Here is a 144,179-nt window from a genome sequence, read left to right on the forward strand (position 1 = left end):
CCTCCCGTGTTCCCTCCTGTGTTCCTCCTGTGTTCCTCCTGTGTTCCCTCCTGTGTTCCCCCCTGTGTTCCCTCCTGTGTTCCCCCCTGTGTTTCCGCCTGTGTTCCTCCTGTGTTCCCCCCTGTGTTCCCTCCTGTGTTCCTCCTGTGTTTCCCCCTGTGTTCCTCCTGTGTTCCCCCCTGTGTTCCTCCTGTGTTCCCCCCTGTGTTTCCCCCTGTGTTCCCCCCTGTGTTCCTCCTGTGTTCCCCCCTGTGTTCCTCCTGTGTTCCCTCCTGTGTTCCTCCTGTGTTCCCCCCTGTGTTTCCCCCTGTGTTCCCTCCTGTGTTCCCTGCTGTGTTTCCCCCTGTGTTCCCTCCTGTGTTCCCCCCTGTGTTCCTCCTGTGTTCCCTCCTGTGTTCCCCCCTGTGTTCCCTCCTGTGTTCCCACCTGTGTTCCCTCCTGTGTTCCCCCCTGTGTTCCCTCCTGTGTTCCCCCCTGTGTTCCTCCTGTGTTCCCCCCTGTGTCCCTCCTGTGTTCCCCCCTGTGTTCCTCCTGTGTTCCCCCATGTGTTTCCTCCTGTGTTCCTCCTGTGTTCCCCCCTGTGTTCCCCCCTGTGTTCCCTCCTGTGTTCCCTTCTGTGTTCCCTCCTGTGTTCCCCCCTGTGTTCCCTTCTGTGTTCCTCCTGTGTTCCCCCCTGTGTTCCCTCCTGTGTTCCCCCCTGTGTTCCTCCTGTGTTCCCCCCTGTGTTCCCTCCTGTGTTTCCTCCTGTGTTCCTCCTGTGTTCCCCCCTGTGTTCCCTCCTGTGTTCCCCCCTGTGTTCCCCCCTGTGTTCCTCCTGTGTTCCCCCCTGTGTTCCCTCCTGTGTTCCTCCTGTGTTCCCCCCTGTGTCCCTCCTGTGTTCCCCCCTGTGTTCCCTCCTGTGTTCCTCCTGTGTTCCCCCCTGTGTTCCCACCTGTGTTCCCTCCTGTGTTCCCTACTGTGTGCGTCCTGTGTTCCCCCCTGTGTTCCCTCCTGTGTTTCCCCCTGTGTTCCTCCTGTGTTCCCCCCTGTGTTCTTCCCTGTGTTCCTCCTGTGTTCCCCCTGTGTTCCCCCCTGTGTTCTTCCTGTGTTCTCTCCTGTGTTATTCCTGTGTTCCCTCCTGTGTTCCCCCCTGTGTTCCTCCTGTGTTCCCTCCTGTGTTCCCCCCTGTGTTCCTCCTGTGTTCTCTCCTTTGTTTCCTCCTGTGTTCCCCCCTGTGTTCCTCCTGTGTTCCCTCCTGTGTTCCCCCCTGTGTTCCCCCCTGTATTCCTCCTGTGTTCTATCAGTGTTCCTATTCATTCCACTGTTTAATGCGTGTGGAACTGAGGACACTGATGGTTGCAGGTTTGTGAGTGGATTTTTTCTCTGTTCTGGTTTGATAGAAGATTCCAGACCAGCAGCACCACTGAGCTTTGACACCACATGGATTTGTGATTAATCTCTCACATCCAGTTTAGATCAAATTTGAAGCTGCATTATGCAACATTTGGGGATTTTGCATGTGTGCCCTGTCTGGTACTTCCTGTTGATTTCTCAGGTGCCCTTTTGCTCCTAAACTGCTGCTCTTATCTAAGAACCAGAGTTTATACACACACACCAGCAGCAGGGTGTGCTGCACCATCAACAGTGCTGTAACCACTGCAGCCCGCAGGGGGCACTAGAGAGACTGAAACGCGCTATATTATTATATTCACCGATCAGCCATAACATTATAACCACCTCCTTGTTTCTACACTCACTATTTTATCAGCCCCACTTACAATATAGAAGCACTTTGTAGCTCTACAATTACTGACTGTAGTCCATCTGTTTCTCTACATGCTTTGTTACCCCCTTTCACCCTGTTCTTCAATGGTCAGGACCCCCACAGAGCAGGTATTATTTAGGTGGTGGATGATTCTCAGCACTGCAGTGACACTTACATGGTGGTGGTGTGTTAGTGTGTGTTGTGCTGGTATGAGTGGATCAGACACAGCAGCACTGCTGGAGTTTTTAAAAACCGTGTCCACTCACTGTCCACTCTATTAGACACTCCTACCTAGTCGGTCCACCTTGAGACGATCGCTCATCTATTGCTGCTGTTTGAGTCGGTCATCTTCTAGACCTTCATCAGTGGGCACAGGACGCTGACAGTGAGGTGTTTTAAAACTCCAGCAGCGCTGCTGTGTCTGATCCACTCATACCAGCACAACACACACTAACACACCACCACCATGTCAGTGTCACTGCAGTGCTGAGAATCATCCACCACCTAAATAATACCTGCTCTGTGGTGGTCCTGTGGGGGTCCTGACCATTGAAGAACAGGGTGAAAGGGGGTAACAAAGCATATAGAGTAACATATGGACTACAGTCAGTAATTGTAGAACTACAAAGTGCTTCTATATGGTAAGGAGGTGAAACAAGGTGGTGGTTTTAGTGTTATGGCTGATCAGTGTACATGAACATGTACAAACATGTAGGCGGAGTTAGAACTCACATCTCTAGGTGACATTACGATATACACTCAAGGGCCAAAAGTATTGGGACACCTGACCATGAGCACTGAATCACTCCCTCTTTCCTTTGTAGCTGTAATATAATCCGCTCCTCTGAGAAATGTTTCTATAATGCATTGTGTCTGTGGGAATTTGTGCCCATTTAGTCAGTGAGGTCACAAAAAGAAGAGAATGTCTGGCTCACAATCCGAGTGTAATTCATCCCAAAAGTGCTGAGACCAGGACTCTATGTAGGGCGTCAACTAGTCAAACCAGGTGAAGAGCTGCTTTGTGCTCCGGGGTGTAATCCTAATCCAGGGGCAGGATCCTGTTACACACACCTGTATACATAAATACCCCGGGTTCTGTCATTTAGGATGGTGAAGTTTGGTGGAAATTATGGAGAAATTCCCCCACGAGAGAGTTTCTTCAGCATTACAGCTCAGTACAGCATGACCAGCACTGCAGGAACTCCAAACCCGGCCTGCCTTGTGCACAGTAGAACTGGACCCACCGTGACCCTGACCAGAATAAAGCGGTTAATGAAAATGAAATGAATAAAAGTTGAAACAGACCGAAGTGAATCAAGTCTTTTATTCTTTATTTCACATTAAACACACACACACACACACACGTTCATGTTTTTAGAGGTTAGAGGAAACTAAAGTACCCAAATAAAACCCACACAATCACAATCATAAACTGTACATACAGTAACGGAGGGGTAAAACCTCTGAGGAAACTCTGGTTGGTAATGATTTCACAGAAGAACTGATGCTACCTTCACTGGTCTGGACCACTGGTCTGAGGTACATCTGGCCCTTGACCTGCACACTTGCAGTTCTTATCCTCCCATCAGAGTCAGGGAACGTCGTAACCACCTCCCACAGTCCAGGATGCTCAGGGGAATATTGTCAATATTGTCCTTCCAGGGTACTGTGTTCTAACTTTCCTTGTTAGGGTCTCTCTGGCCTTAGTTACTTCTTCTTAAAGGTGCTGACCATCTCGAGCTGTCGTGTCGAGTTTGTGGCGTTTCTTATCTGTAGCTTCGTCCTCCTCGATCTGACGCTGTAACTCCTCTAACTCCAGCATCTTCAGCTTCTCCACAAGCCATGCAGCTTGTACGTCAGAGGGACCAGAAATGATCTGCAAGGACCTGGCTGTGTCTCCATCTTCTGCTCTGGAGAAGATCGCTGGATTCAAATAGGACTTGAGGAAGGGATGAACCACGTTTTTAATGTTCAAATTTTAATTAGTGGCAGTTATTGCTTCAGACAAAAAAATTGGAAAATGAAAAGCAGTTGCGACTAAGGAAACAACTAACAAATGTTACTAAGTTAAATTACTTACCTACTCAGAAAAAGTTACGCTTCTAATGAGTGAGTCCTCCGTCTGGAAAGTTCTGCTGATTTGCTTCTTTGCACATGCGCACTGCAAAATCCAGACTGAAACGCGTGTACTCAGTGTACTTTACTTAAACATTTCTAGTTTTAGAACTTTTTCATACGAAATTATTACATTACTTAAATTACATGAGTATATATATATATTAGGGCTGTCGAAGTTAACGCGATAATAACGCATTCACACGATCTCAATTTAACGCGATTTAAAAAAATAGTGCAGTTAACGCAAATTCTATTTGGCCCTGCGAGCCATCTGTAGTTCATGTTGAGACTTGACCGTGCACGGCATCTCTCATTAAGACGGCGTTTCTCAAATGTAACCAAGCGTGGTAGTGATGCACTTTCTAAAGAAATAAATACACGGTATATTCACAAGTTGTCGGGAGTTGTTTACTTTTTCTGTTATGGTACCGAATAGCGGACAGCTAGAGTCATTAGCCAAGCATGCTATTCCATGAACTATGGAAGCCCCAAAGGGTCAAAACACACTCACTTCGTGTAGAAACGTCCATCAAACCATTGTCACAAAACAACCACAGAAAAGTCTGTTACAATAACTATGCCTTATCCCACCTAAAGCACCGCTGATCTACAATGTTTGCTGATGGTGAAATTTTAACCTACAATCTGACATATATACGAAGTCAAGGGTCTCTGCTGGATAGTATTACTGCCTAGTATGTGAGTGAATAAAACTCCCTTACAGTTTTCTCTTGTCCCAGCAGTTTTTAACATAAGTACATTTAGCATAAAATGTGTTCACCATTTTAATTGTAACATTTCACTTAAAAATCCTTGTTTTCCATAACATTTACACAGATTTTTTTAAATGCGATTAATCGCGATTAACTATAAGAAATTCTGAGATTAATCGCGATTAAAAAATTTAATCATTTGACAGCCCTAATATACCTGTATATATATATACATGTCACTACCAGGATAGGCCACAGGTGTGTTCAGAATGGTCTACCATCCAAAAAATAGTTGATAAGTGATGGGTTATGTACAGTGTATCACAAAAGTGAGTACACCCCTCACATTTCTGCAGATATTTCATTATATCTTTTCATGGGACAACACTATAGACATGAAACTTGGATATAACTTAGAGTAGTCAGTGTACAGCTTGTATAGCAGTGTAGATTTACTGTCTTCTAAAAATAACTCAACACACAGCCATTAATGTCTAAATAGCTGCAACATAAGTGAGTACACCCAACAGTGAACATGTCCAATTTGTGCCCAAATGTGTCGTTGTCCCTCCCTGGTGTCATGTGTCAAGGTCCCAGGTGTAAATGGGGAGCAGCGCTGTTAAATTTGGTGTTTTGGGTACAATTCTCTCATACTGGCCACTGGATATTCAACATGGCACCTCATGGCAAAGAACTCTCTGAGGATGTGAGAAATAGAATTGTTGCTCTCCACAAAGATGGCCTGGGCTATAAGAAGATTGCTAACACCCTGAAACTGAGCTACAGCATGGTGGCCAAGGTCATACAGCGGTTTTCCAGGACAGGTTCCACTCGGAACAGGCTTCGCCAGGGTCGACCAAAGAAGTCGAGTCCACGTGTTCGGCGTCATATCCAGAGGTTGGCTTTAAAAAATAGACACATGAGTGCTGCCAGCATCGCTGCAGAGGTTGAAGACGTGGGAGGTCAGCCTGTCAGTGCTCAGACCATACGCCGCACACTGCATCGACTCGGTCTGCATGGTCGTCATCCCAGAAGGAAGCTGACGCACAAGAAAGCCCGCAAACAGTTTGCTGAAGACAAGCAGTCCAAGAACATGGATTACTGGAATGCCCTGTGGTCTGACGAGACCAAGATAAACTCGTTTGGCTCAGATGGTGTCCAGCATGTGTGGCGGCGCCCTGGTGAGAAGTACCGAGACAACTGTATCTTGCCTACAGTCAAGCATGGTGGTGGTAGCATCATGGTCTTGGGCTGCATGAGTGTTGCTGGCACTGGGGAGCTGCAGTTCATTGAGGGAAACATGAATTCCAACATGTACTGTGACATTCTGAAACAGAGCATGATCCCCTCCCTTCAAAAACTGGGCCTCATGGCAGTTTTCCAACAGGATAACGACCCCAAACACAACCTCCAAGATGACAACTGCCTTGCTGAGGAAGCTGAAGGTAAAGGTGATGGACTAAACCCAATTGAGCACCTGTGGCGCATCCTCAAGTGGAAGGTGGAGGAGTTCAAGGTGTCTAACATCCACCAGCTCCGTGATGTCATCATGGAGGAGTGGAAGAGGATTCCAGTAGCAACCTGTGCAGCTCTGGTGAATTCCATGCCCAGGAGGGTTAAGGCAGTGCTGGATAATAATGGTGGTCACACAAAATATTGACACTTTGGGCACAATTTGGACATGTTCACTGTGGGGTGTACTCACTTATGTTGCAGCTATTTAGACATTAATGGCTGTGTGTTGAGTTATTTTCAGAAGACAGTAAATCTACACTGCTATACAAGTTGTACACTGACTACTCTAAGTTATATCCAAGTTTCATGTCTATAGTGTTGTCCCATGAAAAGATATAATGAAATATTTGCAGAAATGTGAGGGGTGTACTCACTTTTGTGATACACTGTATAATAGAAATGTCAATATTTTTTTCCATGCATTTCCAGCTTTATTCAGTGTTGTGTGTGAAACATAAAGGACAAGAAAACTGTGGAATACGGATTCCATTTACTTTCTCAAAAACACCAACTACAACTGTTCAAGACCTGATAACTACAGGTATATAATTTGACCTATATACATGTATATGTATATAAAGATGATATACATATAAACAGTGTCTAATTTAAATAGTCTCTGCATATACAATTTATTGTGCATTACTGAAAGAATGTTAATTAATACAGTAAGTAATGAATTAGTTAACAGCATTAGTTAATATGTTAATAGCTAACAGATGGTTTTATTAATGGCTATTCATATGTCACTCATTACTTTGTTAATGTATACAATCATTAATTCATCATTAATTCATGATGCACTAATTATTAGTTGATGTATTAACTCATTGTTAACAAACTGGTAGTTAAGTGTTAGTATATACTTAGTTATGTACCCGTATTGTAAAGTGTTACCGATATTTTTATTGAGTCTGTGAGCACTCGGCGAGCCACTCGGATCGAGTCACACACAGCGATCAAGGGCCGAGTTTCGATTCCCAAGCAAATGCTGAACTGCCGCATCTAGCAACGACCTGTGGGTGAGTGAAAATCAGGGCTAAAATGGTGTAGTATGAACTAGGCTTCAGTGACGTCACATTCGCGGCCTTTCGTTTACATACAGCAGAGATCAAAAATTTACAGACACCAAGAAACACAAAATTCATGTCAGTTTAGGAATGTAAAGAATTTCTGCTGATGTTTTTTTGCTGACAATATTTAAAACGTCTTTATTCAGACAGAACTGACAGTAATCTGATGTGAACTGTGTTCAGTATAAAAAGGTACAATTTAATTTAATTCAGGAGGTTTAAATATAACATCAGAAAATTCTGGTTCTTTTCGGTGGGTTTGAAATAATCAGGACCACAGAACGATAGAACAGAAATTCTTTATTCTATATTCCTTAAACTAGTTATACACTTATATATAACACAAATGAATTACACATGATGAATTATAATAACTGTAATGATTTAGTTTATAAATATTAATGTTATATACAAATCCTTCATTCTGTCACCTCAGGAGCTTATTATCACAGTCGCTTCATTTACTGAACAGCACAGAAATATTCACACACACACACACACACACACACACACACACACACACACACACACACACTGATACTTGGGAGTTATGAACACATTATGACAGAGTTCTGCTAATAAAAACAGAATGAATATTTGGACTGCTCCTCAAATATAAAAGACGGGGGCCAACAAAGAGCAAAAATTGGGTTAAGTGCCCTTTATGTGCCCTCTGTGTGCCCTACATACCCCCCACTCTGCTCTAAGCAAGTCATGTTATGAAGAGACGATGATAGTGAAACGTTTCATCTCTTTTACAGAGCTAATAGATGCACCTCACGTGTTCAATACGTGGCCTTAACGTGCTTAACTATAAACTATATGGCAAAAGTATGTGGACACCCCTCCTAAACACTGAGTTCAGGTGTTTCAGCCTGCACAGAGACATTACATCAACACTGCTGAGTACATTTGGAGTGAATTGGAATGTTGACAGTGATCCAGGCCTTCTCAGCCAACATCACAGGGCACAAATTCACACAGGCACATGCTAAAATCCTGTTCAAAGTTTCCCAGAGGAGCGTAGGCGGAGCTGATCGACTGCAGAGCCGCGTGTAGGTTAGTAGCGGTCAGCGTCGGCGTACGAACTCACATCCAGGTCGCAGAACTCCTCCAGCGTCCACTGCAGTGTTTCGAAGGTGGGTCGGTCGTAGGGCGAGTCCTTCCAGCAGTCCCTCATCACCTCATACACGCGCTTCGGACAGTTGCTGGGACACGGCATTCTGTACCCGCTACGCAGCTGGTGGACCACCTGGAGGTTAGTAAACACTAAAGAGAGAGAGAGAGAGAGAGGATAAACGTAAGTATGATGATGGCAAAAACAGCTCAGTAATCGGAAAGTCGCTGGTTTTAACCCACCATCACCGAGCACCCACTGTTGGACCCCTGAGCAGGGCCCTTAATCTTTTATTGTGTGCACTGTAATTGGTCACAATATTTAAATCACTTTGAATAAAAGGCGTCATGAATTATTCATAATGCTAAACGTCATGAATGTAAACAATGAATGTAAAGCGTGTTGGTTTCTGGCTGCGTCTGATGTCTGACCTCTGGGGCCGGAGCTGCTCACCCCGATTATAAACAGAGGAGCAGAGCTTGGAGGTTCTAGGTGATAGAAACTTGTGGTGATCAGGGATGTTGGGTTGCTGTCGTTCTGCCTCTCTTGTCTGATCACTCAGGTTTGATGACGGTGGGGAGATGGGCGCTGATGTTCTGTGAAAGCTTCATGACCTTGTTACCTGCTCGCTCTCCCTTTTAGTTCTGCTGTAATAATTAGTGGGCGGAGTCTAAAGCTACTCTCTGTAAAACTGATATTTTACTCTTAATGATTCACATCGTAGCTCCATCTTCTGTTGTTTTTGTAAGGTTTTCTGCGGCGTTGGGGTTAACCTACCTTGGTTCCCGGCGTCGCAGGAATTACAGATCTTCTGGAACAAAGGCCTTAAATTAGAGGCTTTCTAATTAAGGCTGACAACCTGCAGCTGTGCCCGCTTATTTAAGCAGGCACCATGCAGCCACAGGTTGTCATGCCTTTAGCCCTGTTTCGTTTGGTTTGGTTTCTTTTAGTTAAAGTCGGCTTTTTGTTTTTGCAGTCCCAGCCACAGCAAGGTGTGGCTGGCGACTCGGCCATTGGGTTCCCCGAACTGCGCGATGGCGATTTCGGTGTGTCCCTTGTGCTAAACAGGTGTGCTCCTTCCCGGTCGTGCTGAGGCGCGATCGGTGACATGGCCATCTGATTCCCCGAACTGCACGACGGCTAGTTCGGCGTGTTCCTTGCGCTAATCGGGTTGGCTTCTTTCCAGCTGCGGCTGACGACATAGCCTCCCGATTCCCCAAACGTCGCGACGGCGAGTTCAGTGTGTTTCCGAACGTCGTGACGGCGAGTTCGGCTTATTCCTTGCGCTAAACAGATTGGCTTCTTTCCAGCTGCGGCTGACGACAAAACCGTCTGATTCCCCGAACTACGCTGCGGCGCGTTCGGGGTGTTCCTTGTGCTATAGGTGTGCTTCTGCCCAGTGTCAGCTAAGTGCGGCTGGTGACAGAGCCACCGGTTTCCTCGGACTACGCCGAGGCGAGTTCGGGTTTTCTCTTGTTTCCTATAGGTGTGTGTCTGCCCAGTGACAGCAAGGTACGGCTGGTGCCAGACCCATCTGATCCCCGAGCTGCGCTGAGGCAAGTTCGGGGTTTTCTCTCGTTTCCTCTATGGAGAAGCTCCATCCCTGCAGTGCTAGTCGCGACGGCCTCGCAAGCCGCGATGGGGATTCGCGACTCAGCTAAGTTTTCTTTTGTTAAATGTTATATCCCTGGTTATTATTTGTTTACTTTTATTAATAAAATTTTCTGTTACTATTCTCTGCATCCTGGGTCCTGTTTTCTTCCCCCACGTAACAGTTTTATCCCGAGGTGGTTCTGATGGAAACCTGTTTATCCACCCGAGGTTAAGGAATGAAGTCGAGACCGACGTGCCAACAATGCTGGATGTGACGGAAACCTGACGTGTTTACACCAGAATGTCAAAAACTTACTACAGACTTTATCACAGACTGGACTGAATAATGAAGAACTCAGATAGTTTTTGCTAGTTTTAACTTTTACTTTAATTTAATTTTATCTATGTGTGTAAATCCTATTTATTTAAAGTCTGGTTCCTCTCAGAGTTTCTTCTTGTATTTTTAAGGGAGTTTTTCCTGCCACTGTCACCCTCAGCTGCTCAACAGGAGGTTTTTGATCTGTTGGTCCTGGATTCTGTAAAGTTCTGTAAAGACGATGTTCATTGTAAAAAGCGCTATATAAATAAACTTGTTCACAGTGATGTCATAACTCCTCCTTCCTCTTCAATCTCCATGAACTCACATTTATATTTTTCGCGCTGGTGAGGAGCAAAAAGAAGTTGCTTCTCATATTCCAGATGTTGACATCTGGGTGAATTTCACAACTTTGGAGTAAAAACTGAACCAGGAAAGCGATCACTGAGGACACCGAGTGTTTCTGCACCAGATCGAGTGTTCCTGAATGCACTGAGCTGGACGGATTGTAAAGCTTAACTTTTTTCTGAGAATTAAATGAGGTAAATTAAGAGGTGATGCTAAATTCTACAGTTTTCTCCCCCCTGAGGAGTCCGACACCCCTGTCCAAAACGTTTCACTCTAACAGCAGTGATGTTGATGGTGCAGGGGGGTGAAGGTTTACTCACTGGGGTACGGAAGTGTTCCGAAGGTGATAATTTCATACAGCAGGATCCCGAAGCTCCATACGTCAGATTTTATGCTGAATTTATTTTCGTGTAGCCCCTCAGGAGCGGTCCACTTCACCGGGAGCTTAGTTCCCTTGCTCATCTCATACACACCCCCATCTTCATCTTCATCATCATCATCATCACCTTCACTCTGAGAGAGAGAGAGAGACACCAAACAAGAGATAAATCACCGGTCATTGTTTGTACCTGACCTGCCCCACCCACCACTCGAACCCGTGTGTAGGTGTGTGTCTCACCTTAAAGACTCTCGCCAGGCCAAAATCTGCCACCTTACAGATGTTGTTCTCTCCCACCAGAACGTTCCGAGCTGCCAGGTCTCTGTGGATGTAATTCTGTAGCTCCAAATACGCCATGCCCGCTGCCACCTGAGCTGCCATCTCCACCTGATCACTCAGGTTAACGGTCTTACCCTTGTCCCCTGTCAAACACAAAGAGAGAAATGAAGCTGCAGGTCTGAAGCACGTGAGGAAGAGGCAGATGAAGCAGGAATTAATGGAGAGTTGAAGCGTCTCGTACTCTGCAGGTACTCCAGCAGGTTGCCGTTCCTCATGAGCTCAGTGATGATGTAGATGGGCTCTCCGATGGTACACACAGCGTAGAGCTGGATCAGCTTCGGGTGGTGGAGCTTCTTCATGAACTGAGCTTCCTGCAGGAAGTTCTGAAGGTTTACACTTCCTAAGAAACACACACACGTACACACACACACACGTCCATAAAAACATTATGTAGACAACTAAGTAAACTGATCCATGAAAGTGAATCCCTGCAGTCTCCAAATCTAGAGGAATAATTGCCATTAGAGTGGAGGCTGTTACTGCAGCAAAGCAACACCAACTCTGTATCAGCCTACATGGAACTGTGTGTTTATGCATATACAGTGTATCACAAAAGTGAGTACACCCCTCACATTTCTGCAAATATTTCATTATATCTTTTCATGGGACAACACTATAGACATGAAACTTGGATATAACTTAGAGTAGTCAGTGTACAGCTTGTATAGCAGTGTAGATTTACTGTCTTCTGAAAATAACTCAACACACAGCCATTAATGTCTAAATAGCTGGCAACATAAGTGAGTACACCCCACAGTGAACATGTCCAAATTGTGCCCAAATGTGTCGTTGTCCCTCCCTGGTGTCATGTGTCAAGGTCCCAGGTGTAAATGGGGAGCAGGGCTGTTAAATTTGGTGTTTTGGGTACAATTCTCTCATACTGGCCACTGGATATTCAACATGGCACCTCATGGCAAAGAACTCTCTGAGGATGTGAGAAATAGAATTGTTGCTCTCCACAAAGATGGCCTGGGCTATAAGAAGATTGCTAACACCCTGAAACTGAGCTACAGCATGGTGGCCAAGGTCATACAGCGGTTTTCCAGGACAGGTTCCACTCGGAACAGGCTTCGCCAGGGTCGACCAAAGAAGTTGAGTCCACGTGTTCGGCGTCATATCCAGAGGTTGGCTTTAAAAAATAGACACATGAGTGCTGCCAGCATTGCTGCAGAGGTTGAAGACGTGGGAGGTCAGCCTGTCAGTGCTCAGACCATACGCCGCACACTGCATCAACTCGGTCTGCATGGTCGTCATCCCAGAAGGAAACTGACGCACAAGAAAGCCAGCAAACAGTTTGCTGAAGACAAGCAGTCCAAGAACATGGATTACTGGAATGCCCTGTGGTCTGACGAGACCAAGATAAACTTGTTTGGCTCAGATGGTGTCCAGCATGTGTGGCGGCGCCCTGGTGAGAAGTACCAAGACATCTGTATCTTGCCTACAGTCAAGCATGGTATTGGTAGCATCATGGTCTTGGGCTGCATGAGTGTTGCTGGCACTGGGGAGCTGCGGTTCATTGAGGGAAACATGAATTCCAACATGTACTGTGACATTCTGAAACAGAGCATGATCCCCTCCCTTCGAAAACTGGGCCTCATGGCAGTTTTCCAACAGGATAACGACCCCAAACACAACCTCCAAGATGACAACTGCCTTGCTGAGGAAGCTGAAGGTAAAAGTGATGGACTAAACCCAATTGAGCACCTGTGGCGCATCCAAGTGGAAGGTGGAGGAGTTCAAGGTGTCTAACATCCACCAGCTCCGTGATGTCATCATGGAAGAGTGGAAGAGGATTCCAGTAGCAACCTGTGCAGCTCTGGTGAATTCCATGCCCAGGAGGGTTAAGGCAGTGCTGGATAATAATGGTGGTCACACAAAATATTGACACTTTGGGCACAATTTGGACATGTTCACTGTGGGGTGTACTCACTTATGTTGCAGCTATTTAGACATTAATGGCTGTGTGTTGAGTTATTTTCAGAAGACAGTAAATCTACACTGATATACAAGCTGTACACTGACTACTCTAAGTTATATCCAAGTTTCATGTCTATAGTGTTGTCCCATGAAAAGGTATAATGAAATATTTGCAGAAATGTGAGGGGTGTACTCACTTTTGTGATACACTGTATGTGTTTATATGTATATACATGTACAGTATTTGTGTGTATGTGTGTGTATATGCATGTGTGTACATGTGTGTATGCATGCGTTTATGTGTCTGTGCATTCGTTTTTATGTGTATAAATGCATGTGTGTGTGTGTCTGTGTGTGTGTGTGTGTGTGTGTGTGTGTGTGTGTACCTGGTTTGGGTTTTTTCACAGCGACGGCGGTTGTGTTGTTCCACATGCCCTCATAAACTTCTCCAAACTGTCCGGTTCCCAGTCTACACAACAGTTGAACGGAACTCCGAGGAATCTCCCAGTGATCCGCCGTATTGTAGGAGAGTCCAATAGTCTGAGGAACTATAGCCTAACACACACACACACACACACACACACACACATAAATGCATGATTTATTTCTCACGCTCTGCAGTACAGAGTCTGACTGAGTGGAAACGTCACGGCCTGTAAGTGAAGAATCTTCATGCATCTACAGATCAGAGTTTCATCACATGCTAAATACGCTCTGCATCCCTCCGTCTCCGTTTCCTTCCTCGATTCTCTTCCTCGAGTTCTTCAGGGAAAGGTGTGAAGAATCAAGAGAAATGAAGCGATTCATGGAAAGCAGGAGGAAGAACGGTGTGGTGCACAGAGTGCAGGTTTGGGTGTGAAGCGGGTGTGAAGCGGGTGGGAAGCGGGTGGGAAGCGGGTGGGAAGCGGGCGGCTGTGGTACCTTCCTGCAGGGTTTCCTGAGTCTGACACAGAGTCCATCGTCCATGGTGCTGTAGTGCTGAACCAGGTCCATCAGGGAGGAGAAACCTTTGCTCCTGATGATGTAGAATTGTCCATCCAACTGTTTAATCTTATAGTGCTTCACAGTCTCATCATGCAACACTACACACACACACACACGCAAACACACACACACACACACACACACACATTTCATAAAAATAAAAGAATAACACTGTTTAGAGAAACACAAACACATCACAGCTTCTGTATTTATACACTTTCATCTAATGAGATTATTTATTGAAATGACCATTAAGGTGCTGTCAAGGCTACTGACCTGTTAATGTTAAATGTTAATGTTAAACATTTTTATCCAACTATGTTTTAGGTTTTCTTCTTAAATTCTTCTCTAATAAAATAATTGTATTTGTAATAACTGAATGTAATAAGCTGTAATTGTTTCCTGATGCCCCTCATGGTGCACAATAATCACCACCGTTGTTTACCAGTGGACGTTTAAACTGAATGAATTCAGCTGTTCATTGGTTAATGATCAAACCTGGCTCTGTAAATCTGTGCACCACTCCCTCTCTTCATACAGCAGTAAAGCTGTCGGACCTGATCTGTGATAATCTGGACTCTCATCAGCACTTAAGAATGAGGAAGTTCTCTGTTATGGTCAGGAGACAGAAAGTACAAATCCAACAGGTAAGATCATCACAGTTACCTGATCACCTGATCATCTGATCACCTGATCACCTGATTGTTGGTTTGGTTGGTAAGGTGAAGGCTGACGGCACATGAAACTGCCTCTAATGTTTGATGTACCACAGATTTTCACCCTTATTATAAACATGATGAGACAGAACACCCAGAATCACTGCAGGAGCTTCAGAACATCACAAACATTCACAACCAGGCTGAAGATTCAACATACTGAAGCTTTTCAGGTGGAATTCAGTCTCGTTTCCTCAATAATCTTGTTACTCATTAACCTAAAGTTTGAGAGATGAAGTCAGGCGGGTTTTCCTGCACATTCCAAAACCAAAACTAGATGTAAATCAGGTGCAGCCGTGTTGCAGCTAACAGGTTTAGGGTAGCTCCTGAATTATTTATTTACCGCTGTACCCCCTGAGTGTGGCATCTCTGGCACAGACAGCCTGGCAGGGCACAATAAACCTTATGCGGTCGTGTCCCATCAGTCAGTATCAGAGCTGTCAGTGAAACTACACACAAACCTCCTCGCTTAGTAAAACACAAACGCGCCTCATCAGTGACGTCACAAACTCACACATAAACGTAAAGCTTTTTTTTAAGTTTATGCATTTTCTCCCTTTTTAGAGCGTCCAGTTCCCCGATTGCATCACGCTTCCTCTCCACCAATGCCGCTCGCTCTGATTGAGGAGAACGAAGCTAACCCACGACCCCTCCAACACGTGGGCAGCCACCGTATGCATTTTATTACCTACACTTTGACGAGTGCAGTGCAGATCAGCACTGCGTATGGAGAGACACACCCTGACAGCACTATTTTCCCGTCTCTGTGCAGGCGCCATCAATCAGCCAGCAGAGGTCGTAGTTGCATTAGTTATGAGAGAGACCCCATCCGGCTTTTAATACCCCACTCATATGAAAAACAGGCCAATCGTTGTTCATGTGGCCACTGGACGATGTATTCCAGATCCCAGCTCTGGTTCCAGCGTGTGTTTCACCGCTGCACCACCTGAGCGGCATGAACGTAAAGCTTTAATGTTAGCAGAAATTGAGAGATGAATGAAATTGAATAAATATATAAAAAACTGAAATTGTGGACTTGATTTATTATATTGTGCTGCTGTTATAGTGACTAACAGAACCGTGATGACTGTGGCTAACCGTAGCAGCGCCGATACTGTACACGGTGTTTATTACATGTCATGATGTAAATCTATTTGTTTACTGGCTGCACAACATGATTGAGCCCCACAGTTTATTACTAAAATTATGTTAAACATCCACACGATTGTTTTTAAATGCTCATTCGGTTTGACCCAATACTGAGCGGCCCCATGTGGTCACTTTTGACACGGTCCCTAACTCAGCACACAAACAGCGAAAATCAAACATCCAACATCAAACTAACTTCATGTCGGTTGTTCACCTAAAGTAACTGCTAGAAGAAATGCTGGCCTGTACGTATCAGTCATGTAATAAAAGCAAAACAATATTAGTGGTTATAAAGAGGAAAATCTATACAGTATATACAACATTTATTGATAATGTAGTGCACTGCTGGTGGGGCCCCACCGGCCCCTAATGTAGAGACATTTCTTGTTATTAAGTTATATGTCTGTCAGTAAACGTATATAGTTTCTTCAGTCAGAGAAATTCTCACCTCACAGCTGATTTTAAATTTAGAACCTTCATTAAAATGCACTTAATTAAAACCAGCTAGAATTTGTGTGATGAGCTACAGCTTTAATAAATCATTATTTATTTTAGGACGCACTGTAAGCACACAGTGTGGTGGCATGAAGGTAACCCTGGAGCTTCAACCCATCACCCTCATGATTCCCAAACATCTTTAGTCCCAGCCAGTTACAGCAGTTACTGACAATGAATGAATGAGTTTGGTGTTTGGTAGTGTTTAGTGTTTTTTGAGTGTGGTGTTTGGTGTTGGTTTGGTATCTGATGTTGGTAGTGTTTAGTGTTGGTTTGGATTTGGTGTTTGGTGTTGGTTTGGTGTTTAGTGTTTGGTGTTTAGTGTTTGGTGTTGGTAGTGTTGGATGTTGGTTTTAGTTTGGTGTTTGGTGTTGGTGGTGCTGATGTGTTGATGTACCTGATAATGAAAGTTCTCCTGGTTGACTCTCACACTGGCGGATGAGAAACGATCCGTTCTGGTTCCCTTTAGCCTGAAGAAGCTTCTCCGCCTCCACCCTCTTAGTATCAGCAAAATACCACCTACACACACACACACACAGACACAAACGCACACACGCACACACAAACACGCACACACACACACACAGTCGATTGTTTTATTAATGTTGTTAAATTCATGTCCAGTCTGTAGAGAGACTCAAACCCACCCTCAGTGCTCATGAGTCAGCTCAGTGCACTGTCGCATTAGGAGTCTCTAATCTGAGCTGGTTTACGTGTTTCTATCATTAACACCGTCGCTGGAGCCGCTCTGTGTCGGTATGGTGTTGGAGGGTGTGTTTAACTCATTGTGGATCTGTGTGGAATGATGGAGATTTTGCATCATGTTCCAGTATAAAGGCAGACACTTGTACAATGAGAGCTCAGTGGTGAAGGTACTAGAGTAGTAATCAGAAGGTTGCCAGTTCAGGCCCCACCACCATCAAGTTGCCACTGCTGGACCCCTGAGTAAGAACTTTAATCCTCAAATGCTCACAGTGTATTCAGTTTTAATTGTAAGTAATGTGTGTGTGTGTGTGTGTGTGTGTGTGTGGAGATGAGTGTTTGTTTGTGTATGTAGATGAGTGAGTGTGTGTAGAACAGTGTGTGTGTGTGTGTGTGTGTGTGTACAATTAATTGTATAAGATAAATGAAGATATAAAGTAAATCTCTCTGTACTGGCACTGTAGGAATTATTCTGGATCCTGATGAACGTTCCTGATCTCACTGCCTCACTCACAGGTCACACAAACCTTCTACCACCTGTACTGGGCCATTAAAATTTCTGTATCTACACCAGCACGGCCTGTACTCAGCTCATACTGGGTCTGAATGGGTTAAACCACACTGGGCCTAAAACTCACACTGTTCAGAGACAGGACGCAGATCAGGACGGGATTCACTGACACACCAAATGTACCTTGACCCATAACAAGATACAAGATACAAACCCTACACACAGTACCCTTATCTCTGAGTGCACACACACACACACACACACACACACACACACACTCACACACACACACACACAGGGAAAGTTGAGTAGCTGGTTTGTTTGTTACACACTGGAATGCAGTGTCAGGGTGTTTAACCGGGCGCTTCCTGTACGAGTTACTCAGCAGGAGAGAAAAGAAATATTTTAAATACCTGAAAGTGATTAAAGTGAAAAATCTGAAATTATTTACAAATCAAATCTCATTATTAATAACAGATAATCAGGCTGTGGAACCACGTCTCTCAGACAGCAGAGGATTCAAACGTACCGTATTATCACTGTGGTGGGATTCGGGGGTGTTTATCATTTCATTTCAGGTACAACAGGGGTCCAAAAGTGTCTCTGAATTATTTATAACCATCAGAAATCATTTATGTGAAATAATAAACAGAATCTCTAATTAAAAATAAATCTGCTATTGGGAATTAAATCTGATAAAGAAGATTAAACTACATTTATTTATGTACCATATTTAATAAACAATTTATTACCTATTTATTTAAATAATATTTCATTAGATTTAGTGCAGCTACTACACAAACCCTCTAATTTTTTTTTTAATAGTATTTAAAACATGAACAAATTGTTCAAATAAATCAATTATAATTAATTAATGATTTATTACAAAATAATAATAAATAATAAAATCATGTGTACATTAAATTAAAATGAGTTTATTTCACCCATTAAAGCCACAATCACAATATATATTTAAATTTACTAAAATCACTGATGTAAAAATGATAAATGGGAGGAACCCCCCCCCCCCCCTAAATCTATTACCACTCAACTTTCACCTTCAGTTTTATTCAGTTATTTTGATTTTTACTTGGTTTTTCTCACACAGAAGAGAATTATAAGGAAACGTCTCTGACATTTATATTAGTTCAAATATTTTAAATATCGAGTCTTTCTAACATTCATCAACCTGTCAGTAACTTCCTGTCAGTACATTCAGTCCTTTTAATCTAGCACATTATTATTATTATTATTATTATTATTATTACTGTTGTGTGATTCTGTGACTTTAGATTTCTCTATTTCCTAGTTCTAAATGCAGATCTTTTTATTATGTGTCAGTGATTTTTATGTTCATGTTTTAACGCCCCTCTGGTTCTATTAGGAACGTTTTATACTGGTGTCATGTGGAGGTATAAATAAAGGGTTCCAGTAAGCACAGAACCTTTAGTGGTACTACCCAGAACTTTTCTTGGTCTGTGGGCAAGCTGTGGCCTAGTGGTTAAGGTACAGGGCTAGTAATCAGAAGGTTGATGGTTCTACTGTTGGGCCCTTGAGCAAGGCTCTTAACCCTCAATTGCTTATAGACTATATACTGTACTGTAATGTAAGTCACTTTGGATAAATGCAGCGGCTAAATGCTGTAAATGTAAGTGATCATGTTCCATGCCCGATATTCTTCACTGGTTTTCATACTAACTAACCAGTAGCTACACCGGATTCCACTCTGTTACTCAGCTGGTCTTGGATTTAACCACTGATCAGGAGAATCTGGTGCTGCCTGACTGACCTTGTTTAGGTGTCTCTACAAACAGTGGGAGGCTAGTGAGTGGAGCTTTGGGCTATCAACTGAAAGGTTGAGTGTTCGAATCCCATGCAGCCACTGATGGGCCCTTGAGCAAGGCCTCTAACCCTCTCTGCTTTAAGGGCTGACCCTGTACTCTGACCCCAGCTTCCAAACAAACTGTAATACACTGCACACGTGTATATGTATATGTGACAAATAAAGACCTTCTTCATACAGCAGGTACAAGAGTACAAACACAATAAACACCCGAAGGTGCTGCGGGTCATGTGTATTCTAAGATCTCCTTTATCAGCATTTTACATTAACAGCACTCAGCAGAGGCTTTAACCTAAAGCAACTCACAGTTATGACTGAATACAGTTCAAGCAATTAAGCATTAAGGGCCTTGCTCAAGGGCCCAACAGTGGCAACTTGGCGATGGTGGACTTGAGCCAGCAACCCTCTGAATACTAGTACAGTACCTCAACCACTGAGCCAGATTTGGGTTGGTACCCACAGGTTTAATCATCATTATTAATCACTTACATCTGTGCGCCCAGGCTCTCCAGCGGTGCCACATAGTTGGCAGGGATGTACCCACTGCGGTTGGCAGAAGCTCCATCCAGAGCGCGAGCTATCCACCAGCCCGAGTCGGTCTCCTTCAGGATCTCGAGTTTATCCCCCGCGTGGAAGCTCAGGTCATCGTCCGTGCGCGCCTGGTAGTCATACTGCGCGGCGAACAGCTTCCCCATGGGTTTAGCGGGCACCGGGGGGAAGGGTGAAGGGCGCAGAGGGCGGTCGGGGTCCCTGCTTTCCGCGTGTAGATTTGGAATCACCACCGAGCTGTCGGGTTTATCCTGGTTCTTTCTGAAGCACGAACACGCGGACTCGCAGCAGGACTCGATCCGTCCGCGTAATGTTGTCAGACAGTCTTCCATCAGAACCGGAACCGGGACCACTGCACTGCGGAGGGTGTGATGGCGGCGTCACTGCACTGCTGAGGATACTCTGTGATAATCAGGCACAGATAATTAAACCGGTATTAGTCCAAAGTACAGAGTGCGCACAGCATGTCGTCCTAACTTAGTCATAAGCGGTGATTACACCTGTACTAACACCTGTCCGAACACCTGTACTAACACCTGTCCGCGCGCTCCCGAGCCTCCTGCTCACCTTTAATCCAGCGTCGGTATTTAACCTATCATTTCCCGTTACCGCGCGCTGTTTATTTCCTGCTGTTTCAGAGAAAGGACTGAAACTACTGGAACCTGCTCCACCTGTTCACCTGATCACACCTGAACAGCGCACAGCACGCGCCACCGCGCTCCCGAAACCTGCACTGCACGAGGAATGTGAGCGCGCGCGCAGAGCAGAACTCAACCCATCCGAGGTTCGAACCTGCAGGTCGAGGCTGCCGTGCCGACATCGCTGTTCCTGCTCCTGTTTACACCGAAAATGTCCAGAACTCACAAAGGACTTTATTACAGACCGAATAATGAAGAACCCAGATTGTTTTTTATTCTTTTCACTAATTATAACTTTTAGTTTCATTTATTGTGTGTGTTAGTGTAAATTCTATTTATTTAAAGTTTCCTCCAGGCCACCCGGGGATGATGGAGGTCCCTGCTGAGTCTGGTTCTTCTCAAGGTTCCTTTCTGTATTATTAAGGGTTTTCCTCACCACTGTCGCCCTCGGCTGCTCAACAGGAGGATTTTGGTCTGTCGGTCCTGGATTCTGTAAAGTTGCTGTGAGACGACGTCTACTGTAAAAAGTGCTGTACTAATAAATCTGACTTGAACTGCGGCTTTACAGCAACCTGGTCTGGATTCCAGAGAGACGAAGCTTTAAAAATGTCTAATTCATTAAAAAATATCACATTTTAACAGGGACTAAAGACTAACTTCCATTAGGCTACATGATCTGGACACCAAGTTCACATATCGAACATTCTCCATACAACACGTGAAACCTTGAGCTGTATTAGGCTGAATTCCAGAAAAGCCGGGACCACATGTAAAATGGGCAGCGATGGATCAGTGGTTGAGGTGCTCAACTAGTAATCAGAGGGTTGCTGGTTTAAGTCCACCATCGCCAAGTTGCCAGTGTTGGGCCCCTGAGCTAGGCCCGTAATGCTCAATTGCTTAAATTGTATTCAGTCATAACTGTGAGAAATGAATGCTGAATGCTGTTAATGTAAAATACTGATAAGTAAGATCTGTGATGTTTTTATATACAGTGTATCACAAAAGTGAGTACACCCCTCACATTTCTGCAAATATTTCATTATATTTTTTCATGGGACAACACTATAGACATGAAACTTGGATATAACTTAGAGTAGTCAGTGTACAGCTTGTATAGCAGTGTAGATTTACTGTCTTCTGAAAATAACTCAACACACAGCCATTAATGTCTAAATAGCTGCAACATAAGTGAGTACACCCCACAGTGAACATGTCCAAATTGTGCCCAAATGTGTCGTTGTCCCTCCCTGGTGTCATGTGTCAAGGTCCCAGGTGTAAATGGGGAGCAGGGCTGTTAAATTTGGTGTTTTGGGTACAATTCTCTCATACTGGCCACTGGATATTCGACATGGCACCTCATGGCAAAGAACTCTCTGAGGATGTGAGAAATAGAATTGTTGCTCTCCACAAAGATGGCCTGGGCTATAAGAAGATTGCTAACACCCTGAAACTGAGCTTCAGCATGGTGGCCAAGGTCATACAGCGGTTTTCCAGGACAGGTTCCACTCGGAACAGGCTTCGCCAGGGTCGACCAAAGAAGTCGAGTCCACGTGTTCGGCGTCATATCCAGAGGTTGGCTTTAAAAAATAGACACATGAGTGCTGCCAGCATTGCTGCAGAGGTTGAAGACGTGGGAGGTCAGCCTGTCAGTGCTCAGACCATACGCCGCACACTGCATCAACTCGGTCTGCATGGTCGTCATCCCAGAAGGAAGCTGACGCACAAGAAAGCCCACAAACAGTTTGCTGAAGACAAGCAGTCCAAGAACATGGATTACTGGAATGCCCTGTGGTCTGGCGAGACCAAGAAAAACTTGTTTGGCTCAGATGGTGTCAAGGATGTGTGGCGGCGCCCTGGTGAGAAGTACCAAGACAACTGTATCTTGCCTACAGTCAAGCATGGTGGTGGTAGCATCATGGTCTTGGGCTGCATGAGTGTTGCTGGCACTGGGGAGCTGCGGTTCATTGAGGGAAACATGAATTCCAACATGTACTGTGACATTCTGAAACAGAGCATGATCCCCTCCCTTCGAAAACTGGGCCTCATGGCAGTTTTCCAACAGGATAACGACCCCAAACACAACCTCCAAGATGACAACTGCCTTGCTGAGGAAGCTGAAGGTAAAGGTGATGGACTAAACCCAATTGAGCACCTGTGGCGCATCCTCAAGTGGAAGGTGGAGGAGTTCAAGGTGTCTAACATCCACCAGCTCCGTGATGTCATCATGGAGGAGTGGAAGAGGATTCCAGTAGCAACCTGTGCAGCTCTGGTGAATTCCATGCCCAGGAGGGTTAAGGCAGTGCTGGATAATAATGGTGGTCACACAAAATATTGACACTTTGGGCACAATTTGGACATGTTCACTGTGGGGTGTACTCACTTATGTTGCAGCTATTTAGACATTAATGGCTGTGTGTTGAGTTATTTTCAGAAGACAGTAAATCTACACTGCTATACAAGCTGTACACTGACTACTCTAAGTAATATCCAAGTTTCATGTCTATAGTGTTGTCCCATGAAAAGATATAATGAAATATTTGCAGAAATGTGAGGGGTGTACTCACTTTTGTGATACACTGTATATATATATATATATATATACAGTGTATCACAAAAGTGAGTACACCCCTCACATTTCTGCAAATATTTCATTATATCTTTTCATGGGACAACACTATAGACATGAAACTTGGATATAACTTAGAGTAGTCAGTGTACAGCTTGTATAGCAGTGTAGATTTACTGTCTTCTGAAAATAACACAACACACAGCCATTAATGTCTAAATGGCTGGCAACATAAGTGAGTACACCCCACAGTGAACATGTCCAAATTGTGCCCAAAGTGTCAATATTTTGTGTGACCACCATTATTATCCAGCACTGCCTTAACCCTCCTGGGCATGGAATTCACCAGAGCTGCACAGGTTGCTACTGGATTCCTCTTCCACTCCTCCATGATGACATCACGGAGCTGGTGGATGTTAGACACCTTGAACTCCTCCACCTTCCACTTGAGGATGCGCCACAGGTGCTCAATTGGGTTTAGTCCATCACCTTTACCTTCAGCTTCCTCAGCAAGGCAGTTGTCATCTTGGAGGTTGTGTTTGGGGTCGTTATCCTGTTGGAAAACTGCCATGAGGCCCAGTTTTCGAAGGGAGGGGATCATGCTCTGTTTCAGAATGTCACAGTACATGTTGGAATTCATGTTTCCCTCAATGAACTGCAGCTCCCCAGTGCCAGCAACACTCATGCAGCCCAATACCATGATGCTACCACCACCATGCTTGACTGTAGGCAAGATACAGTTGTCTTGGTACTTCTCACCAGGGCGCCGCCACACATGCTGGACACCATCTGAGCCAAACAAGTTTATCTTGGTCTCGTCAGACCACAGGGCATTCCAGTAATCCATGTTCTTGGACTGCTTGTCTTCAGCAAACTGTTTGCGGGCTTTCTTGTGCGTCAGCTTCCTTCTGGGATGACGACCATGCAGACCGAGTTGATGCAGTATGCGGTGTATGGTCTGAGCACTGACAGGCTGACCTCCCACGTCTTCAACCTCTGCAGCAATGCTGGCAGCACTCATGTGTCTATTTTTTAAAGCCAACCTCTGGATATGACGCCGAACACGTGGACTCAACTTCTTTGGTCGACCCTGGCGAAGCCTGTTCCGAGTGGAACCTGTCCTGGAAAACCGCTGTATGACCTTGGCCACCATGCTGTAGCTCAGTTTCAGGGTGTTAGCAATCTTCTTATAGCCCAGGCCATCTTTGTGGAGAGCAACAATTCTATTTCTCACATCCTCAGAGAGTTCTTTGCCATGAGGTGCCATGTTGAATATCCAGTGGCCAGTATGAGAGAATTGTACCCAAAACACCAAATTTAACAGCCCTGCTCCCCATTTACACCTGGGACCTTGACACATGACACCAGGGAGGGACAACGACACATTTGGGCACAATTTGGACATGTTCACTGTGGGGTGTACTCACTTATGTTGCCAGCTATTTAGACATTAATGGCTGTGTGTTGAGTTATTTTCAGAAGACAGTAAATCTACACTGCTATACAAGCTGTACACTGACTACTCTAAGTTATATCCAAGTTTCATGTCTATAGTGTTGTCCCATGAAAAGATATAATGAAATATTTGCAGAAATGTGAGGGGTGTACTCACTTTTGTGATACACTGTATATATATATACGTATATATATATACATACATATATATTTTATTTATGCATTTTCTCCCTTTTTTAGCTCGTCCAATTGCCCGATTGCATCACGCTTCCTCTCCACCAATGCCGATCCCCGCTCTGATTGAGGAGAACGAAGCTAACCCATGCCCCCTCCAACACGTGGCCAGCAGCCATATGCATCTTATCACCTACACTTTGACGAGTGCAGTGCAGCTCAGCGTTGTGTACGGAGAGACACACCCTGAGAGCACTCTTTCAACCAGCCAGCAGAGGTCGTAATTGCACCAGTCATGAGAGAGAGAGACCCCATCCGGCTTAGCCCCGCCCATATCTGAACAACAGGCCAATCGTTGTTAGCCGGCAGGCAGAGCTGAGACTCGATACGATGTATTTGAGACCCCAGCTCTGGTTCCAGCGTGTGTTTTTACCGCTGCGCCACCTGAGCGGCCCATGATGTGTTTTTAACTTTTAGAACTTAGAAGTAGAATAGTAGAATTCTTTATCATTCTTCTCTTCTCTTTAGCTGAGCAAGTGTACGGAGCTTCGTTCTTCTGTTTAGTTCTTCATTATGCACCAGTTGTTTTTAGTAGAAAACAGGTCTATACTGCAGGCAGGCCAGTCTGGCACCTGGCAGCACTCTCTGTTGCCCAAATCATGACAGATTGTGACTGCAGAACTTCACCCTGCCTACAATCCGGAAGTTTCTGTTCTTCTTTGTTTTGGAGACACGACGCCCATGATTCCCATCAACAATCTGACTCACTGACTTAAACTGAAACTATCAGATGAACTTGAGAGAGTTGGTGCATTTCTGGATGTTGTTAACGTTCTGCTTTTGCTTATAAATTTTTTAAAAGTCTTGAGGTTGTTGATGCAACAAATAATGATGTTTACTGACGACTGTTAAAGTGTTCTCAAGATTATTCACTAACTGTTTTCATCCTTGTTCATTATGAGCAGAGATTTATTTGAATCTTTTGATGATATTATGCACTGTAGAGGGTAAAATATCTAAAATCAGGTGTCTAGGAAGGTTGATCTTAGACTGTTGGATTATTGACCCACCTTTCCTTATAAAGGACTTTTCTACAATAGTTATATAATAATTAAATGAAAAGAATTTAGATAAAGATTTTTGAATCGTTTAAATGTTTATTATTAATAGTTTCTTTTTAGATTTAATAAACTTTTCTACAGTTAAGTGCAGTTGTTCCAGTGTAACAGAGTATAACGTTCTCATTTATTAATATTTAATAAATTTTTAAATAAATTGTTGTTTTACTTTATTTATTTTATGAATCATTTTTGTATTTTAATTCGAAGAAGAAAAACAAATCAGGCTGATAGTGACGTAATCCTGCACATGCGCACTGAACTAATTTCAGAGGACGGAAGAGTGCCGGCCGCGTTTCAAATCACGCTAGTGCACTACATAGTGAGTACAGAGAGTGAGTAGTGCACTGATAGTGGATCTATAGTCCCTCTATAGTGGATGACAGTGTGGTTTAGAATCAGAGCAGAAACTTGTACAGGTTTTAATAGAGGAATAGCTCAGTGATCCAGCGCTGAGGGGATCTGATTGATCTGATTGGTTCAGTAATAGAAGCAGAATGAGTGGATCTCTGTCTCTGTCGGAGTGTGATGTGATCGGATTTGATCTGGATCACACACTGTGTCGGTACCAGCTGAAGAACACCAGCATGGTGAGATCCAGTCCCGGTACAACACGTGTTTCCTTACATTCATGATTACAGTTTCAGTGAGATCAGATCACGCCCTGAGATACCAAAACCAAACCAAAACAAAGAGGCTGTGTCAGCTTTCTGCTTCCTAAATCTGATCTACTGGGTTAAACTGGGTACCACTGGGTTTATGTTCAAAACACAACAAATGCAAACACATCAGCTGTGGTGATGTTAGTCTGGAAATTCCTACGAGGCTGAACTTAGTTACTTATTCATAAAGGGAGCGTTCGCCATGGATATTTGCTGCACACTTTATATTTTACCGACATAAATCAACTAAATGAAGACGTGACCATAATTTTTTTGGCTGATTCTCATCGTGATATTGTCAATGTAAAAATGTGATTCAAATATAATTAAAATATTTACTTTGTAAAATATTTTTTCAATTCATTCTTTCAGGCTGCATTTCCACTGTATTTTTATTCAGAAGCAAACTGGTGGCATAATTCATGTCGGGCCAGACAAATAACAAATTCATTATACAGAACTGGTCCCTCTTTGTAAGAAAAAGTTGATTTTAGACTGGCCCAAGTTCATTCTATACCTAAAATCTATAGCCAACATGGCACACTCAGCAATGGTGCACATGAAAATTGATTCCAATTAACTGGCAACATGCTACATCTAGTGCAATTTAAGATTTTTAAAATTTTTAGAATTTAAAGACGTTTAAAAGCTATACTGAAGGCATTATTCATGCATAGACAGACAAACAGTCCGTCACGATCAGGTTTTTCCCTGTACAAAAATCTTGTTTTACACTGATCTGCCAATTGTGATTCCATTCATCAAAAATGTATTCCTCAAACTCAATTTCCATTGATATTTTCAAAGCCTATTTCAGCATCTGGCCAGATCTAGCCCTCTTCTCTCAGGAAGGACAACTAATTTCATACCTCCAAATAAGATATCTTGTGCAGAGGAATATTTTTTTAAATTCTCTTTGTAGGTTGAAACAAATGTGAAATATTTAATACATTGTTTATGTATCCTCTTTAATCATCTTGTTTTAGACAGACCGCTGTACCTCAACATGTTCTTACCTAGCATTGGGAAATTGTCTGGTAGTTATGGCTATTCTTTTTGATCGTTTTCTTCCCCTATACAACAATAGAACTAGCAAATGACTACCATTATTTCTTCTAAAGCGGGCTTTACACAGTTCAACTTTCCAGTAATTCTGGTTGCTTGAAACGTACCTTAAATTAAATTGCACTTTAATTTAAGACTGTAAAGCGCAATGTCAAGTTGCACAGAAATTATGCTACATGCAATAAATTTTCATGTGCACCATTGCTGAGTGTGCCATGTTGGCTATATATTTTAGGTATAGAATGAACTTGGGCCAGTCTAAAATCAACTTTTTCTTACAAAGAGGGACCAGTTCTGTATAATGAATTTGTTATTTGTCTGGCCCGACATGAATTATGCCACCAGTATGCTTCTGAATAAAAATAGGTTTTCCTTACAGTGGAAATGCAGCCTGAAAGAATGAATTGAAAAAATATTTTACAAAGTAAATATTTTAATTATATTTGAATCACATTTTTACATTGACAATATCACGATGAGAATCAGCCAAAAAAAATTATGTTCACGTCTTCATTTAGTTGATTTATGTCGGTAAAATATAAAGTGTGCAGCAAATATCCATGGCGAACGCTCCCTTTATGAATAAGTAACTAAGTTCAGCCTCGTGAAATTCCTGCAGTTATTGCTGATCAAAAACCAGAATAGTGGTTTGGTTTGGTTGGTTTGGTTTAGTGAAATTGTAGCCCAGCGGTTAAGGTACTGGACTAGTAATCAGGAAGTCACTGGTTCAAGCCCCACCATTGCCAGGTTGCTGCTGTTGGGCCCCTGAGCAAGGCCCTTAACCCTCAATTGCTTATACTGTCACAGTACTGTAAGTCGCTTTGGATAAAGGCGTCTGCTAAATGCTGAAAACACCTTTTCTCATACTTTTGCTGTTTTTTGCTGGTAATCAATTAAAATGAGCTTTTATATTATTTATTTTTTTATCTTTTATTAAGATTTCACTCAGCAGATCAGTAACTGACAGCAGAAACAGAGAAACAGAGCTCATGCTGGTCATAAATTATAACACCAAAGATGTACAGTATATATAGATAGTGTGAGTGAAAAATGTTCATTTACTCTAGAAGTATTAATACGTAACCAGTTACTACTTGTAAAATGTAAATATGCTTAGGACATTTTTGCCAGTAGTTATATTCCAATATTCCAAGAATACTTCTTCAGTAGAGTGTTACTGGATGTATGTCGTCCAGAACCCAGTTCTAACTGATTTAGACCAGTTCCTGTGTTAACTGTGGAATCTTCTGCTGTTCTACAAGGTCACCGACAACAGTATATAAGGATGTTTTATTTTATCAGTTGTTATCGCATCCATGGATCCTCTGTGTGAGACTCGGTTGGTGTGATTCTTCTCTGCTCGATTACATTTTACATTTACATTTTCTGCATTTAGCAGATGCTCTTATCCAGAGCGACTTACAGAAGTGCTTCCATAGTGAACATTTCATTTCTCAAGTTTTAGTAAACAACAGTCGAAGAACACAAATCTGCTGAAACCTGTTAGAACCAGAGTGGGTTTTTTTTTTTTTTTTTGATTAAAACTTTTCTACTCACTATCCAGTCTCTGAGCTATTTTATTAAGGGTTTTTTCACCACAACAGACAGATAGATTCTTTATTGATCCTGAAGGAAATTAAAGCCCCAGTAGCACGATACAACAGAGAATTAACAGTACAAAACAAAAACAATCAGAAGAGCTAGAATTAAATATTTCTTGTACTTTACATATAATAAATAACTGTAGCAGCCAACACTGTAATAAGATAAATATATACTGTCATGTCACACACACACACACACACACACTCTACAGTATATATATATATATATATATATATATATATATATATATATATATATATATATATATATATATATATATATATATATATATATATATATAGTGTATCACAAAAGTAAGTACACCCCTCACATTTCTGCAAATATTTCATTATATCTTTTCATGGGACAACACTATAGACATGAAACTTGGATATAACTTAGAGTAGTCAGTGTACAGCTTGTATAGCAGTGTAGATTTACTGTCTTCTGAAAATAACTCAACACACAGCCATTAATGTCTAAATAGCTGCAACATAAGTAAGTACACCCCACAGTGAACATGTCCAAATTGTGCCCAAATGTGTCGTTGTCCCTCCCTGGTGTCATGTGTCAAGGTCCCAGGTGTAAATGGGGAGCAGGGCTGTTAAATTTGGTGTTTTGGGTACAATTCTCTCATACTGGCCACTGGATATTCAACATGGCACCTCATGGCAAAGAACTCTCTGAGGATGTGAGAAATAGAATTGTTGCTCTCCACAAAGATGGCCTGGGCTATAAGAAGATTGCTAACACCCTGAAACTGAGCTACAGCATGGTGGCCAAGGTCATACAGCGGTTTTCCAGGACAGGTTCCACTCGGAACAGGCTTCGCCAGGGTCGACCGAAGAAGTCGAGTCCACGTGTTCGGCGTCATATCCAGAGGTTGGCTTTAAAAAATAGACACATGAGTGCTGCCAGCATCGCTGCAGAGGTTGAAGACGTGGGAGGTCAGCCTGTCAGTGCTCAGACCATACGCCGCACACTGCATCAACTCGGTCTGCATGGTCGTCATTCCAGAAGGAAGCTGACGCACAAGAAAGCCCGCAAACAGTTTGCTGAAGACAAGCAGTCCAAGAACATGGATTACTGGAATGCCCTGTGGTCTGACGAGACCAAGATAAACTTGTTTGGCTCAGATGGTGTCCAGCATGTGTGGCGGCGCCCTGGTGAGAAGTACCAAGACGACTGTATCTTGCCTACAGTCAAGCATGGTGGTGGTAGCATCATGGTCTTGGGCTGCATGAGTGTTGCTGGCACTGGGGAGCTGCAGTTCACTGAGGGAAACATGAATTCCAACATGTACTGTGACATTCTGAAACAGAGCATGATCCCCTCCCTTCGAAAACTGGGCCTCATGGCAGTTTTCCAACAGGATAACGACCCCAAACACAGCCTCCAAGATGACAACTGCCTTGCTGAGGAAGCTGAAGGTAAAGGTGATGGAGTGGAAGTGGAGTCAAGTGGAAGGTGGAGGAGTTCAAGGTGTCTAACATCCACCAGCTCCGTGATGTCATCATGGAGGAGTGGAAGAGGATTCCAGTAGCAACCTGTGCAGCTCTGGTGAATTCCATGCCCAGGAGGGTTAAGGCAGTGCTGGATAATAATGGTGGTCACACAAAATATTGACACTTTGGGCACAATTTGGACATGTTCACTGTGGGGTGTACTCACTTATGTTGCAGCTATTTAGACATTAATGGCTGTGTGTTGAGTTATTTTCAGAAGACAGTAAATCTACACTGCTATACAAGCTGTACACTGACTACTCTAAGTTATATCCAAGTTTCATGTCTATAGTGTTGTCCCATGAAAAGATATAATGAAATATTTGCAGAAATGTGAGGGGTGTACTTACTTTCGTGATACACTGTATATATATATATATATAAATATATAAACATAAACACACACACAGGATTCTAATGTTAAATGCGTTCAATATTTACGAAAATATGGAAGATTTTCTGACTGCTGTTGTACTGGAGTGTTTGGGTTTTGTTTAGCTTCATGATTAGTCTGTAAATGTCTGATTTATTTATAAATATAATCCGTTTCTGTACATTTTTTCTTTCTCATTATTATGTGGCCCAACTGTGGAAACCTGGTGATGATGGGGCCTGAACTGGCAACCTTATGATTGCTAGTCCAGTACCTTAACCACTGTTGTGCAGGAGAGCAGACATGGAGATGTTTATTATTATGGTAGTGATGTGTGTGTGTGTCTGTATGTGTGTGTGTGTCTGTATGTGTGTGTGTGTCTGTATGTGTGTGTCTGACTGTGTGTGTGTGTGTGTGTGTGTGTGTGTGTGTTACAGCTGATCTATGAAAGCTTTGCTCGGTACCTGGTGGAGAATAAAGGTTATGATGAAGATCTGCTGAATGTTCCTCCAGATATGTGGGACCTCTGGTGAGCTCCATGTTTAAAGTCTGTTAGTGAATGAGGAACCAGTGATCATGACCCGTCTCACCCTGAACACCCAGAGCTGTTAAAGTTCTAATGAAGAATGAATGTAAAAATAAAACATGGTCTGAATGATGGTCTGAATGTTACTGCGCTGTAACTGATGGATAATCTCTGTGTTGTGTTTGTGAAGTTCTAAAGGTCTGGTGGTGGATCTAGAGAAGGGGAACCTGCTGAAGCTCAGCCATGATGGAACCATACTGAGGTAAACAAATGTACAATATTATTAATATATAACCGCAGGAACACTAATATTTGATCAATTCCAGAATTATTGCCGTCCTCACTGTAGATGGGTGAAAATGCAGGAGCATCAGACCCCACAGTGCAGCTTCTGTTCTGTAGAACCAGCTTTATTTTTATATATTTGTATTTTTAATATTTTTGTAATTACAGTGCAGTTTTGAACTAGCTTTGCGTGACGTTAGGATCCATCAGTGTTCCCATCAGTTATTGATGAAAGGAAAGTTTTATAATCCCCCCCCCACTCGGCCCCCCCGACCCCTGTCCCAGGTAATTATTACATCATAACTGAAAAGGAGAACTTGGAGGTACCGCAGTCAGGAGGGCTCTAACAGGGCATCAGCGCCCACGTCATCAAACCTGAGGGACAGTACGAGAGAGGCAGAACGACAGACAGCAACCCAACATCCCTGATCACCACAGATCTCACCCCAACAGTTCCGGTGCTAGATGACTGAAACCCAGAACCCCTAACCCCCCCCCAAGTAAAATTATCTGTGTTTCAGAGCGACTCACGGGAGCCGAAATCTGAGTGAGGAGGAGATTATCAAACAGTACGGTCCTAAACGAGAGTGGAAACATTTCAACAACCTCAATACAACGTTCAACAGATCTGGTACCATTCACAGCTCTAACACACACACACACACACACTCACATCCACATCCATATACACACACATACACACTCACACACACACACACACTTATACACATATACACACTCACACACACACTTACACACACACACACACACTCACACTCACACACACACATCCACACTCACATCCACATCCATATACACACACATACACACTCACACACACACACACTTATACACTCATACACACTCACACACACACTTATACACCCATACACATACACACACACACTTATACACACACACTCACACACACACTTATACACCCATACACATACACACACACACTCACACACACACACACACACACTTATACACACACACACACACACACATCCACATCCATATACACACACATACACACACACACACACACACACTTATACACCCATACACATACACACACACACTCACACACACACACACACACACTTATACACACACACACACACACATCCACATCCATATACACACACATACACACACACACACACACACACTTATACACCCATACACATACACACACACACTTATACACACACACACACTCACACACACACACACACACACTTACAGTGGGGGAAATAAGTATTTGATCCCCTGCTGATTTTGTAAGTTTACCCCCTTACAAAGACTTGAACAGTCTATAATTTTTATGGAAGGTTTATTTTAACAGAGAGAGACAGAATATCAACAAAAAATCCAGAAAAAAAAACATTAAATAAAAGTTATAAATTGATTTGTATTTAATTAAGGGAAATAAGTATTTGATCCCCTACCAACCAGCAAGAATTCTGACCCCCACAGACCGGTTATGTGCCCATGAGGCACACAAATTAGTCCTGTCCCTGTATAAAAGACTCCTGTCACAGAATCAGTTTCTTCCATTCAAATCTCTCCACCACCATGGGCAAGACCAAAGAGCTATCAAAGGACGTCAGGGACAAGATTGTAGACCTGCACAAGGCTGGAATGGGCTACAAGACCATCAGCAAGAAGCTTGGTGAGAAAGAGACCACTGTTGGTGCGATCATTCGAAAATGGAAGAAATACAAGATCACAGTCAATCACCCTCACTCTGGAGCTCCATGCAAGATCTCACCTGGTGGGGTAAGAATGATTCTGAGAAAGGTGAGGTCAGTCCAGAATTACATGGGAGGAGCTTGTCAATGATCTCAAGGGAGCTGGGAGCAGAGAAATGTTGGATATGACCCCAAGAACACCATCCCCACCGGGCATTTCTCTGCCTCCAAACACGGCGAGTGGAGTTGATGCCAAAGAGCTCAATTTTGGTCTCATCTGACCATATCACATTCTCCCAAGCTTTCTCTGAATCATTCAGGTGTTCATTGGCAAACTTCAGACGGGCCTGTACATGAGCCTTCTTGAGCAGAGGGACTTTGCGGGCACTGCAGGATCTCAATCCATTACGGCCAAGTGTGTTACTAATGGTTTTCTTGGTGACGGTGCTCCCAGCTCCCTTGAGATCATTGACAAGCTCCTCCCGTGTAATTCTGGACTGACCTCACCTTTCTCAGAATCATTCTTACCCCACCAGGTGAGATCTTGCATGGAGCTCCAGAGTGAGGGTGATTGACTGTGATCTTGTATTTCTTCCATTTTCGAATGATCGCACCAACAGTGGTCTCTTTCTCACCAAGCTTCTTGCTGATGGTCTTGTAGCCCATTCCAGCCTTGTGCAGGTCTACAATCTTGTCCCTGACGTCCTTTGATAGCTCTTTGGTCTTGCCCATGGTGGTGGAGAGATTTGAATGGAAGAAACTGATTCTGTGACAGGAGTCTTTTATACAGGGACAGGACTAATTTGTAGCCTCATGGGCACATAACCGGTCTGTGGGGGTCAGAATTCTTGCTGGTTGGTAGGGGATCAAATACTTATTTCCCTTAATTAAATACACATTAATTTATAACTTTTATTTAATGTTTTTTTCTGGATTTTTTGTTGATATTCTGTCTCTCTCTGTTAAAATAAACCTTCCATAAAAATTATAGACTGTTCAAGTCTTTGTAAGGGGGTAAACTTACAAAATCAGCAGGGGATCAAATACTTATTTTCCTCACTGTAAACACACATACGCAGTCACACACACACACACTTATACACAGTCACACACACACACACACACTTATACACACTCACACACACACATATACACACACACACTTATACACACATGCACACTCACATACACACACACACACTTATACACACATACACACTCACACACACACATACACACACACTTGCCACTGTCGCCCTCGGTTGCTTAACAGGAGGTTTTTGGTCTGTTGGTCCTGGATTCTGTAAAGTTGCTTTGAGACGACGTCTATAGTAAAAAGTGCTGTACTAATAAAACTGACTTGACACGCTCACACACACACGCACATACACACATATACACACACTGATGTATTCTGTTCTGATGTGTTCTGATCTGATGTGTTTGTACAGCTGATTATTATTTCTGTGATAATTACTTTGATCTTCCTGGAGTTCTGCTCTGCGCTCTAGTCGTGGATCTGCTGCAGAAGGTAAAATCCAGATTTAATGATCTGAGCTCTGAACGTTTCTGTGCTTTATGGAGTTCTGAGGGTCTCTGTTGTTGTGATTGTTGTGTTTTGAACAGCGAGGCAGTGAAGATACAGCACAGTTTTGGACGGACATTATTGAAGCGATGGATTATAACTACAGCCCGTCTGCTTTCAGAGGTACAGATTCATTTCTCTATAAACCTGGGCTGATTAATAATCTGCATTACGATTGCATTGTTCATTATTATTAAATATACAAGATGAATCAAGGAGCTGCCAGTATGATTAAAATGATTCATATTTAGTTTATATTATAAATATTTTAGTAATTATTATTTAATAAACTATTATTCTAATTATAAATATAAAGATGTAAAGAATACATTATTATTTCTACGTAAATATATTTTTCATGGAGCCACATGCTGCTCAGTAAGGCCACACCCGTGGCTAACAGGTGTAAACAATCATTTATAAAAAAAATTATAAATGCTTTGCTTTTATTTCTGTAGCAACAGTTTGGGGAAGGCTCTTTCCTGTTCCAGCATGTGTTGCCCTGTGCACCAAGTGAGATCTATAAAGACTTAATCTGAGTCCCAACCTTAACCCCACTAAAGACCTTTGGGATTGATTGTAGGAAAGACTTTGTCAATAAACATCAGTGTCTGACCTTAGAAATACTTTTTAATTCTCACATACACTCTCCACACTCCTAAATTATTCCTGAAGTGGAGAGGTGTGTGTGTGTGTGTGTGTAGGGGAGGTGGGGGGCGCGGGTACCATGTTAATGATAATGTTTTGGAATGGGGTGTCCAACAAGTTTATAATTAAGTGTTCACATACTTTTGGCCATTTGGTGCGTCATAAACAAACCAACAGATTTTATGATTACAGTTAAAATACCAGGGGTGTAAACAAACAAGCTGCTCTAGCAGCTAAAGTTTAAATAAAACTTAAACACATACTGATATTCACATCTACATTTACTAACCACATTCATAACCTCACTCACAAACTGATGTTTTAATGTTAATCCCTACTGGCCTGGATTTGATCTCTTAAATGAATTCATTTAAAAAGTCAGAAATAAAACCAGTCGTTTAATCTCATTCATGTCTCATGTTAAGAGGATGATAGTTCTGCTCATTTTTGCTTTATTTATTATTTTTTTATTGTTTTTTTGGGGTGGAGGTGCAGCTCCGTGTGTGAAGGATCAAGAACAGCACAGTGAAATAAACAATCAGGACTCGTGTTGGTAGTTAAACTGTTTATTTCAGTTGTTTACAATAATGTGCAACATTTATTCTGCTAATCCAGATTTACACAGAATTCAGTGAAACGATGTTTAATACTGAGAAAATCAAGTTTAAATAGAAATTCTGCATCATTTTATAACCGTCAAGCAATAACAGAGCACCATGTGAGGATGAATTCAGCACAAGCTTTTATCTTAATTCATTCATTCAGTGTTTTATCAAAATAATAAAAAACTTTAAATCTTCTTTTTGACACACAAACATTGTAGTGATCATAAACAAACCAATTTGTAAAATACTGAAGGACCTTTAAAGCACTGAAGCTTTATCGATTTACTGATGAATTTCGGAATCACGTGGAGGCGATCAGGAACCCAGAGAAGGAACAGTGGACGTTATCGTCGGCGTAGATGCCGTTGGACTGGTCGTCGGGTACCTGGACGTAGACGGTATCGCCCGTGTGCAGCATGAGCACGGTGCTACCTGACATCTGATCCAGGAAGCCCTTGTTGTACTCGTCGTATGAGAACAGAACCGGCTCACTGTTTTTGTAAAGAGCCACCAGGGCGTTTGCGCCGTTGACGTGCATGTGGAAGGCGAAGTAGTAAAATCCTGGAACCTGGCAGGTGAAGACTCCGGAGTGAGGGTCGTAGTGGTTCTCCCCGTTGTACACGATCTGGTTGAAGGCGATCGGGGTTCCTGCGCTGGGGTACGCTCTGGTCAGCAGAGCCGTGAAGGCTGACATGGGCGGCTTCATCAGCTCATGACTGACGGGCATCACTTCAGATTTGATGGGCATGCTCTTCTCGTTGAGGTAAATCATCTCGCCTGGTGGACCGGGTTGGCCGGGGGATCCGGCCGGGCCTGGGCGACCGTCCTGACCTCTGGCACCAGTGATTCCGGGAGGACCCTGTGGGCCAGACATGCCTTTGGTCATGATTCCTGCAGGGCCGGGAGGTCCAGGTGGACCAGTGATACCTTTGGGACCTGGAGCTCCAGTTTGCCCTGAAGGTGCAGATGGACCTCTAGGTCCTGGAGAGCCATTTTCTCCTCTGCTTCCTGGCATGCCCTGTGGGCCAGTGTGGCCCTTCATGCCCTGTTGCCCAGCGGCTCCAGGAGTTCCTGGTTGTCCTGAGTATCCTCTCTCACCTTTTGGACCCTGATATCCCGTAGCTCCAGTAGAACCTGGTGGACCAGCTGCACCAGGCGTACCTGGTTTTCCAGAGAATCCCTGTGCTCCCTGATCTCCCTTTTGTCCCTTTCCACCAGGTGCCCCAATCATACCTGTATCACCTTTAGGTCCCGGTGCACCTTGCTCACCTGGAAATCCCTTATGACCCTGAGCACCAGTTGGGCCCACAGGCCCGGGAGCACCTGTAGCACCTGTAAAACCAGTGGGACCTGGCTCTCCTTTATGTCCTGGGCCTCCAGGAGCACCAGGTGCACCTTGGTGTCCGGGAAGTCCGGCTGGTCCGGGTTTACCAGCACCTGAAAGACCAGGAGCACCAGGCTGTCCAGCTGGTCCTGGAAGACCTTTGTGTCCCATTGGGCCGGGCATACCTGGAGCACCATTCTGACCTGGTTTACCTGAGGCACCGATACCTGGAGCTCCAGCATGACCCTTTGGACCTTGTGCACCCATGGGACCTGGAGCTCCCTCCCTACCTGGCATACCTGGTTTTCCAGGTTCTCCAGGGTATCCAGATGGACCAGGCTTGCCAATTCCAGGTTGACCAGGCTGACCTGCAGGGCCCATAGGACCCATCGAACCAGGCGCACCAGCACTTCCTGGCAAACCGTGACCCGTTTCACCTTTTGGACCGGGCAGACCAGGGGCACCTGGTTGTCCTTTTGTGCCGGACTCTCCTCGGGGTCCCATTCCACCTGGCAGACCATGAGGTCCAGGCTTTCCAGGGGCAGAATAACCAGCAGGTCCTGGGCTGCCGGACGATCCCGGGGCTCCTCTCGCTCCCTGGGGTCCTACGGGTCCAGTATGTCCTCGTTCTCCTGGCATTCCACTGTCACCTGGTTTTCCAGGCATTCCAGGGCTACCAGACTTTCCAGGAGCACAATAACTGGTGGGGCCAGCGGGTCCGGGTGGTCCTCTTGGTCCTTGGTGACCCATAGCACTCATTCCAGGGGGACCAGGGGGGCCGGGAGGACCCTGAGGTCCTGGCTCACCTGGCATACCTGGTGCACCTGAAATTTCTAAAAAGAAAAGAAAGAAAAACAGAAAAAAACTTGAAGCATTTTGTCTAAAGTTTATGTGGTTGATGCATTGATTAATTGATCTTTACTAGTTAGAAGACGTAAGGGTGTGGGATCGAATCTCACTTCTAACATCCTGCCACTTTGTACATGAGAGTGGAAATGTTTGCACCCCAATTTTACCCAAAATCCACCAAACGTTTGATCATGGGCCTGCTGGTTTACACACCTGATCTGATGATAGAAACTCAGAACTGATTTTATAAAGAATTAAGTAATAAAATCTGAATATAAACTTTTATTTGTTGTGTTTTTTTAATGATAAGAACATCTTCTGACTTCTCTGTGCCCATTTAATAAGACGCTCTGATAGCGTGTGATCGTAGTGCATCGTTCACACTGTAGCCACGGTAACCCTGACATTGAACGTGTGATTCTCGGTGTAGGTTTTGGTCGTTTCCACCCAGTAATTTTTGGTAATTATGCTTCAGTAAATTGTTTATTTCTGCTCCGTGTTGCTGAAACAGTGGATGGTTTTGGGCGTGTCCTCATCCGCTCCTCTGTCCCACCGTGGTCACAGCTGTAAAGTTGGACACGTACCAGCCGGGCTAAATCCTGTATATCACCCCGCTACTCATTTACTGAGTCTGAAGCCACTACAGAGGGGTACACAGGGGTATAGAGGGGCACACAGGAGGACACAGGGGTACAGACGGGTACAGAGGGCCAAAAAGGAGCCAGGCAGGGACATGTAGCGGGGCACACAGGTACACTGAGCTACAGAAGGGCAGAGATGGTTCAGGGTTCACATGATGGTAGACCTGTTTCTTAAAGACTAGAATTTAAATTGTGATGTTACCCTGGCACAGTCACGCCCGTTCAGACTGGGTGAAGACGTGCCCACTGTCGATTTCTGCACTAAATCTAAAGCTGCTGGTTTTAACTTTATTCTGAATTATTTCTGGTGTCTTTTTCTTTCACTGCTTTCTTCTGTCAAATTCTTTTTCATTTTTATTTAGTTGTTTTTATTCTTGATTGTTTTAATCTTTGTCACACAGTCACTGTGGTGTGTGTTTATGTTCCTCTAAAACTCCTCTAAAGGTTCATCACATTAATAACAGCAGTGTTACAGTGACGCGACTCTGATTGTGATGGTGCACGATGTGTGTTATTGTGAGAGGTGTGTGTTATTGTGAGGTGTGTGTGTGTGTGTATTGTGTGTAGAATTCTTTTTCTTTGTATGAAAGTTGGGGTCAGAGCACAGGGTCAGTCATTGTACGTTACCTCTAAGGCCAGGAGAGTTAAGGACCTTGCTCAGGGGCCCAACAGAGGCTGCAGAGCAGAGCTGAGATCTGAACCCACAAGCTTCCAGTAAATAACCCATAGAACTACCCAGTAGGCTCCCACTGTTTCTCAGAATTGAGGTCAAGCTGGTGTTGGTGGGGTTTAAAATCAGCAACCTTCTGATTGCTACTAGTCTAGTAACTTAACCAGTAATCTACAACTGCTCAGTGTGTATGTTGTGTGTATAGTGTGTTCAGTGTATGGTGTATATTGTGTATTATGTGTGTAGTATGTATGTAGTGTGTTTATTGTATATTTAGTGTTTTGTGAGTACATATTGTGTGTAGTGTGGGTATATAGTGTATAGTGCGTTGTGTATATTGTGTCTATAGTGTGTATTGTGTGTATAGTGTGTTAATTGCACATTCTGTAGTGTGTGTGTGTAGTTTTTTATATTGTGTGTAGTGTGTATATTGCACATTCTGTGTGCATGTTGTGTGTATTGTCTATAGTGTGTATATTCTATATTCTGTGTGTATAGTGTGTATTGTGTGTATAGTGTATATTGTGTGTATATTGTGTGTGCAGTGTGTATATTTTGGTTGGAGTGTGTATAGTGTATACAGTGTGTATATTGTGCACTGTGTGTGCATGTTGTGTGTATTGTCTATAGTGTGTATATTCTATATTCTGTGTGTATATTGTGTGTGTGTGTGCGTGTAGTGTGTATATTATATACACTGTGTGTATGTACACACTCACCCTGGCCTTTTACTGGATATGACGGGCCTTTTTTGGAGTGGTAGTATCGGTCAGGCGTTGCTCCGGCTAGCGCCACCAGCAGGGCGAGAACACCCGCCACACGAAGATCCATCGCTCTCTCACTCTACCTAACAGAGAGAGGATTAGCATCAGAGTTAGCATAAACTTCTATACTACTCAATTCTACATGACAACACGAGTCTGGGAATTTAAAGTTTAAATCGTTAAAATCAGGTTTCTGTATCATAATGATTATAATTCTGGAATATTTAATAATAATAAGAATCACTTTAGATTTGGTAACGATTATAATAAAGATATTTTAGTTTTTATTATCACCTCTATAATCTTCCTCACACTGCTGCACCGACTCTCCACATCCTGCATCATTTTAATAAAAATTTAAACTCTAATAAAACTAATAAAAGTTCTACTACACTATAACTGATTTTAATCTCACAGTATCATCAGCATGCAGTAAAAAAAAGAGTTTTCTGATGATCAGTTACAGAAACATCACAGAATTTGGAATTTTGCTGAACCCCCCGTCCTCTCAGATCTCTTTATAACAGAGAACCTAAAGCGTCCCTGTGCTGCCCACCGTCCCCTCGCCCCACACAGTGTGCAGGACTGATGTGGTGCAGCTGAACCCTCACACACTGTTGATCTGTTTTGTGGCTCCTGATGGTTTAAACCTGAACAATATTTGATCTTCTGGACATTTTGGTTCCTTTTATACTCAGAGCAGGAAACAGAAACCCTTCCACATTAGGACACGGGTGAATAAACTGCACTCTGCCTCCATCTCCACAATTACTACTTTAAAATTAGGACCTGAAATATATGTCAGAACTGAGACTTTATCTCGTGAGTAAACATCCTGCCAGTCAGAACCTGCACAACCTGCACCCTCTCTAAAAACTGCAATAATAACAAAAAACCAAATAATATAAAATTAAATTCTACAGGTGATAATCAGCATGAGTCCTAATGATGCCCCAGCAGTGTGCCAGTGTGTACTCACCCTCAGGCCGGAGCTCCCGTCAGCACCTCGCAGAACTGTGTACCCGCCGCCGTCCGAGCTGTATGAGCGAGTGGGTGTGTGTGTGTGGGTGAAAGTGAGGATGTGTGTGATGTTGCTGGTGGCTTTTGGGTTTTTATAGCAAATCCCTGCAGCTCCCAGCCTCAGATCTCCTCCTCCCCGCTTTGTGATGTCAGACATAATGAGGGGTGTGATGCCCGCGCTGAGGGCACCGACAGGATGGTGTGGTGTTTCCCCTGGCACCAAACTCCCACTTATCTCCACTTATCCTTTCACTGTACGGTTACTGCAAACGCAACACCTACTAACACCCCCTTTATTAAGCTAAGAGAGGATATTCAGGATAAACACACACACACACACACTGGACTCAGGAGCATCATGCATCAGGTTCCATGGACACTGATGTGCAATGTGGTGTAAAGCACACCAGCACTGGACATCTGTATGGAAGCACATTAATGGAGTGAAGGATTGGACCTCATGTACAGTGTAGAGAGGAATGCTGTGGGTGTTTCTGGTGGGACCTTGACCCTCACAGACCCTGATGGTCCCTTGACTTTACCCAGTGACCTTTCAGGAGAACCATGTACTGTGGTAACATCTTGGGGAATACTTCTTCCTGTTTCTCTCTAAACTGAACCCTAGCCAACACCGTTAGAATGAATCAGAACTCTGACTGTGAGCAAAGCCATATCACAAATCAACACTGGCTAATCTTAACCTCACTAATTCTTCTGTTGCTGAATGAGAGTAAATCCCTGCAGTTATGTTCCTAACGCCTGGGGGAGCATTTCCTCAGTGCAGCTTGCAGATGTAAATATAAACAGAACCTGCAGTAAGAACTTGGACCCTGATCAGCGTGGAGGTGTTTGGTTTGTCCTGCTTTAGTCCTGTTTACATGCTGCTATATTAAACCAGACTTATTTAGTCCTGGAGGTACTGATCCGGACCGAGTGGAGAGTTTTGATTATTTTTTGGTTTCTTTGAGACGCCGCGTCTGCTCCAGCTTTCTATTTATTTATTTGTTTGTTTGTGTGATTGCGGTCTGGACCACCAGGGGGCGGAGTTCAGGGCTCTTTTAGCCGGCTGTGGGAAGCAGCAGGCCTGCGGTGGGACTGTGGGATATTTTTGGACCCTGAGGCGGCCCCGTCTGAGTAACTGCAGGGATCCTGATTTAACTCCACGCTAGCACTCAGAATAAATCACTTTTATAAGTGTAGCGCGTGTAATCTAGCGAGCCGCGTGGATTTTACAGCCATGTTTATCGGATGTAACACCGTGACGAGTGGAAAATCACAGTTCAGTATTTTCATTCTCTTACTGTAAATGACTGAGCGTCACGTGTTTCTCTCATTTTATCTTTATAATAATAATAATAACACTCGAGTCCAGAGTTTACAGACGCGTGTTTTAATAATTACAGCGACTGTTTTTTATCTGATGGTTTATAACGCTGGGTAACATAATCGACCTCCTGATTCCTCATCAGAGATTATGAGTCGAGCTGCTGACTTCTCTGTGCTCCTATAAACAGGGACAGTTTGTGTCCACAGTCGTGTTACTGAACCAGAAATGAAACTTCTGCTTTTACATTTACAGTTTCAGCATTTATCAGATTTTATCCAAAGCAACTTACAGTTGTGACAGTATACAGTTTAAGCAATTGAGGGTTAAGGGCCTTGCTCAAATGCCGCAAATATAAACGTAAATGGAGGTGCTGATGTTGGTGAGCTGTGTTTTTGGCTGGGCAGAGTGAGGGGGGGGGTCTGGTTCAGTGGTGGTGGTGGGGGGTCTGGTTTGGGTTTAGACGATGATGCTCATTGTGGTTTGGTGGGTAATTTAGTCCTGACTAAACATTTTACTCTCATGTGGAAAGTCACAACGTGGACACTGACTGGTCTGAAGGATTCTGAAGTCCATGTGTTAATGGTGTTTGTGAGTGTGTGAGTGTGTGTGTGTGTGTGTGAGAGAGAGGGTGTGGGTTTTTGTGAGGGTGTGTTTGTGAGTATGTGTTTGTGAGTATGTGTTTGTGAGTGTGTGCGTGTTTCAAGATTTAAGATTATTTTTATTGTCTTTTTTTATTATTTTATTGTACACCAAGGTGCATATAGAAGAAAGTAATTACGTGTATAAAATATATACATATATAAAATAGTAATAAACATGTATAAATATGTAGGACTGAAACAGGTACATCGTTACATATAATAATATTTACATGCTGAAAAAGTTGCACATAGTGGTTATTACACATAATGATTATTGCACTTTCATTTATTGCACAATGTGTGTGTGTGTATGTTGGTGTGAGTGTGTGTAAGTGTATGTGAGTGTGTATGTGAGTGTGTGTGTGTGTGGTAATGAATGGTTTGGTGTACTTGGAGTCTCAGACGTGACGTTTCTCACTTTTATTTTCTGTTTTTGCTTTAATTACAGTTTTGGTTCATAAGCAAATTAAACTTAAATCAGCGGTTCTGTTCCAAACCCTCCCTCCCTCACTCCCTCCCTGCCTCCCTCACTCACTCACCGTCTTTTAAACTCGACGCCACTCCCAGAACCAACTGATGTCGAGTTTTAAAGACGTTGAGTTTCGAGGTATTTTTCCCATAAGGATGTTTGGAGAACCTGTTAATGCGTCCATGGTCCCGTGGAGCTGCAGATATTTTAGTCTCATGTAAAATAATGAGGTTGTTTTTGACACTTAAACACTGAAAATAACACAAATATAATATAAACACACTGAAATACAATTACTAACAGTTACACATCAATAACAATACAATAAAAGCTGCACTTTAGTTTTACTTCTACATGATTGATGTTGGAATACCGTATTCCCTTCAGCACCGGCGCATTCACATTCGCCGAACAAAGCGACAGTCGCACACACGTCCAGTTTAAGGGAACAAATTTCTCCATGAAGGGCGTCGAGTTTCAAAGATTTAGAGTTTAGGGGACGTTGAGTTACAGGGTATCGCTGCAGAACAATAAATCCAAAATAGTTACAGATAAAATTAAATAAAAATGAAGACAGTGCAAACAGCGATCAGTCACCCGCTCACTCATCTCAACAGGACATCACTATCACTCCATCAGTCTATCACTCACACACACACACACACACACACACACACACACACACAGTTTTTGGTGCTTTGAAGTTTTGTAGAGTTGAACTTTGCTGCTGATTCAGACGTTTATTTATTTCCTTTTTCCTGAAGTGTTTATAAGTGCTGGTCATGAACTCAACATGTGAGTGTGTCATTTCCACACACACACACACACACACACACACACACACACAGGCTGGTTCAGGCTGAATGGCTAGAATAATTGTAGGTTGATGGAGAGTGTGTAGTTAGCGGAGGAGCTAATGTGGCTTTGGTTTGTACAGATTTAGTTCTTTAATAAAGCGGCACAGCTATAAACTCTGGGTGTGGGTGCATGTGTACACCTTACAGCCCAAAATATACCATCCCTACTTATATATTACCCACAATCCTGCACTCAGCAGCTACCTCCTCAAAAACATCACTGGGTAATTATTTTAGATTAAACTACTTTTATAGAGTGAGAGAGAGAGAGAGAGAGAGAGAGAGAATATAACAGGAGACGCCGGTCTGGATTTTATTATTTATAATCATGCATTTAAATCTCACATGTAACTTTTAACTACGACATTCAATTTAATACGAACATTCAATAAAAGCTTCTGTTCTTTTTATTTAACATAAAGAGTTTAATGTGGGTTTGTGTTGGACTGTTAGTGCAGATAATATTACACGTATATTATTTAAATTAAAGATGTTGATTAATGTTAAAGCGACTGAGCTGAAGCTTTTAGATCTGTTATTTGGTGGAATGATGGAGACTGGTCGAGGCAATGAACCAAAAATATAAGAGTAATATCTTAATTTCCTTCAGGATTAATAAATTATTTATATTACAGTATCTGCACTAACAGTCCAACACAAACCCACGTCAAACTCTTTATGTTGCATAAAAAGATCAGAAGCTTTTATTAAATATTTTACTGAAATTCAGTTGTAGTCAAAAGTTTGCGTACACTCTGGGCCGCTCAGGTGGCGCAGCGGTAAAAACACACGCTGGAACCAGAGCTGGGATCTCAAATACATCGTATCGAGTCTCAGCTCTGCCTGCCGGCTAAGGCTGAGCAGCCACATGAACAACGATTGGCCTGTTGTTCAGATATGGGCGGGACTAAGCCGGATGTGGTCTCTCTCTCATAACTAATTCAATTACGACCTCTGCTGGCTGATTGATGGTGCCTGCACAGAGATGAGAAAAGAGTGCTGTCAGGGTGTGTCTCTCCGTACACAACACTGAGCTGCACTGCATCCCCTGCATTGCAAGGGAGAAAATGCATAATCAAAATATGCATACACTTGAAATTGTAATAACTGTGAAATAAAATAATTGTTTTGTTTTTTTCTATTTTATTTCTGCATTTTCTCCCAATAGTCAGTTTGTCTTCCGCTGCTGGGGGATCCCCGATATTTGGCAGTTGGGTATATTCTTCTTGTTCCTCAGCCTTTTTGTCCCGTTTTTCGGTTACGGGGTCGGCATTTCCGGCTTCTTCCCTTTAGGGGTCGCCGGCGGGATTTGGCACAGTTTTTACGCCGGATGCCCTTCCTGACACAACCCTCCCTATTTATCCAGGCCTGGGACTGGCACTACAATGCACTGGTCAGTGCATCCCAGCGGCTAGGTAACTATGGGACAATTCAGTGTCTCCAATTAGCCTAGTGGCATGTCTTTGGACTGTGGGAGGAAACCGGAGCACCCGGAGGAAACCCACGCAGACACGGGGAGAACATGCAAACTCCGCACAGAAAGGACCTGGACCACCCCACCCGGGGATCGAACCCAGGACCTTTTCGCTGTGAGGCGACAGTGCTACCCACTTAGCCACCGTGCCGCCCTTTGGCAGTTGGGTATATTGCCCTTAGCGAAACCCTTTTTTCACCCATGCATTCTGCACAGGCGCCTCTCTATCTGCCAATCAGGGTCCTTACACAGTGTTTGAAGACCCCGGCCACATATTCCAGTCATCCCGCCCTGCAGACACTGCCAGTTATGCCCGCTAGATGGCGCCCAGCCGACCGGTGGCAACGTCGAGTTTAGAATATCCCGCTGCTCCACCTGGGCGCCGGAATTGTAATAACTTTTATGTGACTGAATAATAAAACTCATGTTTTATTTTATTAATTTTTTCCTTTATTACGTTTTTGTGGATTTTTGGAGAATCTGCTGGTTTAAAAAATATACAGACAGTAACATGATGAAAGTGACTCTGTAGAGAGTTCTATACTTTATTTTTACTTTGTACAATGTTCTCCTGATTACTCATTACTGAGTATAATTAACTGTAGCTGCTGACTTCTCTGTGTCCGTATAAATAGTTTGACTGCACTCATTAAACTGAACCACAGGCACTTCAGTGTAAAAGTCTGTAATGTAGGGTTAGGGTTAGTACAGATTATAAAAAGTGAAAGATAGATTTAGAAACGGGATCTGCTGCAGTTTTGAGTAACTTCAGCTTCTAAAATCTTCTGTACAAATAAATTCCTGTAAGAACAGAGTGTATTTAGAGTAGGTGTCGCCCGTTTCCTCCTCAGAGACACAGATCCTATAATCCTGAGATTAGAACCAAACAGAGGGAACTGCTGCTCTTCTGTATTTGAGAGATTAAAGGCTGGCTGATTGTGATCTGATATTTATATAGAATGAAACTATAATGTGTAAATAAGGTTGAATTTAGTTCTGTCACGCACAGCAGTGTAGAATTGAACATTAGTTCTTTAAATACTCTGATCTCAGCTCTATTTTCTCTGGCGTGTAATCAGTGTGAGCTTCAGACCCTCATTATAATGACTGGTGGTGAATCTTCCACTTTAATTATCATAACTTTATATCATTATATCGTTATGATTTCATCCCGACTCTGAGGGGATTTTTTACCAACACACCCACCAGAGCGCTTCCTTTTTAACATGAGGTGCACCTCAGCATGTCTGAAATTACACCACATCCCATTCAGGACGTCCTGCACTATTTCAGGAGCTCCAGCATGTGCTCAAAACATCACGCAGAAGTGCATGCAGGGTAGTCTTACAGTCCCATAATGCACCACTGTAGCAACTGGATACCCACAATGCACCGTGATACAATACTCAGAATTCAGATTGAGGGTAAATAAGTATAAGTAATGTATATGTGTACAGAAGGTGTTTACTTCAGCCCATCAATACATTTACTGTTCATGACATCAAAATCTACAACCTCAAATCAGAAAGAGTTGGGACAGTATGAAACATGCTAGTAGAAACCCTGCAGTGTTTCTTGAGTTTACTTTTACTTAAAAAATATGCATTTTCCATACTGTCCTAACTCTTTCTGATTTTTTGGTTGTAAATGTAAAGATAATTTAGAGCAGATTAAAGTTATTTATCATAAATTCATCTGCACGTGTGCAGTACAATGAGATAATTTTTCTGTGTACCACAGCTTGTTAGGAAGCTGGGCTCAGAGCACAGGGTCAGGGTCACTGTAGGGCCTCGCTCAAGGGCCCAACGGTGGCTGCATTGCAGAGTCGGGATTCAAACCCAAGCCCTCTAGTTGGTAACCCACAGCTCTACCCACTAGGCTACTACTGTCTCATATCATCCCACTCTGTCTGTTTATATATGTACAGAATCCTTTTCCTGCTTCAGCATTACTGTGTGCCTGTGCACAATGTGAGGGTGACAAAGATCATGTGTGGAGAAACTTCAATCACCTTCACAGAGCCCTGACCTCAATGCCAACGAACACATTTGGGATGAATTGGAACATCAACTGCACAACGGTCCTTCTTGTCCACCACTAGTGTTTGACCTCAGAAATTCTTTGTCTAAATAAAAACAAATTCCTTCTTGAGTTAAGTTTGAGGTGGGATGTGATCCAAGTTCATATTAAAGGTCAGGTGTCCACATACTTTTGGCCATAATTTTCTCATATCTGGAGATAAATCTGAAGCTGAAACACATTTTGCATGTTTTAGAAGGTAAAAGGAACCCAGAGAACCTGACAATAAACAAATGAACTTTGGGAGAACATGCCAAATGTTTCCCAGTAAGTGGCTGAGGGCAAGTTTCAAACCCAGGTCTTTAGGACCCTAGTGCTGTGTAACATCCACTCTACCTACCCCATAACATTATAATAATAAAGCAGTGATACACAGCTCTACAGTCCTGGGGTTGAGCCCTGACCCGTTTTATTTAGCTTCATATTTATAAATCTCAGTTGTATTAGCAGGTCTGAACCCTCGAGGTCTGAGAGGTTCTTCAGGTTCTTCTGCTCGTCAGGTTTGGATTTTGTGGTGATTCAGGTGTTAAATCTGTTCTGTTTGATCTGAGTTTAGTTCTAATCACACAGCAAACATCTTTAAACTGTCGCACCCACTAAATGCACCAATTAGGAGCCACTTTTAGTCTGAAGCCTGAGACTCTACGCTTCAGTTCTTACTCAATCACACAGATCTTCTCTCCCCTGTTTGTACTGCACGACTCCACAAAGACCTCTCATCTACAAAAAGATTATAATTACATCTGAATCTTCTCCTGGATTTACCGCCTCAGCTCATTTAGCATGATCCTAACTGAGAGGATAAACACACACACTACAGGGCCAAAAATATGTGGACACCCTCTCTACCTGCTGCATTCTGTTAATTCAGTCACATCCTTTATAACAGGTGCATAAAATCCACTGCAAACAAATGTTTGTGACTGTGTGTGTAAGTGTGAGTATGTGCATGTGTGTGTGTGTTTGTGTGTTAGTTTGTTGCCAGGGTGTGTGTGTGTGTGTGTGTGTGTTTTAGTGTGAGTATAAGTGTGTCTGGGTTGGTGTGTGTGTGCTGTGTCTGTTTTGTGTATGTTGTGTGTGTGTTAGTGTGTGGCGGGGTTTGCGTGTGTGTGTGTTAGTTGATTGCCAGGGTTGGGGTGTGTGTGTGTGTGTGTGTGTCGTTACTGTATTTTCCACACAGCTTATAAAAGTTCATATATAGGAGGTGATGACACGTCTGTAGTTAAACTCTCATATAAACAAATGTATAAATACAGTGTTTTAAACACACACTGTTATCATGGATACACACACACACATACACACACAAACACATACACACACTCACACCCCAAGCTCATGCAACCATTAAAACATACATAAAACACCAAAGCCCTGATGTACGCCCGTGTGAGTTACAGTTTGTGATTTATGAGCTGCAGTTTCAGCTGCATGTTGAATGCACACAGTAAGCTGTTATAAATCATGTGACTGCGGTAGTTGATATGAGATGTAGTTTTATAAACGTATTATAAATGTTTTATTTATATTTGTAGATGAACAGTTTTGATTACAGAATTTATTTGACACGTTTGCACATGTAGAGTTTTGTCATGAGTTTGTGCCTGTAGAGTCGATCCTGCAGAAACACATCATATCACACAACCCATTCAACTGTGTGACTTTGTAATAACCTGTGTGTGTGTGTGTGTGTGTGTGTGTGTGTGTGTGTGTGTGTGTTTTATGTGAGGGTCACAGTTACTGATTTAAACGCGTCTAAGCTTAAAACAGCAAACCATGTTTATCTGCATAGCATTGGTCTGTGGTGTGAGTGTTAAAATCTGACAAAAATAAAACTGAGAAACATCAAACAGTGGGAGAGTAAACAAACTGATGAAGTATCCAGCCGGACAAGTAACTAACCTACTAACTGACCAACTGAGTGACCTGTAGAGTCGGATTCTGTTTAACTGACAAAGAAACTGGGCTCTCACAGAAAGCAGTGATCCATTAGGTTAATATAACGTTACTGTTAGGTTAATATAACGTTACTGTTAGGTTAGGGGAACATTACTGTTAGGTTAATATACACTGTGTGCACAATTATTAGGCAACATAGTTACATAGTTTGACCATATCATTTATATGCATATTTTCCAGCTCCAAGCTATATACACTTGAATGCTTATTGGATTTAAGCTTATCAGGTGATGTGTATTTGTGTAATGAGGGAGGGTGTGGCCTAAGGAAATCAACACCCTATATCAAGGTGTGCATAATTATTAGGCAGCTTCTTTTCCTCAGGCAAAATGGGCCTAAAGAAAGATTTAACTGACTCTGAAAAGTCAAAAATTGTAAAAATTCTTTCAGAGGGATGCAGCAGTCTTGGAATTGCTAAGATATTGGGGCGTGATCACAGAACCATTAAGCGTTTTGTTGCAAATAGTCAACAGGGTCCCAAGAAATGGGTTGAGAAAAGAAAACGCAAATTAACTGCCAAAGATTTGAGAAGAATCAAACATGAAGCTACCAGGAACCATTGTCCTCCAGTGCTGTCATATTCCAGAACTGCAACCTACCTGGAGTGCCCAGAGGTACAAGGTGTTCAATTCTCATGGCCGAAGTAAGGAAGGCTGAAACCCAAACACTACTGAACAGGACACACAAGTTAAAACGTCAAGACTGGGCCAAGAAATATCTGAAGACAGATCTTTCAAAGGTTTTATGAACTGATGAGATGAGAGTGACTCTTGACGGACCAGATGGATGGGCCCGTGGCTGGATCAGTATCGGGCACAGAGCTCCTCTTCGACTCAGACGCCAGCAAGGTGGAGGTGGGTACTCCTGTGGACTGGTATTATTAAAGATGAGCTTGTTGGACCTTTTCATGTTGAAAATGGACTCAAAATCAACTCCCAAACCTACTGCCAGTTTGTAGAAGACACTTTCATCAAGCAGTGGTACAGGAAAAAGTCTGCATTTTTTAGAAGGACCATGATTTATATGCAGGACAATGCTCCATCACATGCATCGAAGTACTCCACTGCGTGGCTAGCCAGCAATGGCCTAAAAGATGAAAGAATAATGATACGGCCCCCCTCCTCACCTGACCTAAACACTATTGAGAACTTAACTTTCTTAATAGGAGATTTACGGCGAAGGAAGACAGAACACCTCTCTGAACAGTGTCTGGGAGGATGTGGTTTCTGCTGCACAAAAAGTTGATAGTCAACAGATCAAGAAACTGACAGAATGGAAGGCTTATGGCTGTTATTGAAAAGAAGGGTGGCTATATTGGTCACAAATTTTTTTTTTTTGAAATGTCAGAAATGTTTATTTGTAAATTTTGAGTTGTTTGTTTATTATTCTCACTTTAACAGATAAAAATAAAAAAGTGAGATGGGGATATTTTCATTTAGCTGCATCATAATTCTGCACACATAGATATTCTTCTAAGAAAGCCAAAACATCACTTTTACTTTCTTAAATATTCAGGTTTGAGGTTTATTAACATTTTGGATTGACCGAGAACAATAATAAAATTATTCAATAATAAAATTCATCCTCAAAAATACAACTTGCCTAATAATTGTGCACACAGTGTAATGTTACTGTGAGGTTAATATAATGTTACTGTGAGGTTAATATAATGTTACTGTTAGGTTAGGTTAATATAATGTTACTGTTAGGTTAATATAATGTTACTGTGAGGTTAATATAATGTTACTGTGAGGTTAATATAATGTTACTGTGAGGTTAATATAATGTTACTGTGAGGTTAATATAATGTTACTGTTAGGTTAGGTTAATATAATGTTACTGTTAGGTTAATATAATGTTACTGTGAGGTTAATATAATGTTACTGTTAGGTTAGGTTAATATAATGTTACTGTGAGGTTAATATAATGTTACTGTGAGGTTAATATAATGTTACTGTTAGGTTAGGTTAATATAATGTTACTGTGAGGTTAATATAATGTTACTGTGAGGTTAATATAATGTTACTGTGAGGTTAATATAATGTTACTGTTAGGTTAGGTTAATATAATGTTACTGTTAGGTTAATATAATGTTACTGTGAGGTTAATATAATGTTACTGTTAGGTTAGGTTAATATAATGTTACTGTGAGGTTAATATAATGTTACTGTGAGGTTAATATAATGTTACTGTTAGGTTAGGTTAATATAATGTTACTGTTAGGTTAATATAATGTTACTGTGAGGTTAATATAATGTTACTGTGAGGTTAATATAATGTTACTGTGAGGTTAATATAATGTTACTGTTAGGTTAGGTTAATATAATGTTACTGTTAGGTTAATATAATGTTACTGTGAGGTTAATATAATGTTACTGTTAGGTGAGGTTAATATAATGTTACTGTGAGGTTAATATAATGTTACTGTTAGGTTAGGTTAATATAATGTTACTGTTAGGTTAATATAATGTTACTGTGAGGTTAATATAATGTTACTGTGAGGTTAATATAATGTTACTGTTAGGTTAGGTTAATATAATGTTACTGTGAGGTTAATATAATGTTACTGTGAGGTTAATATAATGTTACTGTGAGGTTAATATAATGTTACTGTGAGGTTAATATAATGTTACTGTTAGGTTAATATAATGTTACTGTGAGGTTAATATAATGTTACTGTGAGGTTAATATGATGTTACTGTTAGGTTAATATAATGTTACTGTTAGGTTAGTATGTTACTGTTAGGTTAATATAACATTACTGTTAGGTAAATATAACATTACTGTTAGGTTAATATAATGTTACTGTAAGGTTAGTATGTTACTGTTAGGTTAATATAATGTTACTGTTAGGTTAATATAACATTACTGTTAGGTTAATATAATGTTACTGTTAGGTTAGTATGTTACTGTTAGGTTAATATAATGTTACTGTTAGGTTAATATAACATTACTGTTAGGTTAATATAATGTTACTGTTAGGTTAGTATGTTACTGTTAGGTTAATATAACATTACTGTTAGGTTAATATAACATTACTGTTAGGTTAATATAATGTTACTGTTAGGTTAGTATGTTACTGTTAGGTTAATATAACATTACTGTTAGGTTAATATAACATTACTGTTAGGTTAATATAATGTTACTGTTAGGTTAGTATGTTACTGTTAGATTAATATAATGTTACTGTTAGGTTAATATAACATTACTGTTAGGTTAATATAACATTACTGTTAGGTTAATATAACATCACTGTTAGGTAAATATAATGTTACTGTTAGGTTAATATAATGTTACTGTTAGGTTAATATAATGTTTCTGTTAGGTTAATATAACAATACTGTTAGGTTAATATAACATTACTGTTAGGTTAATATGTTACTGTTAGGTTAATAGAACATTACTGTTAGGTTAATATAACGTTACTGTTAGGTTAATAGAACATTACTGTTAGGTTAATATGTTACTGTTAGGTTAATATAATGTTACTGTTAGGTTAATAGAACATTACTGTTAGGTTAATATGTTACTGTTAGGTTAATATGTTACTGTTAGGTTAATATGTTACTGTTAGGTTAATATAACATTACTGTTAGGTTAATATGTTACTGTTAGGGTAATATAATGTTACTGTTAGGTTAATATAACATTACTGTTAGGTTAATATGTTACTGTTAGGGTAATATAATGTTACTGTTAGGTTAATAGAACATTACTGTTAGGTTAATATGTTACTGTTAGGGTAATATAATGTTACTGTTAGGTTAATAGAACATTACTGTTAGGTTAATAGAACATTACTGTTAGGTTAATAGAACATTACTGTTAGGTTAATATGTTACTGTTAGGTTAATATAATGTTACTGTTAGGTTAATAGAACATTACTGTTAGGTTAATATGGTACTGTTAGGTTAATATAATGTTACTGTTAGGTTAATAGAACATTACTGTTAGGTTAATATGTTACTGTTAGGTTAATATAATGTTACTGTTAGGTTAATAGAACATTACTGTTAGGTTAACATAACATTACTGTTAGGTTAATATAACATTACTGTTAGGTTAATATAATGTTACTTTTAGGTTAGTATGTTACTGTTAGGTTAATATAACATTACTGTTAGGTTAATATAACATTACTGTTAGGTAAATATAACATTACTGTTAGGTTAATATAATGTTACTGCTAGGTTAATAGAACATTACTGTTAGGTTAATATAATGTTACTGTTAGGTTAATAGAACATTACTGTTAGGTTAATAGAACATTACTGTTAGGTTAATATAATGTTACTGTTAGGTTAATAGAACATTACTGTTAGGTTAATATAATGTTACTGTAAGGTTGAATGTGCTACTGTGGTACTTGTGATTATTTTAAGCTGTCGTGGTTCAGGTCGAGTTTATGAGTGAAAATTCCAGTCTGCACATTTCACCTCATTCAACTAAATCTTTTAAATCACCTTTAACAAACGAAATATTCCAAACTCCACTTTAATCATCATCATCATCATCATCATCATCGCTGCTAAATTCTGCGTTAGTCTGATCAGCACTTTCAGAGCCAGCTGAGATAACATCACCATAACCTGCTTCTGTGGAGGGGTCACTGCAGCGCCCCCTGCTGATCACACCACCACACTAAAATGATTTAAATACATTTCATTTAGAGTTTTACTTTTTCATTAAAGACTTGTAATAGGTACAGGTATATGGTAAAGTGTTGGACATTATGGGGGGCCAGGTTCACGTAAAAACATATTCACTCACTTAATTTCCTCTACTTTTGCTCATTTGTCACATTTAAGTGTTCACCCAACTGCTGCAGAATCCACCTGCGGTTGAGCTTTAGGTCATGAACTGACAGGTGGACATTCTTGTTTTTGATGGAAACAGAGCAGCCTCAGACCATCACACTACCACCACCATGTTTCACTGTTTGTATGATGTTCTTATGGTGGAATTCAGTGTTAGCTTTACACTAGATATAACGAGACTTCTAAAAAGATCCCCTTGACCAGATTTTAACTGTGGTTAAACTGGGTCATGATCTGGCTGGTAGCTTCTTTCACTTCTTCATTCTGAATCTCCTCAGAAGTCTTTACAAAAAATAAATTGTGTTTTATTCATGCAAAGAAATTCAATATAAATAATGGGTATTGGGTGGGGGCACATAAAGACATAAATTAGTGGGGTTAATACTGTTTATTACTAACTCACCCACCCACTCGGATTGAAAGGAAACTATTTGTACTGAATCGGAGTTTGTGATGAAATAAAATGTATAGGTGGAATATGGCGCCCTCGTATGGTGCTAAAGGAGAACTCTGGTTAGATTTCTGCATTTATTCATTAGAGAATTAATGTCAGTTACTCAGGCGCCCTCTGTCAGTCACAGGTCCTCAAACACCCCCCACCCTTTAATGCACCCTGCATTTATTCATTGCCGCTTGAAATTAATCAAACACACTACAGACAGAGGGCGCCACTTTATCAGTGAGAAGCCGTGGTCACTTACCCTCTTACACACTGGGCCGATCTAGTGCAGCCAATCCACCCTCTGCATGTTTTTGGGGTGCTGGGAGGAAACCCACTATGACACAAGAAGAACATGTTAAACCAGCACAAATCAGTAAGTTATATTGGTGTGATTACAAGTTTCAGCTCGGGAAACTGAGCCTTTGTGTGCAGTTCTCTATTACTACCACACGAGGGCGCCACACTATCAGAATCCATTAAACGCTTTGCTGAGTCTCGTTTACACCACAAAACATTATTTATTCACTTAATAATGAATCTTTTTCTTTATCACTGACCGACAGTTTTCTTTATTTTGGTCAGGGATGCAGTGGGTACTTAGCCTATCCTGGACAATAGATTTCCATCAGGATGTCACTTGAAGGCTCAGTAACTTCAGGTCTGAAGATCATGTGTGCAAACAGTTGATCTGTAAAAGTGGTCATTTTAGTGTGATTGAATATGTGTGTGTGTGTGTGTGCGTGTGTGTGTGTGTGTAGAGGGCAGAGGGTGGTACTTTCCCAATGTAAAGCGGGACCCTGGACGGTACCTGCAGATTTGTCCTGAAGCAGTGCGGCGCTGGTTAAAAACTCTCAAAGAAAACAATAAAATCCTGCTTCTGATCACCAGCTCTCATTCAGACTACTGCAGCCTGGTGTGTGAGTTCGTACTGGGGTGAGTAAACCTATAAATCATTAAAAACACCTAACACCCTGAAATATACTGTGTCCACATGCATGAATGTGTGTGTGTGTGTGTGTGTGTGTGTAGGAAGGATTATAAGGATCTATTTGATGTGATAGTTACTAATGCACTAAAGCCAGGATTCTTCTCTCTAAAACCCCAGCAGAGGCTCTTCAAAACCCTGAGTGAGACACACACTGTAACACTGATACACACTTTAATACACACTGTAACATAAACACACACCTTAACACCAATAAACACAGTATTTTTGGCCAGCATAAAAAGATGGTTCATTTAAGGATGATTATTATAATACTATTTGCTGACTCTGACTCTCTCTCCCTGTGTGTTGGTCTGTGTGGTGGGAACACAGTGGGTGATGTGGAGAGCTCTGAGGGTTTGGTGTGTTTAGAGAAACCTGGTTGGTTCTCTCAGGGTAACTGGATTCATCTGCGGCAGCTCATCAGATCTCTCACTAACAAACAGGAGCCAAAGGTAACGAGGGTTAATCAACAGCACATAAATAATGAGATGTGGAGGCTTTTGTAAGTTTTTTTCTAATAACACTGAAATTTTTATAAAAATTTAATAAAATTTAAATAATCTCATTATAATAATAATACTGAAATGAATGAACTATTGTTGAATAAATATAAAATCAACATTTATATAAAAAACTTTTTTATTAAACTGAATAATTAGCATTTAAATTATGTTAACTAGATAACAATCAGTAAAAAGTGTGTGTATTTGTGTGTGTGTGTGTGTGTGTGTGTGTGTGTGTGTAGATGGTGTATTTTGGGGACAGTATGCGTTCAGACATTTTTCCAGCTTGTAAGTTTGGTAAGTTGGAGACGGTGATGATATTGGAGGAGATGGAGGGAGAGGGCGTGGCCACCGAGAATGACAAAAGCATAACCTCCAACCAACACACCAATCAGAGCCCTGCAGAGAAAAAGGCCAAATGTGAGGTGAGTAATAAAAATATTGTGGGCTGTGTCCCAAATCACAACCAGTTAACCTACAGAGTAACGATTAGAATGAAATATGATGATGTCATAGTTTCTGCTGGCTCCGCCCCTCCAGTCTGCATCAAACATCTGGAACAAGAAACATCAACATTAAAGTTTCTGTTACAGCACAACTGAATAGAATTAAGATCTGATCTGAGTTCTACATAAACATTCTATTCAATATTATTACCAGTGTAATTAATCTCACACTAAACACTCCTGTGTGTGTGTGTGTGTGTGTGTGTGTGGTGTGTGTGTGTGTGTGTGTGTGTGTAGGAAGGGTGTATCAGGAGCCCTTCAGCGGTATCTCAGCAGTGGGGTTCATATTTTTTGGATGTTCAGAGGGACGAGAGGGGAGAGGAACGACCCACACTGACCTGGTCCTGCAACTCTGTTCACCAGTACTGCACTATAGCTGTACCCAGTATAGAGTGTATAACAGGTACACACACACACACACTCACACTCACCAGTACTGCACTATAGCTGTACCCAGTATAGAGTGTATAACAGGTACACACACACACACACACACACCAGTACTGCACTATAGCTGTACCCAGTATAGAGTGTATAACAGGTACACACACTCACACTCACCAGTACTGCACTATAGCTGTACCCAGTATAGAGTGTATAACAGGTACACACACACACACACACACACTCACCAGTACTGCACTATAGCTGTACCCAGTATAGAGTGTATAACAGGTACACACACACACACACACACTCACCAGTACTGCACTATAGCTGTACCCAGTATAGAGTGTATAACAGGTACACACACACACACACACACTCACCTGTACTGCACTATAGCTGTACCCAGTATAGAGTGTATAACAGGTACACACACACACACACACACTCACCAGTACTGCACTATAGCTGTACCCAGTATAGAGTGTATAACAGGTACACACACACACACACACACTCACCAGTACTGCACTATAGCTGTACCCAGTATAGAGTGTATAACAGGTACACACACACACACACACACTCACCTGTACTGCACTATAGCTGTACCCAGTATAGAGTGTATAACAGGTACACACACACACACACACACTCACCAGTACTGCACTATAGCTGTACCCAGTATAGAGTGTATAACAGGTACACACACACACACACACACACTTACCAGTACTGCACTATAGCTGTACCCAGTATAGAGTGTATAACAGGTACACACACACACACACACACACTTACCAGTACTGCACTATAGCTGTACCCAGTATAGAGTGTATAACAGGTACACACACACACACACACACACTCACCTGTACTGCACTATAGCTGTACCCAGTATAGAGTGTATAACAGGTACACACACACACACACTCACCAGTACTGCACTATAGCTGTACCCAGTATAGAGTGTATAACAGGTACACACACACACACACACTCACCTGTACTGCACTATAGCTGTACCCAGTATAGAGTGTATAACAGGTACACACACACACACACACACTCACCTGTACTGCACTATAGCTGTACCCAGTATAGAGTGTATAACAGGTACACACACACACACACACACACTCACCTGTACTGCACTATAGCTGTACCCAGTATAGAGTGTATAACAGGTACACACACACACACACTCACCAGTACTGCACTATAGCTGTACCCAGTATAGAGTGTATAACAGGTACACACACACACACACACTCACCTGTACTGCACTATAGCTGTACCCAGTATAGAGTGTATAACAGGTACACACACACACACACACACACCAGTACTGCACTATAGCTGTACCCAGTATAGAGTGTATAACAGGTACACACACACACACACACACCAGTACTGCACTATAGCTGTACCCAGTATAGAGAGTATAACAGGTACACACACACACACACACACACACACACACACACACACACTCACCAGTACTGCACTATAGCTGTACCCAGTATAGAGTGTATAACAGGTACACACACACACACACACACACCAGTACTGCACTATAGCTGTACCCAGTATAGAGAGTATAACAGGTACACACACACACACACACACACCAGTACTGCACTATAGCTGTACCCAGTATAGAGAGTATAACAGGTACACACACACACACACACACCAGTACTGCACTATAGCTGTACCCAGTATAGAGTGTATAACAGGTACACACACACACACACACTCACCAGTACTGCACTATAGCTGTACCCAGTATAGAGTGTATAACAGGTACACACACACACACACACACCAGTACTGCACTATAGCTGTACCCAGTATAGAGTGTATAACAGGTACACACACACACACACACATGAGTTCATTACTCTGTCAGTATGAGCTTGTGTGCAGTATTAACACTTCCTGTTTGTTCTCTGTAGAACTTCCTTTGGATTATAAGTTTACGTCTTTCTCGGCGGACTCCAGTGTTGCTGGTTATTACCCATCACCCCCACATTCACTGCTCAGGGGGGTGCAGTCCTGAATAAGTGTGTAGGTTGATCTGTGTGTCATTTTGAATACATTTAATTACATTATAATAATTATTATTATTACACATGTTTATGTTTTGCTTTTAACTAAACAGACGTGATTTTCAGTTTTTAGTCACAGAATGTTTTCAGTAATAAAGTCACTTTTACTTCATCATTCTTATTTGGAATTTATGACATCATTTTAATTTTGTATTGTTTTTAATATTCTTTTTTATTTCTATAAAGTTGTGTAATAAGATTTGTTTGTTTTACACAATAAAATGTTTTAACACTATTTTGTGTACCGAAGTTTTTACAGTGTTGTTTTGTTAGCTTAAGAGTGTGTACAGTGTGTATAGAGTGTGTGTGTGTGTGTATAGTGTAGTGTGTAGCATGTAGTGTGTGTGTGTGTATAGTGTAGTGTGTAGCATGTAGTGTGTGTGTATAGTGTAGTGTGTAGCATGTTGTGTGTGTGTATAGTGTAGTGTGTAGCATGTTGTGTGTGTGTATAGTGTAGTGTGTAGCACGGTGTGTGTGTGTATAGTGTAGTGTGTAGCACGTTGTGTGTGTATAGTGTAGTGTGTAGCATGTTGTGTGTGTGTGTGTGTGTGTACAGTGTAGTGTGTAGCATGTGTGTATAGTGTAGTGTGTAGCATGTGTGTGTAGTGTGTAGCACGTTGTGTGTGTGTATAGTGTAGTGTGTAGCATGTAGTGTGTGTACAGTGTAGTGTGTAGCATGTAGTGTGTGTGTGTAGCATGTGTGTATAGTGTAGTGTGTAGCATGTGTGTGTATAGTGTAGTGTGTAGTGTGTGTGTGTATAGTGTAGTGTGTAGCATGTGTGTGTATAGTGTAGTGTGTAGCATGTAGTGTGTGTGTGTATAGTGTAGTGTGTAGCATGTGTGTGTATAGTGTAGTGTGTAGCATGTGTGTGTATAGTGTAGTGTGTAGCATGTAGTGTGTGTGTGTATAGTGTAGTGTGTAGCATGTGTGTGTATAGTGTAGTGTGTAGCATGTAGTGTGTGTGTGTATAGTGTAGTGTGTAGCATGTGTGTGTATAGTGTAGTGTGTGTGTGTATAGTGTAGTGTGTAGCATGTGTGTGTATAGTGTAGTGTGTGTGTGTATAGTGTAGTGTGTAGCATGTTGTGTGTGTGTATAGTGTAGTGTGTAGCATGTTGTGTGTGTGTATAGTGTAGTGTGTAGCACGGTGTGTGTGTGTATAGTGTAGTGTGTAGCACGTTGTGTGTGTATAGTGTAGTGTGTAGCATGTTGTGTGTGTGTGTGTGTGTGTGTACAGTGTAGTGTGTAGCATGTGTGTATAGTGTAGTGTGTAGCATGTGTGTGTAGTGTGTAGCACGTTGTGTGTGTGTATAGTGTAGTGTGTAGCATGTAGTGTGTGTACAGTGTAGTGTGTAGCATGTAGTGTGTGTGTGTAGTGTAGTGTGTAGCATGTGTGTATAGTGTAGTGTGTAGCATGTGTGTGTATAGTGTAGTGTGTAGTGTGTGTGTGTATAGTGTAGTGTGTAGCATGTGTGTGTATAGTGTAGTGTGTAGCATGTAGTGTGTGTGTGTATAGTGTAGTGTGTAGCATGTGTGTGTATAGTGTAGTGTGTAGCATGTGTGTGTATAGTGTAGTGTGTAGCATGTAGTGTGTGTGTGTATAGTGTAGTGTGTAGCATGTGTGTGTATAGTGTAGTGTGTAGCATGTAGTGTGTGTGTGTATAGTGTAGTGTGTAGCATGTGTGTGTATAGTGTAGTGTGTGTGTGTATAGTGTAGTGTGTAGCATGTGTGTGTATAGTGTAGTGTGTGTGTGTATAGTGTAGTGTGTAGCATGTTGTGTGTGTACAGTGTAGTGTGTAGCATGTGTGTGTATAGTGTAGTGTGTGTGTGTATAGTGTAGTGTGTGTGTGTATAGTGTAGTGTGTAGCATGTTGTGTGTGTACAGTGTAGTGTGTAGCATGCTGTGTGTGAATGAGTCTTTATTTGTCATATACAGTGTATCACAAAAGTAAGTACACCCCTCACATTTCTGCAAATATTTCATTATATCTTTTCATGGGACAACACTATAGACATGAAACTTGGATATAACTTAGAGTAGTCAGTGTACAGCTTGTATAGCAGTGTAGATTTACTGTCTTCTGAAAATAACTCAACACACAGCCATTAATGTCTAAATAGCTGCAACATAAGTGAGTACACCCCACAGTGAACATGTCCAAATTGTGCCCAAATGTGTCGTTGTCCCTCCCTGGTGTCATGTGTCAAGGTCCCAGGTGTAAATGGGGAGCAGGGCTGTTAAATTTGGTGTTTTGGGTACAATTCTCTCATACTGGCCACTGGATATTCAACATGGCACCTCATGGCAAAGAACTCTCTGAGGATGTGAGAAATAGAATTGTTGCTCTCCACAAAGATGGCCTGGGCTATAAGAAGATCGCTAACACCCTGAAACTGAGCTACAGCATGGTGGCCAAGGTCATACAGCGGTTTTCCAGGACAGGTTCCACTCGGAACAGGCTTCGCCAGGGTCGACCAAAGAAGTCGAGTCCACGTGTTCGGCGTCATATCCAGAGGTTGGCTTTAAAAAATAGACACATGAGTGCTGCCAGCATTGCTGCAGAGGTTGAAGACGTGGGAGGTCAGCCTGTCAGTGCTCAGACCATACACCGCACACTGCATCAACTCGGTCTGCATGGTCGTCATCCCAGAAGGAAGCTGACGCACAAGAAAGCCCGCAAACAGTTTGCTGAAGACAAGCAGTCCAAGAACATGGATTACTGGAATGCCCTGTGGTCTGACGAGACCAAGATAAACTTGTTTGGCTCAGATGGTGTCCAGCATGTGTGGCGGCACCCTGGTGAGAAGTACCGAGACAACTGTATCTTGCCTACAGTCAAGCATGGTGGTGGTAGCATCATGGTCTTGGGCTGCATGAGTGTTGCTGGCACTGGGGAGCTGCGGTTCATTGAGGGAAACATGAATTCCAACATGTACTGTGACATTCTGAAACAGAGCATGATCCCCTCCCTTCGAAAACTGGGCCTCATGGCAGTTTTCCAACAGGATAACGACCCCAAACACAACCTCCAAGATGACAACTGCCTTGCTGAGGAAGCTGAAGGTAAAGGTGATGGATTAAACCCAATTGAGCACCTGTGGCGCATCCTCAAGTGGAAGGTGGAGGAGTTCAAGGTGTCTAACATCCACCAGCTCCGTGATGTCATCATGGAGGAGTGGAAGAGGATTCCAGTAGCAACCTGTGCAGCTCTGGTGAATTCCATGCCCAGGAGGGTTAAGGCAGTGCTGGATAATAATGGTGGTCACACAAAATATTGACACTTTGGGCACAATTTGGACATGTTCACTGTGGGGTGTACTCACTTATGTTGCAGCTATTTAGACATTAATGGCTGTGTGTTGAGTTCTTTTCAGAAGACAGTAAATCTACACTGCTATACAAGCTGTACACTGACTACTCTAAGTTATATCCAAGTTTCATGTCTATAGTGTTGTCCCATGAAAAGATATAATAAAATATTTGCAGAAATGTGAGGGGTGTACTTACTTTTGTGATACACTGTATACATGTACACGTGTTCAGTAGAACGAAATTCTTTCTTCATGTTTCTCAGCTTGTTTGGAAGTTGGGGTCAGACCGCAGGGTCAGCTATTGCACAGCGCCTCTGCAGCTGAGAGGTTTAAGGGCCTTGCTCGAGGGCCCCACAGTGGCTGCATGGCAGAGCCGGGATTTGAACTCTCAACCTTTCAATTGATGGCCCAAAGCTCCGCCCACTAGGCTCCCACTGTCCCATTATTGTGTCCCGTTAGCTCTTTAGATAAATGTTTATTGATCTGAGAGGGAATTTTTGCTGCTTTTGCTGTTTTATAATTTAATATTCATGTTCAGAATGTTTAAAATGTTTCAGATTAAAAGTTATTCTCATATATTAAGTATTTTATCTAGTTTTTGGCATAAGCGTTTAATACAGTAAATTATTCATCACTATCCTTTATTTGGTTATAAAAAGTATATTTAATTAAAGATTTAATAATTAGCAAAATCACTTCAGTTCTTTATTTCATTTAATGTTTGTATTCAATTTGACCCCAGAACTAAACCCCCCAAAAATTACTCCACCATCCCCCTTCAGCAGTAACCCCCCCCCCCCCCCCCAACACACACACACACACACACACACACACACACGTAACCCTCCTCCAGGAATGATGACGTTTACACCTCCCCCAAATTCCTGTGTGTGTGTGTGTGTGTGTGTGTGTGTGTGTGTGTGTGTGTGTGTGTGTGTGTGTGTGTGTGTGTGTGTGTGTGTGTGCAGTACAGATGTTGATTATAAGTTTGGGTTGTTGGTGTGTTTGCGCGGTGTTTTTTAAACTGTTTGATGTTGAACGGAAGTGAGAGCGGAAGTGAGTGTTTTATTAAATCTGGAGTGTTTATCAGTAATGATTCAGCAGCTGGAGATTCAAACCGGATCCACAGTGAGTATCAAACATTCACATCTATATAAATACCTCAGTAAATACTTCAGTAAACACCCGAACTCTTCTGTAATCTTTACTAAACACTGCTGGGATTAATTCTACTCAGTAAGAGCAGGACAGTCAGAACAGGAGGTTTAATTCTTTATACTTTATAATTATTTACTTTAATACTGACAGGGTGCTTAGTGTTTAGAGTTTAGCTTAGCACTTAGCAATACACACTACATTAAAATGATACTTTATATAAATTCTGCATTATATTATATACTGCGTTATATTATTTACTGCATTACACTATATACTGCACTATACTATGGAGTGTTAAAACTAAGTCCAGAAATAAAATGTTAGTTTGTTATTAAATGTATATTTTACCTTGTTGTGTGATTTTGCCAAAACTGAACATAGCAGTGCAGAAGGTGGATTTGTGCTCTCTAGCTGTTCTATAATCAATCAGTCAGTGTTTCTGTGAAGTCGGTTAGTACTCAGTAATAAAACCAGAACTGTAGAAGCTGCTCTCTGGTGTCAGGAGAATAGATCCAGTACTTAATAAGGAAAGTATACACATTATGGGCAGTTGTAGCCTAGTAGATAAGGTACTGGTTCAAGCCCTACTGCTGCCAGGTTGCCACTGTCGGGCCCCTTGAGCAAGGCCCTTATCCTGCAATTGCTTAGACTGTATACTGTCACAGTACTGTAAGTTGCTTTGGATAAAAGCGTCTCCTAAATGCTGTAAATGTAAATGTGATAAACAGCTTAGTATAATTTTAGGCACCAACACAGATCAGTTACAGTCACAGCTGACTGCAGTTACAGTTAGAATGCTTTTACTGGATTCTACAGTGCAGCCGTTATGATCAGCGCAGAGAAATTCAGATGGGTGTGTTTAGATAAAGAGTTTGGGATGTTTTTCTCACTGTGTTTATAATTCAGCTGATTGTTAATAAGACACTAAAAGCTTCATTGTTCTGATTATCCACAATCACTCGGAATCGTCCAGAAATCTCTGATATGATAAGTGATCCTTTCATCTGTTTTACTTTATCCACCACACATAAATCAGCTCCATCCACGTTGCTCTGTGTGTGTGTGTGTGTGTGTGTGTGTGTGTGTGTGTGTGTGTGGAATGTAGACGTTAGGAGGTCATGGAGGAATGTGGAGTGTAAAATCAAGAACACACACACACACACTGTTTGATAGAGTAAAGCAACGCATATGAAGTGTTTACTTACATGTAAACACTTTATTTAAACACTGTTAGTGGGTGGAGTCTGTGATGTGTGGGTGGAGTTTGTATTTGTGTAATAACAAAGTCCTCTAATTTTTTCAGACATCACTCTGACATCACTCTGATGTCACCATGAGCTCGTACACACGTGGCGCCCCCACCGTCTTCTTCATAAGTGCGGTGTGTGTGCTGGCGCGGAGGGATTGGGATGCGACCGGAGGAGAAGTGCCCTTTATCGGCGGGCGTCTCTCAGGACATCCCATGCTGTATTTTGGACGAGAGGCTGTCCCGGAGCTGAGGAAGGCAGGACTCACCACTCATGCCCACCTGGCACTGCAAATACGGCAGGCTGGCGAGGCCATGCTGTCCAGCCCCGGCCAGTTTCTGCCCCCCAGCGACCCCAAGGAGTTCAGCGCCCGTTGGAACGAAATTTACGGGAACAATCTGTGTGTTTTGGCTTTATTCTGCCTGCTTTACCCACAACGCACTGGGGCACTCGGCATGGCACGCCAGTATATGGAGAGGATGGCATCACAACCTAGCTGGTACAGTGTGTGTGTGTGTGTGTGTGTGTGTGTGTGTGTGTGTGTTTGGAAAGGCTCTTACAAGATTTTGGAGTGTTTCTGTAGCACTTTGAGCCCATTCAGTAAACAGAGTTATTTGAGGTCAGGCCCTGATGTTGGAAGAGACCTCATCTCAATGGTGTTTAGTGGGGTTGAGTTCAGGGCCACAGGGGTTAATTTTCTTTTGGAACTTGCTCTGTAAACGAGGGCACAGTCATGCTGGAACAGGAAAAGGGCCTTCCCCAAACTGTTGCCACTAAGTTCTCTGTATTCACCAGTGTAGAGTTCTATTAATAGAATAGAATAAAATAAACGCCTTTATTTGTCATATATACAGATACAGACGTAAAAGTACAACTAAATTCTTTCTTCATGTATCCCAGCTTGATTAGAAGCTGGGGTCAGAGCGCTGGGTCAGAAATTGTACGGCACCCCTGGAGCAGAGAGGGTTAGAGACCTTGCTCAAGGGCCCAACAGTGGCTGCATGGCAGAGCTGGGATTCAAACTCTCAACCTTTCAGTTGATAGCTCAAAGCTCCGCCCACTAGGCTTCCGCCGTCACAACAATTTAATGTAAAAATGTACAAATTAAATGAGGTCAAAAGTTTTACAAAACCCCCATTTAAAAATCATTCAACTATAAATGAGCAAATCAAAACTATTTTACTTAAAATTATTTGCTTTAATTTCAGAGGAAATTGAATTAAAAACATGAATCTGAGTGAATATAAGTGAAAATCTTTTAGGTTTGAATGTAATTTAAAGATAATCGTGGACTGACGGATCTGAAGTTTCAGTCACGACCAACACAAATGTTTTTTCTCTTTTATTAAACTCTCATCAGCACTTTTACTAAAATAATCCTCATCTGTGCTCTTTATTTATCTGATTAAATCTGATCCAGCTCACCGACTCCGCCCAATCCTGGATCCGCATCAGTAATAACCACAGATCACAAAAATCTGAGCGCTGATGCATTTCCTGCCAAAACCAACACACTTCCTGTTTCACATTTAGCCTCAGTCAGCAGATTGTGTGAAACCTCAGACAGAAATAACACATCCTTCATCCTCCTGATCATCATCATCATCATCATCATCATCTACTTCCTGTTTTTATATCTGCTTACTGACTGATCCGGGACTCAGCGCCTCTCTGAACCTCCACCGATATTCCTGCACTGAGACGTTTAATAATAATAATACTAATAATAATAATTTTATTTATAAGCACCTTTCAGGAAACACAAGGTCGCTGTACAGCTTACTAAAGTTTTCAGCATTAAAAACCTGAACATTATTGTTTTTTATCCTGGTCAGGGTCACAGTAGATCAGAAACTGAGCACTGGGCAGGGATTTCCTGGACAGGGTGCCAGTCCATCACAGGGCTTCAGATATATGCAGTCATGTCTGTGTAGGCGCCTGGCTGGCTGCACCGCTGAGATTCGAACCTGTTCTCAAGTGCACAAAAACCTCATTAAAATAAATAAAACAATAAAAAATAAAATAAAATGTTCAGTTTAATGTTACTAAAATCTAAATGTGATAAAACATTATCAGATTCCTGAGAGCTGCTGGAGAACAGATGATGATTCACATGCAGATGTTCTCACCTCTGTAAATCTTTATTATTGAACTCATCTGCAGTTCACACACTCAAGGTGGCCAGATTTTTCCTGTATGGAGCACCATACAGCACCACCCCCCCCCCTTACTGCAGGTTCAAATGATTGATCAAGAACGCTTCAGCAGGGTGGTGGTGCTGCATGGAGTGTTGCTGCAGGATCCAGGGTTCAGTTCTGAGCTCTGCTTGCCGTCTGTGTGGCTTTCTATAGATACTGTGTTTACTTTTAGCCCCCAATAACATACCAGAAGGTGGATTAACTTCTAAAAATTGCCCATGGGTGTGAGTGAGGGAGTGAGTAAATGATGCCTGTATATTATGTGTGTGTGTGTATATATTTATATATATATATATATATATATATATACTGTATATATATATATATATATATATATATATATATATATAGCTTTATAACTGTATAACTCAGGTTGGTGAGGGACGCTCCGTGGGACGAGGTTCCGATGGCGCACTCATTGGTGGGCTTTGCGACGGCGTATGATTTCCTGTACGAGTTCCTGAGTGAGGAGGAACAGGAACGTTACCTGCACGTTATTGGAAACGCCTCGTTATACATGTACGAGAAATCCTCTCAGAGGGGGTGGAGCTTCCAGTACCTGCACAACCACCAACCAACCAACTGCGTCGCCCTGCTGACATCATCACTCGTGCTCATGAACCAGGGTTAGTTACACAAACTAGTAGCATCAACAAACACACATACAGTAATACACTAATACACACACTAACACACACACACACTAATGCACTAATACACACACACACACTAACTTTTAAGACACACACGAACACTAATACACAAACACACACACACACATTTACATTTTCGGCATTTAGCAGACACCTTTATTAAAAGCGAATTACAGTACAGTTACAGTATACAGTCTGAGCAATTGAAGGGACTTGCTTAAGGGCCCAACAGCAGCAACCTGGCAGTAGTGGGGCTTGAACCAGCATTCTTCTGATTACTAGTCCTGTACCTTAACCACTGGGCTGCAGCTTGCCCTGTATCATTTACATTTACATTTTCAGCATTTAGCAGACGCTTTAATCCAAAGCGACTTACAGTTATGACAACACAATTTTGAGCAATTGAGGGTTAAGGGCCTTGCTCAGGGGCCCAGCAGTGGCAACTTTGCGGTGGTGGGCAACCTTTAGATTACTAGTCCAGTACCTTAACCACTGAGCTATCACTGCCCTATCACACACACACACACACACTAATGCGCTAATACACAAAAACTAACACTAATAAACACACACACGCACTCACACATTAATGCACTAATACACAAACACACATACAGCAATACACTAACACACACACAAACACACACACACATACAGTAACACTAACACACACACATTTACATTTTCTGCATTTGGCAGACGCTTTTATCCAAAGCGACTTACAGTATTGTGACAGTATACAGTCTGAGCAATTGAGGGTCAAGGGCCTTGCTCAAGGGCCCAACAGTGGCAACCTGGCAGTGGTGGGGCTTGAACTGGCAACCTTTCGGTTACTAGTCCAGTACCTTAACCACTAGGCTACAACTGCCACACACACACACACACACACATACACACACACACATACAGTAACACTAACACACACACTTCTTCTGTATGTTTATCATTCATCTTGTTCAGTCGTTTGTAGTAACTGTAATTACACTGCAGCTCAAAAGTTTACACACACTTCTGTACAACATGCATAATAAAATGTGGGTGTTTCTCCAGACCTTGACGAGGGGACCGCTGGTCCATATAAGTGCAGTCAGACTGGTCATAGAAACAATTCAAACTAGAACTTTCTACCTCAGCATTCATTCAGTCGTTGTATGTATATTATTAACTTATGAATGTGTGTGTGTGTGTGTGTGTGTGTAGGATGTTTACAGGAAGCGTATGTATACATTCAGCAGGTCATGTCGATCATGGAGAAGGCGTTGGTGGTGCTGCGTTCAGTAGCTGACGGTTCTCTGTATGAAGGTGTTGCGTATGGAACCTACAGCACTCGCTCCCTGTTCCAGTACGTCCATCTTCTACAGAGACACTTCAACATCTCTCACTTCACTCACCCCTGGTTCCAAAAACACTTCCACTTCCTCTACAGCACGCTGCTCCCTGGTAACTACACCACACATATATAGCTCAAAAGTTTACATACACTCATAAAGAGTTTCAGGAAAGGTTTTGCCGGTGTTCTTTTTCTGTGACTGAACTGCTTCTGTCAGAAGTTGCTTCTGATTCCTCTGGTTGGATCCTTGATCTCTGTACTTGACAGAACTGGAGTTTTCTGGCACAGACTCGACTTTTCTGTATTGCAAAGCTTGCTTGACTGTGGACACTGACACCTGTGTTGAAGCAACTTCTAACTCATGGCAAATTTATGACATTATAGAACTTCTCACCATATTAATAAGTCTGTATGTTTTTGAAATAGTTAATAATGAAACAAACTTTATAAATGTTGTACTTTGTGTGTGTGTGTGTGTGTGTGTGTGTTCAGGTTTCCAGAGAAGTGTTGCTATTGGAGACTCAAACTATAACTGGTTTTATGGACCTGAAAGTCAGCTGGTGTTCCTGGATCGCTACATTATGAGGAACGGCTATGCTAACTTCCTGGCTGAACAGATCCGAAGATACCGCGTTCAGGATGGACCGGGACAACCGGCACGGGGACAGAAGTGGAGTACACTACACACCGAGTATATCTGGTACACACACACACTTACACTGTACACTACACACCTAGTATATCTGGTACACACACACACTTACACTGTACACTACACACCGAGTATATCTGGTACACACACACACTTACACTGTACACTACACACCGAGTATATCTGGTACACACACACACTTACACTGTACACTACACACCGAGTATATCTGGTACACACACACACTTACACTGTACACTACACACCGAGTATATCTGGTACACACACACACTTACACTGTACACTACACACCTAGTATATCTGGTACACACACACACTTACACTGTACACTACACACCGAGTATATCTGGTACACACACACACTTACACTGTACACTACACACCGAGTATATCTGGTACACACACACACTTACACTGTACACTACACACCGAGTATATCTGGTACACACACACACTTACACTGTACACTACACACCGAGTATATCTGGTACACACACACACTTACACTGTATACTACACACCGAGTATATCTGGTACACACACACACTTACACTGTACACTACACACCGAGTATATCTGGTACACACACACACACACTTACACTGTACACTACACACCGAGTATATCTGGTACACACACACACTTACACTGTACACTACACACCGAGTATATCTGGTACACACACACACTTACACTGTACACTACACACCGAGTATATCTGGTACACACACACACTTACACTGTACACTACACACCGAGTATATCTGGTACACACACACACTTACACTGTACACTACACACCGAGTATATCTGGTACACACACTTACACTGTACACTACACACCGAGTATATCTGGTACACACACACACTTACACTGTACACTACACACCAAGTATATCTGGTACACACACACACTTACACTGTACACTACACACCGAGTATATCTGGTACACACACACACACTTACACTGTACACTACACACCGAGTATATCTGGTACACACACACACTTACACTGTACACTACACACCAAGTATATCTGGTACACACACACACTTACACTGTATACTACACACCAAGTATATCTGGTACACACACACACTTACACTGTACACTACACACCGAGTATATCTGGTACACACACACACTTACACTGTACACTACACACCAAGTATATCTGGTACACACACACACTTACACTGTACACTACACACCGAGTATATCTGGTACACACACACACTTACACTGTACACTACACACCGAGTATATCTGGTACACACACACACACACACTTACACTGTACACTACACACCGAGTATATCTGGTACACACACACACTTACACTGTACACTACACACCGAGTATATCTGGTACACACACACACTTACACTGTACACTACACACCGAGTATATCTGGTACACACACACACACTTACACTGTACACTACACACCGAGTATATCTGGTACACACACACACTTACACTGTACACTACACACCTAGTATATCTGGTACACACACACACTTACACTGTACACTACACACCGAGTATATCTGGTACACACACACACTTACACTGTACACTACACACCGAGTATATCTGGTACACACACACACTTACACTGTACACTACACACCGAGTATATCTGGTACACACACACACTTACACTGTACACTACACACCGAGTATATCTGGTACACACACACACTTACACTGTACACTACACACCGAGTATATCTGGTACACACACACACTTACACTGTACACTACACACCGAGTATATCTGGTACACACACACACTTACACTGTATACTACACACCGAGTATATCTGGTACACACACACATTTACACTGTATACTACACACCGAGTATATCTGGTACACACACACACTTACACTGTACACTACACACCGAGTATATCTGGTACACACACACACACTTACACTGTACACTACACACCGAGTATATCTGGTACACACACACACTTACACTGTATACTACACACCGAGTATATCTGGTACACACACACACACACACTTACACTGTACACTACACACCGAGTATATCTGGTACACACACACACTTACACTGTATACTACACACCGAGTATATCTGGTACACACACACACTTACACTGTACACTACACACCGAGTATATCTGGTACACACACACACTTACACTGTACACTACACACCGTGTATATCTGGTACACACACACACTTACACTGTATACTACACACCGAGTATATCTGGTACACACACACATCTGGTACACACACACACTTACACTGTACACTACACACCAAGTACATCTGGTACACACACACACTTACACTGTACACTACACACCAAGTATATCTGGTACACACACACACTTACACTGTACACTACACACCGAGTATATCTGGTACACACACACACTTACACTGTATACTACACACCGAGTATATCTGGTACACACACACACTTACACTGTATACTACACACCGAGTATATCTGGTACACACACACACCTGGTACACACACACACTTACACTGTACACTACACACCAAGTATATCTGGTACACACACACACTTACACTGTATACTACACACCGAGTATATCTGGTACACACACACATCTGGTACACACACACACTTACACTGTACACTACACACCAAGTACATCTGGTACACACACACACTTACACTGTACACTACACACCAAGTATATCTGGTACACACACACACTTACACTGTACACTACACACCAAGTATATCTGGTACACACACACACTTACACTGTACACTACACACCGAGTATATCTGGTACACACACACACTTACACTGTATACTACACACCAAGTATATCTGGTACACACACACACTTACACTGTATACTACACACCGAGTATATCTGGTACACACACACACTTACACTGTATACTACACACCGAGTATATCTGGTACACACACACACTTACACTGTATACTACACACCGAGTATATCTGGTACACACACACACTTACACTGTATACTACACACCGAGTATATCTGGTACACACACACATCTGGTACACACACACACTTACACTGTACACTACACACCAAGTACATCAGGTACACACACACACTTACACTGTACACTACACACCAAGTATATCTGGTACACACACACACTTACACTGTACACTACACACCGAGTATATCTGGTACACACACACACTTACACTGTACACTACACTGTGATTTTAATATTCATATGGACAATATTAATAACCCTCTTACCAAAGATTTCATAAGTTGTATTGAGGGTTTTGGACTTCAGCAGTATATCAACTTTCCCACTCACAGCAAGGGTCACATCCTGGATTTAATTTGCTGTTCAGGGTTATCTCCTCTAGACAGTACCGCTGATGAACTCCCCATATCTGACCATTTATTCCTTTCATTTAATGTCTGTCTCTCTCTGTCTATCAATAAATTCCCCCGTCTCATTTCTTTCCGCAATATTAAGGACATTAATTTGGATTCTCTCTCTTCCAGTATTAACTCCACAATGGACAATCATAATCTAACCACCCTTGATGACCTGGTATCACACTACAATACTGGGCTTCATTCTGTACTCGACTCCCTGGCTCCACTAAAAATTAAGTCCGTTTCATTCTCCCATCCAGCCCCCTGGTTTACGCCCGAACTCCGGCTCATGAAGGCTAAAGGACGGCAACTTGAGCGGCTCCAAAGGAAAACTGGACTTTCTGTTCATAAAGACATGTACAAAGATCATATGCTACACTACAAGGATTGTATTTCACAAAGTAAATCCAATTATTACACTGACATAATCCATTCAAACGAAGGTAATTTTAAGTCACTATTTTCATTGTACAAAAGTATTACTCAAGCCCCGGACTCTCTTCCATCTCACCTGCATTCAGTTGACTTTTGTAACTCACTAATGTCATTCTTTAATGAAAAAATCAGTACAATTCACCATCATCTTAGTTTACAACCAACTTCCAGGATTACCTCTGATTTCTCTCCTCCCGCTCATTCTTTCTCTCTCTTTCATCTCCCTTCCACCTCTGAAATCTCAGACATCATCCGGAAGCTTAAGCCATCTACTTGTCAGTTAGACCCCATCCCCTCAGTATTAGTAAAAACCTGTCTTCCCTCACTGGTTCCTATCATTTCTTCCATTATCCATTCCTCTCTTTCCACTGGAACTGTTCCTGCTTCTTTCAAAACTGCAGTAATAATTCCGATTCTGAAAAAACCTGGTGCAGATCCAACTAATTTCAATAATCTACGGCCAATTTCTAATCTACCCTTCATTTCCAAAATTCTAGAAAAAATAGTAGCATCTCAACTACATACTTACTTATCCTATAACAACCTGTATGAACAGTTCCAGTCTGGTTTCCGCCCTCTCCATAGCACAGAAACTGCTCTGATAAAAGTCACCAATGACCTCCTCATGGCAGCTGATTCCGGTTCACTCTCCATCCTTATCCTACTAGACCTAAGTGCAGCATTTGACACCATCTGTCACACCACCCTCCTCAATAGACTTTCTTCCATTGGTATCACTCAGACTCCCCTAAGCTGGTTCAAATCATATCTCTCTTGTCGCACTCAGTTTATTCAGCTTAAAACATTTACATCTCAGCCCTCTCCTGTTGCTTCAGGTGTGCCCCAGGGCTCTGTCTTGGGGCCCCTTCTTTTCATCATTTACCTCCTTCCCCTTGGCCACATCTTTCGTAAACACCACATTAGCTTCCACTGTTATGCGGATGACACCCAGCTCTATTTCTCCTGCAAACCCACTCTCAACATCCCACCCACCTCCCTTACTGATTGTTTAACAGAAATAAAATCCTGGTTTTCGGCAAATCTCCTAAAATTAAACAGTGATAAAACTGAGGTTCTCCTCGTTGGTACTAAAACAACATTATCCAAAACCAACAGTCTGTCTATTGACATTGACAATTTTTCTGTTATCCCCTCAACTCTGGTAAAGAGTTTGGGTGTCATCCTCGACACTACTCTATCATTCCAAGCCCATATCAATAACATTACCCGGTCTGCTTATTTCCACCTACGTAATATCAGTCGTCTTCGCCCATCTCTTACTCCACATACCACTGCCATTCTTGTTCATAGCCTTGTCACTTCCCGTCTAGACTATTGTAATTCTCTCCTTTTCGGTCTTCCACACAAATCTCTCCATAAGCTTCAACTGGTCCAAAACTCAGCTGCCCGTATTATCACTAGAACCCCTTCTTTCCACCATATCACTCCTGTTCTGTCACAGCTCCACTGGCTCCCGGTCAAGTTCCGCATCGATTACAAAATCCTTCTTCTCACTTTCAAGGCCATCCATAATCTCGCTCCAACTTATCTCTCTAATCTTCTCACTGTTGCTACTCCCTCTCGTTCTCTCAGATCTTCCTCCTCTATTCACTTTACTGTACCCTCTGCCCGTCTCACCACCATGGGGAGCAGAGCTTTTAGTCGCTCTGCTCCCCGAGTTTGGAATTCTCTGCCATCTGAATTACGGAACATAAGCTCTCTCCAACAGTTCAAATCCTCACTTAAGACTCACCTGTTTAGGACAGCCTATAACACCTGATTGGTGCTTTTGCTGTGTCATAGTTTTAACTGTTTTAATTGCTGCTTGTTTGTTTCTTTGTATTTTATTGTTGTGGTGATTGTAAGGTGTCCTTGGGTGTCAGAAAGGCGCCTATGAAATAAAATGTATTATTATTTATTATTACACACACACATCTGGTACACACACACACTTACACTGTACACTACACACCGAGTATATCTGGTACACACACACACACTTACACTGTATACTACACACCAAGTATATCTGGTACACACACACACTTACACTGTACACTACACACCGAGTATATCTGGTACACACACACATTTACACTGTATACTACACACCGAGTATATCTGGTACACACACACACTTACACTGTACACTACACACCGAGTATATCTGGTACACACACACACACTTACACTGTATACTACACACCGAGTATATCTGGTACACACACACATTTACACTGTATACTACACACCGAGTATATCTGGTACACACACACACTTACACTGTACACTACACACCGAGTATATCTGGTACACACACACACACTTACACTGTACACTACACACCGAGTATATCTGGTACACACACACACTTACACTGTATACTACACACCGAGTATATCTGGTACACACACACACACACACTTACACTGTACACTACACACCGAGTATATCTGGTACACACACACACTTACACTGTATACTACACACCGAGTATATCTGGTACACACACACACTTACACTGTACACTACACACCGAGTATATCTGGTACACACACACACTTACACTGTACACTACACACCGTGTATATCTGGTACACACACACACTTACACTGTATACTACACACCGAGTATATCTGGTACACACACACATCTGGTACACACACACACTTACACTGTACACTACACACCAAGTACATCTGGTACACACACACACTTACACTGTACACTACACACCAAGTATATCTGGTACACACACACACTTACACTGTACACTACACACCGAGTATATCTGGTACACACACACACTTACACTGTATACTACACACCGAGTATATCTGGTACACACACACACTTACACTGTATACTACACACCGAGTATATCTGGTACACACACACACCTGGTACACACACACACTTACACTGTACACTACACACCAAGTATATCTGGTACACACACACACTTACACTGTATACTACACACCGAGTATATCTGGTACACACACACATCTGGTACACACACACACTTACACTGTACACTACACACCAAGTACATCTGGTACACACACACACTTACACTGTACACTACACACCAAGTATATCTGGTACACACACACACTTACACTGTACACTACACACCAAGTATATCTGGTACACACACACACTTACACTGTACACTACACACCGAGTATATCTGGTACACACACACACTTACACTGTATACTACACACCAAGTATATCTGGTACACACACACACTTACACTGTATACTACACACCGAGTATATCTGGTACACACACACACTTACACTGTATACTACACACCGAGTATATCTGGTACACACACACACTTACACTGTATACTACACACCGAGTATATCTGGTACACACACACACTTACACTGTATACTACACACCGAGTATATCTGGTACACACACACATCTGGTACACACACACACTTACACTGTACACTACACACCAAGTACATCAGGTACACACACACACTTACACTGTACACTACACACCAAGTATATCTGGTACACACACACACTTACACTGTACACTACACACCGAGTATATCTGGTACACACACACACTTACACTGTACACTACACTGTGATTTTAATATTCATATGGACAATATTAATAACCCTCTTACCAAAGATTTCATAAGTTGTATTGAGGGTTTTGGACTTCAGCAGTATATCAACTTTCCCACTCACAGCAAGGGTCACATCCTGGATTTAATTTGCTGTTCAGGGTTATCTCCTCTAGACAGTACCGCTGATGAACTCCCCATATCTGACCATTTATTCCTTTCATTTAATGTCTGTCTCTCTCTGTCTATCAATAAATTCCCCCGTCTCATTTCTTTCCGCAATATTAAGGACATTAATTTGGATTCTCTCTCTTCCAGTATTAACTCCACAATGGACAATCATAATCTAACCACCCTTGATGACCTGGTATCACACTACAATACTGGGCTTCATTCTGTACTCGACTCCCTGGCTCCACTAAAAATTAAGTCCGTTTCATTCTCCCATCCAGCCCCCTGGTTTACGCCCGAACTCCGGCTCATGAAGGCTAAAGGACGGCAACTTGAGCGGCTCCAAAGGAAAACTGGACTTTCTGTTCATAAAGACATGTACAAAGATCATATGCTACACTACAAGGATTGTATTTCACAAAGTAAATCCAATTATTACACTGACATAATCCATTCAAACGAAGGTAATTTTAAGTCACTATTTTCATTGTACAAAAGTATTACTCAAGCCCCGGACTCTCTTCCATCTCACCTGCATTCAGTTGACTTTTGTAACTCACTAATGTCATTCTTTAATGAAAAAATCAGTACAATTCACCATCATCTTAGTTTACAACCAACTTCCAGGATTACCTCTGATTTCTCTCCTCCCGCTCATTCTTTCTCTCTCTTTCATCTCCCTTCCACCTCTGAAATCTCAGACATCATCCGGAAGCTTAAGCCATCTACTTGTCAGTTAGACCCCATCCCCTCAGTATTAGTAAAAACCTGTCTTCCCTCACTGGTTCCTATCATTTCTTCCATTATCCATTCCTCTCTTTCCACTGGAACTGTTCCTGCTTCTTTCAAAACTGCAGTAATAATTCCGATTCTGAAAAAACCTGGTGCAGATCCAACTAATTTCAATAATCTACGGCCAATTTCTAATCTACCCTTCATTTCCAAAATTCTAGAAAAAATAGTAGCATCTCAACTACATACTTACTTATCCTATAACAACCTGTATGAACAGTTCCAGTCTGGTTTCCGCCCTCTCCATAGCACAGAAACTGCTCTGATAAAAGTCACCAATGACCTCCTCATGGCAGCTGATTCCGGTTCACTCTCCATCCTTATCCTACTAGACCTAAGTGCAGCATTTGACACCATCTGTCACACCACCCTCCTCAATAGACTTTCTTCCATTGGTATCACTCAGACTCCCCTAAGCTGGTTCAAATCATATCTCTCTTGTCGCACTCAGTTTATTCAGCTTAAAACATTTACATCTCAGCCCTCTCCTGTTGCTTCAGGTGTGCCCCAGGGCTCTGTCTTGGGGCCCCTTCTTTTCATCATTTACCTCCTTCCCCTTGGCCACATCTTTCGTAAACACCACATTAGCTTCCACTGTTATGCGGATGACACCCAGCTCTATTTCTCCTGCAAACCCACTCTCAACATCCCACCCACCTCCCTTACTGATTGTTTAACAGAAATAAAATCCTGGTTTTCGGCAAATCTCCTAAAATTAAACAGTGATAAAACTGAGGTTCTCCTCGTTGGTACTAAAACAACATTATCCAAAACCAACAGTCTGTCTATTGACATTGACAATTTTTCTGTTATCCCCTCAACTCTGGTAAAGAGTTTGGGTGTCATCCTCGACACTACTCTATCATTCCAAGCCCATATCAATAACATTACCCGGTCTGCTTATTTCCACCTACGTAATATCAGTCGTCTTCGCCCATCTCTTACTCCACATACCACTGCCATTCTTGTTCATAGCCTTGTCACTTCCCGTCTAGACTATTGTAATTCTCTCCTTTTCGGTCTTCCACACAAATCTCTCCATAAGCTTCAACTGGTCCAAAACTCAGCTGCCCGTATTATCACTAGAACCCCTTCTTTCCACCATATCACTCCTGTTCTGTCACAGCTCCACTGGCTCCCGGTCAAGTTCCGCATCGATTACAAAATCCTTCTTCTCACTTTCAAGGCCATCCATAATCTCGCTCCAACTTATCTCTCTAATCTTCTCACTGTTGCTACTCCCTCTCGTTCTCTCAGATCTTCCTCCTCTATTCACTTTACTGTACCCTCTGCCCGTCTCACCACCATGGGGAGCAGAGCTTTTAGTCGCTCTGCTCCCCGAGTTTGGAATTCTCTGCCATCTGAATTACGGAACATAAGCTCTCTCCAACAGTTCAAATCCTCACTTAAGACTCACCTGTTTAGGACAGCCTATAACACCTGATTGGTGCTTTTGCTGTGTCATAGTTTTAACTGTTTTAATTGCTGCTTGTTTGTTTCTTTGTATTTTATTGTTGTGGTGATTGTAAGGTGTCCTTGGGTGTCAGAAAGGCGCCTATGAAATAAAATGTATTATTATTTATTATTACACACACACATCTGGTACACACACACACTTACACTGTACACTACACACCGAGTATATCTGGTACACACACACACACTTACACTGTATACTACACACCAAGTATATCTGGTACACACACACACTTACACTGTACACTACACACCGAGTATATCTGGTACACACACACACACTTACACTGTATACTACACACCAAGTATATCTGGTACACACACACACTTGCACTGTATACTACACACCGAGTATATCTGGTACACACACACATCTGGTACACACACACACTTACACTGTACACTACACACCAAGTACATCTGGTACACACACACACTTACACTGTATACTACACACCGAGTATATCTGGTACACACACACATCTGGTACACACACACACTTACACTGTACACTACACACCGAGTATATCTGGTACACACACACACTTACACTGTACACTACACACCGAGTATATCTGGTACACACACACACTTACACTGTACACTACACACCGAGTATATCTGGTACACACACACACTTACACTGTACACTACACACCGAGTATATCTGGTACACACACACACACTTACTTTGTATTATATAATTTTTTTGTGAAAGCAGTATGTGTCACTGTTGGGCCCTTGAGCGAGGCCCCTAACCTTCAGTTACTTGTGTTGTATCCAGTTACAGTTGTAAGTCATTTTGCATAAAATTGTTTGCCAAATGCTATAAATTAGCATGTTGTGCTTTTGATGTGATTTTTGCAGAAAAGTAGCAGCACTACTGAGGTTCTCTGTAGGCAGTTTAATGGTTTGTTTGTAGATTAGTGAAGATACTTTAGTGGTGTGGTTCACTTGACACGTCTGTTTTGAGATTCCTTATGAATTACTTTTATAGGATTTGGCCCCTCAACACCCCACATCAACTGTCTGTCATTTATAGAAACGTCTTATTTTGGAATAAAGTTTTTAGCTTTAAGGTTACTAACCCTAACCCTAGATACTTTTCCAGGATGGACTGTAAATAAAAACGGCGCTGTAGTGTTCCTGTTGACCTTCTCTGTGTCTCACTCTGCAGGTATGATGCGGGCCTTAAACCAACACCACCTCCAGATTTTGGGACCCCACAGCTGCACTATTTTGATGATTGGGGAGTGGTGACATGGGGAGGTGCTCTGCCTGCGGGGAGGAACCACTCATTTCTGTCGTTTAAGTCGGGGAAACTGGGTGGGCGTGCCATCTTTGACATTGTGCACCAGAGGCGATACGGCGAGTGGATTCGTGGCTGGAAGAACTTCAATGCTGGACACGAGCACCCTGACCAGAACTCCTTCACATTTGCCCCGGGGGGGTTTCCCTTCATTACTGAGGGACTGTACGGACCCAAATATACCCTCCTCAACAATGCCCTCATGTTTGCACCCTCTCTGTCCCGGGACTGCTTTGCCCCCTGGGAGGGTCAGGTGACCGAGTCCTGCGATTCTAAGTGGTCGAAGTACAAGTACGGAGCGGCAGCGGACTGTGAGGGGCGAGTGGAGGCGGCTCTGGAGAGGAGCGGTGTCGTGTTTATACGTGGTGAAGGACGGGCGGCATACAACCCGGCGCTGAAAATACGGAACCTGCAGAGGAACCTGGTCCTGCTCCAGCCTGACCTCCTGCTCCTCCTGGACCATGTGGACCTGGATTCAGGAAGTCCTGTTCGCAACATGAGCGCCTTCTTCCACAACACAGACTTTCCTTTCCAGCAGACATCAAGCAACGGCGTCCAGGGAGCTTTTGTCCAGAACAGACAGGACGTGTACACCATGCTGTGGAGGGACGACTCAGGGTTCAGCGGGACTGCTGACACTTCATACTTTGCATACCCACATGGGTACCCCTACAACGGCACCAACTTTGTTAATGTGACCACGCCTCTGCGCCTCCCACACACTCGTGTTGCGTACATCTTTTTTGGTCCAGACGTTGAGGTTCGTAGTTTCTCCTTGCGTGGCGACTCGGAGAGAATCGATGTTTATTTGACCACACAAGACCACACCTTCACTGTCCACATCCTGACCTCAGAGAACCCCAGCAAGCCCCTGTTTGCCATGGTTCTGATGGACAAAAAGCACAAAATTGCCTTTGAGCGTGAGGCTGCAACGCAAGAGCGCCCCCTAGAGGTGGTGACGGACTATGTGAATGTAGTGCAGCAGAACCTCCAGCTGGTTAAACCCTTGTTCCAGGAGATGAAGCGCCGGGTCCAAGGGCGCATTCTTAATCCAGAGGGGTTCAGCAGAATCACAGAGCGAGTGAGAAACTCTGAGAAGAAGAAAAAGAAGCTGAAGACAAAGAAAAAAGCAGCAGTGGCCATGGAGAAGATGTTCTCTGTGAAGGAGAGGATAAACGATAAGATAAAAAAGAAAGTGAGTCGTGGTGACCGACAGCATGATGTCTTCTCTCAGATAAAGCAGCGTGAGAAGAAGCAGAAGGTTTTTAAGCAGGAGCATGATGAAGACTCCAGAGGGTTCGGGGACAGCAGTGATGGGTACAGGCACAGAAAGGCTGGGTTAGTAAAAGGTCGTGTGTTTAATGAAGTGCCGATCCTGGAAGAGGAAAGTGTGACTGAAGCGTCCGTCTCTGTGTCCTATATCCGTCTGTTTCTGGTGGTAAATATGGGTGCATTCTTTTTGCTGCTGGCTGTTCTTCTCACTCAGCTCCAGCGAGCACCGAGTCTCCAGACCCAACGCTGCATCTACTGCGTCCTGCTGCTCGACAGCTTCATCCTGCTCAGCCTTTACTCCTCCTGCTCACAGGGCCACTGCTGATGTCATAAATGTGGGATGTTTCTTATTAAAGCCTTAACATCATCATCCTCCGACAGTCCCAACGTTATATTTGTGCTGTGGTACAATAAGTGGATCCTCACTGAAAGATCTTCAACACAGAACACAAACAGCAAACCAAAACTTTTTACCTACACTCCAGATGGGTTCCTTTATCATCTCAACTCAGCTCAGCTCAAATGAAGCTTTATTGGCATAACAAGTAAGGACATTCGTATTGCCAAAACTCCTTAAGGGGCTGTTTTGACCCAAATAATCTCTTTAAACAATGTCATCATGTTTGAACCCTCTCCATTTGAGGCTGCTTTGCTCCTTGGGAGGGTCGGAGGATCGAGTCCTGTATGTATAGAGCAGCAGTGAACTTGGATACTTGGTGAAGAACATGCTGTGTACAATCCGGTTCTAAAGATCTGGAACCTGCAGAGGAATCTTTATATCCAGCTACTTCATCCTGCGCAGCCTTACAAATCTATTACAGCGTTAGTGGCTCCCCCTTGTGGAGAAACTACCGCCTGCTTAATGTTAGTGTTTGAGGCATCAAAAACCAAAACAAAGTGGTTAATAAAACCATCCTGATCCAAAGAATAAAGAGGAGTTTAAACCCAAGTCTTACCAAAAGTGTTTACATGTGTTTACAGCATCGTGTTTCATGTTTGGACGTCACTGAGACTCCATGATGCACTAAAGTGGTGTGATGAAAAAACTGTTCCAGCTTCTGATCTTATTTTTGCTTAATATTTGGAATCATCCAATTTAATTGTGTAAAAATTCATTTGGAAAATGTAATAATGTTCATCTTGTGAAAATAATGATGAAAAATAAGTTATTACATTTAAAAAGAAAGCTTTAATCATGTTTGATTATTGCTTGTTATGTGTAGCTTTTTTATTGGAAACAGTTTATGAATGTTTACTTGGGTGGAGGGGAATGACTGATTGTGAAAGGATGTCACACAATAGTGTAATAAATAATTCTGTATAATAAATGCTGGTGTTTCATTGCTCTCAGAGCTCGTAATTATTGGATCACCTTTATGAACCTTTATGTTCTCATCTTTATTATTAGCTTTTGTTAGCGGCTCTCACTGCCCTGTCAGAATCCTCGTCCTCTTTCTCGCTTCGTCTCTTCTCTGAATGCACCAGAGTGAACCTGAAAGAAATATCATCAGTAAATATGTTGAGGAATGGAGTATCGAGCATTTCTGATCTGACTGACAATTATTTATGTGAACAAACACTGACTTCTACTCTGTACTACTGTTTACTTCTATCATCTGACTAGTACTCATTTTCCTACTCAACTTACTTTTCTTCTTTTCTGCTGAAAAATAAAACTGACGAGTGTCACTGCCACCGTTTCTTTCTGCTTCTCATGATTCACTGTGAATGAAAGCTGACTGCAGTAAAAAACTGTAACTACACTTAAAACTGAACTTTACAAACAAACACTAACATGGCAATAAGCTAACACTGCTACACAGGATATTATATAAATATGCAACTAATGAAAGTGTCTACTACAAACTACATTACACATGAATCACTACAATGATGGAGACTTCAGTGAGACTTCATGTGAGTTTTTCTATCAAAAATAATGTAAATACAATAATGTTAGTTAAATGTGCCTGAAAATGCGCAGTTGTAGCCTAGCGGTTAAGGTACTGTACAGTACTAGTAAGCAGAAGGTTGCTGGTTCAAACCCCACCACTGCCACTGTTGGGCCCTTGAGCAAGGCCCTTAACACTGAATTGCTTAGACTGTATAATGTAAGTCGCTTTGGACAAAAGCGTCTGCTAAATGCCGTAAATGTAAAAATGTAAATGTAAAATGAACTTTTAGCTAGACGTTTGTGTGCTTGAGATTGAGGCTGAGAGAATTGGCTCATCCTGATACTGTATGTAGTGTTGAGCAAGTTTGCAAATAGTTTACTTGTATATATTGTGTAAATAGAATTGTAAAGTCCTTAATGTCACTGCTCTCTAAAATGATATACTATATTTGTAATTTTCTTTAAAAGATAATATACAGGGTGGGCCATTTATATGGATACACCTAAATAAAATGGGAATGGTTGGTGATATTAACTTCCTGTTTGTGGCACATTAGTATATGGGAGGGGGAAAACTTTTCAAGATGGGTGGTGACCATTGTGGCCATTTTGAAGTCGGCCATTTTGGATCCAACTTTAGTTTTTTCAATGGGAAGAGGTGACACATGTGACACATCAAACTTATTGAGAATTTCACAAGAAAAACAATGGTGTGCTTGGTTTTAACGTAACTTTATTCTTTCATGAGTTATTTACAAGCTTCTCTTTGTTTACAGCCATTGACATGTCGCAGAGGTTAACACGTGAGGAGCGGATAGAAATTGTGTTGATGTCTGGTGAACGCAGTACCTGGGTCATTGCAGCACATTTCAATGCAAGACACCCTACGAGACCACCCATCTCCCATGCTACAGTTAGCAAACTGCTTGCCAAGTTTCGTGAAACTGGTTCAGTGTTGGATTTGCCAAAATGTGGACGCAGTGGCTGTCCTAGCTTCATTCAGCAAGAGCCCACAGCGTAGCACTCGCCGCATGTCACTGGAGAGTGGCATCAGTCGAACATCCCTTCGGCGGATATTAGCCACTCACAAATGGCACCCTTACAAACTCCAGCTGCTGCAGCATCTCAATGAGGATGACCCAGATCGGCGCACTGAATTTGCAGAATGGGCAAAACAAAAATTGGAACAGGACCCTCAGTTTACACAGAACATTTTGTTCAGTGATGAGGCAAACTTTTATGTGAATGGTGAAGTTAACAAACAAAACCACCGCTATTGGTCTGACACTAACCCACATTGGATAGATCCCTCCAAGACTGTTGGAACACAAAAATTGATGGTATGGTGTGGTATATGGGGTACAAAGATAGTGGGGCTATTCTTCATCAATGGAAACCTCAAGGCCACTGGATATTTGAAATTGCTACATGATGATGTGTTTCCCTCTTTATGCACTGAAGCTGGCACGTTCCCTGAGTTTTTCCAGCAAGATGGTGCACCACCACATTATGGGTGTCAGGTCCGAGCATTCCTAGATGAACAGTTTCCTGGAAAGTGGATTGGTCGTCGTGGGCCAGTCGAATGGCCCCCAAGGTCTCCCGATCTGACCCCCTTAGACTTTTATCTTTGGGTCATCTGAAGGCAATTGTCTATGCTGTGAAGATACGAGATGTGCAGCACCTGAAACTACAGATACTGGAAGCCTGTGCTAGCATTTCTTCTGCGGTGTTGCTATCAGTGTGTGAAGAGTGGGAGAAGAGGGTTGCATTGACAATCCAACACAATGGGCAGCACTTTGAACACATTTTATAAGTGGTCAGAAACTTAGTAAATAACTCATGAAAGAATAAAGTTACGTTAAAACCAAGCACACCATTGTTTTTCTTGTGAAATTCTCAATAAGTTTGATGTGTCACATGACCCTCTTCCCATTGAAAAAACTAAAGTTGGATCCAAAATGGCCGACTTCAAAATGGCCGCCATGGTCACCACCCATCTTGAAAAGTTTCCCCCCTCCCATATACTAATGTGCCACAAACAGGAAGTTAATATCACCAACCATTCCCATTTTATTTAGGTGTATCTATATAAATGGCCCACCCTGTATGTCAACATTAAGTGAAGATAAATAATATTTGAGTAAAAAGTACTGTATTACAATTTGCACTTTTATAAATAATAATTACACAGTAATACAGACAGTTTTAGCTTAGCGGTTAAGGTGCTGGACTAGTAATCAAAAGGTTGCTGGTTCAAGCCCCACCACTGACAGGTTGCAACTGTTGAGCCCTTGAGCAAGGCCCTTAACCCTCAATTGTTTGTAATTAACCCTCTATTGCATGATTTTTTTTTTTGTTGCAAAAAAAAATATTTCTCACAGTAAACACAATGTTTTTGCAGTCTGGAAGTAGCGTTTGCTATGATTTGTCTGATGTGGAACAGGTGAAAAAAAAAGTGTTGCATATATGCAACATCATGCAATTTATGGAGAAGGATACTATGTTGCATATATGCAACAATTCACAGTAATTCGTCCTCTAAATTCTTCAAATGTAGTTTTATTTTACCACAGAAGTAAAACACAAGTAACAACTTCAGAAACACACCATCCTCTTTTCTTTCTCTATTCTGGCTAGTGGCCTACACCATCAGTAATTATATCATCAGGTAAAGCTGGGGCAGTTGTGCTTCTTAACTTTTTTGAAGGAGGTAATTGCTGGTCGTCATTTAAAGGCCTTCCTCTTTTGGCAATTTGTTTCTGTTACTTGTTGTTTGTTTATTAGGATTTTAACGTCATGTTTTACACTTTGGTTACATTCATGACAGGGTAGTTACTCATTACACAAGATTCATCAGTTCACAAGGTTATATCAAACACAGTCCTGGACAACTGAGTGTCTCCAATTCACCTCACTTGCATGTCTTTGGACTGTGGGAGGAAACCGGCGCACCCGGAGGAAACCCATGCGGACACGGGGAGAACATGCAAACTCCACACAGAAAGGACCCGGACCGCCCCACCTGAGGATCAAACCCAGGACCTTCTTGCAGTGAGGCGACAGTGCTACCCACTTAGCCACCGTGCCGCCCGTTACTTGTTGTAGCAGAGAGACTGGGCAACTTCCAGCTTGAATTCTAGCTAAGACATTGACTTGTTTCCATTCGGATTTTGCTGTTCTTTGCGCCTCTTTAGAAACCATGCATTTACAATGCAGACATCCAACAAATGAGTAAAAATTCTATAGTACCATTTCTTGCTTCTTGAGTGAATCCTATACAGACCAAGAATTGAACCAAGCAGATCCAATCCACCCATATGCTTGTTATATACAGCAACAATTTTAGGGCATTTCACGTGTTCCTTTTGTTTCTTCTTCCTGCACCACCTTCTTACTCTCCCTACAGGTTCTGATCCAACCATTGTTGACAAGAGTGTGACGGCCCTATTGTCGAACCATTTCAAGCGTATAAATGGCCGATCTTGACCCTTTCTTGAACTTGAGCAGTTTCTTGAGCTTTAGAAAGAGCCAGGGCTACAAGTCTGTTAGCTGTACTGTTCTTGTCCATAACTTATATGGACATATATATTTTATAACAGGGTCATAAAATAATCTGCCTGCCACTATTGTGTCTGTAAGTTGCGGGACGGAATGCAATCAGTCAAAATATTGCCTAAATTTTGAAAATTAATGTATATGGTTGCTTTGACGAAGCATGCATAATGTAATTACTGGAACATGCATGATGTTGCAGATATGATACACAGATATTCTTGACTAACACAGACACAAAACTCGTCCAATAATCGTGTAACATGAGTACAGATGTTCTCAACCATTGTCAAATATGGTGTTATTTTTTGTTTTGCGCCACATATACACGGGCACCTAAAAGAATTCGCTGAACTGGCCAGAAGCACACACTTAACTGAAACATCACGTCCGCAACTTTAGATGCCTGTGAAAAGTTTATGCATGGTCCATCAGACCCCACACACACTCACAGATAGGGGCAGTGATCATGCTGATACACATTTCAGGTTCTCCTGCCAATAGCAGTCACGGGAAAAAATCTGATGTCACTGTTGCATATTTGCAACAATATGCAATAAAGGGTTAACTTGTGCATATTCATAATGACTTCATTAATGTATTACATGTAGGAATAAATTATTAATCACTCATGAAATAAGTACGGTGACAGAGAAGTGCAAAACAAATTAACAAATTTACAACAAAAACAAAAACAAATTTACAAATGGCGGATCAGACGGAAAGGGTAGGTACAATACACAGGAAGTGCTTGTTGCTTACCTGCTGTCCATCACATTTCTCAGGGGTGAAGTGAATGGAGTTTGTGATGGTAACGCTGAACAATGTTGATGTGCAGATGAAGCCTCAATAAAGGTTTTGAAGCTTTTTCCTGATTGTGCTGAAAATACCTGAAGGGGGTGTTCAGGTATGTTCCGTCCCTAATAAACAATGTTTTGTCCATTTTGTGTTAATTATTTCAGCCAGTTGGCAGCTTTTGTTTTTCTTGTGGGAATACTTTAGATGTTTAGAAGAGCGGACGGTAGATGCACAGGCAACATCTAATCATCTGCACAAACAATCTAAGGACTTCCCACAAGAAAAACAAAAGTGGGTCAACTGGATAAAATGATTTCCACAAAATGGACAAAACATTGTTTAGCGTTACCATCACAAACTCCGTTCACTTCACCCCCGAGAAACAGTTTGATTGACAGCAGGTAAGCAACAAGCACTTCCTGTGTATTGTACATTTACATTTTTGGCATTTAGCAGGCACTTTTATCCAAAGCGACTTACAGTACAGTGACAGTATACAGTCTGAGCAATTGAGGGTTAAGGGCCTTGCTCAAGGACCCAACAGCTGCAACCTGGCAGTGGTGAGGCTTGAACCAGCAACCTTCTGATTACTGGACCAGTACCTTAACCACTAGGCTACGGCTTGCCCCGTATTGTACCTACCCTTTCTGTCAGATCCGCCGTTTGTAAATTTGTTTCGGCATTGGTAAAAGTGTTTCAGCTCTTGTAAATTTGTTTTTGTTTTTGTTGTAATTTTGTTTTCTAAAATGTTAATTTGTTTTGCACTTTTCAGCCACCGTAAAAAGGACATGAATGAATGCTATTTTCTGTACCTGTACTATAATGTTAAAGGTACGGTAGTGTGTTTATGAATCTGTTCATTCAGTGCAGGTAAACCTTATGAATCCAGCCACATGGCTTAGTGTTTAGCCAAAATAATAATAATTATTATTATGAATCCTCAAGAAAGTGAAGGGAGATTAATTTATGTAAAACTCTTTAATCTCTGTTCTGTATATTGTCTCTGCTACTTAATGATATGGCATTATGTAATGTATGCTGCTATATAATGTACTGTGTGTTAACAAGAACAACCTATTAACATCATTTTAAACATCAATCTTCCACTTCATATATACAAATTGACATTAAAGCAGAAAGTAAATGTAAAGGCAGTTAAAAATATCCAGAAATTGTACAAATGTTGATTATTTAGCGTTTAATATTTCATTCACTGCTGCCGGTCCCATATGAGAACATGACAGCGCGGGTTTGTTTGGGACTATTGGAGGGTTACATGAACCACGTGACCGCGTGACGGCGAGATCAAGGAGTGTCGCATCTCTCTCTCTCTCTCTCTCTCTACGGCTCTGGTAAATGTACAGTAACACTCTGTTGATGCATGCTCAATAATCCAGGTACACAAATCCACAAAGTTGAATCAGTTCATCTGGACACAAGTTTGTTGTAGAGTGACGAAACGTATCTCTACAACAAACTTGTGTCCAGATGAACTGATTCAAGTTTGTGGGTACAGTAACACTGTTCTCCTGAAATACCATTTATATCCGCGGGGTGTCGCTGTGTTCAGGGTAATTTATGCTACGCGTTTTGAACCTTTTGTGTTTCCGTCTCTATCAGACGAAGCTCGTGAGCAGGAGAAGATGGGCGCGCGCGTGTCTCGTGTGTTTCGGAACTTTAACGTGGAGGCTCGCGCTCACCGGGAGATCAGTAAAAGTAAACCGGAAGCTGCTCCGCGGTACCGGAACTCGGTAGTGATTAATAATGAGAGCGCTGCAGAACCAATCGGTAATTAATCAGGAATCATTAATCAATTATATCGATTATAAACGCTGTGTGAAATCCTGACCTTCATCCAGCTGTACGGAGCTCTGTTCTATCCACAGTGAGCACACTACTGAGTGCCCTACTCACTACAGTTCAGTACGGATTGGAACACAGCCCGACATGCTAATCTCACAGTGTTCCGTACAAACGTTTACTCACTTCAGAATCAGATTTATTGGCCAAGTATGTGGATACACACAAGGAATTAGTTTCCGGCTGATGGTGTCTCTCTAGTATTAATACGGTGTACAAGCAATGTATACATTACACACAAAAATATACAAACTATAAGATTATATACCGGCAATATACAGATATGCAATTTAGCAGCATGTGGAATATTTACAAAACAGTAAAACAAAACACTTAACACCGGTTTCTCTAAATAAACATCATGTTAGGTCACAACACCTAAAGTAACAAACTTCATCTCGATTTTACTGTTTTAAAATGAAATAAATGACTGCGTAATTATAAATAAAGTTTAATATGTACTAACTGATACTCTGTACGGAACACTGTTAATGGTTAGAGTCAGGCAGTGATGGTCAAAGTTTGTTCTGAAGTGATAATCTGTATAAAGACTCTTAAAGTTTATTAACGATATACATTTAATGTTAACTATATGGAATACTGGCATGTGAATTTAATGTAGAATTAGATTTATGTAGAATTAAACTGTGGTGGATTAGTTTTCTGTACCGGTTGAATTCCTGCTCAGTGTCTCTGGTCAGGCTCCGGACCCAGTGTGACCCTGATAAGGATGAAGTGGTTATTGAAGATGAATGAAATAATTAAAAGTAGAGATGTACCGATCGTGGTTTTTGACGCCGATTTCGATCTCTGATTTTTTTTCAGAGTGATCGGCCGATAGCCGATTCCGATGGTGGTGGGGGGGTCATTTTTAAAAGTTTTCTGTCAGTCAGAGCAGATGATCCTGAACTATGTATGATGCACAACGTTAATGATGTTATTTTAGGTCATGAAGAGCTTTCACGATGGTTTCTGTACGATGGTTGATGAACGGTGATGTGATGGTTGGTGCTTTGTAGCTCAAAGTCTGGATCAATCCACTGAGCTGTTAAGCTTAACATGGTCTTTATATATCACACCATCGGATCGGCTACATTTGGGAAATATCGCTGATAGCATATTTTGATAAAAAATCGGCCGATATCGATTTATAGCCGATCGATCGTTCCATCTCTAATTAAAAGATATGATTTTATTGTCGTCATGTATTTAACTCCCAATGAAAACAGAAAAGATGCTCATGTAGCTGATAACAAACATACAGCTTAAACATGTATGTATATTCTACATTTATATAAGAGCGTTGATAAAACAATACAATCGGTTCTAAATTAATATAAAAATGTGTGTGTGTGTGTGTGTTTCAGTGAATAAGATTCACAGGAAGGATGATCCACTACTAAGTCGCCTTAAACAGGTTTATGTTCAATCCATGGATCCTCAACCACAGGTACCACCTACACACACGTGTATAGTATTGTACAGCCATGAGAAAAGCTTCCATCATTAAGTTGTGGAACTGAAATCTGAACCACAATGCTGCAAAAAGTTCATTCTTGCTTTAAGAATTCTTTGGTTTAAAACTCGGGGTTGCCACCGGTCAGCTGGGCACCATCTAGTGGGCATAATTGGCAGTGCCTGCAGGGGACGTCTAGACTATGTGGGTGGGTTGACCGGACCATGAGGGTGGGATGACCGGAATATGTTGGTGGGATGACCGGACTATGTGGGTGGGATGACCGGACCATGAGGGTGGGATGACCGGAATATGTGGGTGGGATGACCGGGCTATGTGGGTGGGATGACCGGACTATGTGGGTGGGATGACCGGACTATGTGGGTGGGGTCTTAAAACGCTGTCTAAGGACCCTGATTGGCCGACAGAGGCGTCTGTGCAGAATGTATGGGTGGAAAAGGGTTCCGCTAAATCAGGGGTGTCAAACTCACGGCCCGCGGGCCAGATCCGGCCCGCCATGTCATTTCATGTGGCCCGCGAGAGCTTAAACGACTGTACGATTGTTGTGATGGTTCGAGTCGTTACAGAGACGCACTTATAATTTAATGGGACACCTGCGCCTTTAAACGTGTGTTTACCAATGCACAACCGGTGACATCGTAGTCATGGCAACTAACTTTGACCTTCGCTGAGAAGCCATGTGACTTTTACGGCAAAAGAATGCTGGTAGTAATGTAAACAATAATAATAAATATAAATAATTATCTTGCAGTATAATACCAAAGCATCGTCTGTAAGTTGTAGCGTTTATATTCTCAGTTGTTTGTAAATGTTTAGTGAGTATATCACAGCGTTTTAGTTACAAATTTACCGTAATTAAATACTGTTACCGTTATTATAGCAATTAGTATCTTTACACACAATGCTAACTCCTTACCTCTATTTTACGCTTGGTTAAATCTCATATTGTACCAGATGTAACACTTGACTACAGCTGTGTGCTTGTACTGTATTAAGTTCTTTATTGTTTTTATTGTTTGTATTTTTACTTCATTCTGGTGCACACAGTGTATCACACAGCTGGGAAGCAAATAAAACCCACTGTATTCTGAAGAGAGCTGTCTGTCTGTCTGTCTGTCTGTCTGTCTAGCTGAGCAAGGGGGATAAACTCTTAGTGAGGGCAGAACAATTGTGTTAAAATACACTGTAGAATCCTACATTAACTGCATCTCTCAAAATGCAGGCTGATTTTGTGACCTGCAGAGTGACACATCCCACCAGTAGATGATGTTACACATATTTACACATGATCCTAAAATGTACAAGAAGATAAGTAAGAAAATTAAGCAGAAGGAGGAAATTTAATGAAAGTGAAAACAAGTTTGTGCTTCAGGAAGAGAAACCGGTGCGTCTCTTGTGTTATGAGGCCGTGTCTGTGGTAAAGTAGGACAATATAAATGCAGAATTCAGCCTCCAAGAAAAACAGCAGACTGCAATCACAGCAGGATACGTTACAATCGGCCCTTTGAGGGCCACAATAATGCTGATGTGGCCCTCGGTGAAAATGAGTTTGACACCCCTGCGCTAAAGGCTGCACGTGGATTGTAGGAGGCGTGAACAGCAATATACCCACCTCACCTGCAAAAAAAATTGGGTATTCTCAGCAGCAGAGGACAAATTGACTACGCTAAATTGGGAGAAAATGGGAGAAAAACGTATTTTGCCTAAACAACTGTTATTTGGCTTTAGGAGTTTTAACACTTACTGAGCACTGAGCACCTAATTCATTTTGATTTGATCAGATTCCTCCAAACATGCAACTTTCTCTGACCCAGATGACCCAGTCTTTCTGGCATATTTTATTCAGATCAAAAGTCTGTTATAAAAATGGCTTGTGAATGTCAGTGTAGAGTTGGTGTGACTGCAGCTTTAATAAAACAGCTTTGTTTACATCAGTGTGATTCACAGTTACACAATACTGAGCCTCAATAAGAGATTGCTCATGTTAGCTTATTCTTACACTGTAAACACACTTTAAACTACAATAATACAGAGTACACTACAGTTCATTCTGTGTGTGTGTGTGTGTGTGTGTGTGTGTGTGTGTTAGACCTATTCAGGTGGGAGGAACTGGGCAGAGCGAGCAGAGCGCAGGCCGGTAAGTGTGTTTGCTGCAGCGGTTCCCCCCGGTGTGACTGAGGTCACAGACGTACCTGTAGGGAAGCTGACGCTGGTCGAGGCTCTAACAGCACTAAACAACTACAAGAACTCTCCGGGGACGTGGCCTGCTGAGAGAATCGGCCAGGAACTGAAGCTCACGCCCAGCGACGCCCAGGCACTCGTTAGCTACTTTATACCCTTCGACATCAAACTGTTACCATCCCAATCAGATAATCAACGCCTCACTGATTCATAATAATCACATATACTGTCTATATATAAATATAATGTATATAAACAAACACATCTTTAAATAGGATAGGGTTAGGAGTAGGAACTGTTAAAGGTGTAAATTATGCAATAGTCCTGCAACAGAACATCATCACTTCTGTATTAGATCAGTAAGTGCTGTATATTAGTGAGATATGGAACTATTCTGAAGTATTTTGCAGAATATTCTGGATTATTGTTTTATATTGTATAAATATTCGGCCAGTCTGAAAAAGTTATTTGTAATGACTTTGATGTTTAATAAATAAAGACTGATCTGTGATGTTACTGTTGATATTAATTATATAATATTAAATAAAATAAACTGTATAATTTGAAGCATAACGTGTGTGATTGTATTTATGTTTTAATACACACTTCACAGCACTGAAATAGTTAAACATCCGGTTATCCCGCCCCTCTGTTTATCTATTGGCTGATGCATGCGTCACTCACGGCAGGCCCGCCCCCTGTGAGCGCTGATTGGCTGTGTGTTGTGAGCCTGAGTAGCGGTTGAGAGTGCAGTAGGAGCAGAACTGCTGTCGGCTTCTTTCATCTGGATTTGATATAAATCTGATAATATTGATCGGACTGAATTGTTGTATTAGATCAGTATTGAGTGTGAGGTGTTAGATTGGATGAGTGTTTGTACAGTAACGGTGTTTATGCTGTGAGCGGTGTGTGTGTGTGATTGTGTTTATTCTACACACACACACACACACACACACACACACACAGAGCGGGATGTGACGTCATCAACACCTCAGGTACTCTCCGTTATTATGCAGTTTAAAACTAATAAATCTTTTATTCTATATTGTATTAATTATGTGAATAAATTAAAGGAAACTGTGCATAAATACAAGTTTATTCATGTATCACCTAGATAATAACATGTAACCTGTGGTGTACTAACTTTAGAATAATAATTATTAATAGTAATTAAACTTTATTTTTATTACTCGAGCTTTGCATTAGGTTATAGAATTATTCAAAACAATTTAATTATGGTTAGATTTACCATTTAATCTGATTATTTATTTAAATTAGATCACTTTATTAATGCCAAAGGAAAGTCAAGTATTACAGCAGCTCAGGTACAATAGTAAAATATTTAGTATTACTGTTACTACTTGTAGGTAATAAAGTTATGCAATATGTGATATAATAGACAATTATTAAAGTGTCCTGTGCAGTAAATATTCACAGATGTGTAATGTAGGTTCCAACCTCCATCAGACAATCATCCCCATCACAATAATTCATATGGTTTTAATCTGCTCTCAAGTGCAATAACTATTTAAAATATGTGCAATACCCGCTGTACTTTGTACAATTTATTAACTGCAATATTTTTTACATATTCTTACTTTTCTACTTTTTAATATATATATATGTATATTTTTGAAAGCTGCTGTAACACTGCAAATTTCCCCCCCGTGGGATAATAAAAGACTATATTATTATTTTATAAACAGAGTGACAGATCATGCTTCATGAGTCTGGCCTGATAGTCCTGGTATTGACTCAGTGTGCTATGATGTCCCGGCACAGTGCAGACGAGTTTATTTACATTTACATTTTCAGCATGTAGCAGATGCTTTTATCCAAAGCGACTTACAGTTGTGACAGTATACAATAAGAGCAATTGAGGGCCAAAAGTGGCAACCTGGCAGAGATAGGGCTTGAACTTGCCCCAGATGTGTGTAAGGTAGAGTCTGCATGTTGGTTTTAGCCCTTCATGTACTCTCACCTTTTCAGATTTGAATCCTGAATCACCTGAATTAGATTTTACAGTAAGAGCGATGTTTAAATCGACCTTTATAGCTGATCATCATGAACATGTTATTATACTGTTATACTGATTGTATCTGTACTGAGATTGGAGCTGAATTCACAGATAACCAAAGGGACTCCCTTCCCTCTCATTACCCACTTCTTTATCTGGGCTTGTGACCGACACTGACAGTGCGCCTCCCACAGGCACAGCTCTTCAACCAGCCATGATTGTGTTACAGGATTAGTGACGTCACACTGAACAGAAATGATTCACCTCCATTCAGTGTTTTAGTTTCAGCTTTTGGTTTTAAATATTAAAATGTGAGGAATAAAAAACTAAAATGTATATAAAGGTTTAAAAGTTAAGTTTATGGGTTACAATTACAATTAATAGTTAGAGTTCCTTTATAAAAGGAAGTAAAAATGATGTAAAAAATCATTACTGCTGAATTGTATTTATTTTGTTTATTATTGACCTCACTTCCTGTTTCCTGTGCAGGCACTTCCTGTAACCTGAGATGAAACAGCGGTTGCCATGGTTACCCAGATCCTCCAGGAATGCTATTTGCTATCACAGGCGATAGCTCCACCCTGCCCAGCCCATTCTCTGCTGTTAGCCAATCAGAGAGGATGGAAAACGTCTCCTCCTCCTTCTCATGGGAGAACAGCAGCTCATTGGTCCAGCGCACGCTGCTGGTGACATCATCGGGACAGGAAGTGGTTGCGGATCTGAATGTCCTGAGCGTACCTGTGCAGGTGTTTTTCGGGGTACTGATGGTGTGTCTGTGGGTGTTGGCACTGACAGGAAACTCGGTGGTGTGTGTGATGGTGTACCGGCGTGCTGCCATGCGCTCTGCCATCAACTTCCTGTTAGCTAACCTCGCCCTCTCTGACATGATGCTGGCGCTCACCACCATGCCCTTTAACCTGGTAACTATGGTGACCACGCGCTGGTTGTTCGGCCCCGCCCTGTGCCGGACGTTGGCTGCGCTGCTGTGGATGTTCGTGTCGGTGGGTGTGGCCATGCTGTTAGCGATTAGCATGGATCGTTTTCTCATCATCGTGCGCAGAGAGGATCGACTCACCCCGCACCGAGCCAAAATCCTCATCAGTGTGTCGTGGGTTCTCGCCTTCTTCCTGTGCTTCCCTCTGCTGCTGGGGTACCCAGACCCCCCACCGCCTCTCCGCGCCCCCCAGTGCGTCTTGGGCTACTCTACAGGTGGTAGTTACCTTGGATATGTGTTGGTGCTGGTGCTGGCGTGTTTCTTTTTGCCGTTTGGCGTGATGGCGTGCGCCTTTATCGGGATCCTCGGGTCCATTCGGCACAATGCGCTGAGGATCCGCTGTGACTCCGCCCCCTGCTCCGCCCTGTCCAAGCCTCGCCCCCTGCAGCCGAGCGTGGACGTTGGATTTAAGACTCGTGCCTTCTTCACCATCCTGCTGCTGTTCGGGTTAGCGCTCTGCTCTCTGGCACCCCTGGTGGTGCTCAGCGTATGTGCAGCCTTCAGCAGTTCTCTGTACTACAGTACCGGCTTCTTCGAACTTAGCGCCTGGTTTCTCAGTCTGTGCTTCCTGCGCCCCGCCCTCAACCCCCTCGTTTACTACTGTCGCATACGCAAGTTCAGACGCGTCTGCTCTCGCTGGGTAGCAAATCTGTGCAGGCTCCGCCCAACACTGTCTGGACACGCCCACCATAGGAGTCGTCCCAGTGATGTGTACGTCTGCGCTGACCATCGCTCCAGCTTTTAATTATTTACTTATAGATATAATTATTATATAGAGCTCCAGAATTATTGGCACCCTTGGTAATAAAAAAGGACAAAGATAGAGGCAGTTAGGCAATGATTTCTGGTACTTGATAAAGTCCATGATGGTATCTCAACAAGGTTTGGAGTAAAAAATATTATAACACCATGGATTGTTTATTATATATTTAACAGTGAGGAACTGGTTCTGTTTAGTAGAACCTTCTTTCTTTTTACACCAAACCCACCATGAGTGTTTCTCTCTGATCACAGAACCCTGTTTCATGTAACATCCAGGAACTGATGCTTATGATTGTTTTATGTTCTCTCATGTGGAATTTGGCCCTGCTGTCTCACTATATTCATACCCCAGTGAAACAGGAAATCATAGATGAGCTCCTAAGCAAGAGGGAACACTAAAAAATAAAATTACAACACAATTTTATTATGAACCTTTTTTTATCATCTGTGCCAATAATTGTGGAGCTGTGTGTATAAACACTGTACCGTCGGTGCCTGTAGAGCCTCCTGAAACTAGCCGTCGTCTCTAATGAGATTAGTTATCTGGGGAAATTATTTAAAATAAACGTTTTACAGTTAGGTTTACCATTTGCTGCGGTTCTCTCAGAGCTGTTTGGGTATGAATTAGAGCTTTACCCTCAGAAGGTGGTGATTAGTTTAAACATTTCACCTTAATAACAGTTTACACCCCGACTTTAAAGCAAAATTCTGTAGTTTCTTCAGAAGTAAATAAGACGACTGTTCCTGTGAGACCTGTAGAATTAAAGTGTAGAGTTGTTCATGTGAAGCCTGAAATGCTGCAGTGAGTGTTAGAGAATTCTATTTTATACTTATTACTTTATTTTGTACAGAGTGAGTAAATGAGTGAATGTGTTATTAGTGTTCCTGATACTGTGGGTGTAATATGTTGCTATTTTTTCTTAACACAATAAAAATACAAATAATTAAATTAATTGTGTCTGTGTGGGTCTGTGTGTGTTTGTGAAGATAATTAGATGATTAACACTGATCTGAAGCATAACATCAGTACCAGGTCCTTGTATCTCTGTAGAGAAGAACCCTGGAGTTCCCATTAGAGAGACCATGGAGGAGATCACAAATCTCCCAACCATCACAACCATCTCATAAACATCTCAGTGTGATTCCAGGATCATCTCTGCTGGGACTCATTAGGAACTCATTCGGATCATTTTATCTCCATCCTGTATGTTAGAAAACGTCATGGTGACTCTGTTGTTTATTCATTGTTTGGTTTCTCTGTGTGTGTAATTACAGCTCCAGTTCGTTATTAATGAGGTTTTAGGGAATTGTTACTGCAGTCCAGAGTTAGAAGATAATGTTCTAATGAAAGCTGTGCTGGTTTTCTCTCCTGCATTCTCGTGCACATAAAATCCTTGTACAACTCAAACCAGTTCCAGCACTGAATTCAAATGTTTATATTTCAGAATTTCCTGGTTCCCGCAGTGTGAGAACATTCAACTTTAATGTGTATGAAATGCAGAAGATTTAAAGCTCAAACATTGTGATCAAACAAATGACAGTAAAACAAACTCCAGATAAACGACATAAGATAAGATAAGATAACACTTTATTGATCCCGAAGGAAATTGCAGTCATCCAGGGACTCTGTGTTTCTGTACAAACGTTTTCAATGTTCAACCTGCAGAGCTCAACAGAGGAGCTCGAGTATAAATTATTATCAGATATTCTGTTGTACTGTTTATCCATTATATTCATTTTAAAGAAACAGAAAATAATGTGGAAAAAGAATTACGTTCTTGTAAATCGACAAAATTACAAAATTAAATATTTAACCATGCACATTTACATTGCATTTGCATTTGTTGTATTTAGCAGATGCTTTTATCCAATGCAACCTACAGTTATGACTGAATACAATTTAAGCAAATGAAGGTTAAGTGTCTTGTTTAGGGGCCCAACAGGACATCTTGGTGTCTGTGGGGTTTTAACTGCTAACCATGCGAGTCCAATGAGGCCAAAAAGTGGGTAAGGTGGTAAACATCACAATAAAAAGAATGTTGTTTTTTCACTACAGTTTTGGGGAGTGTAGAACAGTGTACATTTTAAAATCAGTAAAGCAAATATATTTTATTTAAATAATATTGGATATAAAAAGTAAATATATTGTAAGCTTGTAGTGCAGTCATGTTTAAATGCAGCACAGTTTTGTCACTTGATGATAACATGGATACTTCTTACAAACAAAACCGACATACTTTCCAGCCCAAGAAGAACTGGCATTCAAAATGATAAAAATCACCAACATTTTGTCATTTTGCTTATTCATCTACATTAAAGAAACAGTGGCTAAAATAAGTTGTTTAATATAATATGAACACTTTCGGAGAGTGAACACTTTCACATTTCACAAAAACAGCTTTTGGACACATTCAGCATATCTAAAAGGCCAGTGATAGCTCAGTGGTTAAGGTACTGGACTAGTAAACAGAAGGTTGCCGGTTCAAGCCCCACCACCACCAAGTTGCCACTGTTGGGTCCCTGAGCAAGGCCCCTAACCCTCAATTGCTCATCGTGTTCTGCTCATTGTGTAAGTCGCTTTGGATAAAAGCGTCTGCTAAATGCTGAAAATGTAAATGTAAAAGAATTAAATGTACGCTCACCTAGTGTCTCTATAATGTGAGGATATACATACAATTATATAGTAATAATGTTGTCATTAGTAGTAGAAGTTAGGAGTTAAGGTACTGGTAGAAGTGATTAGTTAAGGATTAATAAGGTACTGGTAGAAGTGATTAGTTAAGGATTAATAAGGTACTAGTAGAAGTGATTAGTTAAGGATTAATACTGTACTGGTAGAAGTGTTTAGGGGAAGTGGAGAAGGGAGCTAGAATAACCAGATTGAGACTTACCCACACAGTTTGTCCACTTGACGCTCCGTACTGCGCTGTGTGAGAACGCTGACGTGTGCTGGAGCTGCTAGTTTAGTTTAGCATAACAACATCTTATTAGATTAAAACAATCAGATCTGTTAATGATTATAAATTAATTCAGTAGATTTCAGTAAAGTGAGTTTAGTGTAAGTGAATAATAATGGCGGACTGGGAGGAAATCCGGCGTCTTGCAGCTGATTTTCACCGAGTTCAGTTTACTGAGTCAGTTCTGAGGTAAATATAACAGTAACACAGTAATAATCACAGTAATAATCACAGTGTATAATAACAGTAATAATCACAGTGTATAATAACAGTAATAATCACAGTAATAATCACAGTGTATAATAACAGTAATAATCACAGTAATAATCACAGTGTATAATCACAGTAATAATCACAGTGTATAATAACAGTAATAATCACAGTAATAATCACACCTATAATTCCACTCTGTTTTATAAACTTCTAATGTCTTTTCAGTGCCATTAATTAAAAGCTCCAGTGTTGGTTGTCACTGTCCACAGTTGAGCAAGCTTTATACCACGATTGTAATGGTTGTTTTGTAATACAGGAGTTCCTGTTTCACAATCTGCACCTTAAAGTTGACGAGCTGTAACCTAGTGGTGAAGGTACTGGACTAATAATCAGAAGGTCGCTGGTTTAAGCCCCACCACTGCCAGGCTGTCACTGTTGGGCCCCTGAGCAAGGCCCTTAACCCTCAATTGCTTAATAATAATAATAATAATACATTTTATTTATATAGCGCTTTTCAAGATACTCAAAGACGCTTTACATAAGACAAATAATCAAAACAAATACGTACATACACCATACAAATCATAGTACAAAATCAAAATAGTACATCAACATCAAGAATAATTAAGATAAAAACAAAGAGAGCAGCATAAGACAGTTCATTAAAAATTAGCTAAATTATGAGAGAGAACAACAAATATAGAACAATTTCTTAACATTAGACAGAAACAGGACAGATTTACATGCAATCAGGAAACTGAAAACTTTACAAGTTTTAGGATCTAGGACTTCACATTTCTGTCGTGATCTAAGTATAAAAACTATTAAAAAGAATAGCAAAAATAAAAGCATTTATTTCGTGTTGTTACAAGTTAAATGCCATATTGAATAGATGAGTTTTGAGAAGTGACTTGAATTTGGACAGGTCAGGACAATCTCGTAGGTGTTTGGGGAGAGCATTCCATAAAGATGGAGCAGCTATGGAAAAGGCCCTGTCACCCCAGGTCCGGTGCTTGGTCCTAGAGGGTATGGACAGTAGGTTAGCCTCAGAAGAGCGAAGGCTACGGGAGGGAATGTGCTGATGGAGCAGGTCGGTGAGGTAGGATGGGGCCTGATTATGGAGAGCTTTGTGAGTGAATAGAAGAATTTTGAATTGAATGCGTTGAGCAACGGGAAGCCAATGAAGTTTTTGTAGAACAGGTGTAATATGATCACGGGAGCGAGTATGAGTAAGGAGGCGAGCAGCTGAATTCTGGATATACTGAAGTTTTTTTAGGATTTTGTTAGATGTACCATAAAGGATGCTATTGCAATAATCAATTCTGGATGTAATAAAAGCATGAATCAAAGTTTCGGCGGCAGAAAAGGAGAGTGATGGACGTAGACGTGCTATGTTTTTTAGATGAAAGAAAGCAGTTTTGGTGATGTGATTTACATGGCGGTCAAAAGAGAGGTTGCTATCAAAAATTACACCAAGATTTCGGATGTTAGAAGACGGAGACAAAGTGTCATTATCAATGGTAATTTGAAAATTTTTTGTGGTTTTTGCCAGGGTTGTAGGACCTACGATGATCATATCTGATTTTTCACAGTTTAATTTGAGGAAATTAGCTTTCATCCACAATTTCATTTCAGTGATGCAATTTGTCAGAGTGGAGTGAAGTTCAGTATTAATGGATTTGGAGGAGATGTAAAGCTGAATATCATCAGCATAGCAGTGGAAATGTAAACCATGCCGACGTATGATGTCACCAAGGGGGAGCATATAAAGAATAAACAAAAGGGGACCTAACACTGAGCCTTGGGGAACGCCTTGGGACAGTGGAGCAATGGCAGAACTACAATTGTTGATATTAACAAACTGTTGTCTGTTTATGAGATATGACCTTAACCACAAAAGGGCAGTACCAGTGATGTTGACAGAGGATTCAAGGCGGGACAGAAGAATGGAGTGATTAATGGTGTCAAAAGCTGCAGTAAGATCAAGGAGGACGAGAATATTAATTTGTCCAGAGTCTGAGGAAAGAAGAAGGTCATTTGTGACTTTGAGGAGGGCTGACTCAGTGCTGTGCTGGGGGCGGAAACCAGACTGAAATGATTCAAATAGATTATTGGAATTTAGGTGATCTTTGAGCTGTGAGGCAACAACACGTTCCAGTATTTTCGACAGAAATGGAAGATTGGAAATGGGCCGAAAGTTACTCATAATGTTAGAGTCAAGTCCAGGTTTTTTAAGTATGGGAGTAACAGCAGCCAATTTGAGTGATTGAGGGACTGAGCCAGAACTAAGAGAGGAATTGATTATCTCTGTGATAAATGATGAGATAACTGGAAAACAACCCTTAACAAGTTTTGATGGAGCAGGATCCAAAACACAAGTGGAGCTTCGCATCCCTGTTAAGATCTCAGATAGGTCCAAAAGAGACACAGGTGAGAACTGAGACAGAGGCTGGGTAATAAATTGAGATGAGATAGGCGGAGAAACAGAGATGACAGGGGAAACTGTCAGAAAATTGTGGATATTCTCAACTTTTGTTTGAAAAAATGAGAGGTAAGAGTTACACTTGTCAACTGTAAAGGAATTGGTAGTATTGTCAACTGGTTTGAGAAGTTTATTTATTGTGGAAAAGAGAGTCTTAGGATTTGTTGATCCAGCATGTATGAGTTCGGAATAGTAAGTGGATCGGGCTGCCGTAAGAGCGTCTTTGTAATGTTGAAGATAATCAGAATAAATCTGATAATGTACTGTTAGACCGGTTTTCTTATAAAGTCTTTCAAGCTGGCGTTTACGGGATTTCATTTGGTGAAGCTCAATTGTGTACCATGGTGCAGAATGACTAAATGAAACAAATTTGGTTCTCAAAGGAGCCAGCTCATCAAGACATGAGGCGAGTATGTCATTATAGTAATCGACAAGGTCAGATGAATTACTAGACAGTACAGGACAGACAGACATCTTTTTAACAAGAGAATCTGAGAAAGCAGAGGGAGAGATATATTGAAGATTCCTGAAGGATATTTTACGTTTAGCTCTAGTGATGGGCCTAGTGACCTCAATGTCCATGATGATTGTCAAATGATCAGAGACAGTAAGGTCATGGCTGGACGGCTGATGAACTAGGACACCAGTAGAGCAGACAAGGTCAAGAGTATGACCTTTTTTATGAGTTGGAAAATGTATATGTTGTGTGAAATTAAAGTGTACTGTCACAGTAGATTTTTACTATGAATATATAAGATTATGCTTCAAAAAGACCTTTAAATCTTGTAAGACACAATTTGTCGATTGACCCAATTATTGAATAATACATTAATTTGTGGATATATGAATAAAACACATGTGAATGTGAGTGAATCTCCAGTGTTTTATTTTATCTGCTGCTTCTCTGATGCTCTTCAGCACTTTTACCCTGGTGTGCGTGTGTGTGCGTGTGTGTGTGTGTGTGTGTGTGCGTGTGTGTGTGTGTGTGTGTTTGTGTGTGTGTGTGTTCCAGACTTTCAGAGAGGAACTGTATCGAACTGATCAGTAAGCTGGTGGAGGAGAAGAAGCTGGATGTGATTTACACTCTGGATGGAAAAGAACTCATCACACCATCACACATCTGCAAAGAAATACGTGATGAGCTCTACACACACGGAGGTAAAGAGTATGTGTGTGTGTTTACAGGTTTATGTTACAGGTGTGTATGTGTGTAACAGGTAGAGTTATTTTTGTTAGAGAAGTGTGTGTATAGTTGAGTTATTGTGTAATTAATAATTTGTGTGTTTGTGTGTTGAAGGGAGGATTAATATAGTGGATCTGCAGAAGGTGAGTGTGTTTCATTTCATTACACTGTTTTATGTGTGTGTTTGTTTAAATATTTATGATTTATGTAAGACTGTAAATGTACTCAAATGTGCATAATCCATTAGCTATTGTGTGTGTGTGTGTGTGTGTGTGTGTGTGTGTGTGTGTGTGTGTAGATCATTAACGTGGATCTGGTTCATGTAGAGAGTCGAGCAAATGAAGTGGCTAAATCAGATCGAGGAACTCAGATTATTCTGGGACAGCTGATTAATGAGTAAGATGTGTTTCTTCGTTTTATTGATTTATAATTTCTTCGACATCATGCTTTCTCACCACCACCTCCACATCCACCACCTCCACATCCACCACCTTCACCTCCATCTCCTCTATCATCTCCAAATACTTTTATATTTCAACACTTCATTGAGAGTACCTTGATTCAAATTAAGTTTTCTTTGTGTGTGTGTTTGCGCGTGTGTGTGTTTGCTTGCATGTGTGTGTGTGTGTGTGTGTGTGTGTGTGTTTTTGCGTGTGTGTGTTTGCGCGTGTGTGTTTGCGTGTGTGTTTGCGTGTGTGTGTGTGTTTGTGTGTGCATGTGGTATCAGACAGTACCTGGATCAGCTGTGTGAGGAGGTGAATGATAAACTGCAGGAGTCTGGACAGGTGAACATCACTGAACTTAGCAAAACTCACCAGCTACCAGCAGAGTTCCTCACACAGGTACACACACACACACACACACACACACACACACACACACATACACACACATACACACACATACAGAAAATCCCTATTATAATAATCCTAAGTAGCTGTGTATAACTCACTCTACCTGCTTCAGCACTGTGCTGCCCTTTGACCCCCCCCCCCCCCCCCCATTATTCATATGATAAATGTACTGCTGTTCAACACACTTAACATCTATAGAACATGTCTGATAATGTAGTCTTATACTGTTGTGTGTGTGTATGTGTGTGTGTGTAGGAACTGACATTAAGGTTAAACAGGTTGATAGATGGTCGGATCGATCAGTTTAATGGTCTGATCTTCACTCAGAACTTCATCAACCGTCAGAAAGCAAAAATACGAGGATTATTCACCTCCATCAGTAGGTAAATAAGATACACTGTACATAATAACCCTTTAGAACACACACACACACACACACACACACTGTATATACACATGAGACCATCACCGCCAGACTGCTTGTAACACACACATTACACATTGATGTGTTTTCAGACCTACACCAGTGAATACTCTTATTGGTCAGTTTGGCTTACAGGAGAATCTTTTATATTGTAAGTATTTGATTTTTTGTACGTGTGTGTGTGTGTGTGTGTGTAGACATTAGTTTGTCTAGAACGTTTTGCAGGTTTTTAATTATTTCTCTTCAGTGTTCCCAGTAACCTACCATACATTAAAATACATGGTAGCATGATAGCTGAGCAGTTGTGTGGCTTTAGGACATTGTTTGTCAGTAACTTTAACATGGAGCTTAAATCTGGGACCCTATACTCCCAAAACTGATGGTTCTAAAAGGGGCTAAATACTTTATTTAATAGGTTCTAATGGGTTTAAAAACTGTGACTATTAAGATGACTCTGTTACCTTCGCATATGCTTTAAACATCTATACTATCAGGGTAGTATAGATGTAGTAAAACGTTAACAATGTAAATCATTTTTATTTTAGCTTATTATGAAATGTAGTACAATTTTTGGCTACAGCCAGAAGTGCTTAGGTTCAGTTCCCCCCAATCCACTTATAAGTTGCTGGCCTTGCTGTGGATTGGTAATAGCTGTGTGAGGATCTGCTGGGCTGTGTGTACACTTCTGGTCAATATAAAATGGGCTAAACCCAACCCCACCACCAACAAGTTGCCACAGTTGGGCTCCTGAGCAAGGCCCTTAATCCTTAACTGCTTGCTTTGTAATTGGTTATAGTTGTAAGTCACACTAAATAAAATCGTCTGCTAAATATTATAAATGTGAATGTGTGTGCAGCTCTTCTGGAAGAGTTGGTGAATTTGGGGAGGGTGAATGGGTCAGTGGTTGGAGGTCGACAGGATAAAGCTGTGTTTGTTCCTGATGTTTACTGCAGAGCTCAGAGCGCCTGGGTCCAATCCTTTCTAACACACAACTCTTACCTCGGTAATACACACACACACACACACACACACACACGTCCACACACACACACATCATATACAAACTATATACATACACACTACACATATAAACACTGGCTCTGTCTCAAAGCCTGGTGAGCTCTCTACATAGAGAGCATTTAACATCATCCTACGCTCTCCTGAGAAAAAGACTGAGACGCTTTATTCTGACAGAATGTCAAGGATCTCTGAGTGTTTCTTTAATCGTGAAGGCAATCCCAGCATTCAGTGCTTGGTTAAGAAATCAGTCCTGGAATATCCTGGTGTGGATCGTCTCCACTTCGAATTTAAATCCCTTACAAAATCTTTGTTGGGTTTTAAAGGAAGCAAACTAGATATCATATCAAATCAAAATTATGTCGACCATTGATCTTAAAATTGCTGGTGTGGATCAATAAAAATTATTTCTCTGTTTACTGAGAAATCGATGGAAATATACAGACACTTTCTTCATGGATTGTTTTTTGCCCTGACGATACTGTGTAAGCTTTGGGTCTTTACAGACCTTGTTTGTGAGTTTGTTTGACAAATCTGAAGGCTCATTATAGCAGACAGAATTCACCTGAGCACAACTTAAGTGGAGAGTCTAAATCCACTTAGTGAATCCACTGTAAATGATCTGTTTAGAATTTGAGGCGCTGACCCGGCTGGGAATCCCCGACCCAGTGAACTATATTAAGAAACGATTTAAAGACAAGAAGCTAGTTTTCCTGAAGTCCGCTTGTGTGGAGTCGGCCATATTGGACCAGCTGGAGGCTTCAGTGGAAGAAGCAGTGACGTCCGACACCTGGATTGACCTGCAGGTACGAAATTCAACTAGTAATGAACCTTAAGGAATTACTCCTACATTATTATCTGTATTCTATCTAAATAATTTATACTGATCTGTATGTGAAATAATATTTATAACATTATTCATGTTAATGTTTATACTGTAATTATACCCTCCCCTCCACCCCATCCTTCATCTAGCCTCTGTTACCAAGCTGTCTATCAGACGATGATACAGCAATGCTAATTGATCATGTGATGCGGTCGGTGCATGCTCAGTCCAGTGCTCGTGTGCTCGGCACCTCCGTCGTTACTGAGAAGTTTATTAGTAGCTGTATTGCGCTCTTTGGTAACATCATGCAGCAAAAAGCACAGACGGTAAGTAACTTTTATTAAAGCTACACCCACATCTGTACAACTACAGCTACACCCACATCTGTACAGCAGTGTGTATAACTGTATGGGTGTGTGTGTAGGAAATGAAGAATGATCCAGTGATGTTATTAACGGAGGACGATGTGAAGTTATCATCAGTAACGATGGAGAGTTCAGGTGTTAAACGTGAGAAGCGAGAGGAACGCAGGAAGAAAGTTACAGGTAGCATAATATTTATATAAACCTTGTAATAGTTTACTAGTATAAACACAGGTCCTGCACTCACTCATACACACAACACATTTATTTCTTTAAACCAACAATGCATCAGATAAACGTGGGGCATGGTGTATCCACAATCACAAAGTTCACAGCAGGTGTAACCCTGTCCTATCAGCTGTAACAGAGAGTGGAAACTGATGTTCTCACATCAGGCTCAAGTGATTCCAGGTGCAGCATATAAAACCACCTTGTATAAACGGACAAAATATCCTGTGTTTGCACCATAAGGTGCACCTGCTACTTTTATACTATGTGTTGGGAGAGCAATTTAATGATTTCTACTTGAACTCACTTGTACCAATATTAACCCTCTGGAACATAGGGGACCATAAAGGAGTGTATTGATTTTGGTTGTAGTACACTAATTGTACATACTGTTTAGTACAGGGAAATAAGGTTTGGGACACAGCCAAAATAGCCACTGTTTTAATTTAAACCATACTGGCCACCTGGTGTTATAAAATGGCAGAAGAAGATGGGAGTGTTTAATATATCATGTTATTTTGTGTGTGTGTGTGTGTGTGTGTGTGTGTGTGAACACAGAGGGAAGTGGCAGTATACGGACAGGGGGAGGAGGAAACGCCCGGGAAATCAGAACCCGAAAAACCAAAAAGAAGAACAGGAAAAATGATGACAGTGATGATGAGACTCCAACTACACGAAGTAATACAAACACTTTTACATACCCACACACTAACACACAACTACACAAAGTACAACACCCAAGACACAAATAAACACATACAATTGTTTATGCATTATTGCTGCATCACAGCAGCAGTCAAATCATGATTACAATCACCTGAAATCACATACAGTGCTGGCCAAAAGTATTGGCACCCCTGCAATTCTGTCAGATAATACTCAATTTCTTCCAGAAAATACAAATGCTTTGATATTAAAATGTTCATTTAATTTGTCTTCAATGGAAAACCACAAAAAGAATTGTCAAAAAGCCAAATTGGATATAATTCCACACCAAACATAAAAAAGGGGGTGGACAAAAGTATTGGCACCCTTTGAAAAATCATGTGATGCTTCTCTAATTTGTGTAATTAACAGCACCTGTTACTTACCTGTGGCACATAACAGGTGGTGGCAATAACTAAATCACACTTGCAGCCAGTTAAAATGGATTAAAGTTGACTCAACCTCTGTCCTGTGTCCTTGTGTGTACCACATTGAGCATGGAGAAAAGAAAGAAGACCAAAGAACTGTCTGAGGACTTGAGAAGCAAAATTGTGAGGAAGCATGGGCAATCTCAAGGCTACAAGTCCATCTCCAAAGACCTGAATGTTCCTGTGTCTACCGTGCGCAGTGTCATCAAGAAGTTTAAAGCCCATGGCACTGTGGCTAACCTCCCTAGATGTGGACGGAAAAGAAAAATTGACGAGAGATTTCAACGAAAGATTGTGCGGATGGTGGATAAAGAACCTCGACTAACATCCAAACAAGTTCAAGCTGCCCTGCAGTCCGAGGGTACAACAGTGTCAACCCGTACTATCCGTCGGCGTCTGAATGAAAAGGGACTCTATGGTAGGATACCCAGGAAGACCCCACTTCTGACCCGGAGACATAAAAAAGCCAGGCTGGAGTTTGCCAAAACTTACCTGAGAAAGCCAAAAACGTTTTGGAAGAATGTTCTCTGGTCAGATGAGACAAAAGTAGAGCTTTTTGGGAAAAGGCATCAACATAGAGTTTACAGGAAAAAAAACGAGGCCTTCAAAGAAAAGAACACGGTCCCTACAGTCAAACATGGCGGAGGTTCCATGATGTTTTGGGGTTGCTTTGCTGCCTCTGGCACTGGACTGCTTGACCGTGTGCATGGCATTATGAAGTCTGAAGACTACCAACAAATTTTGCAGCATAATGTAGGGCCCAGTGTGAGAAAGCTGGGTCTCCCTCAGAGGTCATGGGTCTTCCAGCAGGACAATGACCCAAAACACACTTCAAAAAGCACTAGAAAATGGTTTGAGAGAAAGCACTGGAGACTTCTAAAGTGGCCAGCAATGAGTCCAGACCTGAATCCCATAGAACACCTGTGGAGAGATCTCAAAATGGCAGTTTGGAGAAGGCACCCTTCAAATCTCAGGGACCTGGAGCAGTTTGCCAAAGAAGAATGGTCTAAAATTCCAGCAGGGCATTGTAAGACACTCATTGATGGTTACCGGAAGCGGTTGTTCGCAGTTATTTTGTCTAAAGGTTGTGCTACCAAGTATTAGGCTGAGGGTGCCAATACTTTTGTCCGGCCCATTTTTGGAGTTTTGTGTAAAATGATAATTGATTAGACTTTTTTTTCATTCTCTTTTGTGTTTTTTCATTGCAAGCAAAATAAATGAAGATATTAATACCAAAGCATTTGTGATTGCAATCATTTTCTGGAAGAAATTGAGTATTATCTGACAGAATTGCAGGGGTGCCAATACTTTTGGCCAGCACTGTATGTTTTTTTTCTTTTTATTATCCCTATGATCCCTAAATCCTTAACCTTTTCCTGTTCCAACTTTTTTGGAATGTATATCAGGCCTGAAATGCAGAAATGGATGTTTCTTGAAAAATAAAATGAAGCTGATCAGACAAAACATGAAATGCATGAAATGTTCATATTGTCTGCAATGAAATAAAATCTAAATATTTTTTTTATTTAATTTGCCAGCTGATGCCAGTTTCTGATGTGGGGTTGTAATATGTGTGGATGTAGATAAGCAGGTGGAGGTGTTTCTCTCTGTGGATGAGATAATGGAGGTGTTGGAGGAGAAGGTGTGTGATTGTCCAGATGAAACGCTGCAGCTCATTGCTCAGGAGCTTGTCAGGTACAATCTCATAATCATCACCTGTATACTTTAAACTGAAAGTAACATAACATGTTTAGCCAATCACATTACTCGTTTCCCAGCCTTAAGAGTGGACGTGTCTGATTTTCCAGGCCTTTGTCAAAGGCGTACCAGGACGTGGTCCGCTCTGTGTTCCAGTCCTCCAGTTCCTCCTCTGCCTCTGCTGGGAAACGTAGACAGACAGCCAAGGAGCTGCAGGAAGAGATGAACACCCTCTATACCAACATCCGGGTACTTGAGAAGAGCATCAAACACTTCTCAGGTTTGTTAATTACTCGCAACCCTGAACATTACAACTTACCTAAAATATTTTACATTTATTATTATTATTGTTATTATTATTATCATCATTAATTTTATGTTTACATTCAAATTCTAAAATAAATACATTTGAAGTTCACTTCTTCACTGTTATTAAATAAATGTACTCTAAAAATTTAAAAAATAAAACCTTTTTACTCTAATCTGAGGTAAAAACTTTAACATTTGGTTATTAGTTAATTAAAAGCTTATTTTTGGGATAAGTTTTATGGAAGTTAGTGAAATAGCAACTATTAATGTCGTAACATTTAAGTTTTATATTTTAATGTCAAATTACTATTAGTGTCAGTCATTTAAAGTGTCTGTAGTGCATTAAATAAGTTTATAGAGTTCAGCAAATTAATAGCATTTTGTGTTTTTTATTATTTAGGCAGTTTTTCTGTACCATTTTTCTGTACTTCAGCTGCTCATCTGGAATCTGTAAAGTTGTTTTGAAATTATGTGTGTGTGTAGATGATGTACAGGTCCACATTGTGAAACACATCTTGAAATCAGTTTGTACTGATCTAACAAACACCCTGATCAACTTCCTGTCATCTGATCACATGATCACCATTGATGATCCCAACACCATCACTGCTGAGGTCAGTAATGCTGTTATAGTAACTGGGTAAATGGGCTTTTGGGTTAACTACTGTGGGTGTGATCACCTAATCTATTGTGCCTTGTGCCTTTGGTTTGGGAAGGAGAAATGTAAGGTGTGTGTGGGTGGGGGGTATTTTTGGATATAGCACATGATCATTTACATAAATAAAATAATATAATATGAAAACATAATATTTACCTTTTTAAACGAGCACTGATACTTGAGGTTATAAAATAAGTGTGTGTGTGCTTGTGACTGTACAGTTTAGGTTGAAGATCCTCACTAAACTTCCTGATGAGATTAAAGCTCCATTGATGAAGCTGAACACCAGCTTAAACGGGAAAGTAAGTAAACACACATGAGTACACATTTTTTAAATGTCCAGAGTTTTTAAATTTGATTGAAAAAAAAAAACAACTATCAACAATCATTAAAGAAAAAAACCTTTTTAATTATATAAAGAGTAGTATGATAACCAGCATTATTGATTAAATGCACCAATTGTTCATATTTTAGCAGCTTAATGAAGTGCTAATGCTAACATGAGTAATTCTATGAGTAGTGTACTGGACTAGTAATCTGTAGGTTGCTGGTTAAAACCACAGCAGCCAGGTTGCAATTGAGCAAGGCTCTTAACCCTCAGTTGCTTGGATTGAGTTCAATAACAATTGCACAATGCTTTGGGTAAAAGTGTCAGCTAAATACAGTAAATGTAAATCATCTTATGTTATCTCAACATCATCGTAACCAAAACATTTTCTGATAGAGCTCTGTGTGTGTGTGTGTGTGTGTGTGTGTGTGTGTGTGTGTAGAGTATAGAGGATTTTCTGTGCAGTGTTGAAGCTGCGGCTGAAGATTGTGGTGTCCTGCTGAAGAAAGGAGATAAAAAACGAGAAAAGTAACCACACACACACACACACACACACACACACACACACACACACACACAGAGGTACAACTTTTATTTCCAGCTAGATTAAGGATTACGAATAGAGAAGAAGGATAACTAAGATAAAAAGATAAAACCGTACAAATTGTAAGAAAACAGTCTGATATTAATCTTTGTGGCCACTTCAGTCTTTGCTTCCCCATTAGCACTTCCATCCCCACTGGTAATGGAAGTGCTAATGGGAAGCAAAGACTAAATTGAAGCAAAGACTGAATGGGCCACAAAGATTAATGGCAGTTTTTTTCACTAACCCTAACCCTAGTCCTTTATTTTTGATCAGTATTTGTTTCCTGTCTGGACCTGTGTGTGTTTGTGTGTGTTACAGACAGGTGATGATGGTACATAAAAACTCTCTGATGGAACAGTTAAAGGCGGCGGATGATGAAGCACTCGTTCTGCATCTTTCAGTTCTACTTATGTTTCAGCAACACATGCACTGCATGCTGCTTGCTCCTGGACGCTGTGTGTCCAACATCATTTACACACTGCAGAGTAAAATCCCTCAGGTAAGAGTACACACACACACACACACACACACACACACACACGCCAGTAAACTTCCTGAAACCAGAAGCCAGAAGAGAATGTATACCATTTATTAGGTGTTTAGTGGTTGTATGTATGTATGTGTGCTTCTGTATCAGGAACAGTACCAGCTGCTGGCTCAATATCACTCGCTGGTGGTAAAACGGTTGGTGGAGAAAAAGACGGAGCAGGTGGAGGGAGAGAGTGATGGCTCTGATGAGCTAAAAGAAATACAGCGTCTCCGAACCGATATGAAAGAGCTTGTCCTTTCATCCAGAAAAATGTCCACCACTGAGCAGTAAGAATAACCAGGAAAGCATACAGCACTATGCTTAAGATGGATCAGAGGAACATCCACCGCTAAACAGTGATAAAAATCAGAGCATCTACTACTAAGTGATGAAAACAAGTAGAAGATTTAGGTGTTTGTTGCAGCTCACTTCTGATTTTATGCTTATTAAAACAGAAACTCTTAAACATTGTATTTTGTGTTCATTTACACCTTTACCCATGTATCTGTATACCAAATAATAGGAAGCTACCACTATATACTGAATCAGAAAAATGTATAGATGTGTAAGTTTTGCCCTATGTTGTTTATAAAGAACACTTTTAATTTGTAACTTTTCTAAATGAAATCTCTGGATCAAATGTATGCAACATGTAAATTCCCATTTATAATTTAATTTACTGTTTTTCATTTTTCCCCCGCTGCACAACAGTTTGTTTAAGAATCTAAATGAATTCCATTGACTGTTTAACTTAATTTTCTCATGTTTAAATATTTAAAAAATAGCCTGTCTAAACAATCCTCCTAACAATTACCAATCCAATGATCTTTTAACAGTATAGCAATTAATGACCCAGCTATTACTTGGGATAAAACACCGAGCAAAATCTTATCAACACATGAGCAATGACAACAGGATTGCTTAAGCTCCATAATCATCCATTTTTTCTGGTACCGCAATAGAAGTTTAAGTTCTGCTTGTATCATGGTATAAATTAATAGTTTAAACTTTAGTAACAATTACAAATACATCACTGTGGTCCTTAAATCGTACCTGTATAGACAACATGACATTGACAACACGTTTTATAAAGATATTAAAATGATTCTGCAAGACTAACACATTTATTGTACAACTTTATTTTAATATTGTATTGAATATAATTGACTTGTAGAAGACACATCAGCATCAGTATTACAAGCAGCTCTATCTTTGATGTACAAAGTACTGCACTGTGTAGAGAACTCAGTTTATTCTGAAGGGATTATGAGTTCTAATCCCTCTGAACCCTACACTCTTTGTAGTGATAAATCTAAAGTGGAATGAAAACAGCATCTGAGCAAAAGTCTAAAAGTTCAATATTGTAAGACTGAAAACGCTGCAGAGAATGCCGGAAGTATAAACCAGTTATAATGAGGGTTTAAGTCCCTTGCTTTTTATTTTAGTTGGAATGGAGAGTTGTATTATTAGTTTACAAGCTAAATCGGAACTGTTTATCGGAAGTGGTTAAGGTACTGGACTAGTAAACAGAAGGTTGCCGGTTCAAGCCCCGCCACCACCAAGTTGCCACTGTTGGGTCCCTGAGCAAGGCCCTTAACCCTCAATTGCTCATCGTGTTCTGCTCATTGTGTAAGTGGCTTTGGATAAAAGCGTCTGCTAAATGCTGAAAATGTAAATGTAACACCGCCACAGCGTACACACGCGAGACAGATAAGGCATGCCGTTTTAACATAAAATGGCTTTCGTCTGATTATCTGTAATTAAATTCTGGATATCTTAATATGAGTTTTGACTAGTAACAATCACATTTTGACGATCCGGAATGGCAATTCAAGATATCTGCATTTACAATCTGACTAGTAAGAAGAACAAGTCATGGCAGGCCGTTTTAACATAAAATTGGCTTCACCACCTTTACATTACAGATATCTGTAATTCATTTATGACTAGACATATTACTTAATTAAGATATCTCTAATTATATTTTGACTAGGTAAAATACCAATTTGAGATATCTCTAATTACATTCTAACCCTAGTATAAATGACGTAAGATTTATCGTTGAGTTGTATGGAGGCTCCAGTTCAAGATATCTGCTATTAATTACTGACTATCTCAAACGTACATTTCAGATATCTACAATTAAATTATGACTAGTCATTAAGTAAATTACAGATATCTCGCTTTTTGTTCTGATTAGTCATAATTGCAATTAGAGATATCTTAAATGTCGTCATTATTTAAGATATCTTAAATGTGTTTTTAGATATCTGAAACTAAGATCCGATTAGTGCAAATTAAATTGCAGATATCTTGAAAGCAAATGATGACTAGGCAAAACTAAGTTAGGGATATCCAGAACTGTATTTTTGACTAGTCAAAAGTCCTTTTAAGATATCTCCAAATACATTAAAGATATCTTAACATTTTTTCATCTAGACGGCTTTTGAATATCGGATATCTTGAATTATCATTCTGAATAGTCAGAATGTGTTTGTAGATATCTTGAATGATCATTCTGTCCAGTCAAAACGTCCCAGATTTACGTAGGATTTTAGCGCTTAGTTTATGAAGCATTTTGGTATTGTTTGCATTTACATTTTTACATTTACATTTTCTGCATTTAGCAGACGCTCTTATCCAGAGCGACTTACAGAAGTGCTTCCATAGTGAACATTTCATTTCTCAAGTTTTAGTAAACTACAGTCAAAGAACACGAATCTGCTGAAACCTGTTAGAACCAAAGTGTTTTTTTGTTTTTTCCCAATAATGAAATGGAAAAAAAAAAAATGTTAGTAAATAGGTATAGGTCAGCTTAAGTGTTTAGTAAAAAGGTGATGAAGGTTTTTAATCGTTTTTTAAAGACAGCGAGAGACTCAGATGTTCGGACAGACAGAGGAAGTTCATTCCACCACTTGGGTGCTAGAACAGAGAAGAGCCTTGATGCTTGTCTTCCTTTAGTCCTGGGTGAAGGCTCAAGTCGAGCGAGACTAGTGGCTCGAAGGTTGCGTGGTACAGAGCGGGGTTTGATTAGACCACGAAGGTAGCTTGGGGCTGGTCCATTTTTGGCTTTGTAGGCGAGCATCAGTGTTTTAAACTGAATGCGTGCAGCTACAGGAAGCCAGTGAAGAGAACGCAGCAGTGGGGTGATGTGGCAGTGTTTGGGCTGGTTAAAAACCAGACGGGCAGCTGCATTTTGAATGAGTTGCAAGGGTTTAATAGTGGACATGGGAGCTCCTGCCAGGAGGGAGTTGCAGTAGTCCAACCGTGAGATTACAAGTGATTGGACCAGAATCTGGGTAGCTTCCCTGGAGAGAAATGGTCGAATCTTCCTGATATTGTACAGGAGGAACCGGCACGATCTTGTCATGTGGGCTATGTAAGGAGAGAAGGTCAGCTGGTTATCCAGGACAATACCAAGGCTTCTTACCTTATCAGATGGTCTGATCTGGGAGTCATCAAGAGAAATGAGAAGGTCCTGGGTTGGAGACTGATCTCCGGGAATGAGCAACATCTCTGTCTTGCTGGGATTAAGTTTCAGATGATGAGCTGACATCCATTGTGAGATATCTCGCAGACATGCTGAGATGCGAGCTGAGACTTGTGTGTCTGAAGGAGGAAATGACAGAACAAGCTGAGTGTCATCTGCATAGGAGTGGTAGGAGAAGCCATGGGAGGCTATGACCTTACCCAGAGAGCGGGTGTAGATAGAGAAAAGAAGTGGGCCAAGTACAGAGCCCTGAGGAACACCGGTTGAGAGAGTGCATGGGGGAGTTATGGAACACTCCTACTTCCAGGTAGGAGGCCATCCATTGCCATGCTGAACCTGTTACTCCAAGGTTGGAGAGAGTGGACAAGAGAATGCTGTGATTCACTGTGTTGAAGGCTGCAGAGAGGTCAAGAAGAATGAGGACCGATGACAGTTTGGCTGCTTTGGCTGCATGAAGCTTCTCAGTAACAGCTACAAGTGCTGTTTCCGTAGAATGCGCTGCCTTGAAGCCAGACTGGTACGGATCGTGGAGGTCATTCTGAGTAAGAAAGGCAGATAGTTGGTTATAGACAGCACGTTCAAGAATTTTGGATAGAAAAGAGAGGAGTGAGACAGGTCTGTAGTTGTTAATGTCTGTAGTGTCTAGTGTAGGTTTCTTAAGAAGGGGAATGACCTGAGCCTTTTTAAAAGCAGTAGGGACAACACCTGATGTCAGGGAGTTGTTGATGATGGGTGTGATGAAGGGGATCAGGTCCTGTGAGATGTCTTTAAGGATGGTGGATGGTATAGGGTCGAGTGTGCATGTGGTGGGATTGCTGGAGGAGCTGTGTAACCTCATCCATGGTGAGTGGGGTGAAGCTGGTGAGTGTGTTGGTGGGTTGAGGGTCAGTTGAAAGTGGGTCAGTCGGAGAGAAGGTTTGATTGATTTTGTCAATCTTGTCCTGAAAGAATGTTGCAAAGTCAGTAGCAGTGTGAGAGGCAGATGGGGGAGGAGGAGGAGGGTTCAGAAGAGAGGAAAAGATAGCATGAAGCTTACGTGGGTCAGCAGCAGATTGTTCAAGCTTGGCTTTGTAAAAACATGTTTTTGCAGCAGTCACGCCGGATGAGAACCTGGACAGCAGATCGTGGAAAGAGTGGAGATCAACACCGAGCTTAGATTTCCTCCACTTTCTCTCAGCTGCCCTTAATTCTCTTCTGCTGCTGCGCAATGCATCTGAAAGCCAAGGAGCAGGGTGAGAAGGTTTTCCTCGTTTGAGGCTAAGAGGACAGAGCTGATCGAGGGATGTTGAAAGAGAAGAGAGTAGAGTATTAGTTGTGTAGTTGAGTGGAAGGGTAGCAAGCATGTCAGGGTTAGGTAGTGAAGTTAGGGTGTTGGAGAGCAACAGGGAGGAAGATAAAGAGTGAAGATTGGGGCGTGTTTTAAGGGTGTAAGTGTGGTTGGAGGTAGAGAGAGTTGGGAGATGGAGAGAGAAGGACACAAAGTGATGGTCGGAAAGGTGAAGTGGGGTGACGGTGAGGTCCAGAACAGAAGCTGGACGGCTGAAGACCAGGTCCAGAAGATTGCCACCTTTGTGTGTCGGAGGGCTGTGGTTAAAAAGGAGGTCGAAAGATGAAAGAAGAGGAAGAAGACAGGAGGACTGAAGTGTAGGGAGATTAAAGTCACCAAGAAGAGTCAGAGGAGTTCCATCTGAAGGGAAGAAACTCAGAAGAACATCCAGCTCTTCTATGAAGTCTCCCAATGAGCCAGGCGGTCTGTAGATGACAATGATGTGAGGAGTAATTGGAAAAGTAACAGTAATAGCATGAAATTCAAAGGATGAAATGTTAAGGTGAGAAACATTCACAGGAGTGAAGTGCCATTTCCTGGTCAAGAGCAAACCTGTACCACCACCCCTGCCAGATCCTCTCGGTGTATCAATTTTATCATTGATTTGCTAATCAGTAGTCTGCATGCGATGTCAGGCCAGTCGAACTCACTTTCTCATGTTTTTAACACGATTTTTAGTGCTGCAGCTCGTGCTCGAAGTTTTTAAAAAAGATTTATTTATGAGCACTGTACAATTATCACATTTATAGTGTGCTACAAACACTGGTATTAGTGTGCTATAAACACTGGTATTAGTGTGCTACAAACACTGGTATTACTGTGATATAAACACTGGTATTAGTGTGCTACAAACACTGGTATTAGTGTGCTATAAACACTGGTATTAGTGTGCTACAAACACTGGTATTACTGTGATATAAACACTGGTATTAGTGTGCTACAAACACTGGTATTAGTGTGCTACAAACACTGGTATTAGTGTGCTACAAACACTGGTATTACTGTGATATAAACACTGGTATTAGTGTGCTACAAACACTGGTATTACTGTGATATAAACACTGGTATTAGTGTGCTACAAACACTAATATTACTGTGATATAAACACTGGTATTAGTGTGCTACAAACACTGGTATTACTGTGATATAAACACTGGTATTAGTGTGCTATAAACACTGGTATTAGTGTGCTACAAACACTGGTATTACTGTGATATAAACACTGGTATTAGTGTGCTACAAACACTGGTATTAGTGTGCTACAAACACTGGTATTACTGTGATATAAACACTGGTATTAGTGTGCTACAAACACTGGTATTACTGTGATATAAAAACTGGTATTAGTGTGCTACAAACACTGGTATTAGTGTGCTATAAACACTGATTAGAGTTGTAGTGTACAGTAGCTCTGTGAGTGAAGGTATTTATAACCGGTGCTGTAACCGACTGTGTTCAGTGTTAAACTCTTCTGTCGGTGTTAAATCAGTCCTGTGATGTGAGGTGATTAATAACATGTAGCGCGTGCAGCTCTAAATGTAAACAAAGTGCTCAATGTTAGCAACAGTGTTTACACCGGTGTATTGTGGGAAATAGAGTTTATCATTCTGAATGAAACAGAAAGTTTGGACTGTGACTAGACCAACACATACAGCAATGACGTCACTCCATTACGCTCTGTGCATTAGCATAGCCAACAGATTTTCTCAAATGATTTTCTTTAAAAGTGCCGTTATTAAACCCCTGATTAAAAAACCTAATCTTGATCCATATGTACTATCTAATTATAGGCCAATTTCAAATCTTCCTTTTGTCTCTAAGATATTAGAAAAAGTCGTTTCCAAACAGTTATGCTCTTATTTGAATGAAAATTGTATTCATGAAAAATTTCAATCTGGATTTAGACCCAACCATAGTACCGAAACCGCATTAATTAGAGTAGTTAACGAGTTGTTAATGTCTTCTGATAATGGATGTGTCTCTTTTCTTGTTCTATTAGATCTTAGTGCAGCGTTTGATACGGTCGATCATAACATTTTACTGGATAGGTTAGAAAATACAATAGGTGTTAAAGGACTCGCACTCTCTTGGTTCAAATCATATTTGACAGACCGCTCGCAATTTCTTTATGTAAATAATAAATGCTCGGAAACTACAAAAGTAAAGTATGGTGTTCCACAGGGGTCAGTACTGGGACCGCTATTATTTACACTCTATGCTTCCACTAGGAGAAATTATTCATAAACATGGCATAAATTTTCACTGCTATACAGATGACACACAGCTGTATACAGTGTATCACAAAAGTGAGTACACCCCTCACATTTCTGCAGATATTTAAGTATATCTTTTCATGGGACAACACTGACAAAATGACACTTTGACACAATGAAAAGTAGTCTGTGTGCAGCTTATATAACAGTGTAAATTTATTCTTCCCTCAAAATAACTCAATATACAGCCATTAATGTCTAAACCACCGGCAACAAAAGTGAGTACACCCCTAAGAGACTACACCCCTAAATGTCCAAATTGAGCACTGCTTGTCATTTTCCCTCCAAAATGTCATGTGATTTGTTAGTGTTACTAGGTCTCAGGTGTGCATAGGGAGCAGGTGTGTTCAATTTAGTAGTACAGCTCTCACACTCTCTCATACTGGTCACTGAAAGTTCCAACATGGCACCTCATGGCAAAGAACTCTCTGAGGATCTTAAAAGACGAATTGTTGCGCTACATGAAGATGGCCAAGGCTACAAGAAGATTGCCAACACCCTGAAACTGAGCTGCAGCACAGTGGCCAAGATCATCCAGCGTTTTAAAAGAGCAGGGTCCACTCAGAACAGACCTCGCGTTGGTCGTCCAAAGAAGCTGAGTGCACGTGCTCAGCGTCACATCCAACTGCTGTCTTTGAAAGATAGGCGCAGGAGTGCTGTCAGCATTGCTGCAGAGATTGAAAAGGTGGGGGGTCAGCCTGTCAGTGCTCAGACCATACGCCGCACACTACATCAAATTGGTCTGCATGGCTGTCACCCCAGAAGGAAGCCTCTTCTGAAGTCTCTACACAAGAAAGCCCGCAAACAGTTTGCTGAAGACATGTCAACAAAGGACATGGATTACTGGAACCATGTCCTATGGTCTGATGAGACCAAGATTAATTTGTTTGGTTCAGATGGTCTCAAGCATGTGTGGCGGCAATCAGGTGAGGAGTACAAAGATAAGTGTGTCATGCCTACAGTCAAGCATGGTGGTGGGAATGCCATGGTCTGGGGCTGCATGAGTGCAGCAGGTGTTGGGGAGTTACATTTCATTGAGGGACACATGAACTCCAATATGTACTGTGAAATACTGAAGCAGAGCATGATCCCCTCCCTCCGGAAACTGGGTCGCAGGGCAGTGTTCCAGCATGATAATGACCCCAAACACACCTCTAAGACGACCACTGCTTTATTGAAGAGGCTGAGGGTAAAGGTGATGGACTGGCCAAGCATGTCTCCAGACCTAAACCCAATGGAACATCTTTGGGGCATCCTCAAGCGGAAGGTGGAGGAGCGCAAAGTCTCGAATATCCGCCAGCTCCGTGATGTCGTCATAGAGGAGTGGAAAAGCATTCCAGTGGCAACCTGTGAAGCTCTGGTAAACTCCATGCCCAGGAGAGTTAAGGCAGTTCTGGGAAATAATGGTGGCCACACAAAATATTGACACTTCAGGAACTTTCACTAAGGGGTGTACTCACTTTTGTTGCCGGTGGTTTAGACATTAATGGCTGTATATTGAGTTATTTTGAGGGAAGAATAAATTTACACTGTTATATAAGCTGCACACAGACTACTTTTCATTGTGTCAAAGTGTCATTTTGTCAGTGTTGTCCCATGAAAAGATATACTTAAATATCTGCAGAAATGTGAGGGGTGTACTCACTTTTGTGATACACTGTATATCAGCCAAACCAAATGATACTGACACAATCAGTAAGATAGAAGATTGTGTAAACGACATAAAAAACTGTATGTTGTGTAATTTTCTTTTACTTAATTCAGATAAAACTGAGGTTTTACTTGTTGGCTCTAAAGCTGCAAGAGACAAGTTGTCTAACCTGGTGCTAAACTTAAACACGTTCTCTGTTACTCCCAGCCCAGATGTAAAAAACTTGGGTGTCACAATAGATTCAGATCTTTCCTTTGATACGCACGTTAATAATATTACTAGAGTTGCTTTCTATCATTTGCGTAATATTTCTAAAATAAGAAATATACTATCTGTTAATGACGCCAAAAAACTGATCCATGCGTTTATAACTTCTGGGTTAGATGATTGTAATGCTCTTCTAACTGGATGCTCTGGTAGATCCATAAACAAACTCCAGTTTGCAGCAGCAGCTCGAGTGCTAACTAGAACTAAAAAATTTGATCATATTACTCCTGTTCTATCATCTCTACACTGGCTGCCAGTTAAATACCGCATTGATTACAAAATACTTTTACTAACCTATAAAGCGCTACATGGTCTGTACCACAGTATCTGAGTGAACTTATTAATCACTACAACCCAACGCGTCCACTTCGTTCACAAGATGCAGGGTTACTTATAGTTCCTAAAATTAAAAAGACCACAGCTCATGGAAGAGCATTTTCTTACAAAGCTCCACAACTCTGGAATAATCTTCCTGCCTCTGTTCGGGATTCGGACACAGTCTCAATGTTTAAGTCTAGACCAAAAACATATTTATTTTCTCAGGCTTTTGATTAGTATAGACAGAGGAGCAGAGCTTGGGGGTTCTTTGTCATAGAAACTTGTGGTGATCAGGGATGTTGGGTTGCTGTCTTGTCCGATCACTCCGGTTTGGGTAGGACAGGTGGGCACTGATGTCCTGTGAAAGCCTTCATGACCTTGTTACCTGCTTGCTCTCCCTTTTAGTTATGCTGTAATATTTAGGGCTGCCGGAGTCTGAAACTCTTTGTAAAACTGTTTTACTCAACTAGCATTGTACATTATTAACTACATTCTTTGTTGTTTTACTCCAAAGGCGTTCTGATGGAAACCTGTTTACCCGCCGAGGTTAAGGATTAAAGTCGAGACTGCCATGACAACTATGCTGCTCCTGCCGGATGTGATGGGTCTGGAGTAATTGCACCAAGAATGACAAGAAATCACTACAGACTTTATTGAAGACTACACCGAATAATAACTCTATTATTATTTATCTATTTATCTATTTATTACCAGTTATAACTTTTAGATCATTTAATTCTGTGTTTGTATGCTTTGTGTAAATCGTGCATTTATTTAAAGTATCCTCCAGGCCACCCAAGAAGGACGGGCCCTGCTGAGTCTGGTTCCTCTCAAGGTTTCTTCCTGTAATTTTCAGGGAGTTTTTCCTTGCCACAGTCGCCCTCGGCTTGCTCAACAGGGGTTTTTGTATCTGTTGGTCCTGGATTTTGTAAAGTTGCTTTGAGACAATGTCTATTGTAAAAAGCGCTATATAAATAAAGTTGACTTGACTTGTTCAGAAGACATCCCTGCCTTGTAATGATGTGTAACCCTAGATCTGTTCAGAGCTTTTCAGACTTTTTAAATTTAATGCATGTTGCTTAGTCTGTGTGCAGTCAAACCAGAGTTTTTATATGGGCACAGAGAGATCAGCAGCTGCAGGTAATCATAATCGCTAATGAGGAATCAGGAGACCACAAAACAAAGTTCAGTGTTGAAATGAACTTTCTAAACTACCACATTCATCATTAAGTTGGTGTCCGTATATTTTTGGCGTATTTAATCAGACTGACTGAACAAATGGAATCCGTTTAACCTACAAAGGTCAAAGGTTACCAGAGTAAGCTAACAGTGTTCCATACATCACACAGTAATTGTGTAATTGTGTGTGTGTGTGTGTGTAATAAAAGTGTTGTGTGTTTCTCCTACAGGTGTGTGTGAGTTGGTATTATCATGCTGTCGAGGCTGCGCGTCAGTGTTTGGCCGTGTTTGAGTGTGTGTTGTTGGGCACATACTAAAGGAAAGGGTAAACCGCTGATGCTCAACCCCCATACTAACAAGGTAAAACACACACACACACACACATGTGTATGAGTCTGGAAAGTGTTAGTGCAGTGACTCAGCAGAAGTTTTACTTCCAGAGGAATCTAAAGATGATGTCAGACCCCCTGCAAAAGTACATTTACACTTACTCACCCACCCACCCACTCACCCACCCACCCACTCACTCACTCACTCACCCACCCACCCACTCACTCACCCAACCACCCACCCACCCACCCACTCACTCACCCACCCACCCACTCACTCACCCACCCACTCACTCACCCACCCACCCACTCACTCAGTGTGTGTGTGTGTGTGTGTGTGTGTGTGTGTGTGTGTGTGTAGAGGGTTGTTTATCTCTATTATGGATCAGGGGCACATTCGCTCCATCTTGGACAACTGGCCTGAAACTAATGTCAAGGTACTACAGCTAACACACTCAACACACACACACACACACACACACACACACACACACACACACACACACATCACACACATACACTGACACACTCTTGCTCTGTAAGTCTGACCTACCAAACCATGAAAGATCTGCACTGATTTTTAAGTTCTAGTTATGGCAGAGAGAAGCACCACCAAACAAAGTCTTCAATAGTCAAAGCTTGTTTTCAGCACCATCCCCCCCTCCCCCCCTTCATCACACCTACCAATTAATTAATCTGTTATTAGGTTAAGATCTGGCAACCCTGATCATAGGGGGCATCTATCTTTATATGGCTGGATTTTTTTTTCTGCGCATAAGATTTTACAGATATGAACTTGTTAGCTTACAGTTTCAGTTTACATTTACATGGGCTGCATTTGAAATGTCCAGACATACTATGTAATATAGTAATGATCTATTGTTGTTACTAACAATGCCCATTTTGTAGTTGTGTAGTATATTTTTTATTCTGGTATGTTAATATGATGTTATGTTACAGTTAATGAGACTGGAGTAATGTTGTGTTCTTAAAGTCCTCATTCATCGCTCTTTGCAGGAGTCTAACAATTAGTGGTGTGTTTGTGTGTTTGTTTTCAGGCAGTGGTGGTGACGGATGGGGAGAGGATTTTGGGATTGGGGGATCTGGGTGTGTATGGGATGGGGATTCCTGTAGGGAAGTTGTGTTTATACACCGCATGTGCTGGAATCAGACCTGAGAGCTGCCTGCCTGTCTGTATCGACGTGGGAACAGATAACGAGGTGACACACACACACACACACACACACACACACACACACACACACACACACACACACACACCTATAGCTGCTATGAAATTAGTTACTATGAAAAGTGTTAGGTGAGGGGCAGGGCAGGATAAGTCACTTATCACTGGAAGTACTGAGATCAGCAGGTTTCAATTAAATCTTAATACTGAACTTTATACCTGTGCTCATGACTCGAAGAGCCAAAAGAAAACATTTTGATGGTCAAGAAAACAGAAGGATTTTGGCAACCACAACGCTTTTCGCTTCCTCAAGAAGTACCGGCATCGCTACTGCACGTTCAATGATGATATCCAGGGTAAACACCAGGCCAGAACGGTACTTGCTTGCTAGTAGTGAAATGTAAGGATAAAAGCATCATGTCTTGTTCTGAAGAACAATCTGGTCATCAGACATGTAAAGAAATGAAAGTAGGACAGGAGAGAGAAAAAGAAAGAGAGGAGAGTTTTACATTCAGGTGTTTTGGCATTAAAATGACATGTAAAGTGTGGAAGAGGAAATGTAGCACTTTTCTTATGGATAGTCACAGTCTTCCATCAAATACCAAATTCCACTGTCTGCATATGTGGCCTGGAGTGGTAGTGAGACCCTGTGTGATTTTGGTTTCATGGTGCCCAAAATCCCTGGCTTGCCCCGGGCACAGGCACACACACACACACACACACACACACACACACACACACACACACACACACAGCATTGGCAGTCACTCATAATTGAGTATGACTGTCCTCCTTCTTGGTCCTTGTGGGTCTTCAGGTGAGCGTAGAGACCGATTCTGGACCCGATTATTCTTGTGCAGTGTGGACAAGGGAATGTAGTGGTGGTGGATTTGGGTTTGGCCTGTTTGGACGTTGCTCTCTCCATTCTGAGTCTGCGCTTGTCTTGTGCAACATGGCGGAGGTCATCGTTATACAGTGCTGCACCCATACGGACAAGGTTTCAGGTCGCCCTGTCTTTTGCCGTGTCTTCCCAGGTTTTAAGTTCTATGTGGTACTTCTTTAATTAGCACACACACACACACACACACACACACACACACACACACACTGTATTCACATATTGCAGACATCCAAGCAGCAGTAACTCAGTACAGTCCAAACACACAGATACACTTTGACAATACAGCTGTTTGGATGCATCAGTCCTGGGGTTGTGTAGGTAGTAGCGTCTTTAGGTAGGAACCAATATGTGTGGTAATTAAAACCTGTATCAGCTGATTACAGATACTGAAACCCTTCTGTGTGTGTGTGTGTGTGTGTGTGTGTGTGTGTAGGTACAGCATCAGTAGCTCTGGCGGGATTGTGCGCAGCGTGTTGTAGGAAAGCCCATCACTGATCATACAGTTCTGTTCCTGGGAGCTGGAGAGGTATACTCACACACACACACACACACACACACACACACACACACACACACACACACACACACACACACACACACACACACACACACACACACACATATATATATATATATAGTGTCTACTGATTGACTAAAGAAAGATAAATACACCTTTTGTTCCTAACTGTCCACCCACAATCAGTGCTAACAGGGTATGTGTTCCCAAAAAAAAAAAAAGTGTGTGTTTGCTTGTTTAGGTGGTGGAGTTTCTGTACAGTAAAGGAATGGCGTTTCGGTACCCAGAGCCACTGGATAAGGAGGCGTATGTGAGATCCATTGTGTGGAACATGGAGTACAATTCCTTCCTCCCAGACATCTACGAGTGGCCTGGAGTGTCCCATAGTCCTATAGTGGAGTAATCATACACCCTATAGCAGGGGTATTCAACTAAAATTTGAAGAGGGTCCAGTTAGAGAAAATTTCTTGAAGCAAAGGTCCGGAATGTTTAACTATATATACAGTGTATATGTACAGGTACCTAAGATTGTGTCATGGTAGTTGTTTAGTGACTGAACAGAACAGGATAATACAAATGTGTTTTAAGATAGAATATTTTTGATATATACGACTGTCTTGGATGTGCTAAGAATAACAAGGAGCAGACTAATTCAAGGTTAAGTGGAGCCTGTTGTTGGTCAAAATGTAAGAGAATTCAGGCCTAACTGATCATAGAGTAAATTTGATTGTTCATAAAGGATATTAAATAAAGAATCACAAAATTATAAACATGAAATATAAAATGTATTGTAACAGTAGGTGTAGCTCATCAAATGGCTAATGAATGTGCTTTTCTGAGTGTGTGTGTGTGTGTGTGTGTGTGTTATGGTCGGTGTTTGTTTGCCAGTGGGAGTCCGTTTGCTGCTGTAACTCTGGATGATGGCAGGATGGTGATTCTGGGACAGGGGAACAATGCTTACATATTCCCAGGTGTGGATTTGTGTTTTCCTATTTTATTTTTCCAATAATTTGGAAAAATGAATGAGTTGTGGTTTTGGGTCATGAATTCTCTGAGTGTTATTTGGGGTACCTCTGATCTTGGGTCCTGCCAGCGTTTAGAAGCTGTACAAGTAATTACTGAATTTATTTACATCCAGAGGACAAACTTCATCCACAAAAACAATAATAATGATTATCATCTTTATTTAGTGTAAATATATTTTTATTTTGTACTCTTTCACTGTACAGTCTATTATGTTTTTACCTCGACTAATAGAAATGTGTGTGTATGTGTTAGGTGTGGCTCTGGCAGTAATTCTGAGTGGTGTTAGACACATCAGTGATACGGTGTTCCTCGAGGCTGCAAAGGTAAACATTGTTGTGTGTGTGTGTGTGTGTGTGTGTGTGTGTGTGTGTGTGTGTGTGTGTGTGTGTGTGCGTGCACATGCATGTGTTAGGCAACACTCATGCTGCCCATGTTATTAGGATTATTTGCTTATTAATGTAAGTATTAAATCATCCAACCATGTAGCAGCAGCAGCAGCCACCTATAAATTTATAAAGACTCAGATTAAGATCTTTATGTTTACTTTAAACAGCAGAATAGAAAAATGTATAGCTTTCTTGTTGTGTAATAATTTAGGTTGTATTTCTTGATGCAACGGTGGACTGTATTAAGTGATAATGGTTTTCTAAGGTACTTGTTAGTGTATGTGGCTAAATTTATCACAGTATCATGATGGTTTTTAATATGATGCTGATGGTTATAAGGTCACTCACCTTCTCTCTCTCTCTCTCTCTCTCTCTCTCTCTCTCTCTCTCTCAATTCAATTCAATTTGCTTTATTGACATGACAAATTTACATATTTGTATTGTCAAAGCTGACATTAGTATATATAAATATTTGAAAAAAGAACAAGTATATACAGTGTATCACAAAAGTGAGTACACCCCTCACATTTCTGCAAATATTTTATTATATCTTTTCATGGGACAACACTATAGAAATGAAACTTGGATATAACTTAGAGTAGTCAGTGTACAACTTGTATAGCAGTGTAGATTTACTGTCTTCTGAAAATAACTCAACACACAGCCATTAATGTCTAAATAGCTGGCAACATAAGTGAGTACACCCCACAGTGAACATGTCCAAATTGTGCCCAAAGTGTCAATATTTTGTGTGACCACCATTATTTTCCAGCACTGCCTTAACCCTCCTGGGCATGGAATTCACCAGAGCTGCACAGGTTGCTACTGGAATCCTCTTCCACTCCTCCATGATGTCATCACGGAGCTGGTGGATGTTAGACACCTTGAACTCCTCCACCTTCCACTTGAGGATGCGCCACAGGTGCTCAATTGGGTTTAGTCCATCACCTTTACCTTCAGCTTCCTCAGCAAGGCAGTTGTCATCTTGGAGGTTGTGTTTGGGGTCGTTATCCTGTTGGAAAACTGCCATGAGGCCCAGTTTTCGAAGGGAGGGGATCATGCTCTGTTTCAGAATGTCACAGTACATGTTGGAATTCATGTTTCCCTCAATGAACTGCAGCTCCCCAGTGCCAGCAACACTCATGCAGCCCAAGACCATGATGCTACCACCACCATGCTTGACTGTAGGCAAGATACAGTTGTCTTGGTACTTCTCACCAGGGCGCCGCCACACATGCTGGACACCATCTGAGCCAAACAAGTTTATCTTGGTCTCGTCAGACCACAGGGCATTCCAGTAATCCATGTTCTTGGACTGCTTGTCTTCAGCAAACTGTTTGCGGGCTTTCTTGTGCGTCAGCTTCCTTCTGGGATGACGACCATGCAGACCGAGTTGATGCAGTGTGCGGCGTATGGTCTGAGCACTGACAGGCTGACCACCCACGTCTTCAACCTCTGCAGCAATGCTGGCAGCACTCATGTGTCTACTCATGTGTCCAACCTCTGGATATGACGCCGAACACGTGAACTCGACTTCTTTGGTCGACCCTGGCGAAGCCTGTTCCGAGTGGAACCTGTCCTGGAAAACCGCTGTATGACCTTGGCCACCATGCTGTAGCTCAGTTTCAGGGTGTTAGCAATCTTCTTATAGCCCAGGCCATCTTTGTGGAGAGCAAGAATTCTATTTCTCACATCCTCAGAGAGTTCTTTGCCATGAGGTGCCATGTTGAATATCCAGTGGCCAGTATGAGAGAATTGTACCCAAAACACCAAATTTAACAGCCCTGCTCCCCATTTACACCTGGGACCTTGACACATGACACCAGGGAGGGACAACGACACATTTGGGCACAATTTGGACATGTTCACTGTGGGGTGTACTCACTTATGTTGCCAGCTATTTAGACATTAATGGCTGTGTGTTGAGTTATTTTCAGAAGACAGTAAATCTACACTGCTATACAAGCTGTACACTGACTACTCTAAGTTATATCCAAGTTTCATGTCTATAGTGTTGTCCCATGAAAAGATATAATGAAATATTTGCAGAAATGTGAGGGGTGTACTCACTTTTGTGATACACTGTACATAGAAAAAAAAATGGTAAGAAAATATTCAATTTATAGTAAAACAATTGTTCACACAAAAAGAGAGAAAATATTAGTGTGTGTGTGTGTGGTGGGTGTGCGATGTGTGTGGTGTGTGTGTGGTGGGTGTGCGGGGGGGGTGCGGGGGGGGGGGGGGGGTGTTCGCGGGGTGGGTGGGGATTTTATTTGGTGTTTCACTCACTGTCCTGGAGTGTGTGACACTCCTGTACATATCTGGCTGCAGTTGAGGCTGATGGTCCCTCTCCTAATATAATGGCCAGTTTTTCACTGTCTGTCAGTGTTCTGAAGCCGCTCACCTCTCTTCCAAACTGATCAAAATATTTGTGTCTAATTGTTGTGTATTTTGGGCAGCTTAGAAGGAAGTGCACCTCTGTCTCAACCTCACCTGTCCTGCAGTGACCACACAGTCTCTCCTCTCTGGGGATCCAGGACTTTTTTAACCTGCCTCTCTCGATGGCCAGGCTGTGGTCACTCAGTCTGTATTTGGTGAGGATCCGTCTCTGCTTCGTATCTCGGACAGTGAGGAGATACGTGGCCAGGTTGTATTCATGTTTTAGGGTCAGATAGCAGTTTAGTCTGTTTTGGGATTGAGTTTGGGTTCTCCAATGTTCCAGATAAGTGTTTTTGAGGTGTATGATAATTTGGGTGATTCTGATTGGTGTTTGGGAAGCAGTGCTGGTCAGAGAGTTAGGGTTGTTAGGGGTCAGTGTGTTGGTCAGTCTCTGGACCAGCTGACACAGGGGACTGTTTTCAGGGTAGAGCTCTTGGGATAGGAGTGCCTGAAACTGCAGGCTTGTTGTGGGACTGGATTTTAGGTGCATCCAGAATTTAAGGGCTCTTTTTTTAATATTAATGATTAATGGGTATCGGCCTAATTCAGCCCTGCATGCGTTGGTTGGGGTTTTTCTCTGTACATGTAAAATCATTCTGCAGAATTCTGCATGCAGGACTTCAGTGGGATGCTTGTCCCATCTAGTGTAGTCATGATGACTGAGTGGACCCCATACTTCACTACCGTATAGCGCAATGGGCAGGATTATACTATCAAAGATCTTTAACCAGATTCTAATTGGGACGTCAATCTTAATGAATTTGTTTTTAATTGAATAGAGGGCTCTGCAGGCCTTCTGTTTCAGTGCATCCACTGCCAGACCGAAGCCTCCTGAGGCGCTGATTTTGAGCCCCAGGTAATCATAAGAAAGGGTGTGGTCTAGGGCGGTGTCTCCTAGATTGAAAGTATATCTGCTTTCCTGAGATCTGGCTTTCTTTTGGAAGATCATGATTTTAGATTTATCAGGATTTACTGTCAGGGCCCAGGTCTGACAGAACTTCTCCAGCAGATCCAGATGCTGCTGAAGCTCCTTTTCTGTGGGCGACAGCAGCACCAGGTCATCCGCATAGAGAAGAAATTTAACTTCCGTTTTATTTAGTGTCAGGCCGGGATTTGCAGATTGCTCCAATAACACCGCTAAATCATTGATATAGATATTAAATAGAGTAGGAGACAAGCTGCAACCCTGCCTGATACCACGCCCCTGAGTGAAGACCATTTTATTGCCAATTTTTACTCCACATTTATTATTGACATACATTGATTTAATGATGTCATAGACTTTACCCCCTACACCATTTTGGATAATTTTATAATATAATCCTTCTTGCCAGATTGAATCAAATGCTTTTCTAAAATCTATAAAACATGCAAAAACTTTAGCATGATTTTGTTTGTGTAGATGTTGGTGGATTAGGGTGTGTAGGGTGTAAATATGGTCAGTAGTGCGATGATTTGGTAAAAAGCCGATCTGTCCATTACTCAGGACACTGTGCTCGGTAAGGAAGGCCTGTATCCGGGCGTTAACGATACAGCAGAACACCTTCCCCAGGTTACTGCTCACACAGATGCCTCGGTAGTTGTTGGGGTCGAATTTGTCTCCACTCTTATAGATTGGGGAAATAAGCCCCCTGTTCCAGATCTCAGGAAAGCAGCCGGACTGGAGAACGATATTGAACAACCTGAGCAGAGCCTGCTGTAGCTGAGGACTGCTGCACTTTAGCATCTCCGTCCTGATGCTGTCAGGTCCGCAGGCTTTTCTGGATTTGAGTTTTTTAATTTGGGTATTCAATTCTTCCTGTGAAATTTGGTGATCAATTGGGTTCTGATAGTTTTTTATGGTAGATTCTAATATATTTAGATTTTCTATGATTTTTTGCTGTTCTGAATTAAAATCGTCTGGTGGTAATTGCTCATATAATTGTTCAAAGTGATTTTTCCAGGTATTTGGATTTTCTATGGCCAGATGATGTGGGTTTTTGTTGCTCAGGTTGTTCCACAGTTCCCAGAATTGATTTTGGTCAATAGAGTTTTCAATTTTTTGTAGATACTGAGTATAATAGATGTGTTTTTTATGTCGTAAAATCTTTTTATATTTCCTTAGATTTGTAGCATAATTTGATCGAATTTGATGATTGTTTGGTTCTCTGTGTTTTTGGTTTGATAGATGTCTTAATTTCTGCCTGATTATTTTACAGTCTTCATCAAATTATTCTTCATTTTGTGGTTTTTGGTTTGGTTTGGTGTTTATAAAATTGAGACCTGCAATTTTAGCGGATTTATAATATATTCCATTAATTTTTGAAACAGCTCTTTCAACACCTGATTGGTTTAATTCAAATGATTCTGATAAAAAATTGTTAATATGATTAATGATTTTTGAGGAACGAACAGCAGATTTAAATTTAGCTTCGCTGTCATGATTCCATCTGAATGTTCGGTTTAACTGGGATGTTTTGCAGGGCTCATATTTCATGGTTTGATGCTGACTGAGTCGTTTAAGGTAAACATTGATTTGACAGTGATCAGAAAGTGGGAGTTGTGGTCTGACAGTGAATGCACTAATAGTGGAGGGGTCCATGTCAGTGATCGCATAGTCGACTACACTAGCTCCAAGAGCTGAACAGTATGTAAACCTCCCTAAAGAGTCCCCTCGGATCCTACCGTTAAGAATATACAGACCTGAGGATCGACAGAGGTGCACTAGCTCTTTACCATTCCTGTTCAGGATGTGGTCAGGACTGTTTCTTTGGGAGCAGATAGTGCTGAAGTTGATGGATGTTTGTTTAAATATATATTTGTTACCAGTAGAATCGATTATATCGTTCTCTCTCTCTCTCTCTCTCTCTCTCTCTCTCTCTCTCTCTCTCTCTGTCTCACTGTTTGTATATGTGTATGTGTATCAGATCTTAGCAGAGCAGTTGACGGATGAGGAACTGAATCAGAATCAGGGTCGTCTCTACCCTCCTCTTTCCAACATTAGGGAGGTTTCTTTACAGATGGCTGTGAGGATAAGATTTGTGTTTATACATACACACAATGTGAGTAAAATTATGTTGACACCCCTTCTAATTATTGAGTTCAGGTGTTTAGGTCACACCCATTGCTTCCAAGTTTTTTGCAACAGTTTGGTAAAGTTTGTACATCATACAGATACATGCTGTGGAAATGTAATTAAACACATTGTTATCAGTGCTGTGAGTGGAACTAGCGCTCCAACCAAAAATATAAAGTGTCTAGTGATCAGAAAGTGTCTACTGATTGACTAAAGAAAGATAAATACACCTTGTGTTCCTAACTGTACACGCACAATCAGTGCTAACAGGGTATGTGTTCCCAAAAAAAAAAAGTGTGTGTGTTTGTTTAGGTGGTGGAGTTTCTGTACAGTAAAGGAATGGCATTTCGGTACCCAGAGCCACTGGATAAGGAGGCGTATGTGAGATCCATTGTGTGGAACACGGAGTACGATTCCTTCCTCCCAGACATCTACGAACGGGCTGGAGTGTCCCATAGTCCTATAGTGGAGTAATCATACACCCTATAGCATACACCTGAAACAGTCACACCCTTCATTTAAAGCTGTGTAATGTTTAACTATCACACATCCCCATGGGGAGTGATTCCTAAACTCCTTCTGCTAATGTAAATGTACAGTGTTGCTATTATTAAAACACTCCACGTGTGTGTGTGTGTGTGTGTGTGTGTGTGTGTGTGTGTGTGTGTATCAGCTAATACATTTAGTGCTTTGTGTTTCTATGTGTGTTGGTGTGTATTTGGGTTTATTTCACTGCAGGCTTACAGTATTCATTATAATAAAATGTGGGGGTGGGCGGGTGTAGTTGGGGCAGTGAGAAAATCTCGAAAAAAGTGTAACTTTAGTTTCACCCTAAGCTGGATTTTAACATAGGGCCTAGAACCTGAGAGAACTACATGTGCTGCACTCAGCCCACTGTGCTACTCAAACAACGACGTGTTAGATCTGTTGTAACGCTGATATAACCTGTGCACACAATAAGCCTAAAAGTAAAAACTACTTAAAATAAAAAGAAAATGCTTTGTAATTCCCACAGTAACGTCAGAAGCCATTCACTCTGTTACAGGTTGAAAAATAGTGAAGAAATAGCCTTTGCTTGATTTGAATGAAGTTGACCCAACAAAGCATGTGTTTGTACCATTTCCATTCTGTCCCAAATGTTTCTGATGTAGAGTTTTATATTTGTATTTGTCTTTCTATTGTTATTTTAAAAATATGCAATTTGCACAGTAAGGTTAGTAATTAGTATAGTTTTGCTTTGTGTTTTCATGTACTCCCATGTAGTGTTTTTAATGTAGAAGTACATTTTCACCAGCTGTAGAAAAGGGCAATGAAACAAGTTTACTTTGAAATACCATGATTATTAGCTCAGGGGGATATTCCAGAAAGCGGGTTTAACAAACTTCAAACTTAAACCTGAACTGCGAGTTGACTTATCTCACCATGTCATAGCCAGAGTTTTCGGATCCACAAAAGCGGATCAGGGTTCGATTACTCAAGTCTGAGTAGATTGAACCCAGCAGAAGCGCGTTCTCGGTTAACTATAAACAGGCATTCTCAATGGAGTTGCGATAAATAGATTCACCATGGATGTGAATGAAAGAAAAAGTAGTCCGTCATATTTGACACCAATAGAAGTGTTATTTTTAATGTTTGCGTGTGCAGATCCTGAAAATGTTTTAGACGTGAAAGTAATACAGCAGTGGAAAAGGACCTCGCAAATGGCAAAAAAAAGTTAATGAGTTTAAATTAAAAAAAAAAACGTAACCATAATTAAACATTTAGCAGAAGGATAGGGTAAAATTGTTTAATATGTCAGTTGTAATATTTGTCTCGATTTTAAACGTTTTTTTTTTTTTCATTTACTCAATGTAGGTGTAATCCAAGTGTAATCAGATGCACATGGCAGCAGATAAAAATGAAACACAAAAACTGTATATGTTCAAGGCATATTTATTAGATGTAAATCATTAGTCTGTAGTGCATAAACTGTGGAATATTAAGAAGTGCATTGGTGCAGTCTGAACCCTTTTTATTGCCATCTCTCCAGTGATTGGTGGAGTGGTTTTGAGCCTCCTGCAATTGTTAGTGATGTAAATGTTCCTATAGATCCTAATAAATATAAATAATGTTCTTTAATACAAAAAAAAAAAAAAAAAAAAAAAACACTGTTGAAGGACGATAAAGAAACCATCTTCGCTGCCTCAGAGTGGGATGATACTGGGAGGCCTACAGAGGTACAGGATATGTTGAACATAGAGCATGGCATTTCATTTGATCTACCATGATAATGTGTGTGACTGTCCTCTAACAGAATGTGATGGGTAGTTCCGAATGAAATGAGGGACCATCCACCTCCAAAGCTCAACTTAAAACAGTAAAAATGTATTACCAAATATCTGAAATATTTAGAACACATTAAGCTATCATAACATGCTATTTGTGTCTCTTTCTTTGAAGTTGGGTGTAAATAAGATGGACTATACAAGGTCCATGTGGAGAAACAAACTGCAAAGTGTGATCCTCAGGTGGAGCATCTAAAACAGACAAGGCTATAAATTCAGTTGCTTGAATTTAAGATGGGTGTCGGTGCTAAGGGTGTATAAATATAAATGTTGTCACTAAAGAATAAGGACAAGGAAACGAAGTTGTTGCATTGTTTTATTTTCAGTGATCATGGACAGAGCCTGACCATTTGGCTTCGATATTTGTAATGTGTGGAGCATCACATAAGATCTTAATGAAAGCATCTGCATAAGATGGAGAACAGTAGGTTGCAGAACATGTATTAAATGTTCGACTGTTTTATTTGACATTTGTAAATTTTTGAAGATAATGGTCACTACCTGTATGTGGAGGGATATTCTGTCTGCTGTTGAAATAATAAAAGAGAAGATTTGAATAAAATCCACATCTGGATTTCACTCATGAATGTGGCTGTAAAAATAGTACTACCAATAAAATGATATACAGTACATTTAAACCACAAATGATTTTAGCTTACGTGTGTGTGTGTGTGTGTGTGTGTGTGTGTGTGTGTGTGTGTGTGTGTGTGTGTGTGTGTGTGTGTGTGTGTGTGTGTGTGTGTGTGTGTGTGTGTGTGTGTGTGTGTGTGTGTGTGTGTGTGTGTAAGGTATTTTCTATGAATCCATAACATTCCATCCATAATGTTCTAACTAATGTTGTAACAAGCCTTTGATTAATATTGTGATTATTGTGAGTAATAATGTTGCAGCTGCCCCTTGTGGTAACCGTCCCCACTCTCCCCGAATTGACTGAGTGATAAAAACGGAAAGGTTTGCGAATAAATCCATCGTGAAATGATTAATGTGAGTTTAATGACTCGTTCCCAACTAAGATGTGTTCGAATACTTAGCGCGTCTGTATCCACTGGATCCTGGAGTAAAGGACCCCCCGGGTTTACATGAGGAAAGTGCGAGTAACCCCGGGTTAGGTTTAAGTTCACCTGCCAGCGAGCAGGTTAGCTTCAGAGCGTAAGTTGCTATAGTAACTGACACAGGTTGTGTTTAATCTCGGTTTCTGGAACGGAAAACCTGGAGTTTTCATGAATTCTGAGTGAACTTACCCGGTTTAATCACTTAACCTGCTTTCTGGAATAACCCCCCATCCCTTCCCCCCAATATGTTATTTTGAATACACAAGCATAAATTGTGTTTTTTTCTGAATCTAAAGTTTTCTAAAATGATATTGTGTCAGTGCTGCCCAGCGTGTTCAGGGATGAGATTGATGAAGAATGTACTGAGCACTGATTGCTGATGCTTTTGATGAGCTTGTATGTTTTGTTCTTATTAGTTGTTGATCTATTTGTCAGGTTTGTGTAATGAATGATTTGCTTGATTGTATTGTGTGAGTGGGTTGAGTGTGCATCGTAAATAAGAAGGTAGTTTTTGTAAAGATGACTATAATATAGTGAAATAAAAGAAGTCGGTTGGGGCGCACAGATAGCTGAGCGGGTTTTTCCACAGTTAGTGCAGTAGAGCTGTGAGATGTGAACCTACCGGGTTCGAATCTCGGCTCTGCTGTCTACTGCTCGACTGTGCGCCCCCTGGCAGGGGGGTTGCCCCCTGCCGGCGATCACTTTACAACAATATATGTAAATCCATGAAAGATTTGAAGAAAAGCCCTAAAATAAATCCATAAATAATAATAGTAACTCAGCAATAATAGTAGATGATGTATTTCTATGTGTGTACTATATATGATAATAACATGTACGAAGTGAATGGATAAACATGTAATATGTGTGAGGGTTTTCTGAATGAGTGCTGTGAATGGTTGTTGACTTATTATAATATGTGATGAAGATTTCGATTATTGTATGCAAACAGAAACATACTAGTTAATAAAATGTAAATGTTAATTAGAGCTGCGTGCGCGTGCACGCACTGAGATGCATATGAATATCAGTGAATTTTAAGGACGATAGCGCACTCAGGTGTCCATTTTGTGTAATGACATTAATTTTGTTTGAATGAGTGTTTTTTGTGTCGTACTAGTTTGTTTTGTTTAAGCCCTTGTCAGTCCAGCCTATTTTTGTGCATTTTTCGCCTGAAAGACATACCTAATTTCTAAGGCTTCTCATTCATAAAGTTTAAAAGATAACCCAAAAATTGTACTTCAGTGTTCTAGAAAACCCTTTAAAGTATCCTAAAAACACAGCCAAATGGTATGATTATATTTGACCATGCTTAAATGATGATAAAAAAAACAAAAATGTATGCGCTTTTAATTTTTTTTGAAAATCCAAAGTTTCAGGACTGCAGGTGTGTATATCACCTAAACAACACTATAGAGTTGTGTTGAAGGGTATTTTGTAACATCATCTCGCATTTTAGGCCTCTACACTGTAAGCCCGGATAAGTTGAATGTACTTAAAAAATTTGAGGAAACCAGTTGCCTTAAAAAAGTGAAGTAATGTATAATGAAAACTTGAGTTAGCATAACTTAAAACATGAAGTTATTATACCTAAAAGGCAAGTTGATGAAATTTTTTTATACCAACTGCTTTTCCCAATAATTGTACTTATTATCTTGAGCTCAATGTAAAAAACAATTGATTTGTTTAGTTTTCATGTTAATCACATTTTAAATATGAATCACAAATGTTTATATAAAAACAGACACAATTGTAAAATAATTTTTGTTTATTTCACTTCAGAAGTATTTACTTAAAATACATGTCAAGGAAACATGTTTAAAACTGTACAAACTGTATCTAAAGTTCAGATGAAACCCAAACAGTTCCTCACAGTAACCATGAACCTGTGAAACAACAAAAAGAAAGAAGAAACAGAAGTATGAAAATGAATAGCATTAATTTAAGGGTTAAAATAAAGCAAGGGTTAGGGTTAGGGTTAGGGTTAGGGTTAGGGTTAGGGTTAGGGTTAGGGTTAGGGTTAGGGTTAGGGTTAGGGTTAGGGTTAGGGTTAGGGTTAGGGTTAGGGTTAGGGTTAGGGTTAGGGTTAGGGTTAGGGTTAGGGTTAGGGTTAGGGTTAGGGTTAGGGTTAGGGTTAGGGTTAGGGTTAGGGTTAGGGTTAGGGTTAGGGTTAGGGTTAGGGTTAGGGTTAGGGTTAGGGTTAGGGTTAGGGTTAGGGTTAGGGTTAGGGTTAGGGTTAGGGTTAGGGTTAGGGTTAGGGTTAGGGTTAGGGTTAGGGTTAGGGTTAGGGTTAGGGTTAGGGTTAGGGTTAGGGTTAGGGTTAGGGTTAGGGTTAGGGTTAGGGTTAGGGTTAGGGTTAGGGTTAGGGTTAGGGTTAGGGTTAGGGTTAGGGTTAGGGTTAGGGTTAGGGTTAGGGTTAGGGTTAGGGTTAGGGTTAGGGTTAGGGTTAGGGTTAGGGTTAGGGTTAGGGTTAGGGTTAGGGTTAGGGTTAGGGTTAGGGTTAGGGTTAGGGTTAGGGTTAGGGTTAGGGTTAGGGTTAGGGTTAGGGTTAGGGTTAGGGTTAGGGTTAGGGTTAGGGTTAGGGTTAGGGTTAGGGTTAGGGTTAGGGTTAGGGTTAGGGTTAGGGTTAGGGTTAGGGTTAGGGTTAGGGTTAGGGTTAGGGTTAGGGTTAGGGTTAGGGTTAGGGTTAGGGTTAGGGTTAGGGTTAGGGTTAGGGTTAGGGTTAGGGTTAGGGTTAGGGTTAGGGTTAGGGTTAGGGTTAGGGTTAGGGTTAGGGTTAGGGTTAGGGTTAGGGTTAGGGTTAGGGTTAGGGTTAGGGTTAGGGTTAGGGTTAGGGTTAGGGTTAGGGTTAGGGTTAGGGTTAGGGTTAGGGTTAGGGTTAGGGTTAGGGTTAGGGTTAGGGTTAGGGTTAGGGTTAGGGTTAGGGTTAGGGTTAGGGTTAGGGTTAGGGTTAGGGTTAGGGTTAGGGTTAGGGTTAGGGTTAGGGTTAGGGTTAGGGTTAGGGTTAGGGTTAGGGTTAGGGTTAGGGTTAGGGTTAGGGTTAGGGTTAGGGTTAGGGTTAGGGTTAGGGTTAGGGTTAGGGTTAGGGTTAGGGTTAGGGTTAGGGTTAGGGTTAGGGTTAGGGTTAGGGTTAGGGTTAGGGTTAGGGTTAGGGTTAGGGTTAGGGTTAGGGTTAGGGTTAGGGTTAGGGTTAGGGTTAGGGTTAGGGTTAGGGTTAGGGTTAGGGTTAGGGTTAGGGTTAGGGTTAGGGTTAGGGTTAGGGTTAGGGTTAGGGTTAGGGTTAGGGTTAGGGTTAGGGTTAGGGTTAGGGTTAGGGTTAGGGTTAGGGTTAGGGTTAGGGTTAGGGTTAGGGTTAGGGTTAGGGTTAGGGTTAGGGTTAGGGTTAGGGTTAGGGTTAGGGTTAGGGTTAGGGTTAGGGTTAGGGTTAGGGTTAGGGTTAGGGTTAGGGTTAGGGTTAGGGTTAGGGTTAGGGTTAGGGTTAGGGTTAGGGTTAGGGTTAGGGTTAGGGTTAGGGTTAGGGTTAGGGTTAGGGTTAGGGTTAGGGTTAGGGTTAGGGTTAGGGTTAGGGTTAGGGTTAGGGTTAGGGTTAGGGTTAGGGTTAGGGTTAGGGTTAGGGTTAGGGTTAGGGTTAGGGTTAGGGTTAGGGTTAGGGTTAGGGTTAGGGTTAGGGTTAGGGTTAGGGTTAGGGTTAGGGTTAGGGTTAGGGTTAGGGTTAGGGTTAGGGTTAGGGTTAGGGTTAGGGTTAGGGTTAGGGTTAGGGTTAGGGTTAGGGTTAGGGTTAGGGTTAGGGTTAGGGTTAGGGTTAGGGTTAGGGTTAGGGTTAGGGTTAGGGTTAGGGTTAGGGTTAGGGTTAGGGTTAGGGTTAGGGTTAGGGTTAGGGTTAGGGTTAGGGTTAGGGTTAGGGTTAGGGTTAGGGTTAGGGTTAGGGTTAGGGTTAGGGTTAGGGTTAGGGTTAGGGTTAGGGTTAGGGTTAGGGTTAGGGTTAGGGTTAGGGTTAGGGTTAGGGTTAGGGTTAGGGTTAGGGTTAGGGTTAGGGTTAGGGTTAGGGTTAGGGTTAGGGTTAGGGTTAGGGTTAGGGTTAGGGTTAGGGTTAGGGTTAGGGTTAGGGTTAGGGTTAGGGTTAGGGTTAGGGTTAGGGTTAGGGTTAGGGTTAGGGTTAGGGTTAGGGTTAGGGTTAGGGTTAGGGTTAGGGTTAGGGTTAGGGTTAGGGTTAGGGTTAGGGTTAGGGTTAGGGTTAGGGTTAGGGTTAGGGTTAGGGTTAGGGTTAGGGTTAGGGTTAGGGTTAGGGTTAGGGTTAGGGTTAGGGTTAGGGTTAGGGTTAGGGTTAGGGTTAGGGTTAGGGTTAGGGTTAGGGTTAGGGTTAGGGTTAGGGTTAGGGTTAGGGTTAGGGTTAGGGTTAGGGTTAGGGTTAGGGTTAGGGTTAGGGTTAGGGTTAGGGTTAGGGTTAGGGTTAGGGTTAGGGTTAGGGTTAGGGTTAGGGTTAGGGTTAGGGTTAGGGTTAGGGTTAGGGTTAGGGTTAGGGTTAGGGTTAGGGTTAGGGTTAGGGTTAGGGTTAGGGTTAGGGTTAGGGTTAGGGTTAGGGTTAGGGTTAGGGTTAGGGTTAGGGTTAGGGTTAGGGTTAGGGTTAGGGTTAGGGTTAGGGTTAGGGTTAGGGTTAGGGTTAGGGTTAGGGTTAGGGTTAGGGTTAGGGTTAGGGTTAGGGTTAGGGTTAGGGTTAGGGTTAGGGTTAGGGTTAGGGTTAGGGTTAGGGTTAGGGTTAGGGTTAGGGTTAGGGTTAGGGTTAGGGTTAGGGTTAGGGTTAGGGTTAGGGTTAGGGTTAGGGTTAGGGTTAGGGTTAGGGTTAGGGTTAGGGTTAGGGTTAGGGTTAGGGTTAGGGTTAGGGTTAGGGTTAGGGTTAGGGTTAGGGTTAGGGTTAGGGTTAGGGTTAGGGTTAGGGTTAGGGTTAGGGTTAGGGTTAGGGTTAGGGTTAGGGTTAGGGTTAGGGTTAGGGTTAGGGTTAGGGTTAGGGTTAGGGTTAGGGTTAGGGTTAGGGTTAGGGTTAGGGTTAGGGTTAGGGTTAGGGTTAGGGTTAGGGTTAGGGTTAGGGTTAGGGTTAGGGTTAGGGTTAGGGTTAGGGTTAGGGTTAGGGTTAGGGTTAGGGTTAGGGTTAGGGTTAGGGTTAGGGTTAGGGTTAGGGTTAGGGTTAGGGTTAGGGTTAGGGTTAGGGTTAGGGTTAGGGTTAGGGTTAGGGTTAGGGTTAGGGTTAGGGTTAGGGTTAGGGTTAGGGTTAGGGTTAGGGTTAGGGTTAGGGTTAGGGTTAGGGTTAGGGTTAGGGTTAGGGTTAGGGTTAGGGTTAGGGTTAGGGTTAGGGTTAGGGTTAGGGTTAGGGTTAGGGTTAGGGTTAGGGTTAGGGTTAGGGTTAGGGTTAGGGTTAGGGTTAGGGTTAGGGTTAGGGTTAGGGTTAGGGTTAGGGTTAGGGTTAGGGTTAGGGTTAGGGTTAGGGTTAGGGTTAGGGTTAGGGTTAGGGTTAGGGTTAGGGTTAGGGTTAGGGTTAGGGTTAGGGTTAGGGTTAGGGTTAGGGTTAGGGTTAGGGTTAGGGTTAGGGTTAGGGTTAGGGTTAGGGTTAGGGTTAGGGTTAGGGTTAGGGTTAGGGTTAGGGTTAGGGTTAGGG

The 144,179-nt window shown here is 41.6% G+C and overlaps 8 protein-coding genes across 10 annotated transcripts; 6 read left to right on the forward strand and 2 right to left on the reverse strand.

The window, feature by feature from the left end:
* Positions 1-7,446: 7,446 nt before the first annotated feature.
* Positions 7,447-20,453, reverse strand: frk (fyn-related Src family tyrosine kinase). Its single transcript, XM_063002547.1, has 8 exons — positions 20,062-20,453; positions 16,914-17,035; positions 14,094-14,254; positions 13,559-13,727; positions 11,437-11,595; positions 11,157-11,338; positions 10,858-11,050; positions 7,447-8,432 (listed from the first exon to the last, which is right to left on the reverse strand). The coding sequence occupies exons 1-8, from the start codon at positions 20,451-20,453 to the stop codon at positions 8,224-8,226; spliced, it is 1,587 nt and encodes a 528-aa protein (XP_062858617.1). The 3' UTR covers positions 7,447-8,223.
* A 6,042-nt stretch (positions 20,454-26,495) lies between these two features.
* nt5dc1 (5'-nucleotidase domain containing 1) lies at positions 26,496-60,593 on the forward strand. The gene is made up of 12 exons (XM_063001499.1): positions 26,496-26,662; positions 31,720-31,811; positions 31,999-32,070; positions 32,615-32,724; positions 35,242-35,321; positions 35,417-35,498; positions 56,721-56,895; positions 56,992-57,089; positions 57,281-57,402; positions 57,696-57,878; positions 58,197-58,362; positions 60,305-60,593. Exons 1-12 carry the CDS (start codon positions 26,570-26,572, stop codon positions 60,406-60,408), a joined length of 1,377 nt encoding a protein of 458 aa, XP_062857569.1. The 5' UTR covers positions 26,496-26,569; the 3' UTR covers positions 60,409-60,593.
* On the reverse strand, positions 36,930-40,943 carry col10a1b (collagen, type X, alpha 1b). Its single transcript, XM_063001498.1, has 2 exons — positions 40,832-40,943; positions 36,930-38,785 (listed from the first exon to the last, which is right to left on the reverse strand). Exons 1-2 carry the CDS (start codon positions 40,941-40,943, stop codon positions 36,930-36,932), a joined length of 1,968 nt encoding a protein of 655 aa, XP_062857568.1.
* Positions 60,594-64,726: 4,133 nt separating the features above from the next.
* On the forward strand, positions 64,727-91,411 carry dse (dermatan sulfate epimerase). 2 transcript variants are annotated; one of them, XM_063002454.1, is made up of 6 exons: positions 64,727-64,897; positions 66,231-66,673; positions 68,745-68,998; positions 70,226-70,465; positions 70,848-71,055; positions 91,349-91,411. In XM_063002454.1, coding segments are annotated over exons 2-6 (1,116 nt in total). In that variant the 5' UTR covers positions 64,727-64,897; positions 66,231-66,260; the 3' UTR covers positions 91,350-91,411. The 2 variants fall into 2 exon arrangements, with proteins under 2 accessions (XP_062858524.1, XP_062858523.1); XM_063002453.1 differs by lacking the exon at positions 91,349-91,411 and adding an exon at positions 82,081-84,825.
* Positions 91,349-95,813, forward strand: ndufaf4 (NADH:ubiquinone oxidoreductase complex assembly factor 4). Its single transcript, XM_063002455.1, has 3 exons — positions 91,349-91,516; positions 92,956-93,038; positions 95,155-95,813. The coding sequence occupies exons 1-3, from the start codon at positions 91,372-91,374 to the stop codon at positions 95,458-95,460; spliced, it is 534 nt and encodes a 177-aa protein (XP_062858525.1). The 5' UTR covers positions 91,349-91,371; the 3' UTR covers positions 95,461-95,813.
* Positions 95,814-95,967: 154 nt separating this feature from the next.
* On the forward strand, positions 95,968-99,968 carry gpr63 (G protein-coupled receptor 63). The gene is made up of 2 exons (XM_063001501.1): positions 95,968-96,241; positions 97,753-99,968. Exon 2 carries the CDS (start codon positions 97,812-97,814, stop codon positions 99,000-99,002), a length of 1,191 nt encoding a protein of 396 aa, XP_062857571.1. The 5' UTR covers positions 95,968-96,241; positions 97,753-97,811; the 3' UTR covers positions 99,003-99,968.
* Positions 99,969-101,974: 2,006 nt separating this feature from the next.
* ufl1 (UFM1-specific ligase 1) lies at positions 101,975-115,272 on the forward strand. The gene is made up of 19 exons (XM_063002456.1): positions 101,975-102,165; positions 105,684-105,829; positions 105,969-105,997; positions 106,153-106,250; positions 106,582-106,696; positions 106,964-107,091; positions 107,225-107,283; positions 107,989-108,135; positions 108,780-108,955; positions 109,125-109,301; positions 109,400-109,520; positions 110,124-110,243; positions 112,282-112,393; positions 112,507-112,676; positions 113,189-113,319; positions 113,585-113,665; positions 114,134-114,219; positions 114,596-114,776; positions 114,915-115,272. The coding sequence occupies exons 1-19, from the start codon at positions 102,092-102,094 to the stop codon at positions 115,095-115,097; spliced, it is 2,334 nt and encodes a 777-aa protein (XP_062858526.1). The 5' UTR covers positions 101,975-102,091; the 3' UTR covers positions 115,098-115,272.
* A 13,505-nt stretch (positions 115,273-128,777) lies between these two features.
* Positions 128,778-136,274, forward strand: LOC134320178 (NAD-dependent malic enzyme, mitochondrial-like). 2 transcript variants are annotated; one of them, XM_063001502.1, is made up of 4 exons: positions 128,778-129,218; positions 129,526-129,596; positions 135,005-135,118; positions 135,466-136,274. In XM_063001502.1, exons 1-4 carry the CDS (start codon positions 129,062-129,064, stop codon positions 135,625-135,627), a joined length of 504 nt encoding a protein of 167 aa, XP_062857572.1. In that variant the 5' UTR covers positions 128,778-129,061; the 3' UTR covers positions 135,628-136,274. The 2 variants fall into 2 exon arrangements, 1 of the variants encoding a protein (XP_062857572.1); XR_010013608.1 differs by lacking the exons at positions 128,778-129,218; positions 129,526-129,596 and having other exon boundaries at positions 134,981-135,139; positions 135,466-135,556.
* Positions 136,275-144,179: the final 7,905 nt, after the last annotated feature.

Source organism: Trichomycterus rosablanca, chromosome 9 (genome assembly GCF_030014385.1).
Source record: "Trichomycterus rosablanca isolate fTriRos1 chromosome 9, fTriRos1.hap1, whole genome shotgun sequence".
Lineage (NCBI taxonomy): Eukaryota > Metazoa > Chordata > Actinopteri > Siluriformes > Trichomycteridae > Trichomycterus > Trichomycterus rosablanca.

Excerpts from the sequence above, each read along its gene's own strand:
- frk (XM_063002547.1), bottom strand. The coding sequence starts at position 20,453 with ATGGAAGACTGTCTGACAACATTACGCGGACGGATCGAGTCCTGCTGC. Across the intron at positions 14,255-16,913 it reads AGGAGAACTTTCATTATCAG|TGTTGCATGATGAGACTGTG; the intron begins GTACATCAACAC and ends GTGTGTGTGTAG. Across the intron at positions 13,728-14,093 it reads TCAGGAAACCCTGCAGGAAG|GCTATAGTTCCTCAGACTAT; the intron begins GTACCACAGCCG and ends TGTGTGTGTTAG.
- ufl1 (XM_063002456.1), top strand. The coding sequence starts at position 102,092 with ATGGCGGACTGGGAGGAAATCCGGCGTCTTGCAGCTGATTTTCACCGA. Across the intron at positions 105,998-106,152 it reads ATATAGTGGATCTGCAGAAG|ATCATTAACGTGGATCTGGT; the intron begins GTGAGTGTGTTT and ends GTGTGTGTGTAG. Across the intron at positions 114,220-114,595 it reads GGAGATAAAAAACGAGAAAA|ACAGGTGATGATGGTACATA; the intron begins GTAACCACACAC and ends TGTGTGTTACAG.
- col10a1b (XM_063001498.1), bottom strand. The coding sequence starts at position 40,943 with ATGGATCTTCGTGTGGCGGGTGTTCTCGCCCTGCTGGTGGCGCTAGCC. Across the intron at positions 38,786-40,831 it reads ATATCCAGTAAAAGGCCAGG|AAATTTCAGGTGCACCAGGT; the intron begins GTGAGTGTGTAC and ends TTTTCTTTTTAG.
- LOC134320178 (XM_063001502.1), top strand. The coding sequence starts at position 129,062 with ATGGCTAATGAATGTGCTTTTCTGAGTGTGTGTGTGTGTGTGTGTGTG. Across the intron at positions 129,219-129,525 it reads CAATGCTTACATATTCCCAG|GTGTGGCTCTGGCAGTAATT; the intron begins GTGTGGATTTGT and ends TGTATGTGTTAG. Across the intron at positions 129,597-135,004 it reads TGTTCCTCGAGGCTGCAAAG|ATCTTAGCAGAGCAGTTGAC; the intron begins GTAAACATTGTT and ends TATGTGTATCAG.
- nt5dc1 (XM_063001499.1), top strand. The coding sequence starts at position 26,570 with ATGAGTGGATCTCTGTCTCTGTCGGAGTGTGATGTGATCGGATTTGAT. Across the intron at positions 57,403-57,695 it reads CTAACAAACAGGAGCCAAAG|ATGGTGTATTTTGGGGACAG; the intron begins GTAACGAGGGTT and ends GTGTGTGTGTAG. Across the intron at positions 57,879-58,196 it reads AGAAAAAGGCCAAATGTGAG|GAAGGGTGTATCAGGAGCCC; the intron begins GTGAGTAATAAA and ends GTGTGTGTGTAG.
- dse (XM_063002453.1), top strand. The coding sequence starts at position 66,261 with ATGAGCTCGTACACACGTGGCGCCCCCACCGTCTTCTTCATAAGTGCG. Across the intron at positions 70,466-70,847 it reads CTACAGCACGCTGCTCCCTG|GTTTCCAGAGAAGTGTTGCT; the intron begins GTAACTACACCA and ends GTGTGTGTTCAG. Across the intron at positions 71,056-82,080 it reads CTACACACCGAGTATATCTG|GTATGATGCGGGCCTTAAAC; the intron begins GTACACACACAC and ends CTCACTCTGCAG.
- ndufaf4 (XM_063002455.1), top strand. The coding sequence starts at position 91,372 with ATGGGCGCGCGCGTGTCTCGTGTGTTTCGGAACTTTAACGTGGAGGCT. Across the intron at positions 91,517-92,955 it reads GAGCGCTGCAGAACCAATCG|TGAATAAGATTCACAGGAAG; the intron begins GTAATTAATCAG and ends TGTGTGTTTCAG. Across the intron at positions 93,039-95,154 it reads CCATGGATCCTCAACCACAG|ACCTATTCAGGTGGGAGGAA; the intron begins GTACCACCTACA and ends TGTGTGTGTTAG.
- gpr63 (XM_063001501.1), top strand. The coding sequence starts at position 97,812 with ATGCTATTTGCTATCACAGGCGATAGCTCCACCCTGCCCAGCCCATTC.